Source organism: Capricornis sumatraensis, chromosome 6 (assembly GCF_032405125.1).
Source record: "Capricornis sumatraensis isolate serow.1 chromosome 6, serow.2, whole genome shotgun sequence".
NCBI lineage: Eukaryota > Metazoa > Chordata > Mammalia > Artiodactyla > Bovidae > Capricornis > Capricornis sumatraensis.
In genome coordinates, this window is record NC_091074.1 from 88,214,040 (window position 1) to 88,333,394 (window position 119,355).

A 119,355-nucleotide genomic window follows, 5' to 3' on the forward strand; every position below is an offset into this window, starting at 1 on the left:
AGATAAAATAGAAAGATGAAGGCTTCTGAGATTAGTTGTCAAGTATTGTTTTCCTTTTCAGTGAACTCAGACTAGATGGGCCAGCTCTCTGCTAAGCCACTGAAAGTGTGGAGGGAATGACCCTCCAGGGCCATGCAAATTTGTCTTTCCTATGCAGTTTGCTTAGGCATCCCTTCCCCTGAAAATCTCTAATGGAGGCCCATCCCAAGTCAGCTTACTTCTCCTTACCTTAAAATTTTTCCAATGGACAAATACCAGGTACTGTTTCCCCCATCTATGTCAGATGAATAAAAACATCTCTGCATAAAACTGCCAAAGCCCTTCTTTTTCAACTAAGGTAAAGGAGAAGGCATCAAGATTTCCAGGAGAAATATCAATAACCTCAGATATGCAGATGACACCACCCTTATGGCAGAAAGAGAAGAGCAACTAAAAAGCCTCTTGATGAAAGTGAAAGAGGAAAGTGAAAAAGTTGGCTTAAAGCTCAATATTCAGAAAACTAAGATCATAGCATCTGGTCCCATCACTTCATGAGAAATAGACGGGGAAACAGTGGAAACAGTGTCAGACTTTATTTTGGGGGGCTCCAAACTCACTGCAGATGGTGATTGCAGCCATGAAATTAAAAGACGCTTACTTCTTGGAAGGAAAGTTATGACAAACCTAGACAGCATATTCAAAAGCAGAGATATTATTTTGCCAACAAAGGTCCGTCTAGTCAAGGCTATGGTTTTTCCAGTAGTCATGTATGGATGTGAGAATTGGACTGTGAAGAAAGCTGAGTGCCAAAGAATTGCTGCTTTTGAACTGTGGTGTTGGAGAAGACTCTTGAGAATCCCATGGACTGCAAGCAGATCCAACCAGTCCATTCTAAAGGAGATCAGTCCTGGGTGTTCTTTGGAAGAACTGATGCTGAAGCTGAAACTCCAATAGTTTGGCCACCTCATGAGAAGAGTTGACTAATTGGTAAAGTCCCTCCTGATGCTGGGAGGGATTGGGGACAGGAAGAGAAGGGGACGCCAGAGGATGAGATGGCTGGATGGAATCACTGACTCGATGGACATGAGTTTGAGTAAACTCTGGGAGTTGGTGATGGACAGGGAGGCATGGCATGCTGCGATTCATGGGGTCGCAAAGAGTCGGACGCGACTGAGTGAGTGAACTGAACCGAAAGGAGAAGGCACTTCCCATGCCTCTTGGGACAGGAATTACAGAACAACTCTCTCCTAAGAAACCTTCTTCACATATTCTCTTTTGACTTTACATCAATTCAGTTCAGTCACTCAGTCCTGTCCAACTCTGTGACCCCATGGACTGCATCACCATACATAGCCTCAATTATTTTTACACCTACTTAGAAATTCTTGCATAGTGGGTTCCTTTAAATGAAATCTTTTTTAATTTTCTTTCTTTCTAGAAACAACACGGAATAGTCATGAAGACTTTGACAATGGTTCTCAATGTTGGCTGGACATTAGAATCACTAGAATGTGAAAGTCGCTCAGTCATGTCTGACTCTTTGCAACCCCATGGATTATACAGCCCATGGAATTCTCCAGGCCAGAATACTGGAGTGAGTAGCCTTTCCCTTTTCCAGGGCATCTTCCCAAACCAGAGATCAAACCTAGGTCTCCCACATTGCAGGTGGATTCTTTACCAGCTGAGCCACCAGGCAGGGAAGCCCAAGAATATCAGAGTGGGTAGCCTATCCCTTCTCCAGCAGATCTTCCCAACCCAGGAATCGAACTGGGGTCTCCTGCATTGCAAGCAGATTCTTTACCAACTGAGCTATCAGGAAAGCCCTTAGAATCACTAGAAAAGACCTTAATTATCCCCATGCTCTGAGTGTGTTAAGTCGCTTCAGTAGTATCTGACTCTTTGTGACACTATGGATTGTTACCTGTCAGGCTCCTCTGTTCAGGGGATTCTTAAGGCAAGAATACTGAAGTGGGTTGCCATGCCTTCTGCAAGGGAATCTTCCTGACTCAGGGATTGAACCCTCATCACTTTACATCTCCTGCATTGGTAGGCGGGTTCTTTGCCATTAGTGTTACCTGAAAAGCCCATGCCCTGGCTACACCTTGACCAATGAAGTCAGAGTCTCTGGAGGTGAGCTCCAAGCATCAGTAGTTTTTCAAGCTCTCCAGGTGATTCCAACGTGCAAAGTTGAGAGCTGCTGCTTCTGTAGAACAGAGAAGGCAATGGCACCCCACTCCAGTACTCTTGCCTGGAAAATCCCATGGACGGAGGAGCCTGGTAGGCTGCAGTCCATGGGGTCTCAAAGAGTCAGACACGACTGAGCGACTTCACTTTTACTTTCCACTATCATGCACTGGAGAAGGAAATGGCAACCCACTCCAGTGTTCTTGCCTAGAGAATCCCAGGGACAGGGGAGCCTGGTGGGAGGCTGTCTATGAGGTCACACAGAGTCGGACACGATTGAAGCGACTTAGCAGCAGTAGCAGCAGCTTCTGTAGAAATAAAGAATTACTTTGGGGGCTTAAATAAAATATCCACCAGCTTGCAATCTTGATTGTGGATTTATTCAGTTCATCAAGTGCATGTCTTCTAAAAGCAGGCACCCCAACTCCCTTCATGTTTCAGTTGGTGCATGAGTATAGGCTGTAGCCCACAGTTGTATTTCTAAGAGCTGACCAGAATAGATGTTTTGCTTTCTTTCAATTGTTTCTGTTTTCTTTCGGCCACTAAATTTTGTCTCTGAATTTTCAAGACGTACTTCCTACCTCTTGGTTTGGGAAACCCTTTATAGCTACCTTAAACAATACTTTGCTTTCCTCATCCACTGCCTGTTATGGAATCAGTGAGTACACTCAAACTCTTAGCTGAGTGAATCCTGGCCCACTTTGTTTGATGAACTCTTTAGAATTCCACTACTGGTTATGACCTCTCACTCCCCCTTTCCCATACCACTTCTAAGGGCCAAGACTCAGGCATCTATTAAAGCCAGGTATTATTGAAAATAATTCTTCTATATTCCATGCTTTCCACACATAATCATATTAATCTTCTTAATCATGCTATGAAGTGGAATATCTTCCTTGTGTTGTAATGACAATTTTCACTTTAATAAACTCAGGTTGACAAAAGACCAAAAAATTCTTTACATATATTTTTTCTCCTACAAAACAATTAAACTGTTGAAAAGTAGTTATTGTAGGATCTTGAACATATTGGGCAGTTACTAAATGTGTACCTGCTTGAGGCATTAATTCTGCCCTCCAGTGCAGTGCTAGGATATGATCTGAAGACCAGTAGGAAGGCAATATTTGGAAGCTGGTTATAAATGCAAAGCTGGTTATTAAAACTTCCCACATAGCTCAGTCAGTAAAGCATCTGCCTGCAATGTGGTAGTTCAGTTCAATTCAGTCACTCAGTCGTGTCCAACTCTTTGTGACCCCGTGAACCATAGCACCCCAGCCCTCCCTGTCCATCACCAGCTCCCAGAGTCCAACCAAACCCATGTCCATTGAGTTGGTGATACCATCCAACCATCTTATCCTCTGTTATCCCCTTCTCCTCCTGCCCTCAATCTTTCCCAGCATCAGGGACTTTTCCAATGAGTCAGCTCTTTGCATCAGGTGGCCAAAGTATTGGACTTTCAGCTTCAACATCAGTCCTTCCAATGAACACCAGAACTGATCTCCTTTAGGATGGACTGGTTGGATGTCCGTGCTGTTCAAGGGACTCTCAAGAGTCTTCTCCAACACCACAGTTTAAAAGCATCAATTCTTCAGTGCTTAGCTTTCTTTACAGTCCAACTCTCACATCCAGACATGACTACTGGAAAAGCCATAGTCTTGACTAGACAGACCTTTGTTGACAAAGTAATGTCTCTGCTTTTTAATATGCTATCTAGGTTGGTCATGACTTTCGTTCCAAGGAGTAAGCGTCTTTTAATTTCATGGCTGCAGTCACCATCTGCAGTGATTTTGGAGCCCAGAAAAATAAAGTCAGCCACTGTTTCCACTGTTTCCCCATCTATTTGCCATGAAGTAATGGGACCTGATGCCATGATCTTCGTTTTTTGAACGTTGAGTTTTAAGCCACTTTTTCACTCTCTTCTTTCACTTTCATCAGGAGGCTCTTTAGTTCTTTAGTTCTTCTTCACTTTCTGCCATAAGGGTGATGTCATCTGCACATCTGAGGTTATTGATATTTCTCCCACCAATCTTGATTCCAGCTTGTACTTCATCCAGCCCAGCATTTCACATGATGTCCTCTGCATATAAGCGAAATAAACAGGGAGACAATATACAGCCTTGACGTACTCCTTTCCCAATTTGGAACCAGTGTGTTGTTCCATGTCCAGTTCTAACTGTTGCTTTTTGACCCAGATACAGATTTCTTAGGAGGCAGGTAAGGTGGTCTGATATTCTCATCTCTTGGTTGTACTTAGATGTTAATATGCAACCCTCTCCCTTGAAATCAGGAGCTAGTTGAGGGTCACGCTTTTATTTTGTCTTATTTGGTACACCCTCAGAAACCTAGGTAATTCTTTACACATATCTGGGATTTGAGCCTAAATTCTAGGTCCTGTTATTTGAAGTATTTAAAATAATATCACTAAAGCCACAAATTGTTTTTCAAAGATAACCCAGTTGCCTTATATCTGGATGAAATAAATAGGTAAACACAGTTGATTCTATCCATTGACAATTGTTCCCTTTAACAAGAAAAAAATAACATCACTATTATCAGTCATGGAGAAGGCAATGGCAACCCACTCCAGTACTCTTGCCTGGAAAATCCCATGGATGGAGGAGCTGGTAGGCTGCAGGCCATGGGGTCGCGAAGAGTCGGACATGACTGAACGACTTCACTTTCACTTTTCACTTTCGTTCATTGGAGAAGGAAATGGCACCCCACTCCAGTGTTCTTACCTGGAGAATCCCAGGGACGGCTTAGCCTGGTGGGCTGCCATCTATGGGGTCGCACAGAGTCGGACACAACTGAAGCGACTTAGCAGCAGCAGCAGCAGCATTATCAGTAAACACTTTAAAAATAAGTCATATTCCAGTAATTCATGTCTATGGCAGTTATTTGTAATGATGAACATATTTTCAGCTAGGACCAGTGTGATAACAATGGTTCAGTTTATGAGTCTAGCACCCAAAGCCAATTAATTTTTTAAATGGTTGTATTTACTTTTATTTATTTTTGGCTGTGCAGGCTTTTCTCTAGTTGTGGCACATTGGCTTCTATCGCAGCGGCTTCTACACCATGTGAGCCACCAATGAGGACCCTTGTAGTGGATTCCCTTGTTTGGAGCACAGGCCCTGCTGCACATGGGCTTCAGTATTGGTGGCATGTAATCTCAGTAGTTGTGGCTCCCGTGCTCTAGAGCACAGGCTCAGTAGTTTTGGTCCACAGACTTAATTGCTCTGCAGTATGTGGGATCTCCCCAGTGGGATTGAATCTGTGTCTCCTGCATTGGCAGGCAGATTCTTTACCACTGAGCCTCCAGGGAGGCCCCAGTTGAGTTTCTGAGTAAACTTAGTACCTCATGACGGTGACAGTGATAATCACTCAGTCGTGTCTGACTCTGTGTGACCACACGGACTGTAGCCTGCCAGGCTCCTCTGTCCATGGGATTCTCCAGGCAAGAATACTGGAGTGGGTTGCCATTCCCTTCTTCAGGGGATCTTCCCAACCCAGGAATCGAACCTGGGTCTCCTACATTGCAGCAGATTCTTTACCTTATGAGCCACTAGGGAAGCCCCAAGTATATTATAGGCAAAACAAAAACAAGCAAACAAAGAAAATCCTCATGATCTGGATTGGTCTAGGAATTTAAGATTATTCATCATGCTATTTCTTTGGGAACTTGTGTCATAGCATAAATACGTATCTCCTTTCTGTGTAAATGTGTTCTCAGTGACTTCTGGTCAGCAAGACTGAAGCTAAAAGAACATTTGGAGCTATCATATTTTCTCACCAACTCCAGGGTAGACCAGTTATTCCTAAGGATGGGCTATGTGACTCTGAGATCTTACCCAACTGCCAGTGCCAAGAAACAGTAAACATTTGAATGTTATCAAAATGATGGCCATGAGAGTTATGCAGATACATGGACAGATGTTTACAATTACAAAAATGCAGGCTCTGGTATGTTAAACAATTACCACCCCCTCTCCTCAGCCATATACCCAAAAGGGAAAACAATAGCAACAAATTGTGGTAAGAAAAAAAAATAGCAACACAGAGGCTAAAACGCTAATAATAACTGTGTTTGGATTGAATTAGTGTTTCCTGCTTTTCTTTCTTCTCAATTACCTCTAGCTTGCTTAATTTATTTTGTAATAAAACACCAGAATAATTTAGCTTCATAAGTTATAATTTCTGCAAAAGCAGGAATCTTATTTGTCATACATACACAGATACCATCACTACAGAGAAAACTGTGCAAAAAAAAAATCCTTAATGAATATTTGTGTTATATAAGTAATTAATCAAAAAGTTACAAGACTGAAGAATACGAGTTTAGAATGCAGCTATGGTAAAAGAAGTAATTTTTCTTCTTTGCGTTTTTCTCATATGGAGTAAAGAAAGATCAGCACCATGTGAAGATGCAAAGAACCATATAGGTTTTAAAGGTCTGTGTTGTGGAGAAAGAGTCCACAACATGAAGTAGTCTACTTTAGTGAAAGGATGTGCAGAAGTAAAAATTATATACAAAAATCCTAATAAGTAGGCAAGTCCTATTTTGCTCAGTCTACTTTAATTTCCAAACAGGATGGGCAAATAATGAAAGAAGAAGAGCATTTGCAGATGTCTTTAAGTTGTCTTCGTTTGCTTGCAATATCTTGAAGAACCTTGAAGTTATGATGCTTCTTTGAATTTTTTAGTAAAATTCCAGGTATTCCAATACATGTTATAATGTCAACTCTAAATTTCATATATTGGTATATCTAGTCCTTGAATGTCTTTAAGGACATTCCTATTTCTTGAAGGTCTCTAAGGAGAAAAAGAGTAGAACGGTACTAGAAAAGTTACTGGTCTTACTTTGTAAAAGATCTTTTCTCCCCCCACATACTTATCAGTATATGGTAAATATACTTACCAGTATATTTAGCCTCTGTGTTTATATGGATTATTTTCAACTAACTTTAGTAATAATTTTGTAAGAAAGATGATTAGAGTAGATTGCATTTTGCATTCTTTATGCTTGTTTCACCTTCCAGGTTTGAATGAATCATATTATATGTTAGTTCCCTGTTTTATATTCCTACTTCATAATATCAATGAACACAATTCTCGTTAATTTGTACTAAAGCATATCTCAAAGTGTAACTGGCACAGAAATATAGAAACATACTGTTCTATAAATAGCAATGCTCTTCTCATGTTTTTCTACATTTGAGTCTCCCAAACATTTTTTTTAACACAGACAGAATTCTCCAGAGACTTCAGATGTTTAAGGACAGCACAGGTTAAAGTACTATTTCCTATTTCTTTTCTAAAATATAAACATGACCATTTATAGTTCTTTAAAAAGCCATGTGTAAAGGACAGGGAGAACTTTATAATATGTCTCACATAAGCATCTATATTTTTGCTTCAATTTAGTTTAGAATAAAAGTGATTTTACACTTATCTCAGGGCTGACAATCATAAGAGGCTTAATATAAATCTTCAAGCTTCGGAAAGGCTGCTTTTTAGGCAACTAAAAAGTACTTCTGCAAAGTCTGAAGCTGATGTGTGACTGCCTTTATAGTTTTATAAACTCAAGTCATTGAAATGAATTTTTGAAGAGATGAAGATATAAAATAAAGACCTTTTCCTCAAAGATGTTTAAAAATGGAATAAGCAGCCATGAATCTGGGTGTGACAAAAGTGAAGTAAAAGAACTTTACTTTCAGTACTAGATAAATAGCCGTCAAGTAGTACAAAATAACTGAGATATCAAAAGAATAAGAAAAAGGATTACAATATGTAATTTTATAATTTTCTAAACTATGATTCTTGCAACTCTGTAGGCGATATAAGGTCATTGTTTTTGAAGGAGGACACTGGAATTTAACATGTTCAGGAGCCTTGTTCCAGATTCCTTTGTTAGACTCCCTACTAAATATGGAGGACTGGATACAGGTATTAATGTCCACAAAATGAAAGTGAAAAGGCACATGCTCACAAAGACAAAAGAAATGGATGAAGAAAAAATAATACTTTTGATGACATCAAGCAGATGGATGAGGGCATGCACTTAGTAGACCCAAGAGAGTTGGATCATGAGGCAGTGATGGGGAAAGCCCAGAAACCACCCATTGTGTACCACAGAAACACGGAGAAGATTCAAGAGCAGACAGAACTGGCTATCTCCCAAGGCGAAGGTTAGGATGAGTCTAAAAGAAGGGGAGTATGTTTGAGAATTACCAGGATCTGACATCTCTTTCCCAATTCTGTTTGGCTGTGATTGCCCCTCCTCAGTCCCTATAGAAGATTGGAAAAGATAAAGAAAAGAATCTCTGACAATGGAGGTGCTTATGAACAAGGGAGAATAAGTGAAAATGCTATAACGGATATTGATTCTCTCTCCTTCACCTTCTAGCCTTCATCCTCCACTCCCAATGGCCACTCAGCTAGTAGAATTTTGGAGCAGAGCTGCTAAGTTACACAGTTCTGGGGAAGCCTTTCACACACACAGTTAACATGAAAGATAGCCCTGCTGTGCAGTGCCCAGCTTGTATAGCTATACACGAAGGCCCTGGATCAGAAGCTCCTTGAAGTCCAAGGACACAAGGCCTAAAGATGATGCTGTCAGAGATTCACTGACTGAATGGCCCATCCAGGCTTTCTTATGTTGAGGAAAACATTTGACAAGCCCTTCCTGGAAGCAAAAAGCCTTAGTGCTACTCTTTGAAAAAACATTCTTCAATATGAACTTCTAGCCAACAACCACCAGACTGAAAAAATTTCTCAAATAAAAGACAGAGACTAAAAAAAATTAGAAAAAAATACAGTATGTAGGGAGAAGAGAAAATTATCATTTATGTTATGAGATATGAGAAGATACTATATATATGGAAGATAGTATTATAAGAAAATTTAGGAAACAAAAAAGACCTCTTGGAAAAGCATCTCACATTTCCTTATTATTAATAGAAAGAAAGAAAATTAAAGGCACCAGCTACTCATCTTATATTTTAAATTTATTTATTGAGTACAGTTGGTTTACAATGCTGCGTTAGTTTCTTCTATACAACAGTGATTCTGTTATACACATATATATTCTTTTTCATATTATTTTCCATTATGGTTTATCACAGGATATTGAATATAGTTTCCTGTGATCTACAGTAGAACCTTGTTTTTTATCCATTCTATATATAATAGCTTGCATCTGCTAATCCCAAACTCACAATCCATCCTTCTCTACCCCTCACCCCTTGCTAACCACAAGTCTGTTCTCTATGTCTGTGAGCCTGCTTCTGTTTCTTGGATAAGTATTTTTGTGTCATATTTTAAATTCCATATATAAGTGATGTCATGTGATATTTGTGTTTCTCTGTCTGACTTTACTTATTATGATAATCTCTGGGTCCATCTATATTGCTGCAAATGGCATTATTTCATTTTTTTTATGGCTAAGTAATAGTCCATGTGTATTTATACCACTCAGTTGTGTCCACCTCTTTGCAACCCCAAGGACTGTAGCCTGCCAGGCTCCTCTGTCCATGGGATTTTCCAGGCAAGAATGCTGCAGTGGGTTTCCATTTCCTTCTCCAGGGGATCTTCCTGACCCAGAGATTGAAACTGAGTCTCCTGCACTTCAGGCAGATTCTTTACCATGTGAGCCATGAGGGAAGCCCCACATCTTCTTTATCTGTTCATCTATCCATGGATATTTAGGTTGCTTCCATGTCTTGGCTATTGTAAATAGTGCTGCTATGAAATTCATCTTATGAAACTAGAAGAGAATTACCAAAGATACTGAGAGGGCACTAATCAGGAAAAATAAGAAATTAATTACCTAGAAAACACAAAAAGGACAAAAAAATTAAAGCTGTTTTCTTGCTGGAGGGAACCCACAAACAGGAAAATTATGATCACAATCAAAAAAATCACAAAGGACAATGAGTGAGATTTAAAGAATCCTATGAGAGGGAAAAATACTGGTGTGTCTGATTGTTTCACAGTAATTTTTATTGACATGAAGGACATACTCCATTTTGAAGTTAATAGAATACAAAGCAACATGTACAGTGAGAATCCACTTTTAATACAACAACATAAAAGCATAAATCTTCATGGAAAATGAATGAACAGTATGAACAAAGGTCATCTTTCAGTCTGGGATTATGGGCAATCTTTATAGGTTGGCTTACATGCATTAGTAATTTTTTATATTTCATTTTAAAATATGAAAAATATCCAATGGTTACAGTAGCAAAATTTTAATGAACATTAAAGAATTTAGGTCACTTAAGAGTGACTGTTTAGTATAACATTTAAGAGAAGATGATTTTATTTACTAAATTTCCCAATTTATTTTGCAGTTTTCACACCAAGATGTTTTATTTTGTAACAACATACTTGTTGCAATGTTTCCTGTTACTCACATTGCTAGGACTATGATAATACAGAAAAGTAAAGACCATTTTTTCCTTCGGTGAGATAAAGCCATTAGGGAAAGACATTTGACTATTATTTTTTTCTCAAAGAAAACTTTTATTATGGAAAGTTAAACATACACAATATAGAATAGTATAATGAACTCATATCCATCACTACCTTCCACAATTATCAACAAACCTTATTCCTTCTATCCATTTACCTCCAAATCCACTGGATGATTTTGAAGCAAATATCAGGCATCACATTTTTTCATTTATAATTATTTCAGTATGGATCTCTTAAAATATTAAGACTGTTGCTCTTAAAAGGTTAATACAGTACCACTATACTACCTAAATTAAATATATATATATTATCAAATATCCAGTCTGTGTTCAGATTTGCTCAGTAGATTCGAATTGTTTCCAATATATTTCAACTGGGACCTAAAGTTTATCTAATTCATACTTTTTTCACTATTTCTCCTTTTACTTTCTCCTCTAATTCATTAATTTCATAATTTATCTGCAATAGGTTGATATGTCTTCTATGTTCACTTCCCTTTTGAGAGAAGTTTAAGAGTTTCAATATTTATGCATTAGACAACTTATTGATGACCTCGTAAGCAGCCTACCTTTGTAGTTAATCTTCTAAGTAAAAATTTGACTTGATAGATCCCAAGAAACTGCTTGAAAATCATACATAAAAAGGAATTTTGAAAAGTTTTTTCATAAAGAAAGCAATGTTGTAAGTTATGCATGTGTGTTGTTATTAATTGGGTGTTAGCACTCCAGTACTCTTGCCTGGAAAATCCCATGGACGGAGGAGCCTGGTAGGCTGCAGTCCATGGGGTCGCTAAGAGTCAGACATGACTGAGCGACTTCACTTTCTCTTTTCACCTTCATGCATTGGAGAAGGAAATGGCAACCTACTCCAGTGTTCTTGCCTGGAGAATCCCAGGGACAGGGGAGCCTGGTGGGCTGCCATCAATGGGGTCACACAGAGTCGGACACGACTGAAGCGACTTAGCAGCAGCAGCAACAATAGCATTTCTCTCAGATACAGCGAACCACCCTCCTGTTTTTTCTCCTGCTTCAGTCTTAATTCGCAGAGTCCTGGCTTCTGAGTGCTCTTCCTCTATTTGATCTCTAAATGTGTGAGGTTGCTCAAACTCAATTTTGAGCTCACTTCCCTCTGGACAGCATCTTCTTATGCAATCTCAATAATTTCCATGGTTCAAAAATGACATCTTTATTAACAAATTTGACTTTAAAATATTTTCAAACAGCAAATCCAAAAACAAAGCAAAAACTGGACAACCAAAAACATAGTAGAAAGACAAATGACACGCTGGCTTAAAAAATTCAACTCAAATTAAAAGCTAATATATAGAGCTTCTTAAGAGAAAAAAGAAAATAATCAATTCCATATACAACAGACTAGAGATAAAGACAGATCACAGAGAAAGGTGCACATTGTCCTTAAAAGATTTTCTTCCTCACTCATAATAAGAAAATGCAAATTAAAACTATACTAAAACATCATTTTCATCACTTAGCAGTTTGGCAAACTTCTGAAAGTTTGGCCAAATACTGTATTGATGAGGATGTATTGATGGAAAAGGGAGCACTCCCATACGTTGCTAGTTTCAGGGAAAGAACCCTTGATGGGGGGAATTTGGCAATAGAAAAGTTACATGTGCTGCTATAAAAATTTAGCCCAAAGATATACTGGCAAAACTATGAAAAGGCATATGCACACTGCTATTCATGGTAGCATTATTGACAATGGTAAACCCCTGGAAACCATCTAAATTTTTAAAGGAGAGTGTAAACATGATAGAACTAACTAAGTTGATATTATTGTTGTGATTAGTTGCTAAGTCATATCCAACTCTTTGCAACCCCATGGACTGCAGCCTGTCAGGCTCCTCTCTTCATGGAATTTTCCAGGCATGTATACTAGAGTGGGTGGCATTTCCTTCTCCACACGATCTTCCTGACCCAGGGATCAAACCTTCATCTCTTGCATTGGCAGGCAGATTCTTTACCACTGGGCTACCAGGGAAGCCCAAATTGATATTACCTATACTTAATAAAATGCAATGCCATGTTTCTTTTTGTCACAGAAACATGGTAGGATAGAATGCAAATTAAATGTTTCTCTGTTGATAGAAACATGCAGTAGGATATTATTATTTCTATTTCCTTTTCTTTTTTTTTTTTTTAAGAGACATCAATGGTTAAATGGATGGTGGGAATCTTAGTGTGTGAAACAAGGTCCTGGAACACCTCACTGTGTGCGGCTGATGGCAGGCAGGACACAGCGGCAGTCTTTGCTAGGCTCTATTTTCTTTTCAGAAAGCATTGCTCTAAACTGCCTATAGCCTTTAGGATATCCTTAACTTTTATGTAGTGGTAAAACTGATGAATTCAAACATTCAAAGTTCACTTTGGCAGCTCTAGTTTTATCAAAATAATATTTTACTGATTCCTGATGTTTGTACAATGTAAAGGCATCAAGTTAAATTTCCTCTCCACACACATGTTTAAGAATGGAATACTTAGGATTTCACAATTCAAGACTTAGACTCATAGTTTCCAGCTCTCCAAAGATGCCCATCTACTCTGTGTCTATTGGAGAAGGAAGTGGCAGCTCACTCTGGTATTCTTGCCTGGAGAATTCCATGGACAGAGGAGCTTGGTGGACTCCAGTCCATGGTGTCGCAGTTGGACACAACTGAGCGACTATCACTCACTCACTCACTCACTCACTCTGTAACTATAGACTTGTTTGGGCACACCACTACCTGTCAATCAATAGTTGTTTATTCAATATGTAGTCTGCTGCTGCTGCTGCTAAGTCGCTTCAGTCGTGTCCGATTCTGCATGACCCCAAAGACAGCAGCCCACCAGGCTCCCCTGTTCCTGGGATTCTCCAGGCAAGAACACTGGAATGAGTTGCCATTTCCTTCTCCGATGCATGAAAATGAAAAGTGAAAGTGACGTCACTCAGTAGTGTCTGACTCTTAGCGACCATGGACTGCCGCCTACCAGGCTCCTCCATCCATGGGATTTACCAGGCAAGAGTACTGGAGTTGGTTGCCATTTCCTTCTCCAAATATGTAGTCTATTTAATGTGCAAAATGCTTATTTTTCAACTCTATGAAGCATATGGATATCATTATAAGTTAAATGTCTCCTTCTCAGGGAAAGTGTTTTTAAAGCAGAGAGATAATTAGAACTTGTGAAAATAAATTTGAATTTCAAGTAAATTACAATTTTAGTGAAGAAATTAAGAAAACCCTGTATCATTAGGTTACTTTGTTCTGCTGATTTTTCTTTTCTTTTTAACTCTTTGTTTCAAGTTATTCTGGAAGCAGTCTAATTTTGAAAATTTGGTGTTTTGTTTCAGGTTTTTTATGTGCTATATTGGTGCTTGTCACAATCTACACATAATACTGAATAACTCAGATGAACTTAGTTCACGCTTTCCTCGATTTCTTATGGCTTCTGTAAAGGACTGGAAAAGGTCAGTTTTCATTCCAATCCCAAACAAAGGCAATGCCAAAGAATGCTCAAACTACTGCATAATTGCACTCATCTCACATGCTAGTAATGCTCAAAATTCTCCAAGGTGGGCTTCAGCAATACGTGAACTGTGAACTTCCAGATGTTCAAGCTGGTTTTCGAAAAGGCAGAGGAACCAGAGATCAAATCGCCAACATCTGCTGGATCATGGAAAAAGCAAGAGAGTTCCAGAAAAACATCACTTTCTGCTTTATTGACTATGCCAAAGTCTTTGACTGTGTGGATCACAATAAACTGTGGAAAATTCTTCAAGAGACGGGAATACTAGACCACCTGACCTGCCTCTTGAGAAACCTGTATGCAGGTCAGGAAGCAACAGTTAGAACTGGACATGGAACAACAGACTGGTTCCAAATAGGAAAAGGAGTGTGTCAGGGCTGTATATTGTCACCCTGCTTATTTAACTTATATGCAGAGGACATCATGAGAAACGCTGGGCTGGAGGAAGCACAAGCTGGAATCAAGATTACTGGGAGAAATATCAATCACTTCAGATATGCAGATGACACCACCCTTATGGCAGAAAATGAAGATGAACTAAAGAGCCTCTTGATGAAAGTGGAAGAGGAGAGTGAAAAAGCTGGCTTAAAGCTCAACATTCAGAAAATGAAGATCATGGCATCTGCTCCCATAACTTCATGGTAAATAGATGGGGAAACAGGGGAAACAGTGTCAGACTTTATTTGGGGGGGCTCGAAAATCACTGCGGATGGTGATTGCAGCCATGAAATCAAAAGACACTTACTCCTTGGAAGGAAAGTTATGACCAACCTAGACAGCATATTCAAAAGCAGAGACGTTACTTTGTCAGCAAAGGTCCGTCTAGTCAAGGCTATGGTTTTTCCAGTAGTCATGTATGGATGTGAGAGTTGGACTATAAGGAAAGCTAAGTGCTGAAGAATTGATGCTTTTGAACTGCGGTGTCAGAGCAGACTCTTAAGAGTCCCTTGGACAGCAAGGATGTCCAAGCAGTCTATCCTAAAGGAGATCAGTCCTGGGTGTTCATTGGAAGGCCTGATGTTGAAGCTGAAACTCCAATATTTTGGCCACCTGACTCATTTGGAAAGACCCTGATGTTGGGAATGATTGAAGGCAGGAGGAGAAGGGGACGACAGAGGATGAGATGGTTAGATGGCATCACCGAGTCAATGGACATGAGTTTGGGTAAACTCTGGGAGTTGGTGAGGGACAGGGAGGCCTGGCATGCTGCGGTTCATGGGGTTGCAAAGAGTCGGACATGACTGAGTGACTGAACTGAGTTGAACTGTAAAGATCATCAGATGATTTTGGAGAAAAAACATAAATTTATGTTTTATTGTAATTCTTTTCTATATTCTCATCATCCTCAGTGTATTTAGTGAGTACCCATTAAATGTATCCCAGGGACGGGGGAGCCTGGTGGGCTGCCATCTATGGGGTCGCACAGAGTCAGACACAACTGAAGCGACTTAGCAGCAGCAGCATTATATGTCAACCACTGCTTTTAATGGTAGGGATACATCTTCGTTCAAAATAGGCAAAGCTCCTGCCCTTACTCTATATTAGACACAAAGATGGATTTTTTTGTTTTTAAAATCTACTTTATTGAGGCTTGATTTGCACAAAGTAAAATGCACATGTAAGTGTGTACTTCAATGAGCTTTTACAAGTGAATTCAGCCATATTACCACCATCATAATCAAGATACAGAATATTTCCAACACCTCAAATCACCTAGCCCTATTCCAATTAATCCCTCCTTGATACCCACCTCCACTTCTGGCACTCACTGTTCGTTTTGTCACAATAGATAACATGTCTTTTCTAGAATTTTCTATAAATGCAATCATACTGTGTTGCTCATATTCTGATATCCTTTGCTCATAATAATGCTTTATGAGATTCATATATTTTCATGTTAAGTAGTCATCCCTGTTCGTTGCTAATTACTATTTATTATATGGATAATTACATATCATTATATGGGTATGCCACAATTTTTTATCCAATCATCAGTTGACGAACATTGGGGTTGCTTCCAGTTTTTGATCATTAAAAATAAAGCTATGAAAATTAATGTACAAATTTTTGCGTGGGCACATTTTCTTTCCTAACACCTAGGAGTGGAATTGCTGGATCATGTAAATACATGATTAATTTTATAGTAAAAGATAGACTGTTTACCAAAATTTTTGTACCATTTGGGATTCTCATGAGCAATATATCAGAGGTCCTGCTGATCCATGTTATCAACATTTCTATCATATTTTAAATTTTGGCCATCTTAACGGCTGCCTGTGTGTGTGCTCAGTCTTGTCCGACTCTGCAACTGCATGGACTGTAGGCCGCTAGGCTTCTCTATGTATTTCCCAGACAGGAATATTGGAGTAGGTTGCCATTTCGTCCTCCAGGGGATCTTCCCCACCTAGGGATCAAACTCCCATTTCCTGCATTGGCAGGAGGCTATCACTGAACCACCTGGGATTATCTCTTAATGACTATTAGTGGCAAAGTTGTATTTTGTTTCCTACCTGTTTTAGTCACTAATGGAACCCCACTTTAAAACCGATCATTTTATTAATTTTAGGAAAACGCTAAACCAAAGGTCTAAAAGAAAAAAACCAGCTTGATTCTGCTTTATTTTGTTTCCATTTTTCCTCTCGAAATCCCCAGACTTTCTAGGAAACATAAAACCGGTGTCAAGCAGCAGAGCTGGGGTCTTCATTCAAGGACCCAACCTCTAGGATCTGCACACATTTCCATCCTTTACACTTCTTCTGGTCACCTTTCTAAGAATTTCCCAGGTAGCCGTCGGGCGGGGCGAGGAGGGGCGGGCTCTGGGGCACCCAGGCTCCGCCTCTTGCTTGGACCCACCTACTACCCAGGATGCGGCCGCAGGGTGGAGAAGGAACGTAGCTTCCGGTCTCGCGATCTGCTCTAATCCCGCGAGAAGAGAAGATGGCCGCCAACGGCCGAATGTTGGCGGTGGCGAGGAAGGGGGTGTGGCCGAGGAGCGCGAAGTCCTCAGGCGTGAGGGAGAGGAGGCGGGGTCGCGCGCACCAGGCGTGCGCATGCGCGCACGAGCCGGTCGGGCAGGGCAGAGAGGGGAGGGGGCGCCGGCGGCGGCCGAAGAGGTGTCGTTATTTCAGCGGTCTGGACGGTGCGTGGCGGAGCGGGTGGCCACGAGAGAAGTAGGTAGGGACCGCGTTGCGGAGCCATTGAGACTTCTTTCCTTCCGTGCCTTAGAGCCACAGCCCTCCGCGCGTGTGGCGGACCCTGGGGAAGCCAGGTCACCCTGCGGCCCCGGCCCTCCCGCCGCGCTTCAGGTAGGAGCTTCGGGCTTACTCGTGCCCGCTCCCCGCCGAGGCCCTGCCCTTAGCTGGTGTTACCCGGGCGACGACCTGGTACCGGGCGTGCCCGTCCTCGCGCGCGACGACAGCCCTGTCCTTGCTTCCGTGCCCGTGGAGCCGGGGCCCGGCCGGGCTGACCCATTTGGGGCGGGTCCCCTCTTCAGGTGCTCCCCCGCCCTGGGCCGGCGGTACGCTCCCTCACGCCATGCCCCCACCCCCACCCCCCGGACAGGCTGTGCGGGGGTCCGGTCGGTTCGGGAGAGGTTCTCCCTGTGAGCTCCGGGCAGATGAGGGACCATCTTGACTTCAGTAGTTGCTGCAATGGGGTCTTGGACTTCGAGAGAGGACCTTGAAGAGTGCCTTGGTTATTTGTGGCCAGTGTTAAAAGTTGGAAGCTCTGGAGGTAGTTCTTTTTGGGCCGTTGGTGGGATGGTTTGTGATTTTACTTCTCAAATAGGCACACTGATTATGAGTGTTGGTAGGTGATGGGCTATTTATTATTAAATGAGCGGCAGCAGTATTAATTAACGTGAGATTTAATTGCATTAAGGTAGTTTTTCACAGAGCTGTCCTCAAACTCAGAAGATCTCTGCTTCAGCAGTTTAGTAGGAGTTTCATACAATACTTAAACATAGTTTGCAAATACTCTTGCCGTGAAAGCTACATCCTCTCTCTTACGATAATATTAATTTTATAGGCGTAATGGTTATGAAAGCTTCTGTAGAAGATGATGATTCAGGATGGGAGCTCGGTATACCAGAAAAGATGGAAAAAAGCAACACAAACTGGGTCGACATAACCCAAGATTTTGAAGAAGCTTGTCGAGGTGAGTTTGAATTTTTGAATTGGAGGTTCAAAATTTGGGAAAGGGTATAATAAAAATGTGGATTGTGATTTTTAAATTATCTCAATAAATGGAAAAAAATCAACATGTAAGTGTGGTTTATTGAGTTACCACACTCATTCTCTATCCTCTGATTTTAACTTTCATTTAAAACCAGTTTTTATAGATATTACATTAAATACAGATGTTGAGGCAGTTTCGTCTGTTAAAATTTTCTAACAGGTTAGAGTGCACATAGCACTAATTTCAAATTGGAAATACAAATTCTGTTGCCCCAAAGACTAGAGTATTATTGTATATTTGAGGTTTGAAAATAATTGAATCATGTCATTCTCTGCTTGAGATCCTCCAGTGGCTTCCTGTTGCATGTAGAATAAAATTCATACTTCTTCTCTACGGCCTATATGATCTGGTGCCTGCCTCAGACTTTTTGTACCACTGCTCCACTAGGCTCATTATGTTTAGTCATGAGGTCCTTATCTCATTAAATACACCAAGGTTGTGTCCCCAGGTCTTCAGGTAGCTGGCTCCTTCCTGACCACTTAAATGTTACCATTCCAGTGAGCTCTCAAAACAGCCAACCTAAGCAGATTTATCCCCTCATTCTCTTCTGTCCAACTCCACCCTATTTGAATCCCAGTTTATTTTCTTTGTAGGACTTACCTACTGTGAGAAACCATCATTTTCCATTATTGTTTACTGTTAGTTTCACCCACTGAAATAATGTCTGTGAGTGCAGAAATTATTCTAATACACAGAACAGTGCCTGGCACTTAGTAAGTTCAGTAAATGTTTGTGTATAAATGACTGGAGCGGAAAAAGCCTTGGAGAAGGAGGGAAGGAAAATAAAAGAACAAATGGTAGAGGGCTTGAACTTTAAGAGAGGATGGGATCAAGAACACTGTAGAGAAATTAACCTCAGGAAAAGAATGAATGATAAGATGGTGAAGATACAGGTGTGTTTCTAAGTGGGTGGGGAGGAATGGTGGAGGGATTTACACATGATGGCTTCTATTTTCTTAGTGAACAGAGGGTTGGGCTTTTAGTGATGGTGTGTATTTAGAGTAGTGCTCTTAAGAGAAGTAAAGACTTGGAACTGCAGATGAAAGGGAGCCAGCTGAATATAATCACAGGGATAAGTCATGTGCTTACTCTTCAACTGTTCTGAAATACATGTCCAGTTAAAGTACACCTAAGTGAGATAGTGGAAAAAACATTAGACTGAGAGTTGGGTGACTGCACATATGTGTTTGTCTAAGGGAGAGAGAAATGTAAATTACAACGTAGCTTTTGTGCTCAGTGTTCTTTGACTAGTGAGTGGATCACACCTATAATCTTATGCTGATTTTAAGTGATATGTATTAGAGGACTGTCATTATGAACCTAAATGAGAAAGGTTTTATGAAGTAAATATGGCCTGAGTTACTTCCCTGGTGGCAGACAGTAAAGCGTCTGCCTGCAGTGCAGGAGACCTGAGTTCGATCCCTGGGTTGGAAAGATCCCCTGGAGAAGGAAATGACAACCCACTCTAGTACTCTTGCCTGGAAAATTCCATGGACTGAGGAGCCTGGTAGGCTACAGTCCATGGGGTCACAGAGAGTCGGACACAACAACTTCACTTTCACATGCCCTGAGTTGGCTGTGAAGGAGTGGCCAAGATTCTGTTAAGTGAATGTGAGGAAATTACTCTAAACTGAGATTTTTATGTTTAAGGAACAGTGAGTAACTCTGCTTCTTCTGGGAAGGAACCTTGAGTAGGACATGGGGTTTAATACCTGCTTCAGTGTCGATTGAGAGAGGGTGGCATTTTATTTTGTTGCCAGCATCAAGCTACCCTATTAATTCCCCCATAATTACTCCTTGTACTGTCTCAAGTGGCTCAAATGAGAGGTATACTTCTTGAAACTAAAAAGTTGACATAGAATTAAACTTTAGTATGGTTTTAGGACTAAAGGCTGTTAGCAGTCTTGAGTCCATGGTATTAATAATTTAACTGTTGCAGTGGTTTCTCTTTGGTAATAGTGTGATGGCATTTGGCTAGACTTGTGATTCAGGGGGCGGTGGGGAGTACTATAAAATACCCTGTCTACTTATGACAGCATTTTTCATGCACATTTCTACTTATTCTTTTAGTGGCTCTTTAAAATCCTCAATTCTAACTTTAATTATTTCTTTTATTTCCCATTGGTCAAATGGCACACATTCCTACCACATTTCCTGTAATTGACACTGAGTCTTTTTTTTCTTTTCCAAAGTGTTTTAAATGCATAGTGCTGTTGCTATTATTTTATGTAATATATCATTTGTTTAAATAACACCTCTGAGCTTTTCTTCTCTGGGAAATCTTGCCTAATTCAAACCATCTCATTTTGTTACCTTTAAAGCCTTTGTTCTTTATTTCTATTTTGTTGTCTATATTTAGGCACTTTCTGAATTACAAAGTCACAACTTAGAAATTTCACTTAAACATAAAGATCATAAAAAATACACTGCTGCTGCAGCTTCTGACTGCAAGATTCCTTTCCACACTCGTTCTGGAGAGCCAGCAGCCTCTTCTGGAATGATGTCTAGAGCTCAGAGGTAATCCAGAGTCAGCTATCATAACTTTCATTCTTTTTAAATTCTAGTTTAGGAGGATATGGGCCCATCCTCTCACTTATTTTCTCTTTTCTTTGATGACTTAATTTATTCTTCCTTCATCAGTCTTTATAACAGATTTCATTGTTTAGTTTGGCTTCCCTAGTGTCTCAGATGGTAAAGAGTCTGCTTGCTATGCAGGAGACCTGCATTTGATCTCTGGGTTGGGAAGATCCCCTTGAGAAGTAAATGGCAACATACTGCAGTATTTTTGCCTGGAGAATTCCATGGATGGGAAGCCTGGCGGGCTACAGTTAGTTGGGTCGTGACGAGTTGGACACAACTGAACAACTTAACACTTTTACTTTCATCACTGTTTAGGACTCCCCTTATCCATCCAGTTTCTTTAGGTCTTGCCTAGTACTTTCATAAAACTTTTGTTGTTTTCTGTTCCCTCATTTAAAATGTAGGATGCTTTGGATGGGAAGGGAAGGAGGGGAGTTCAGGGGAGAATGGATACATGTATATTTATGGCTGAGTCCCTTCACTGTTCACCTGAAACTATTACGACGTTGTAAATCGTCTACACCCCAATATAAAATGTTAAAAGAAAAAATCTAGGATGCTTAAGCCTCTTAATTCTCTTCCTTTCTGTCTGTCTTCTCTTACCCAGAACAATATGTTTGTTTTTAAGAATAATGATATTCTAAGGCCATGTTTCTTCATATCCAGAGACTATCTGGATCTTGTACTTAGAAGTTTGAGAACCTGTGTTATATGTGAGTTATTGCCTGGAACCAGCAGAATTATGAACACAAGCACTGACACTGTAGCAGTACTTGATTATGTTATCATCTGTTCGGTTTGGAATTTGTTTCTGTAATCTTCTAAATAGTCACAACAAACTGTGGAAAATTCTGAAAGAGATGGGAATACCAGACCACCTTACCTGCCTCCAGAGAAACCTGTATACAGGTCAAGAAGCAACAGGTAGAACTGGACATGGAACAACAGACTGGTTCAAAATTGGGAAAGGAGTACGTCAAGGTTGTATGTTGTCACCTTGCTTATTTAACTTACATGCAGATTACATTGTGCGAAATATCGGATTGGATGAAGCATAAACCGGAATCAGGATTGCAGGGAGACATACCAATAGCCTCAGATTTGCAGATGATACCACCCTTATGGCTGAAAGTGAGGAAGAACTAAAGAGCTTCTTAATGAAAGTTAAAGAGTGAAAAAGTTGGCTTAAAACTCAACATTGAAGAAACTTAAGGTTATAGAATCCGGTCCATCACTTCGTGGCAAATAGATGGGGAAACAATGGAAACAGTGGCAGATGGTGACTGCAGCCATGGAACTAAAAGATGCTTGCTCCTTGGAAGAAAAGCTATAACCAACCTAGATAGCATATTAGAAAACAGAAACATTACTTTGCCAACAATGGTCCGTGTAGTCAAAGCTATTGTTTTTCCAGTAGTCATGTATGGATGTGAGAGTTGAACCATAAAGAAAGCTGAGTGCCAAAGAATTGATGCTTTTGAACTGTTGTGTTGGAGAAGACTTCTGAGAGTCCCCTGGACTGCAAGGAGATCCAGCCTGTCAATCCTAAAGGGAATCACTCTTGAATATTCATTGGAAGGACTGATGCTGAAGCTGAAACTCCAATACTTTGGCCACCTGATGGCGAAGAACTGACTCACCAGAAAAGACACTGATGCTGAGAAAGATAGAAGGCAGGAGAAGAAGGAGACAACAGAGGATGAGATAGTTGCATGGCATCACCAACTTGATGGACATGAGTTTGAGCAAGCTCCAGGAGTTGGTGATGGACAGGGAAGCCTGGTGTGCTGCAGTCCATGGGGTTGCAAAGAGTCAGACACGACTGACTGACTGAACTGAACTGATAATTTTAAAAAGATTGTCATTGAATTGATTCGGTTCAGTTCAGTTCAGTCGCTCAGTCGTGTCCGACTCTTTGCGACCCCATGAATGGCAGCATGCCAGGCCTCCCTGTCCATCACCATCTCCCGGAGTTTACTCAAACTCACATCCATCGAGTCAGTGATACCATCCAGCCATCTCATCTTCTGTCGTCTTCTTTTCCTCCTCCTCCAATCCTTCCCAGCATCAGAGTCTTTTCCAATGAGTCAACTCTTCACATGAGGTGGCCAAAGTACTGGAGTTTCAGCTTTAGCATCAGTCCTTCCAAAGAACACCCAGGGTTGATCTCCTTTTGAATGGACTGGTTAGATCTCCTTGCAGTCCAAGGGACTCAAGAGTCTTCTCCAACACCACAGTTCAAAAGCATCAATTCTTTGGCACTCAGCTTTGTTCATAGTCCAAGTCTCACATCCATACATGACTACTGGGAAAACCATAGCCTTGACTAGATGGACCTTTGCTGGCAAAGTAGTGTCTCTGCTTTTGAATATGCTATCTAGGTTGGTCATAACTTTTCTTCCAAGGAGTAAGTGTCTTTTAATTTCATGGCTGATTACATAGTATTTAACAATTATTATAAAAGAAGTATAGATTTTTGATAAAACTTTAATGGACTTTCACTCCACACCCTCAATTCATGAACCCTAGTTTCAGAATCATTCTATGTGTTTGCTGCTTGTTGCAACCATTTAATTATAGGAGGAAAAAGTTGAACAAATTCACCTGGTGAAAGATCAGGGCAGCCTATAAGATATTTCTTAAGTGATTTTGCTTTGGGAAATGAAAGTTATGTTTTCTGTGTTCGATACTATTAAGAATGTGTTTAGTGGCAGGTCATGGGTTTGGTGAGTAGCACTGGTAATTGTGGAGCACTCTTGTTCTCCACCAGGGGTGATTTTTGCCCTGGAGGGGACATTTGCCAACGTCTTGAGACAGATTTGGTTAGTCACATAACCCACTCCAGTATTCTTGCTTGGAAAATTCCATGGACAGAGGAACCTGGCAGGCTTCAATCCATGGGGTCACACAGCGCTGGGTATGACTGAGCACAGCATAGCGCAGCACAGCTGGTGTGTGCACATCAAGGATGCGGCTAATCGTGATGCGCAGAATAGCCCCCACAGAAAAGTAATTTTTCTGCCCCAAATACCAGTAGTGCTGCTTAGTTCACTGTTTAGATTACTTTCAAGAATGTTCAGCTATTATTTAATCTCTTTGACCTTGGATGTTTCTAAGGAAAGGAGCATATGGATGTCATGAGAACTAGCATTAAATATCACGCAGTAGAAAGGAATGGGAGCTTTGTTGCATTTTAAAGGCTCTTTTTTACTAGATTTCCCTGTTAATCTTGTGTTGTGTGTCCTGCTTTATATTAGGAGCTTTGGTCAATAGAAAAGGTGTCCTCAGAAGTCACCACTTTCCCCCTTTCAACTGGTTATTTTAGTAATCATGATCCTAGATAGCATGATTTTATTGCTATTTCTTGATATCCCCATTCCCTTTTGGGCATTGTCTGTGGATCCCCGCCCCGTAGTTATAGCTATGCGAATATTATTCATCGCTGAGCCAAAAAGTAAAATTGTTGCTTTTCCCTTCCTACCTAGTTCTGTTTTATGCAAAAAGTGTTTGCTCAAAAGATATGTACTTTCATTAATTGTACTTTACGCTCTTCATCAATTGTCTGAATCATCTAACACATTCAGACATCCTATTGTTTTAATTCGCCATAAAGAAATTTCTTCTCAAGTCTCGTATTTCTCTCCATTCTGGATTTCTTGCCTTTTATACTTGGTATAATCCTGAGATCTTGCTTAATCATCAGCCTGAGGTTTGTTACTTTTCTCTCTGGTTTTGATTAGACACCTTTATTATCTTCCTGAGTAAAGCACACGAGAGATACAGTTTTTTGAGGCTCTGAATGTCTGAAATGTCTTTGTTCTCGCCTTCCACTTTATTGATAATACATCTGGGAGTGTGTGAGAATTTTGAGGGCATTGCTCAAATGTCTGACACTCTGATTACTGAACTTTCGTATGTAACCTTTTAGAATCTTCTTTTTGTTTCTCATGTCCAGAGCTTTCACAGTGGTGTGCTTTGTTTGATGATGCTTGAGCACTTTCACTCTGATTCTTCAGAGTGAAATTTTCTTGAATTACTCTATTTCTTGTTTTTTTCCTATTTGTTTTATGGAGTACTTACTTTTTGGAGTCAAATGCTCTACCACTGAGCTATAGCCCCTAGTATTTACTTTTTGTATATTGGAAGATCTGTTTTTTTAATCCTTTGTTGCCTGTTTTTCATTTCTTTGTAGTTATCCTCAATGCTATGAACTGTGTGTCCCCCCATATCGTGTTGAAACCTAATGCCACACACAATGTGGTGGTATTAAGAAGTGGAGCCTTTGGGAGGTGCTTAGGTCATCAAAGTGGAACCCACATGATTGGGATTAATACTCCTGTGAAAGAGACCCCACAGAGCCTTCCTGGTTCCTTCCACCATGTGTTCAGTTCAGTTGCTTAGTCATGTCTGACTCTTCGTGAACCCATGGACTGCAGCATGCCAGGTTTCCCTGTCCATCACCGACTCCCGGAGTTTACTCAAACTCATGTCCATTGAGTCGGTGGTGCCATCAAGCCATCTAACCCTCTGTTGTCCCCTTCTCCCACCTTCAGTCTTTGAGAGATCAGGGTCTTTTCCAATGAGTCAGTTCTTCACATCAAGTAGCCAAAGTATTGGAGTTTCAGCTTCAGCCTTCCAGTGAACATTCAGGACTGATTTCCTTTAGGATGGACTGGTTGGATCTCCTTGCTGTCCAAGGGACTCAAGAGTCTGCTCCAACACCACAGTTTAAAAGCATCAATTCTTTGACGCTAAGCTTTCCTTATAGTCCAACTCTCATATCCATACATGGCTATTGGAAAAACCATAGCTTTGAGTAGACAGACCTTCGTTGGCAAAGTAATGTCTCTGCTTTTTAATATGCTGGCTAGGTTAGTCATAACTTTTCTTCCAGGGAGCAAGCGTCTTTTAATTTCATGGCTGCAGTCACCATCTACAGTGATTTTGGAGTCCCTCAAAATAAAGTCGGTCACTGTTTCCACTGTTTCCCCGTCTATTAGCCATAAAGTGATGGGACTGGATGCCATGATCTTAGTTTTCTGAATGTTGATCTTTAAGCCAACTTTTTCACTCTCCTCTTCCACTTTCATCAAGAGGCTCTTTAGTTCTTTTTCACTTTCTGCCATAGGGTGCTGTCATCTGTGTGTCTGAGCTTATTGATATTTCTCCCAACAATCTTGATTCCAGCTTGTGCTTCATCCTGCCCAGTGTTTCTCATGATGTATTCTGCATATAAGTTAAATAAGCAGGGTGACAGTATACAGCCTTGACATACCCCTTTCTGTATTTGGAACTAGTCTTATTCCATGTTCAGTTCTAACTGTTGCTTCCAGACCTGCATACAGATTTCTCAAGAGGCAGGTCAGGTGGTCTGATATTCCCATCTCTTAAGAATTTTCCACAGTTTATTGTGATCCACACAGTTAAAGGCTTTGGCATAGTCAATAAAGCTGAAATAGATGTTTTTCTGGAACCTTCTTGCTTTTTCGATGATCCAGCGGATGTTGGCAGTTTGATCTCTGATTCCTCTGCCTTGTCTAACTCCAGCTTGGATATCTGGAAGTTCACTGTTCACGTACTGTTGAAGCCTGGCTTGGAGAATTTTGAGCATTACTTCACTAGTGTCTGAAATGAGTGCAAATTGTGTGGTAGTTTGAGCATTCTTTGGCATTGCCTTTCTTAGGGATTGGAATGAAAACTGACCTTTTCCAGTCCTGTGGCCACTGCTGAGTTTTCCAAATTTGCTGGCATATTGAGTGCAGCACTTTCACAGCATCATCCTTTAGGATTTGAAATAGCTCAGCTGGAATTCCATTATCTCCACTAGCTTTGTTCGTAGTGTTGCTTCCTAAGGCCCACTTGACTTCGCATTCGAGGATGTCTGGCTCTAGGTGAGTAATCATACCATTGTGATTATCTGAGTCATGATCTTTTTTGCATAGTTCTTCTGTGTATTTGTGCCACCTCTTCTTAATATGTTCTGCTTCTGTTAGGTCCATACCATTTGTGTCCTTTATTGTGCCCATCTTCGCATGAAATGTTCCCTTGGTACCTCCAATTTTCTTGAAGAGATCTCTAGTCTTTCTCATTCTGTTGTTTTCCTCTATTTCTTTGCATTGATCGCTGAGCAAGGCTTTCTTATCTCTCCTTGCTATTCTTTGGAACTCCGCATTCAGATGGATATATCTTTCCTGTTCTCCTTTGCCTTTGCTTCTCCACCATGTGAGGTTAAAAGAAGGCAGTCTATGAAGTAGGTCCTTACCAGATGCTGAGTCTGCTGGTTCCCTGATTTTGAACTTCCCAGAGTTGAGAACCATGAGAAATAAAATTTGTTTTTCATGGGTCACCCAATAAATGGTATTTTGGTTATAGCAGCTGAATGGAGTTAAAAAACTCTGAATTTAATTTTTTTTTCCCTGCTGTAATGTTTTTAATTTCTACTGTTTCCCTCCGCCGCCCCTCCCCCCCCCCAATACCTCACTCTCTCTTTTTTGGGATATCTCTTTTTAAATAAAAGTAAAATTTCCTGGTTTTGTTTCAGGGTTGCACTATTTTATCTCTAAGGATAATAAGGATAATAATAGTTCTTTTGAAATTTTCTTTCCCTACATAGTGTCTTTCCTCCAACTTGCCTTTTTATTTTCTTTGGTTTCTGTCTTCTGTGTTAGAGGATTACTTCAGGTATCTGAGAATCCTTTGTTGCCTAAGGGACCAAAAGCCGACTTGAATTTTTGAGCAGGACTCTTCTGCAGTGCATGTCAATGTCAGGTGATCTGACTTGGTTTTTGTGTTGGAGAACTCGTGATGTCAGTTATTTAGCTCCTTTCTCTTGGAAAGATTATATTCTGTAGATAAAATTCATCTGCTTGAGGTTTGAGATTTGACTGCATGTTAAATAGGGGAAGAAGTCTGGAGTTGTCATGTATTCACTTAATGCCCCTCTTTCCAGTACTGAACCCTAGCCTTCAAAAAACCTGTCCTGGAGATTTTTTGGTTTGCCCCTTTCAAAGAAAATCTTCATTATTACCCAAGGTGGGGGGAGGGTTAGTTATCCTGATCTGTACATTAGGGCAGGGCTTTGGGCTGTCTGATGGCTCAATTCTCCACATTTCAGCCTGTGTTTATCCTCACTTTCAAAGATGATTGATAAATCAAGTTGATTTTGGCTTTCTTCACTGCTGGTAGCTCAGATGGTAAAGGATCTGCTTGCAGTGCAGGAGACCTCAGTTTGATCCCTGTTTCAAGAAGATCCCCTGGAGAAGGGAATGGCAACCCAAAGTATTCTTGCCTAGAGAATTCCATGGGCAGAGAAGCCTGGTGGGCCATAGTCCATGGGGTAGCAAAGAGTCCGACATGACTGAGTGACTCAAGCTTCACACTTCACTGCTGGTTTTATTTTTCTCGCGTTTGCCAAGAAATTACTTGTGTTTCTGTTGCCTAGTTTTCCTAATTTTGTTGTATTATTTTTGCAACAACTAGTTTTCTTCTTCCTTAAGGTTCATAGTTCTCTTTAAAAATTTTTTTTTCACTTTAATTATTGAAATAAAATTTCAGGAGGGAATTAAAGGTTGTTGCATGTGTTCAGTTGGCCACCTTTATCCCAGGGGTAAACTTAAATTCATCTGTTAATTATTACTGTATAATGATACTGGAGTCCAGCTATGTCATAGATTCAATAGGGCCTTCATAGTGAAGAAAGCAGCAAATTTAACCATCATTTATAATGTTATGTGTAGAGATATTTAGAGATCTGTAACTTTAGTTTACAAATTATGTTCTCATTTGTAAGATGGTAAAATATCAAATAGCTGCATGTTTTTCTCATCTTGTTAGATTACTTTTTTCCAGGAGAATGAATATATGCTTCAAGTGCTTAGCACTACTGCAAATCCAATCTCCAACTACAAATTATAGTTCATTGTTCATTTCCAGGCCAAAGGGAGGATGTCCTAAGGAACTTTACAGAGTCATCTACTAAAATCCTTCATTTTTCAGATGATAAACTCAGTGTCCAGAGTGATCTACTTGCTCCTAGTTCTCTGGAGTGTTCAGTGAAACTGTTTGGTACCCAAATCTACTCTAAAGTTTATGATAAACTATTATAGCAGTTCTCAAATTTTTTGGCATCAGGACTACTTTATATTCTTAAAGAATCCACCTGCCAATGCAAGAGACAAGTTCGATCCTGGATCAGAAACAGTCCCCTAGAGAAAGGAATGGCTATTCACTGTAGTACTTTTGCATGGAAAATCCATGGACAGAGGAATCTGGTGGGATGCAGTCAGTCCACAAGGTTGCAAAGAGCTGGACATGACTGAGCATGCAAGCACATGTGCTTTTTTAAAAAAGTATTGTTTATGTGTGCAATATGTATATTGATGTTTACTAGAATCTGAAACAAATTTTTAAAATATTTATTTGAAAATGATAATAAACCCTTTGCATGTCTGCATAACATTTTTAATATGAAAAATGTATTTTTCAAAACAAAGGACAACTTGGAAGAGTGGCATTATTTTATACTTTTCAAAATCTCTGATGTAGGCATAATAGAGGGCACCTGAATTCCATCCCAGCTTCTCATTCAATTTGTTGCCACATGTTGTTTTGGTTGAAACATTAGAAGTAAATCTGGCCTCACAAAACATGTAGTTAAAAGATTGGGGAACTTTTTAGGTAATTTGCTGCTACACCAAAACTTTTAACAGGTGATAGTTTCTTAAAGATTAGTTTGCAGTGTGGAATCTGAAAGCCTATCAGTGTACCTTTCATGCTCTGTTACATAGGGTATATTGGTCTGTCTAGAACTTTGGATCTTTTATCCATGCCTGATTGATGGCTCAGACGGTAACGTGTCTGCCTACACTGCGGGAGACCCAGGTTCGATCCCTGGGTCAGGAAGATCCTCTGGAGTAGGAAATGGCACCCCGCTCCAGTACTCTTGCCTGGAAAATCCCATGGAGGGGGAGCCTGGTAGGCTACAGTCCATGGGGTCGCAAAGAGTTGGACAAGACTGAGCGACTTCAGCTGCACCTCAGTTTTGTGACATGCATTATCATCTGCAAAATATTGGTTTAGTTAAGCACATCTTCCAGGTATTGAGACACTTCATTCAGTTCAGTCGCTCAGTCGTGTCTGACTCTTGTGATACCATGAATCGCAGCACGCCAGGCCTCCCTGTCCATCACCAACTCCCGGAGTTCACTCAGACTCACGTCCATCAAGTCCGTGATGCCATCCATCCAGCCATCTCATCCTCTGTCGTCCCCTTCTCCTGCCCCCAGTCCCTCCCAGCAAAAGAGTCTTTTCCAATGAGTCAACTCTTCGCATGATGTGGCCAAATACTGGAGCTTCAGCTTTAGCCTCATTCCTTCCAAAGATATCCCAGGGCTGATCTCCTTCAGAATGGACTGGTTGGATGTCTTTGATCCAGCTCCGAGAGTCTTCTCCAACACCACAGTTCAAAAGCATCAATTCTTCGGCTCTCTGCCTTCTTCACAGTCCAACTCTCACATCCATACATGACCACAGGAAAAACCATAGCCTTGACTAGATGGACCTTAGTTGGCAAAGTAATGTCTCTGCTTTTGAATATGCTGTCTAGGTTGGTCATAACTTTTCTTCCAAGGAGTAAGCGTCTTTTAATTTCATGGCTGCTGTCACCATCTGCAGTGATGTTGGAGCCCCACAAAATAAAGTCTGACACTGTTTCCACTGTTTTCCCATCTATTTCCCATGAAGCGATGGGACCGGATGCCATGATCTTCGTTTTCTGAATGTTGAGCTTTAAGCCAACTTTTTCACTCTCCTCTCTTACTTTCATCAAGAGGCTTTTGAGTTCCTCTTCTCTTTCTGCCATAAGGGTGATGTCATCTGCATACCTGATGTTATTGAGATTTCTCCCAGAAATCTTGATTCCAGCTTGTGTTTCTTCCAGTCCAGCGTTTCTCATGATGTACTCTGCATATAAGTTAAATAAGCAGGGTGACAATATACAGCCTTGACATACTCCTTTTCCTATTTGGAACCAGTCTGCTGTTCCATGTCCAGTTCTAACTGTCGCTTCCTGACCAGCATACAGATTTCTCAGGAGGCAGGTCAGGTGGTCTGGTATTCCCATTGCTCTCAGAATTTTCCACAGTTTATTGTGATCCACACAGTCAAAGGCTTTGACATAGTCAATAAAGCAGAAATTGATGTTTTTTTGGAACTCTCTTGCTTTTTCCATGATCCAGCGGATGTTGGCAATTTGATCTCTGGTTCCTCTGCCTTTTCTAAAACTAGCTTGATCATCAGGAAGTTCACGGTGTTTCTTGACTTCCTACTTTTGCATTCCAGTCCCCTATAATGAAAAGGACATCTTTTTTTTGGTGATAGTTCTAAAAGGTCTTGTAGGTCTTCATAAAACCATTCAACTTTAGCTTCTTCTGTGTTACTAGTGGGGCATAGACTTGGATTACCGTGATATTGAATGGTTTCCCTTGGAGATGAACAGAGATCATTCTGTCGTTTTTGAGATTGCATCCAAGTACTGTATTTCAGACTCTTTTGTTGACCATGATGGCTACTCCATTTCTTCTGAGGGATTCCTGCCCGCAGTAGTAGATATAATGGTCATCTGAGGTAAATTCACCCATTCCAGTCCATTTTAGTTCGCTGATTCCTAGAATGTCGACGTTCACCCTTGCCATCTCGTTTGACCACTTCCAATTTGCCTTGATTCATGGACCTGACATTCCAGGTTCCTATGCAATATTGCTCTTTACAGCATTGGACCTTGCTTCTATCACCAGTCACATCCACAGCTGGGTATTGTTTTTGCTTTGGCTCCATCCCTTCATTCTTTCTGGAGTTATTTCTCCACTGATCTCCAGTAGCATGTTGGGCACCTGCTGACCTGGGGAGTTCCTCTTTCAGTATCCTATCATTTTACCTTTCATACCGTTCGTGGGGTTCTCAAGGCAAGAATACTGAAGTGGTTTGCCATTCCCTTCTCCAGTGGACCACGTTCTGTCAGACCTCTCCGCCATGACCTGCCCGTCGGGGATGCCCCACAGGCATGGCTTAGTTTCATTGAGTTAGAAAAGGCTGTGGTCCTAGCGTGATTAGATTGACTAGTTTTCTGTGAGTAAGGTTTCAATGTGTCTCCCCTCTGATGCCCTCTTGCAAAACCTACCATCTTACTTGGGTTTCTCTTACCTTGGGCTTGGGGTATCTCTTCATGGCTGCTCCAGCAAAGCGCAGCCGCTGCTCCTTACCTTGGATGAGGGGTATCTCCTTACCGCTGCCCTTCCTGAGCTTCAACGTGGGATAGCTCCTCGAGGCCCTCCTGTGCCCCCACAACCACCACTCCTTGGACGTGGTGTGGCTCTTCCCGGGCGCTGCCCCTGGCCTCGGAAGCGAGGTGACTCCTCCCGGCTGTCCCCACCAATCTCGGACGTGGAGTAGCTCCTAAAAAACAAATTTGTTAATAATATCACCACCAGTATAATCAGGAAAGCCTTTATACGTATGGGGACACTGTCTGGTTCACAGTGGCCGATATGTGTTTTCCAGGGTTCTGATTTTTTTTTTTTTTAATTTCAAATTTTGTCATTGGCGATAAACCTTGTAGGTTATTTTCTTAAAGCAACAAACTTACTTTTTTTTAAAAAACTGCTATATTGTCAAGTTCAAATGACTATAAATTGTCATGTTCTTTCCAGTAAAAATGATGTTCCATGATGATTGTGTAAGAGCTTTTCTTTGAGACAACCTCTTACTTTGGTAAGCAGAGGAAGTGTTTACATATGCTTCCTGTTTATCAAATAGAATATTAAAAAGGTGTACTCAGAGACTGAAATTTAATTAGGTATATCAGGACCAGCCCTAGGATGAAATGACTGAGGCACTTAGGGTACAAAACTTAAGAAGGTACTCTCTGAAAGTCCCTCGTTAAATTTTGCACCCTACAACATGCCTCACTTGCACTTTGGTCCTTGCCCTGAGATTAATAACTTTTACTGTCTCCATCGAAGACTTCTTGAGTGAAAGTGCATGAAAATGAAGAATATGCTGTTTTGCTAGGGACCACTGTCTTGATTTGTACTGAAACTACAGTTCTGCCCTTTTCCTCTTTACACTGTTGTTTTTGCATCATCATTAGAAATGTCAACACAATGAAAAAAAACGTTTAGTATTATTACAAAAGTAACTTTAACATTGGGCTTCCCTGGTGGTTCAGTGATAAAGAATCTGCTTGCCAATGCAGGAGACGTGGCTTTGATTCCTGGGTCAGGAAGATCCCCAGAGAGGGAAATGACAACCCACACCAGTTTCCTTCCCTGAAAAATTCCATGGGCAGAGGAGCCTGGTGGCTTGGAGTCCAGGGGGTCACAAAAGCATCAGACATGACTTCAAGACTAAACAAAAACAACAACTTTAATGTCACAGACTCCTGGGTTCTCAGACCATCTTTGAGAACTGTTGTATGTTCTGCTTTATTGTAATATTTTGATTAATGTTTCTCATTGATTTATTTGTTTTGGTACATGAAAGTGTTAGTTACTCAGTTGTGGTCAACTCTGTGACCCCCCACGGACTGTAGCCCACCAGGTTCCTCTGGCCATGGGGTTTTCCAGGCAAGAATACTGGAGTGGGTTGCCATTTCCTTCTCCAGGGGATTTTCCCAACCCAGGGATTAAACCTGCGTCTCCTGTGTCTCCTGCATTGCAGACAGATTCTTTACCCAAGTGAGCCACTGGGGAAGGTACATGAAACTTTTAAAAACCAATGTTACTGAACTTATAATAAGCCAGGGGGATTAGTAAAATTCTGAAAACTGCTTCTTTATGTTTTCCACAGGATTTGACTGTCAACATTTAAGCTACTTAGAAATGATACTGTGGTAGTTCTCATCTTCCTTGCACACTGAAATCATCTGGAGTCCTTTAAAACCACTGTGTAGGTCCCACTCTTAGAATTTAATTAGTTTGGGATGCTGATTGAACATTAGGATTTTCAAAAGCTCTCTAATTTATACTGATATGCAGCCAAGGTTGAGAATAGCTGGTTTACAGGGGATAAACATTCTTGATCAGCTGTTTACTCAAGTGCTTTCTACCTTATTTAAATCAAGTGTAATTTTAAAAAATGGCTTTTGAACTTCCCTGGTGATCCAGTGGTTAAGACTCTGCAGTTACACTGCAAAGGGTGTGGGTTTGATCTGTGGTTGTAGGACTGAGATCACCCAGTAAGCCATGCAGAGCAGCCCCCCCAAAAAATAGTCTTGACATTGTTCCTGGGACAAAGAGAGATTATATTATGATGCCAAGTGGTTTAAAAACAACTTGAAAAATAGCCTAAAGTTCTGTGGAAAAGTTTATGTAGGGATAAATATGTTAGCAATTTTTTTTAATGAGCCTGATAATTCTCATTGTATTATTGTGGCCTGTTATGTGTGGATCACTTACTAAGTTCTCAGAAGTTCAATTTATAGTTACTATTTAAATATTCACTGCATAGAAGACATTATATTAGTAATTGAGTAGAATAATATGACCATTTCTTAGAAAATGAAGTATAAAGGACTCTTAAGCACATTTTCCAGATGCTAATATTTTGTTTCATTTTTTTCTCAGAATTAACAGTTAAATATAAATATGGTATTATTCAAAAGATTTTTCTTTTTGTTTCTTTTAGAATTAAAGTTGGGAGAACTGCTTCATGATAAGCTGTAAGTATTTGTATCCTTTGAAGTAGCGTAGTGTAATATTTCTACTTTGGCTTGTGTGCAGTAGTATTCCTTGAAGTCTGAGTAAATTTACCTTTCAAAGCTGTAAGTATAACACTGATTATGTATTTTTTAACCTTGGTGAGCTCTTTTGAGACAGCTGACTTTAGTTGTGATGGGAAGTGGTTGTACCTACTGAAACTGTGACTTCTCGTCCTTTCCTTGAGAGTAGATGTACAGGATGTGAAATTTATTGAGAAAAGCTATTGGTTGCATTCACAACAAATTGTGGAAAATTCTTAAAGAGATGGGAATACCAGAATACGTTACCTGCCTTCTGAGAAATCTGAATGCAGATCAAGAAGCAACAGTTAGAACTGGACATGGAGCAACAGACTGCTTCCAAATTGGAAAAGAGTACGTCAAGGCTGTATATTGTCACCCTGCTTATTTAATTTATATACCATGTACATCATGGGAAATGCTGGACTGGATGAAGCACAAGCTGAAATCAAGACTGCCAGGAGAAATATCAATAACCTTAGATATGCAGATGACACCACTCTTCTGGCAGAAAGCAAAAAAGAACTAAAGAGCCTCTTGATGAAAGTGAAAGAGAGTGAAAAAGTTGGCTTAAAGCTCAACATTCAGATAACGAAGATCGTGGCATCTGGTCCCATCACTTCTTGGGAAATAGATGGGAAAACAGTGGAAACAGTGTCACACTTTATTTTTGGAGCTCCAAAATCACTGCAGATGGTGACTGCAGCCATGAGATTAAAAGACACTTACTCCTTGGAAGTAAAGTTATGACCAACTTAGATAGCATATTGAAAAGCAGAGACATTACTTGGCCAACAAAGGTCCATCTAGTTAAGGCTATGGTTTTTCCAGTGGTCATGTATGGATGTAAGAGTTGGACTGTGAAGAAAGCTGAGCGCTGAAGAATGGATGCTTTTGAACTGTGGTGTTGGAGCAGACTCTAGAGAGTCCTTTGGATAGCAAGGAGATCCAACCAGTCCATCCTAAAGGAAATCAGTCCTGAATAGTCATTGGAAGGACTGATGCTGAAGCTGAAACTCCAATACTTGGCCACCTGATGTGAAGAACTGATTCATTTGAAAAGACCCTGATGCTGGGAAAGATTGAAGATGGTAGGAGAAGGGGATGTTAGAGGACGAGATGGTTGGATGATATCACTGACTCAGTGGACATGAGTTTGAGTAAACTCTGGGAGTTGGTGATGGACCGGGAGACCTGGCATGCTGCAGTCCCTGGGGTCGCAAAGAGTCAGACACAAAGTGACTGAATTGAACTGATTGGTTGCATGCTACATGTGACAGGCTGGTTGATGACCAGAAACAGATGAGTACATGCCTAGATGAAAGTTGATTGAGAATCCCTAGGTAAATGAAAGGAAATGCTTATTTATATGTATATTCCCATAGACACTGTTTCATACTGCTATGGCCAGACTCAATTTTCAAGGTTGGAGGTATGAAATTTTAAACTAGTAAGTGGACCAAATTGGCCATTTGGTTAGGAGAAGTAGAATTTGAAATTTAGTTCTTCTAAGACTTTAGTGATATCAGTGTCATCTGAAAGAGTTTTTAAAACATAGGTTGCTGTGACCCACCCCCAGAGTTCCTTATTTAGTAGGTCTGGTGTGGGATCACAGAAGTTGCGTTTTCTGACAAGTTCCCAGGTGAGATTGATGCTGCTGATCTAGGGACCACACTTTGAGAACATCATAATTTGATGTCACTGGCAGTTATGTCACTGTGCTTTGCTGGAGCAGCCATGAAGAGATACCCCACGCCCAAGGTAAGAGAAACCTAAGTAAGATGGTAGGTATTGCAAGAGTGCATCAGAGGGCAGACACACTGAAACCATACTCACAGAAAACTAGTCAATCTAATCACACTAGGACCACAACCTTGCCTAACTCAATGAAACCAAGCCAAGCCTGCGGGGCAACCCAAGATGGGCGGGTCATGGTGGAGAGGTCTGACAGAGTGTGGTCTATTGGAGAAGGGAATGGCAAGCCACTTCAGTATTCTTGCCTTGAGAACCCCATGAACAGTATGAAAAGGCAAAATGATAGGATACCAAAAGAGGAACTCCCCAGGTCAGTAGGTGCCCAATATGCTACTGGAGATCAGTGGAGAAATAACTCCAGAAAGTTGTGGATGTGACTGGTGGTAGAAGGAAGATCCGATGCTGTAAAGAGCAATATTGCATAGGAACCTGGAATGTCAGGTCCATAAGGGTGAACGTCGACAGTCTAGGAATCAGCGAACTAAAATGGACTGGAATGGGTGAATTTAACCAGATGACCGTTATATCTACTACTGCGGGAAGGAATCCCCCAGAAGAAATGGAGTAGCCATCATGATCAACAAAAGAGTCTGAAATGCAGTACTTGGACGCAATCTCAAAAATGACAGAATGATCTCTGTTCATCTCCAAGGGAAACCATTCAATATCACGGTAATCCAAGTCTATGCCCCAGCTAGTAACACAGAAGAAGCTGAAGTTGAATGGTTTTATGAAGACCTACAAGACCTTTTAGAACTATCACCCAAAAAAGATGTCCTTTTCATTATAGGGGACTGGAATGCAAAAGTAGGAAGTCAAGAAACACCTGGACTAACAGGCAAATTTGGCCTTGGAATGTGGAATGAAGCAGGGCAAAGAGTAATAGAGTTTTGCCAAGAAAATGCACTGGTCATAGCAAACACCCTCTTCCAACAACACAAGAGAAGACTCCACACGTGGACATCACGAGATGGTCAACACCGAAATCAGATTGATTATATTCTTTGCAGCCAAAGATGGAGAAGCTCTATACAGTCAACAAAAACAAGACCAGGAGCTGGCTGTGGCTCAGATCATGAACTCCTTATTACCAAGTTCAGACTTAAATTGAAGAAAGTAGGGAAAACTGCTAGACCATTCAGGTATGACTGAAATCAAATCTGTTATGATTATACAGTGGAAGTGAGAAATAAATTTAAGGGCCTAGATCTGATAGATAGAGTGCCTGATAAACAATGGAATGACGTTTGTGACATTGTACAGGAGACAGGGATCAAGACCTTCGCCATGGAAAAGAAATGCAAAAAAAAGCAAAATGGCTCTCTGGGGAGGCCTTACAAATAGCTGTGAAGAGAGAGGCGAAAAAAAAAAAAAGAGAGGCGGAAAGCAAAGGAGAAAAGGAAAAATATAAGCATCTGAATGCAGAGTTTCAAAGAATAGCAAGAAGAGATAAGAAAGCCTTCTTTGGCAATCAGTGCAAAGAAATAGAGGAAAAGAACAGAATGGGAAAGACTAGAGATCTCTTCAAGAAAATTAGAAATACCGAGGGAACATTTCATGCAAAGATGGGCTCGATAAAGGACAGAAATGGTATGGACCTAAGAGAAGCAGAAGATATTAAGAAGAGGTGGCAAGAATACACAGAATAATGGTACAAAAAAGATCTTCATGACCCAGATAATCATGATGATGTGATCACTCATCTAGAGCCAGACATCTTGCAAAGTGAAGTCAAGTGGGCCTTAGAAAGCATCACTACGAACAAAGCTAGTGGAGGTGATGGAATTCCAGTTGAGCTGTTTCAAATCCTGAAAGATGATACTGTGAAAGTGTTGCACTCGATATGCCAGCAAATTTGGAAAACTCAGCAGTGGTCACAGGACTGGAAAAGGTCAGTTTTCATTCCAATTCCAAAGAAAGGCAATACCAAAGAATGCTCAAACTACCACACAATTCCACTCATCTCACATGCTAATAAAGTGATGCTCAAAATTCTCCAAGCTAGGCTTTAGCAATACGTGAACCGTGAACTTCCTGATGTTCAAGCTGGTTTTAGAAAAGGCAGAAGAACCAGAGATCAAATTGCCAGCATCCGCTGGATCATGGAAAAAGCAAGAGAGTTCCAAAAAAATATCAATTTCTGCTTTATTGACTATGCCAAAGCCTTTGACTGTGTGGATCACAACAAACTGTGGAAAATTCTGAAAGAGATGGGAATACCAGACCACCTAACCTGCCTCTTGAGAAATCTGTATGCAGGTCAGGAAGCGACAGTTAGAACTGGACATGGAACAGCAGACTGGTTCCAAATAGGAAAAGGAGTACGTCAAGGCTGTATATTGTCACCCTACTTATTTAACCTATATGCAGAGTACATCATGAGAAACGCTGGGCTGGAAGAAGCACAAGCTGGAATCAAGATTGCCAGGGAAATCTCAATAACATCAGGTATGCAGATGACACCACCCTTATGGCAGAAAGTGAAGAGGAACTAAAAAGCTTCTTGATGAAAGTCAAAGAGGAGAGTGAAAAAGTTGGCCTAAAGCTCAACATTCAGAAAATGAAGATCATGGCATCCTGTCCCATCGCTTCATGGGAAATAGATGGGGAAACAGTGGAAACAGTGTCAGACTTTATTTTTGTGGGCTCCAAAATCACTACAGATGGTGACTGCAGCCATGAAATTAAAAGACGCTTACTCCTTGGAAGAAAAGTTATGACCAACCTAGATAGTATATTCAAAAGCAGAGACATTACTTTGCCGACTAAGGTCCGTCTAGTCAAGGCTATGGTTTTTCCTGTGGTCATGTATGGATGTGAGAGTTGGACTGTGAAGAAGGCTGAGCACCAAAGAATTGATGTTTTTGAACTGTGGTGTTGGAGAACACTCTTGAGAGTCCCTTGTACTGCAAAGATATCCAACCAGTCCATTCTGAAGGAGATCAGTCCTGGGTGTTCTTTGGAAGGAATGATGCTAAAGCTGAAACTCCAGTACTTTGGCCACCCCATGCGAAGAGTTGACTCATTGGAAAAGACTGTGATGCTGGGAGGGATTGGGGGCAGGAGGAGAAGGGGACGACAGAGGATGAGATGGCTGGATGGCATCACGGACTTGATGGCCGTGAGTCTGAGTGAACTCCCGGAGATGGTGATCAACAGGGAGGCGTAGCGTGCTGCGATTCATGGGATCGAAAGAGTTGGACACGACTGAGCAACTGAGCTGAACTGGCCGTTACAGAAAGGATGTAATGAAATCAGACCATCAGCTAGTGCAGGAAGGAATGTGACTCGTGACTGTCGAATAGCATTTGAGAAGGATCACAAAAGGAACATAATCCTTTTCGTTTCCCCAGGGTTTTAGTCATTGAGCCCAGGGATCATGATTTACCAGCAGCCTGCCATGACCATCTCTTAAAATTGTATCCTTTAATCCATATCGTCTTTTAACTGTCACTTCCACCCCCTAGCATGTACAGTCTTCTAGCCGTCTATGTAATCTACCTATGTAATTTACTTCCTTGTTGTCTGTTTCCTTCCGCTAGAATGTGAGCTCCAGGAAGTGGTCAGATTTGTTTTCCTCCCTCATGTATCTCAAGTGCCTAGAACAGTACCTTGCAGGTAGTAGTAGGCACTGAGCATTTGTTGAATGAATGGAATAGTCAACTTGTTGCTGTTATAGTTTCTATGGCAGTGTTACTAATTAGACAAATATCTTATTGATCTAGGGTTTTAATTGAGCCCATAACTTTTCTTTAGTTGTTTTCATATAGTAATAAATGGATACTTTGTATTTTAACAGATTTAAACATTAGGGATGAAGTAAAAGTTCCCATGATACCGTTTCCCCGGCACAGTCTCTGTTCCTTGTCTGGAGATAGTCATTGTTAGAAAACTAGTTAGTTGTAGATGGGGATATACGGAGCAGTATTCAACTATGCAGTTTTGTGTAAATTGCTCGAGCATCTCCCAGGGTGTCTGGAGCCAGTCCACTGTGGATAGAAGGGGTTGACTGTATTGTACTGCAGATTTCTTTCCCATTCACTATATCGTGTATTCTCTCCATTTTAGTATGTAATAGTTCCACCTTGTTCATTTTTAAATTGCTTTTTATTTTATAAAATGACTATCATAATTTGTTCTATGGTATCCCTATTGATAGACTTTCAGATTGCAGCATTTATTGATAGCATGGGAAAATTGAGAAATTAAGTGTAAATTTAATTTATACAACCGCTTTATACATATACATGCACAGATAATTTTGAAGAAAGAACCCTAGAAATCAAATGAATGGATTTTAATGGAGTCAGCCAAATTTCCCTCACAAAAGGCTTTATCAGTTTACACACCAACAGTATATGAGAGTATGCTTACTTTTTAAAATTGTCCTTACTCCTACCCCCCAAAAGCCCTCGTTTTGTTTTGCATTACTTGATTACATTTTAATTTTTATTCATATTAATAGTTTATATTTTCTCTTTTAATTTTTCATTCATCTCCTTTGCCTACTTTTCTTGGGATTATTTGCCTTTTCATATTTTTATGAGTTGGGCTTCCCACGTGGCTCAGTGGTAAAGAATCCACCAGCCAATGTAGAAGATACAAGTTCGATCCCTGGGCCAGCAAGACCCACTGGAGAAAGAAATGGCAACCCACTTCTGCATTCTTGCCTGGGAAGTCTCATAGACAGAAGAGCCTGGCAGGCTGTAGTTGATGGGTTTGCAGAAGAATCGAACATGACTTAGTAACTAAAACAGCAACAAACATTTGTATGAATTAGTTATATTTTCTGGATACTAACTTTTTCAAAATAGCCTATATTGAAAGTATTTCTCCCAGATAATTGTCTGTATTTTAACTGACAAGATTATTGTTGCATGTAAGTTTTAAATATTTTACACAGCTGGAGTAACCCAACTTTTTTCTTCATAGCTTTGTAAATTATTGAAAAATTTTTGTTCATTTGTTTGTCTTCAGTTTAGAACTTAAATCTGCCTGGGGTTTGTTTTTAATTGTGTAAATCAAAGATTTCACTTTTTCATGGTAGTTAGCCACTTATCTTAATAGCATTGATTGACTGATGCACTGATTTTCCACTAATTGAAATTCCATGTTTATCTTCTGTAATTCTTACATGGAATTACATGGATTACATAAATCTGCATGGATTTAGATTGTTTTCTCTTGATCTGTGTATGCTAGAATGCCTTTAATACAGGTTTATAGTATCTGATCGGAGAAGGTAATGGCACCCCACTCCAGTACTCTTGCCTGGAAAATCCCACGGATGGAGGAGCCTGGTAGGCTGCAGTCCATGGGGTTGCTAGGAGTCAGACACAACTGAGCGACTTCCCTTTCACTTTCCACTTTCATGCATTGGAGAAGGAAATGGCAACCCACTCCAGTATTCTTGCCTGGAGAATCCCAAGGACGGAGGAGCCTGATGGGCTGCCGTCGATGGGGTCACACAGAGTCGAACATGACTGACGTGACTTAGCAGTAATCCATTGTATTAGGTTGGTGAAAAAGTAATTGCAGTTTCAGACCGTGAATTTTAAAGCATTATAACTCGGCTCAAACATATATCTTTATTCATGAAAATCGAAACCATTAAAATCAAAATATTTTTGCCAATGAGAAATAAGTTTATTTCTGTAGCATAAAATTCCGTGCTTTGGGATTTGGCAAACTTTTGGAAAGCCTCCTGCTGGTTGCAGAAGCATTTTCCCTGCAAAAAGTTGTAGAGATGGTTGAAGAAGTGGTAGTCAACTGGCAAGAGGTCAAATGAATATGGTGGATGAGGCAAAACTTTGTAGCCCGGTTCCTTCAACTTTTGAAGCATTGGTTGTGTGATGTGTGGTCAGGCATTGTGGAGAAAAAGTGGTCCCATTCTGTTGACCAGTGCTGGCTGCAGGTGTTGCAGTTTTCGATGCATCTCATCAGTTGGTTGAGCATGCTTCACAGATGCAATGGTTTCACTGGGATTCAGGAAGCGCTCGTGGATCAGGCTGGCAGCAGACTGCCAAACGGTGACCGTGACCTTTTTTTGGTACAGATTTGGCTTTGGAAAGTACTTTGGAGCTGCTTCTCAGTCCAGCCACTGAGCTGGTCATTGTTGAAAGTCGTATACAGTCGACTTTTTGAAGCACATGACAATCCGATCATTATTGTTGCACAGAATAAAAGGAGGTAACACTTAAGAATGCTGATTTTTTTTATTTTTGGTCAGCTCCTGAGGCACCCACTTTATTGAGCTTTTTCACCTTCCCAATTTGCTTCAAATGCCAAACCACCATAGCATGGTTGACGCTGAGCTCTTTGGGAACTTCTCCTGTAGTTGTAAGAGGATCAGCTTCGATGATGCTCTCAGTTGCTGGCTGTCAACTTCCAATGGCCGGCCACTGTGCTTCTCAACTTCAAGGCTCTCATCTCCTTTGCAAAACTTCTTGAACCACCACTGCACTGTACATCTATTATTAGTTAATGGGCCAACTGCGTTGTCGATGTTGCAAGTTGTCTCCTCTGCTTTACCATCCGTTTTGAACTCAAATAAGAAAATGGCTCAAATTTTCTTTTTGTCTTAACATCATTTCCCTAGTCTAAAATACATATAAACATTGAGTAATAAGTCATTAGCAAAAAAATGCAAAGTGAGAAGTGTGCATTAAAATGATGTATAACACAACCACATTTATTTAAGAATATTTTCTAGTATCAGCAAATTTCAGTAGCATTAGTTCAGTTCAGTTCAGTTCAGTTCAGTTCAGTTGCTCAGTCGTGTCTGACTCTTTGTGACTCCATGGACTGCAGTACGCCAGGCTTCCCTGTCCGTCACCAGTTCCCGGAGTTTACTTAGACTCATGTCCATTGAGTTGGTGATGCCATCCAACCTTGTCATTCTCTATTGTCCCCTTCTCCTCCCGCCTTCAATCTTTCCCAGCATCAGGGTCTTTTCTAGTGAGTCAGTTTTTCCCATTAGGTGGCCAAAGTATTGGAGTTGCAGCTTCAGCATCAGTCCTTCCAGTGACTATTCAGGACTGTTTTCCTTTAGGATGGACTGGTTGGATCTCCTTGCCGTCCAAGGGACTCTCAAGAGTCTGTTCTAACACCACAGTTCAAAAGCATCAATTCTTCAGCGCTCAGCTTTCTTCACAGTCCAACTCTCACATCCATACATGACCACTGGAAAAACCATAGCCTTGACTAAACGGACCTGTGTTGGCAAAGTAATGTCTCTGCATTTTAATATGCTGTTGAACTTTAAGCAGCAAAGTTCAACAATGCAAAACCACAATTACTTTTCCACCAAGCTAATATATGTACCACATGTTCTTTATTCATTTATCTGTCAGTAAATATGTAGGCTGTTTCCATATCTTGACTATTGTTACTAGTGCAGCTGTGAATAAAGGGCTGCCTGTATCTTTGAATTAAAGTTTTGTCTGGATATATCCCAGGAGTGGGGTTGCTGGGTTATAGGGTAATTCTGTTTTTATTTTTCTCAGGAACCTCCATACTGTTTTGCGTATTTACATACTTAGTTGGTGATGGACAGGGAGGCCTGGTATGCTGTGATTCATGGGGTCGCAAAGAGTCAGACACGCTGAGCGATTGAACTGAACTGATACCAACTTTCTTACATACTTGTTTACCATACTTACGTACCAATTTACATTCCCGCCAACAGTGCAGGAAGATTCCCTTTGTTTTATAGCCTCTATAGCATTTGTTTGTAGAGTTGTTAATGATGGCCATTCTGACTGGTGTGAGGTGGTATCTTGTAGTTTTCATTTGAACTTCACTAATTAGCAGTGTTGAACATCTTTTTCATTTGCCTATTGGCCATTTGTATTTCTTCTTTGTAGAAATGTTTAAGTAGGTCTTCTGCCCATTTTTCAGTTGGATAGTTTTTATTGTTGTTGAAATGTATAAGCTGTTTGTATTTTGGAAATTAAGCCCTTGTTTGCATCATTTGCAAATATTATTTCCCATTCGGTAGGTTGTCTTTTTGTTTTGTTGATGTTTTGTTTCATTTTGTTTATGGTTTCCTTTGCTGTGGAAAAGCTTGTAAGTTTGATTGGATCCCATTTGTTTATTTTTCTTAATATCTTACTGCTGCTACTTTTCTGAGAGAAATGATGTAGTGTAACAAGATAGATCTCTTTTATTTTCTTAGTAATCTATTGGCTTAGACTAAGCAAATTAGAAAGTCATTAGCTTGATGGCCAGTCATACTTTTCTTTTAGGTTCTTCGTTTTTCATATCTCAATTAAAGATATACTAACTATTTAGGCCATACTGTATCACAGCTAATAAGCCACTAATACCAGACCATCAGGATTTCTTTGTTTTTTTCCTTATGTAATTGCCAAAACTTTGGGCGTTATAAACGGTGATGTGCCAGATTTTTAGACTTTCAAGATGTAAAAAAAATGAAAAATACCTCCAAGTTACAGTTGATAATGATTATTCCAAACATACCTTTCTAAGTGTTAAGTAAAGAAGGCAAAATGAAATCCATTGCTGATCAGTTGATCTCTTTTTTCCCCAAAATTTTCTAATGTGCAGATTTTTTGAAGAAAGAACGAAAAACAGCTTTTCTTTTAATTCTTTTCCTATAGTGCATGTAAAATGATTTGAATGACAAGTACATGGAAGGAATTTTATGTTAAAGGATTATTTAATTGAAATGGAAGTGATAGCAAGTTGTAGAGACTACCTAAAATAGGGTAGTTATTTGAAGTATTCAGTACTGAAATGATTTTTGTATCATTGTGGGAATCTGGATAAGCTTATTGGTTCAAATATAATTTGTAGAGTCAATTTTTTTTTATTGCAGATTTGGTCTTTTTGAAGCCATGTCTGCCATTGAGATGATGGATCCCAAGATGGATGCTGGCATGATTGGAAACCAAGTTAATCGAAAAGTTCTCAATTTTGAACAAGCTATCAAGGTCGTTACCATTGTGCCTTTTGTGTTTTATTATTTGTTATTCATATGTTAAAACATTTTGATTAATAATGGAAATCAAGCCTAGTATATCAGATTTTCTTAAATGCATCTCGAGTATGTAAACAAGTTAGTTAGCTGTCTGTGGAAGTTTTAACAAAGGTCTCATTAAAAGCTTATTCTAAATTTGTATATGCATGCATTTTTTAAGATTAATATTTGAAAGTGTTTTGAGTATAAATACCAAGGTAATTGATTAAAGATTAAATTTTAAGTATAAATATATTAAGTAAAATGCTTGTGGAAGTGAACTAGAAATTTACTCAATGAGAATTGATTTAGAAGTTCATTCATAGTTGCCTCAGAGCTTAATTTTGCATATTTTTTGAAGAAAGATATGTTAAATAAGTGGAAACTGTTAAAAAATTTGTGACATATATCAGTTTAAGGAAAATTAAAAAAAATTTTTTTCTTTGTAAATAGTTTCAGTTCATTAGAATGCTTCATATTTATTAATGTTCGAAATGAATTTTAACTGTGCTTTTAAAATATTTGCTAGTTTGACTCATTTTTTAATAAAGGCCTTTATTCTATTTCAAATTAGACTTTTATTTCTAATATTGAAGACCTATTGAGATACATTATTTTTAAGAATACAGAGTTAATTTGGCCCCTTAGTTTTATCAGATGATCGAGATAGAGTTTTTTTAGAATTTATACTTTAAAATATTTACTGTACATAGTAACCATACATTTTTAAAAAGCTTATATGTCATATTTCCCCTTTCTTTTAGGATGGCACCATAAAAATTAAAGACCTCACCTTACCTGAATTGATAGGGATAATGGATACATGCTTTTGCTGTTTGGTAAGAGTTAAGATAGCACTATTTGTTAAATTTAGAACTGTGGCTTACTTGAATTTCAGTTTGACAGTATATACACCATCACTGAATATGAAATATATATAATTCTTGGCCTAGTAAGATGTATTATTAGGTTAAGTTATGCTCTGCTGCCGCTGCTGCTAAGTCACATCAGTCATGTCGGACTCTGTGCAACCCCATAGATGACAGCCCACTAGGCTCCTCCGTCCCTGGGATTCTCCAGGCAAGAACGCTGGAGTGGGTTGCCATTTCCTTCTCCAGTGCGTGAAAGTGAAAAGTGAAAGTGAAGTTGCTCAGCCATGTCCGACTCTTAGCAACCCTATGGACTGTAGCCTACTAGGCTCCTCTGTCCATGGGATTTCCCAGGCAAGAGTACTGGAGTGGGGTGCCATTACCTTTTCCGAAGTTATGCTCTAGGAAGCAGCTGTTTTATCTTTTCATCTGGGTGACTTTAGATTCTCATTTTCTGGAAGGATATTTTCTTTCCAGGAAAGATAATAATATACAGCCATTATCCAAAGTACCTTTTCTATTCTCAAGGTACACAGAAAAACAAATCTGTAATTGAAAGATTCTGTAAGTAAGCATTAAATTTAACCACAGAGAGTTTTGGATTGGCTTTGAAGAAATTTTTTTCCTAATTTAGGGAAAATTGAAATAAACTGGCCATTTTATACTATGAGGAAATTTTATTTATTTATATATGTATATTGGATAGATTGTCTTCCCTAGACAGTGTGGTTTAATTATGGGAAAACTCTCATTTGTACTGCTCTTCTCCCCCACCCCACCCCCACTTTCTGAGTGTCCCTTTCTTTTTTAAAGTTGATATTAAATCATTGTCTTTAGACATAATGTTAAATTTCTTCATTTGTGTGTCTGGTAAAATACTCATTGATTACCAGTGTGTATGAAATATTTCTGTTATGTGTTTTATGTGTATATTTTTTACTTTGGTCTTTTACATAAGCTCTGTGAGCGCTCTGGTATCATTCTTATCTGTTTGCCTACTATTTGCCTAGGGTTACGTTGCTAGAAAGGGGCATAGTGAGAATCCTGATCCTTCTTCCTCCAAAGCTCTTTCCCTCAGAAATATTTTTCTTATTCTTGGACCATTTGTAATTGTAGTAGAATGGGCTAAAAGGGGGCAAGATGGAGAATTTGTGTCAAAGTTGAGGAACAATTCTATGAGAGTATTGGAGTTGTATCTAAGTTTGGACTTTAATAGGCAGACAGTTTTTAGTCTGGAGAGTCTTCTGCACACTAGTAATACAAAATATGCATCTTAATTAGAGCAGTTATCTCATTTTGTAATGTAGTAGTTTTCTTGCTCTATTGCAGAATTCTTAGACTAAGTATAAATTATAACAGAATAAACATGGGCAAATTATTTATGCTATTTCTTTATATGTAACATGAGAAAAACACCACCTTTCTCAAAGTGTTAGGGAAAAAATGAGATAAGATACATGCAGAATACCTAGCATAGTACTCAAATATCATAGATTACTCAGTTTTGGTTGCAGTTCTTCTGGCTTCTAGCTCAGGGTACTTGGCCCATGGTACTCAGTAGAATAGTGTTGAATGATTATTTTTGTGCTTCAGAATGATCCTTATTGGAAGTATTGAAGTAGAGATGGGAGGCAGGAAAACAGTTGGCTAGTTTCTTGTGGTAATCTAGGTGTGATATGAATCTCTTGACTGGATTAGTAGTAGTTGGGATGAAAAAGAAGAGTTGAATGAGTGGCTAAGAACCTGGTTGGCTCTAAAATTGTGAATTCCTTAATTTCATGGGTTTTTATTTACTACATTGTAATAGAATTAATAGTGTTTGGATATGAAGTAAGGAGGCGCTCTAATTTCATCTCTAAATATTTTGCAAACTAAATAATATAATAAAAGTGCTTCCCATATCTGTAACTTTTGGGTAATCATATTTTTAATTCTTGAAAGACTTTGGTCAGTGAAAGTGGATTCAGACTCTTCTCTCTTCTGATCTTCCTTTTAATCTTCTTTTAAATCTTGTGATTAATCATATTTATTTGGGCCTGTGTCTGGCCTTTGACTGTTGAATCAGACTTTTCAGACTTGTGCATTTCTTTTATTTCTTTATAGATAACGTGGTTAGAAGGCCATTCCTTGGCACAGACAGTATTTACGTGCCTTTACATTCATAATCCAGATTTTATAGAAGATCCTGCCATGAAAGCTTTTGCTCTGGGTATCTTGAAAATCTGTGACATTGCAAGGGAAAAAGTAAATAAAGCTGCTGTTTTTGAAGAGGTAAGATTTTGTTATTTAAGAATTCCTGAAACTCATTGGCCACCTTCATCTTAATATGTATTCTGTCAGTACCATTCATTGAATATTCATTATGTACAGAGGTACTTATTCTGGGGATTCACAAAGAAAATAGAAGAGATAAGTTTGTCCCTTAGGTCTCTTATAAATTATAACATAAAAGTTAATTTCAGTCTTTGGAGGAAGGAAAAGGAAAACAGAAGTTATGAAGAATAGTTTAGAGTATAAACTTTTTCTTCCACTTAGTACCTCAAACTGAGGAAGTGTTTTACATTTTAGTGGTAGAAAGATTTTTCCATTTATCATTTAAAAAAATGATTATAGACACTATATTTTAAGGGGAGATGTGATAGCATTTGAAACTAAGTTATTTCTGTTTCTTTCATTTGTTGAAACCGTTGTTTCTTTTTCACACTGTTACTGATCCAGAATAAATATCTTAGGCTCCAGCAATGGTTCAGTGTAAAGCTTTTCTAAATTTACATTATATATGTGAGAATAATAGCTAAGTATAATGAGTTCTACATTTAAATGTATGGCTTATGAGTTGTTTATGAAATACTGGGTATTTCTTAAACACTCATTGGTTATTTAGCTATGTATTTGAATTGATATGGGTAGGAAATCTTATCCATTTGGATGGAATTTTAAAAAAGATTAGTTTGAGTTAAAAAATGAGAAGAGACACAAATTATTTTAAGTATTACTAAAAGGACATTAAAAATCAGTGGGACAGAGAAAGGGTTTATTTACCAAATAGTTCTGGAATAATTGGTTGGCACCCTTGAAACTTACTTTATCAGCATTTTACATTTGCCTTAGTCCATTTGTGTTGCCATAACAGAATACCGTAGCCTGGGACGGCTTATGAACAATTATTTATTTCTCATCATTCTGGAGGCTGAGAAATCTAGGATCAAGGCATCAGCAGATTTGGTGCCTGGTGAGGGCCTGCTTCCTGGTTCCTCTTTTAACCATGGCCTCATAGTTGGCAGAAGGAGGGATGGGGAGTTCTCCGGAGTCTCTTTTACAAGGACACTAATTTCATTTATGAGGGTCCCACCCTCATGGACCTTCTGAAGGCTCCATCACCCAGCACTATCACATAGGAGGTTAGGTTTCAACATATAAATTTTAAGGGGACACAGTCTGTTGCAGTTGGGCAGTATGTCTTAAGTTTCAGTCTGTAGGTTCCCTCTCTTTTTTATTTTTTTAAGCCTTGCAACTCGTCGTTAAAGAACTCTCCCAAAGGCTCCACCTCAGTTGCTATCACATTGGACATTAGAACTTCACATATGAATTTGGGAGTGGGAGAGGGACACAAACATTCAGTTTACAACATCAAAGTAAATTGTAGAGAGATAAAAATGTTTTAGATATAAAAAAGTTGCTTAAAAATCATAAGGCAGTTTATAGAAATAAAATGGCCAAGTGTAAGATGTTTAACTTCGTTTTAGAAATGCAAATTAAAACTGAGATACCATTTTTTTACTTACAATAGGCACTGACATGCTAGGGGGATGTGTGTGTGTGTGTGTGTGTGTGTGTAGGATATGAATAGTTATTGTTTTCCTTTTTTATTTTAACTTTAAAAAATTTTAGTTTACTTGGAAATGTTTTCCAGATAACAGCAGTTAACAGTGATAGCACCAAGAACACTCGGATTCAGCTGCTGTTAACCTGTCATGTCATTTTTTACTTTTTCTCTCATGTATGTATGTATATATGTATCTTTTTCTGAACCATTGGCGAGTGAGCTGTGTACATTCTTATCTCCTCTGAGGCTTCCCTGGTGGCTGAGAGATTAAAGCGTCTGCCTGCAATGCAGGAGACCTGGGTTCAGTCCCTGGGTTGGGAATATCCCCTGGAGAAGGAAATGGCAAGCCACTCCAGTATTCTTGCCTGGAGAATCCCATGGAGGGACGAGCCTGCTAGGCTACAGGCCACAGGATTGCAAAGAGTCAGACAGGACTGACCTATTTCACTTCACTTCCCTTCACTGAGACACGTCAATATGCACCTTGTAAGGAAAAGGACACACTAATACACAACTACAGCACAATGATCAACTCCAGCAAATCTGTGATACCAGTCCACTACCTACCCATATTCTTTTTCTGTCAGTTGACTTAGTAACGTCCTTAGTGTTTTTTCCCTACAGTGTGGGATCCAGTCTAGGATCATGTCCTACATCTAGTTGCATTATCTCTTTAGTGTCCTTTAATTTACAACAGTTGCTCATCCTTTGTCTCTAATGACCTTGGTATTTTTGGAAAACACAGCCCTCTCCTGCTTTCCCTTATTTATTTATTTATTTATTTTATTTTAATTTTTTCTTCTTTTTTTTTTTCTCGCTTTTTTTTAAATTTTTTTTTTAAATTTTAAAATCTTTAATTCTTACATGTGTTCCCAAACATGAACCCCCCTCCCACCTCCCTCCCCAGAACATCTCTGTGGGTCATCCCCATGCACCAGCCCCAAGCATGCTGTATCCTGCGTCAGACATAGACTGGCGATTCAATTCTTACATGATAGTATACATGATCCATTCTCCCAAATCATCCCACCCTCTCCCTCTCCCTCTGAGTCCAGAAGTCCGTTATACACAGCTGTGTCTTTTTTCCTGTCTTGCATACAGGGTCGTCATTACCATCTTTCTAAATTCCATATATATGTGTTAGTATACTGTATTGGTGTTTTTCTTTCTGGCTTACTTCACTCTGTATAATCGGCTCCAGTTTCATCCATCTCATCAGAACTGATTCAAATGAATTCTTTTTAATGGCTGAGTAATACTCCATTGTGTATATGTACCACAGCTTTCTTATCCATTCATCTGCTGATGGACATCTAGGTTGTTTCCATGTCCTGGCTATTATAAACAGTGCTGCGATGAACATTGGGGTACATGTGTCTCTTTCAATTCTGGTTTTCTCAGTGTGTATGCCCAGCAGTGTGCTTTCCCTTATTTAATAGAATGTTCCTTATTTGGGGCTTGTCTACTCTTTCCTCATGATTAGATTTATATTATGCAGTCCTGGCTGGAATATGACATGAGTAATACTGTGTCCTTTTTATGGTTTCATATCTGAGACATAGAGTGTCCATTTGTCCCTCTGTGGTAATGTGACTTTATCACCATCAAGGTGCTTTCTGACTACTGTATGGTTACTTTAAAAAAAAAATTATTTTATTGATGTATAGTTTATTTACATTGCTGTGTCAATTTCTGCTACACATCATAGTGATGCAGTTACAAAGTTACACATGTATATACACATTTTTCATATTATTTTCCTTTATGGATTACTACAGGATATTGAATATAGTTCCCTGTGCTAGACAATAGGACTTTGTTGTTTATCTATCCTGTGTATAATAGTTTGCATCTGCTAATCCCACCCTCCCAGTCCATCCCTCCCCTGCCCTCCTTGGCAACCATGAGACTGTTTTCTATGTCTGTGAGTTTGTTTCTCTTTCTTATATAATTTCATTTGTGTCATATCTGAGATTTCACATATAAGTGACATCATTTGGCATTTGTCTTTTCTGATTTACTTCACTTGGTTAGATAATCTCTAGGTCCATGCATGTTGTTGCAAATGGTATTTCATTCTTTTTTATGGCTGAGTAGTATTCCATTGTGGGTGTGGGTGTGGGTGTGGGTGTGTACACAGACATACACACACACACTACATCTTCTTTATCCATTCATCTGTCAATGGATATTTATGTTGTTTCCATGTCTTAGCCATTGTAAATAGTGCTGCAGTGAGCATTGGGGTGCCTGTGTGTTTTGAATTATAGTTTTGTCCAGATATATGGCCAGGAGTGGGATTGCAGGATCACATGGGAACTCTGCTTTTAGTTTTTTTGAGAAGCCTCCATAATATTTTCCATAGTGCCTGCACCAGTTCACATTTCTGTGGTTACTGTTTTTAACCTTGTGTACATAGTAAGCAATATGTAGGAAAACTGTTTAAGATCACATAAATATCCTGCTTATTAAAAATCTCTCCGTATATATGTAGTATCCATTCATGGTACTTGCTTGGACTAATCTTAGTGTGTTGACTTTAAAATGATGATTTTGAATTCCAGCACTCTTTCCACATTTATTAGTTTGGACAGGATTGCACTATAAACAAAGATTCATGCTTTTTTGATGGGAGTGTAAATTCTACAACTTTTTGAAAGAGTAATTTGGTACTCTCTATGATTGAAAATGCTTGTCTTGTTTCATCAGTTTTAGGAATTTAGCCTATAAATACATTCAAGCTTATCCCCAAAGATCTATGTTCAAGGACATTAGTTGTAGTGTTTGTAGTAACTAAAGTCTGGAAACTAATGACCATCAGTACAAGACATTAAATGACACTACCCTCATACTGCCAAGTAAGTGTTTTGCACCCTTTACAAAGGAGGGGGTAGGCTTACTTATACAAATTAGATCTCCAAATTAATGTAAAGTATGTTTGGTATAGAAAGCATGTGTAGCTTGCTACCATTTTTGCTCTTTTTAAGAAAGAGATAGTTATCTTCTACAGAGTATATACTTATTTGTATTGTTGTAATTTTTATTATACATCTGTATTACTTTCTAAGTAAACAAAAAAAATTTTATAATTTTTTTACTTCAAATTTCTGGATGAAGGACTTACTAAGAGATGAAAGAAATCCTAAAGAAAAGGACTAATAGGGAAAAAGCTGATCGAAAAACATCTTAGGAAAAATACAGGAAAAAAAAATCAAGTTTTGGTGTATTAAAATCCCATTCAAATAAAGGTGAGAGTAAAACCCAAATGTATAAATAGCAGTAAAATAAATAGCTTATTCATAGAGGAAGATTATCAAATGATCATAACATTTAAAAAATTCAGGCTCAGTGTAATCCAAGAAAATCTAAGTAATAATTAGTTCACTTTTCATCTACACAGTATTTAAGAATATATATATATATTTTTTACTAGCGAGAGTATGCATTAACATAACTGCTTTGGAAAACAATTGAGCAGTGTATATATCAAAAGTTTTAAGCTTATTGATACCATTTAAACTAGTTAGTTCACCTTTAGAACTCAGCCTTAAAGAAATTATTAGGCATATGGACACTTATTGCCCAAATACATTAATCAGAGTTTTTAATAGTGAAAATTGGTGTTGATCAAAACACAATCATTAGGGTTATGGTTGAAATAAACTGTGTTTACTGTATCATATAAAGATTATGTGTAATGAATATAGAGAGATGACAGTATTTAATATCATGGGAAAATGCATACTTTAAAAAGTTAAGAAGGCAGCACACAATGTAACCAATTATGTAAAACTAAAACTGGAGAAACAAAAGTTAGTTCCTAGGCTGGAAAGATATTTTTCTTGTTTTGCTAAACTTTTCAGATAGTCCAGATGAATTTGTCTCAGTTTGGAAATTTAAAAAAAGTTGATTGCCTAGTAAAATCCTTTAGAGGCCTAGTAATGAAAAAATATGAATGACTTAAAATGAACAAATAATTTGTTTGAAATGGATGCTTCTGAAGTTCCTGATGATTATGTGTTATGTCTCTGCTTAGTTTTTACTCCTGAACTGGAGACATTCTCATTTGCCCAAAGAAGTTTCTTTTAATATGTTGCTCACGTGCAAAATGGGAACCACAGTTCACCGATCAAATGGCTTTTTTTCTGTCTTGCAAAATGACGTCTTTAGTGTAATCTTTGATTACTTTTTTTTTTAACCTCCTACATCCAGATTGTTTTACCTTGCAAACGTCTTGAATCTGGTCACTGTTTTTCCTTCTCTATAGCCCACAAAGTGTATAATGAAAAATTACAGTGCTCTCCTCTTTCTTTATCCATTCATAATAATCAATTCTTTAGCTTTTTCCTACAGTTTCCATATTTCTGTTTAATAGGCTAATATTTTAGTTTTTAGGTTTAAGAATTTATCATCCTTTAGTGTATAGCATCAAATTTTTAGTGTATACTTAGCATTCGTATATTACCTTCTCCCTCACTCCAAATAATAATTCAGCTTATGGTTAAATCATTCAGTACAGATATTATTGTGACTGTATAAATATTAATGACAGATGAGCCAGAGTAGTGTATGCTTCTTTTACTCATACAAATTTTTTTTTTCTTAAAGGAGTAACTACTGTTTCTTTTGAGTTTGCTTAGTTTTCTATGTATTTCTCCTTAAGTCCTTTCCCATTATTATTAAACTATCAGATAATCTGTATATTTCATCATGTATATATACATCTATATATACATCCAGTAATATACGATTTTTTTTTTAATATTCTTCTTTGTTCTCTAGCTGGGTCATTTGATTTCTAGGCGCCCTGCGTGGCTATCATCCCAGGTTTCTCTGTGTTGTTCTTCTGGGAATTCCATTTCCCTCTCTTTTTGTTAGATCCCTGGTTACCTGGATCTTATGCCTGTATTGTTCGTAGTTTATAACCTTGCTTGTTCAGTGCCTCCAGTTTCTTTGGGGAGACAGGGAGGGAATTTTTCTTTGAGACCTTGTATGTCTGAAAATGTTTTCCCTACCCTTTCACCTCGTTGATGGTGGGGCTATAGTAGACTTCTAGGCTGGAAAATAATTTTCCTCTGATTTTGAAGGCAATATTCCACTGATTTATAATCCCAGTGTTACCATCCTGATTCTTGACTCCTGTTTTCTCTTTGGAATCACTTAGGATTTATCTTTTTAGTGACCATACCTTAGACTTAGTCTTTGTCACCCGTTATGATCTTTGAAGCTTGAAGCATGCCACCACCTGTTTCTAAATTATTTGTGTTCTGATTCCTGCGGTTCTTCACTCCTACTTGGAATAATGGAAAGGATAGAAGTGCCTTTTAGCAATGTGGTAAACACTATGAAAGTTCATATTTATACATGTACAGTTTGAGAATCCTATTTGATGTCCATGTAGAAATAAGAGTATAAGCTTCATCCAGAGGCTACATTTATAGCTCTGTAATACAACCTGAGACTTAAAAGACCCAGTCCTGTGAGGCATACAATTCTACTGAGTTCTTTGAGACTAGGATATTTGTTTGTGCTTCATTCTCTTTGTAAGGTTTAGTGTTTGACATCAATTGCATGCTTACTGATGTTTTTGTTGAGTCCGGAAATTTCTCTACAGTTCTGGCCACTGCTGTGAATGTCTATTATTCCATTATATTAGGCTTTTATATACATTTTATAAGAACTATAATATGGCAGAAATACTCCTTTATTAGAGCTTTTAATTTCTTAGCCAAAATCAGCCAGATGACCTTAAACTCTTCATAGTGGATCCAGCAAATGACTTAATTTGCTAATATCTCAGCGGTGTTTTAAATTATTTTGAGAGTGGGAACCCGTATTTGGATCATTTTTTTCTTTACAGTGGGTTGAAGTGGGAATGTGGTTCTGCTGGCACTTTGAGTAATTCCGTTTGAAAAGCTTAGCTTTTGTACCCTAACAGTGTGTAAAAAGACACATAATAATTTTTGAAGAATCTTGTCTAAATTTTGCAAGCTTGTCATCAAATGGTAATTGTTATGTATTTATTGTTCACCTGTAAATGTGAGAATTCTTTGTAGGTGGGAGTAATTTGTAATATTATCGTAAGCATTGTTTTGCAGATGAACATATTAAATGCAAGTATGTTTAAATAGCCTAAGGATAAACAGTTGAAATTAAGGGGATAGAGATAGCATTAGAATGTGGTGTTTTCATGGTATAACTATAAAGAAAGTTGGATGAATGATAGCAATATTTGAGGTGACATTCTATTACCATTTCCTTTTAGCAAATAGTGATTTTGTAAGAGAAAAACAGTAAAAGGTTTTGCTATTATTCAAGGGCCTAATTATTGCTTTTCTATGTAGGAAGATTTTCAGTCAATGACTTATGGATTTAAAATGGCTAACAGTGTGACAGATCTTCGAGTTACAGGTAAAACCATTTATAATGGTAATTCACAAGTTTTACATTTGAATTTGTTTGCTCTTAAAATCATTGTCTCTATTTCTAGGCATGCTAAAAGATGTGGAGGATGACATGCAAAGAAGAGTAAAGGTATGTTTTCTTTCTCTTTTCTTTAGTATAAGATATTTATATTCTTCTAAATGTCAGGTTAACTTTAGCTAATTACAGGTAGCTAGTAAGCTGATTACAAATAGCTAGGTAACACTACCGAGTTCCTTTATGTATGCTATACCTTTTTTTGGTAATGAGTTTGAAGACTACTGGAGTGGTTTCTGATGAATTAATATTACTTTCAAGTACTCAAAATTTAACCATTTCAAGTTTTTTCAATTTTTTACCACTGTTTTAGAATTTTAGTATGCTGTTTTAAGAATAGCATAAGATGCTAGAGTTTTAAATTCCTCAAAGGTAAGGATTATCTTCTTCACCTTTGTATTTTTAATGGTTAGGACAGTGTCTAGAACATAGTAGAAGAGTACAAAAAATAGTAGTTTCTCAAATCTGGTAAAAACCTATGAGCAACAGACACCCTTTGGCCAGATGACCATGATGATTTTGTTCTGATAGAGATTAAAAATAAAAAATTATATTTCTACTATTTTTTTACACTTGTATAACAGCATGGTTGTCAAAACAGTTTTGCATTATTGTCTTATTTGATATTTACAGTTATTCAGTGTATTAGGCAATAAACTACACTTTGAAATGAAGAGAATAGAGCTCAAAAACATCAAGTAACCTGTCTTGAGTCTTCTTAAGGGCATGCCATTATTAAGTGTCAGTTCCAGGTCTAGAACCCAGATCTTCTGGATCTTCGTGTGGTATTGGATCTTCGTGTGGTATTGCCTTCGGGTTTTGCCCGAATACTCAACCATATGTAACATATGTATTAAGGAGATTTTGCGTGTTAGTGTAGAACTAATCAGTGTTTACCATGTGACTTTATGATGTGATTCTGTAAAGATCGTATGATGTGATTCTCTAAAGATCGTATGATGTGATTCTGTAAAGATCGCATTTCTTTTCTCTGGGTTAGTTTTGAGAACGTCAGGAACTTCAGTTAATAGATCTTTTTAAAGAAAGAAGTACTGTGTACCATGTGCTTTTGCTTATATTATTCATTGTTTTGCTTTTGCTGTTTTTAATACCTTTTCCTTTGTGTGATCTTTATATCAAAATGAACTAAATATATATAGTACTATTAGGTAAATAAATAATTGATAGAGCGTTTTCCTTCCAGATACTTGCTTCAAATAGATTATAGTGTATACTCAGTAAATTAATTTATTCCTTTTCCTTGTATAATCATAATTTTTGCTTTTACAGGCTTGTGTTTGTTTTAATTCACCTTTTTTAAAATTTTAGAGTACTCGAAGTCGACAAGGAGAAGAAAGAGACCCAGAAGTTGAACTAGAAGTAATTGAACTTATTTTCTGGTAGCTAATATCAGAGAAGTCTGCCTCTTAATGTTGTAGTTTTATGAACTGCGTTATAATTTATGGAAGCCCTTTTTAAGGTATTTCTTTAAAAATTGGACATTACAAGGGAGTTTATTTCCCTTGTATTTATTTTGATATAATGCAACTCTTTCAGATACATGATTTCAGAATTCTTCAATATTCCTATGAGGTACGTAGGAAGAAAAAATGATTTTTTTTCAGATGATCCACCAAAACTTGGCAGAAGTCAAGAACTTACATAATATCAAAATTTGTCAAACCTTTGTTGAGATCCTAAATTTTCTGACTCTGCTTAAACCATATTTCTATCAGTCCTCTTAAAAATACTAATTGAATCAGTTTTGAAATAATAGTGTAACTCCTGACTTGGGAAAAAATCAGTCCTTGTGATACAGAAGCTTTATTATATATTACTGTTTCAGTAAAATAGGCTTCATTTTATTGTGTTTTATGCAGCTCATTTTCAGATATTTAAAAGCCTGTAAGTAAAGGTATTTGTAAATTATTAACACTGAGATTTAGAACTTAATATACAATATTTTAAAATGAAATTTCTTTCACAAGGCTTTGCATCTTTTAACTTTTAGTCCTTTCTTATTTTTTTAGCACCAACAATGTTTAGCAGTATTCAGCAGAGTGAAATTTACTCGAGTGTTACTGACAGTGCTTATAGCCTTTACTAAGAAAGAGGTAAGGGTATTTAATCTGTTCAGTGTTTTTGTTTTTGATGGAATGCTTGATTTTGGTAGTTCTGAGACTTTTCTATTGGAATATATATGCACACATACACAGCACTCAGCATTTGGTGTGTTTATGTCAGAATATCCCTGATGATTTTTGCCAAAAGTCACATGAATTTTACATTGTGCCCTTAACATATCTATGACTGTTGCTGATACAAAAATAATGTAATGCTTATTAGTGGATATAATAGTAGAAGCTGAAATTGTTTCTTTGAAGTTAATTTGAGAAATTAAAAATGAGAATTTTAGGCAGGCTCTTCTTTCATTCAGTTAAATAAACTTAGATTTGTATAGAACCTAAAACAACCCTTAGATGGTGAATATTTCTGTGTGTGTGTGTGTGTGTGCGTGTGTATTGTGTTAACTCAAGTAAATTACAGGCTAATTTGTGAATAGTTAATTTTGAGTACAGATCCAGCCCTTACAAACTTCTGTAATTCTCTTCTTTTTTAAAAATTTCACCTTGATGAATGACTTAGTAGGAATTTTGCAGTTTCTCATTTTCTAGTTGACTACATCTCTTTAGGAAAAAAAAAAAATGAGATTGGTAGAATAACCAGAATGTTTCCTATTGTTTTTTAGTGGTTCCTACAAAGTACTGATATGAGTAAAAAAATTATTTCTATCCTAACAGGATCTGGGCATCCTGTATTAAGTGAATAGTTTGTGAAAACCAATGTCATTACAACAAGCATTTAATAATTTCATTATTGTTTATAGGATTTTCCTATTTAATGTATATCTTTCAGTGAAAGAATATGTAAGAATGTTTTTGGTGATTTATTTGCTAGACCAGTGCTGTTGCAGAAGCTCAAAAATTGATGGTTCAAGCTGCAGATCTTCTTTCTGCCATTCATAATTCATTGCATCATGGTATCCAGGCCCAGAATGATACTACAAAAGGAGGTAATTGTCTGTTTTGTTCCTACTCTTTTTGTTGTTGTTCTTTCCCATCCATGGTATATAGTGTTTGGTGTGTTCTAAAATACTATTTGTCAGTCTATCCAAAACATTCTAACTTTGGATTGTTTTGCTACATAGGCTTTTAAATAGAGTGTTTATGCTCCCTTCTTTATGGTCATCCTTTTTCTTTAATCACCTCTCCACTTTACTGCTTTGAGAGGTCATCACCTCGATTTCAGTCTTCCCTGACGCTACCTGGCAGGCCTGGGTATTTTTTGTGGCCTCATTGTACTCATACATGCCTCTATTACATTTTTTTAGTATATCATATTATAGTTTACCTTGTAATTCCATGAGATTTTTAATACTTCTATGCCAGAGTCTCTTCTTTGTGTATTCCTACAGTGCTTGGCATATTGTTGACACTCAGTAGATTTTATTCATGAACTATACCTTAAAAATAAAAGGAACAGTGTACCTTTATTATGAAAACTCCAACTGAGTTAACACTTTAGTAATGTGCAGCAATTCTGGTTATCCTTAAAATTCATTAAAATGTGATAACATTTATGTTTTTAATTAGTTTTTCACAGTCGTTGGTCTTCTGACCAGAAAGTCTAGTTTTTATTGATTCATATTCCTTTGCTTTTTTGCCCCTTTTCCTCCTTTTTGGAGAATAAGTTGTGGTATTCCCCTCCCATGAATTTTTTTCTTACTCATATATTAGGTAGTGAAACAGTCCAAAGATAATTTGGCTTAGGCAATCAATATGTGGATATCTTTATTGATATGGCAATCTTAATAGTAATAATTATTCTGAGCTTATAAATTCATTATTAATTCATTAACATTTTATCATTTTCTACAGAAGAGGGAAAGATTAGGTGACTGTTAGATGACTGACTAGGAGACATTCTGTAACTATGGGACATTAAAAAGAAAGTTTTAACGCATAGCAAGCTATCTAGTACATGTTTACAGAGAGTTTACCATTTCTACAACTCTTCAATATTTTGGAATCAAGTGCGAGAATACTTTATGAAAACCACTGTAAAATACATTGCTTCCAAGTAATTTGGTTAATTATGTATTAACAAGGTATTATGATGCAGAAAAAGAGTCAAATGACTTGATTCTAATGCTCTTTTTTTTGCCATATGTTTACTACATGGTCCGTTCTGGTCTATAACCGAGGATAATAATTGCCATGGGATCATTAGTTGCCCACATGTTTTTGTGGCTTCCCTGTAGTTCAAATCAGTCAGCAGTTAAAACAAAAACATATGTGTATATTCTCAACTATTTCTCTGGTTTTATAGGCTGTTTATGAGTAAGCTTCTGGAAGATGATTTGCATAAAGTTGGTTTGAAATAACTAAGCTAGTGAAGTTTTAAATTTAGGGAGTACTCTGTTCTTTGTTTTTTGCTAAACACTTTTTACGCTCACTCAACTTTGTAATTATCCAGCTTAAATGGTGATAAAGCTATTAGTGTAGGTTAGTTTGGGTCTCAGATTATTCATTTTACCTTCTTAATGTTATTAGAATGCATCTAGTGACAAAATGACTGTAAAGCTTATTGAAAAAATATATAGTAAGTGAGAACTTGGAAACTGGTGTTAAGGGAGAAAGTAGGAAGAATCAAACTTGGTTCAAGGATCGCTTGCTGGTTGGTTTACTAGTGGATATGATGGCTTGACAATGAAGGAGGTGGAAGTGGTTTGGGGACAGGAGATGCTTAAGGAAAGGCGGCTTGAGATTTTTTGGTGCAGTGACATGGAGCAGACCACTAACCAAGTAAATATTTTGTTCTGGAAAATAAACGAAAGAAGCTTTTAGAGTTATTTTCATGTTGAGTGCTAATTGAAATCAAAGAAGTAAATGTGGTTAATCAGGGCTTTCTGAATTCAGGACCTTGAGTTAGAGACCTTTCGTGAAAAAACAAGGGAAGCAGAGGATTCAATCGCACCCCACTCCAGTACTCTCCAAAATCCCATGGACGGAGGAGCCTGGAAGGCTGCAGTCCATGGGGTCGCGAAGAGCCGGACACGACTGAGCGACTTTACTTCCAATTTTCACTTTCATGCATTGGAGAAGGAAATGGCAACCCACTCCAGTGTTCTTGCCTGGAGAATCCCCGGGGCGGAGCCTGGTAGGCTGCCGTCTGTGGGGTCGCACAGAGTCAGACACGACTGAAGCGACTTAGCAGCAGCAGCAGCAGCAAAGGATTCAGTGAAGCACATTGTTGGCTCCTTGTATTTGCTTGTGCTATTTTATTGCTTGTGAATTCTGTACTGCTTTTTATATGTCTGTGGAATTCTTCAAAATAATGTTCAGATTATTTCCTCCAGTGAGATTTTTCATGTTCTACTTGTCAAAATTTATTTTTTTCTCCCATATTCTTTTCTATTTATCTATTTAGGTTAATTTATCTGTTTAGGATTAGGTTTGATTTACTCTTTTGAATGTTAGCATCTTTAACAGTTGCTAGTAGAAATTAAAAATTTAATTAAACTTAGGTTGTCTGAAATTGGTAGGTACTTTGGAAGTGTATATCCAACTCTGACATTCAATTTCAAGAGTCATTGGGGAATTCCCTGGCAGTCCAGTGGTTAGGACTCTGCACTTTCACATGGGTTCAATCCCTCGGGAAACTAAGATCCCACAAGCTGTGTGGCATGACCGAAAAAGCAAAAACAACAAAAAAGAAGCCTTATCATCCTTTTGAAAAAAGATGTATAATTCAAATGGTATATTAATCACATGCATTTACCTTCTGAAACCTTAATGACAATGAAGAAGTGTTTGGCTTTTTAACAAATAGATATAATTAATAAAGGGGCATCCCAGGTGGCACAGTGTTAAAGAATTCTCCTGCCAACACAGGAGACACAGGTTCAATCCTGGATCAGAAAGATCCCCTAGGAGTAGGAAATGGCAACCCACTTCAGTATTCTTGCCTGGAAAATTCCATGGACAGAGGAGCCTGGCAGGCTACAGTCTATGTGGTTGCAAAAAGTCAGACACTACTGAGCACACATAATAAAGAAGGAAAAGACAGGGAAAGAAGGCAGTAGCAACAAAATTTTAGAAGCTGGGAAACAGAAAGATGTTGAGCTGTCTGTTCAAGTAACTGAATTCTTAGCTACTGATAAAGAAAGTCAAGATACTGTCCAAATTTATACTGCAGGTTCTCTGAAGGGCCTCCTTTTCAGTATGTCAGATACCTCTGAAAATGAGGATGAGAATTATGTTGGTGATATCTGGTTGAAAATCTGTTTAGAAGCAGAGATTTCCCTCCCATTTTCTCCGTGATAAAATTCCTGAGCCTCAGAATACTAGAAGTTTATTCTCTTGGATAGCAGAACAGAGAGATTCTGGAGTGAGGACATACCAGGCACTGTTGAATGGTACACCTTATGGGGGAGATAAGTGGTAATTTAGATACTTACTTTTGAAACATCTGTCCTTCCTTTTCCTACACACCAAGCTCTGGTGGGTCCCCCCACTCGCAGCTTCCAGAACAGTGCAGTCTAGCGCTTGCATTCCACTTAAGAATTTAGAACACTCTTAGGGAAATCTGGCAAGCCTAAGAGATAGAGAAAAACATCAGCAAAATCTAAATTTATTGGTTTTAGCAGTTCTCCTGATGAAATAGTTTGGTACAAAAACCTCACATATATTGATAGAGCTCTTAATGAGGTTTTTAGTCCTTCAGCTTGAAGCCTAGGTACATAGTCATGGGTGGATATCTCTAGCCTATAAGAAAAGACCAAAACAGACAAGCAAAGATAATAGCTCTTAAAAATGGGGAAAAAAAATTCTGTATGTAAAATAATAGGATGTTTTTATGAGAAAAAATGTATTCTTTGACATTCACAATTTTAAGAGCAGAATCATTAATAGAAAATAGAGAATGCAAATTTGAGGAAATCTTAGAGAAAGTAGAGTAAAAATGAACAGGTTGAAAGTAAAGAGAAAAAAGGAAAGAATATTTTAGGCTCGGTCCAGTTCCATTATTTAATAAAGATAAATAATAAGATAAATGAAGGTAAACTAATAAAAGTTTTTCCAGAAATAAAGTTCAAAAAATAAATGTCAAAAAAGAAAAAGCCATGTAATCATTTAAGATTTCCTGGAATCAATGAAGCAAATACCCAGGGTAAGAGTGCCAGTAAAGAGCTACTCAGTATAACCAGGGTGAAAGTAGAATTCTACCAAGGCATATGGTCATGAAATTTCAGGACAGTCGGGGAAAATAGGAGATCCTAAGAGATTTGAAAGAGAAAAAGATGTTGCACACACAGAATGAAGACAGAATGTCAGCAGAGTTTAAACAACAGGAAAGGAAGCTAGAAATCAGTGGAACAAAGAACAAAGTTGCAGTAGTAACACTTCCTGATTTTAAAACTTAGCACCATGCTAGATTAATCAAGAGAATTTAGAATTAGTATAAAGATAGTCAAATAAGTATAAAGATAGTGGAATAAAATCAAAAATCCAAAAATGATCCTTTATGGTCAGTTGGTACTTGAAATGAGTGCAAAGACAGTTAAGTGGGGAAAGAAAAGTATTTTCAACAAGTGACAGTGGAACAACTAGATAACCACAGCAAAAGGATAAAGTTCAGCACCTTCCCCACCCCTCCTCACATCATAAACAAAAATAAACTCAAAATGGATCAGTGACATAAATGTAAGAACTGAAAATATGAAACTCTAGAACTTAGGAATAAACCTTAAGAATCAGTAAAAAGAAAAATTAAGTCAGTGAAAAAACAGGCAAGGGATCTAAGTTAGACATTTCTCTGAATATGATTTACAAATGACTAATAAACATCTGAAAAGATAGATATGCCATGGGAAATGCAAATCAAAATGAAAAGATTCGACTTCATAACAAGCGTTGAGGTTATGAAGACACTGGAACCTTTATACCTGCTGGTGGGAATGTAAAATAAGCAGCTACTTTGGAAAACAATTTTACAGTGTCTCAAAAGACGTAATGTTAGATTTATCACATGACCCAACCACTCTAATTCTAGGTCTGTATATATACCCAGGAGAAATGGATATATATGTCTGTACAAAAAGCTGTACAGTAATGCTCACAGCACTTTTATTCATAATAGCCAAAAGGTAGAAACAACCCAGATGTCCCTCAACAGATGAACAGATAAATAAAATGTTGTATATACATGCAGTGGAGTGGCATTTGGCAGTTAAATATCTGCTGCAACATGGATGGACTTTGAAAACATGCTAAGTGTAAAAAAAAGTCACAATAGATCATATATGAATTTCATTTATATAAAACGTGCAAAATAGGCAAATCCATGGAGACAGAAAGTTGACCAGTGGTAGCCTTGGGCTGGAAGAGAGTGGGAAGAAAGGGGACTGCTGATGTATATGGGATTTCTTCTTGGGGTGAAGAAAATGTCCTATTTTTCTTGTGGTAGTGGTGGTTTTACAACTCTGAATATACTAAAAGAAACTATGTTATATATATTTAATAGATAAATTATGCAGTATGTTAATTATATCTGAGAGTTGTGATTAAAAGAAAATCAGTGGACCAGTGTTTTCAGAATTTGGGGGAGAAGTGATTTCAAATCTTGAGTCCTTTTCCAGAACTATCGTCTAATTGTGAAGAAAGATAATATCAGGTTTTTAAAGTCTCAACAAAATTAATCTCCCACAAGGTTTACAAGACTACTGGAATGTGCTTCATTAAAACAGAAGAGTAAATTAAGTAAAGGAAAGCATGGAGTTTAAGGATATAAAAATCCAGCATGAAAGAAAAATGAAGGAAATCCCAGGGTCATAGTGTAACAAGAACCTAATACATTGTCTTAGCAATAAACATGGAAGACAAGTCCAGATTGAAGAAAAGTCACAAGGCTCTAAGTAGATATAAGATCTGTGGTCACCAATGAAATTGATATAATAGCTGTTTTCCTTAATGTAGAAAGAAGAGATTTAGTGAATTGGCAGAGGATTCCGTGGACAGAGGAGCCTGGCAAGCTACAGTCCATGGGGTCTCAAAGAGGCAGACAAGACTGAGTGACTTTCACTTTCACTTGGGGTTGAATTAAAGTGTTAAGTACATCCAAGGTGAACAAAAAGTAAGACTTTTTAACGTCAGAATATATATAAAAGTAAAATGTGTTTCTGTGTTTGCAGAAGTGATGAAGTGTAATTTACTTAATAGTGCTAAACATTGATGATAATAAAATTCTGATCTAACTGTATTGGAGGTAAGAGGATCAAAGCGATTTATGCATGTGATTTATATGTGCTTATAGTGCTACTTTATATTATTTTCAGTGTCTGTCTTTTTACGTTTATCTCTTTTAGACGTTGAAGTAAGTTAGATAATGTATAAAACAAAAAAAATATGAAATAAAGTAGCACAATAAGCTTGTTATTTGGTGATATGGAGATAGATACAAAAAGAAAGAGCTAAGAGGAAGTGGAAGACATTGCCTCTGGGAAGAAAGAAATAAATGGAATTGGAGGGAGAAGATTTATAAATAAGAACCTTGTTTGGCTATTTGATTCTTTTTTAATTTTTAAAATTTAATGTATTTAATTTAGTTGGAAGCTAAATTACTTTACAATATTGTAGTGGCTTTCGCCATACATCAACACTAATCAGCCATGGGTATACATGTGTCCCCCATCCTGAACCCGCCTCCCACCTGGCTGTTTGATTCTTGAGTGGCATGTATTTATGACTAAATAAAAGAAACTCAATTAAAAGTTAATGTGGATTAAAATATAAAATTAGTAGTTTAGAATTATGATGGTTTATTGTCTGGTAATATTGTACTTTAACCTCCTGAGAGCTACTGCTGTTGTTTAGTCGCTAAGTCATATTTGACTCTTCTGTGACCCCCATGGACTGTAGCCCGCCAGGCTCCTCTCTCTGGAGTGAGTTGCCATTTTCTTCTCCAGGGGATCTTCCCAAACCGAGGAACAAACCTGGGTCTCCCACATTGGCAGGTGGATTCTGTTGCCACTTAGCCACCTGGGAAGCCCTCCTGATGGCTATACTTGATGCTGAAGCAAAATTGTGCTGCCTCAACCAATCAACTTCATTTGTGGTTTGGCAATGTACAGGAGAGGTGGGAGCTGACTTCATTTTAAAACAACCATGCATTAGAGAGGCATATGCCATGATGTGCTAGTACCAGGAACTTGAGATGGTAATCTTTGTCGATAAAGGAAATAGGTAATTTCTCTTGAATACTTAGAGGCATATCACATGTGGCTTAACTGTAAGGCATTGAGGCTTCCTAATAGTCTGGAGTGTTACTCTAACACCACACCCAAATAACTGGCTCAGAAAGCATTCACTGAATGATTTAATAATAAACTGCACAGTTTTTACACATATTCCAGGAAATTAATGAACAAAAACAAAATGCAGAAGACAGATGAAAAACAGATCAGAAACATTTTTCAAAATTTCCAAAAATTCATTAAGCAATAAAATGACCCTATAAAGCAAAACAGAAATATTAGGACCAAAGGAGGAAATAATAACAGTACAAGTAAACTGGCAGTGTTCAGGAAAGAAGAGAGAAAAATCCTGAAAGGGAAGAGCAAAAGGTATGCTGGGCATTTTTGAAAAGTTGAAAAGAATGTGGAGATCAGGGCTAAGAGGGAGGTGGGTTTCAATGATTGATAACCCCAAAGGTATCAAGACCCAGTTATCGGAACCTATAATTGTTACTTTATTTTTGAAAAAATAAGATCTTTCCACATGTGATTAAGTAAGAATCTTTTGATGAGATAATCTTGGATTATCTGGATGGGCCTTAAATATCTTCCTAAGTGTCCTTCTTAGAGGCAGAGGGAGAGCAGACACACACACAAGTTAAGAAGGTGATGTGATGACAGAAATAGAAATCAACATAACTGAACTGTAAGCCAAAGAATTCCAATAGCCTCAAGAACCTGGAAGAGGCAAGGAATAGATTTTCTCTTAGAGCCTTCAAGCGTTCAACCCACCTAAAAGTTTAATTTCAGCTAAGTGAAACTGATGTTAAACTTCCGGCCTCCATAACTGTGAGAGAATAAATGTCTGTCTTAAAACACACAATTTGTGATAATTTGTTACAGAAGACCTAGAAACTGAATACAAAGATTGCTTGTACACAGTGGAATTGATCATATATATAAATGTATTGATAATTATGTTTTGCTACTTTCCTCAGGCTTGAGGAGCCAACTTAGACTAATTTCTAGAAAGGGAGAAAATTAGATTGAACTCTGTGGTGTTGGATTAAAATTAAAAACATGGGTTTAAGTTCATAGTTTCTAATATATATGGGTAGATTGATGTATTGATAGAAATGTACATGTAAATATGCATAGTTTGAATGCATGTATGTAAACATACTTGTATGTCCATATAGCAGTAAGCACACTTGGCATCTGAGTCTTGCTTACTAAAGAGTATTATTTGCTAAAAGGAACTGCAGAAGACATGGGAAGCCCCTAAGTACCCCTTCCTCACATGGGCACATCAAATATATAGCTATACATGGAGCAATTTCCTCTAAAAGAGATCCAGAAACTAGTTGAGCAACTTATACACATTGGACAGTTGAGGAAATATCCACATCAGAGTGGGTAGGAAAGACTGAGATACACTTGTCATAAACCCCACCCTTGATGCAACATCATACAATTGGGAGAGAATCCCCAACTGTCAGGTTCTATCTGAGGAGTGAAGTATGTTTTGACACTACGTCTAGCACTCCAACTTTAAGATTCCTTTCAGTGGGGTAGGCTTGCAAAACGTCTAGCTCTGAAAGTCTGTGGGGCTTGTGTCCATGAGACCTATAAGACTATGACAACTGAAGGGAATGCAGTCGTTTGCCATGACTGTGCCTGTAGGGATCAGCTCAGAGGAAGCAGACAAAAGGCTCATCTCCCAGTCTTTCCTTGAAAGATCTGTCCGTATACTGTAAAAACTGCCCTGAGGGCCAAGCTTCTAATATAAGAAGCACTAGGGACTGGCTGCAACCCTCATCAGAGGCCAGTAAAGCTGGAGGACACCTTGCCTTACTTCTGCCTCTAACCCATTCCATGTCACTACTCCGTGCCTGGAGAAAGTTTGTATGTACATTTGAACCCCAACTTTTGTGACTGCTGCCTAAAGCAAGGGACCCAAATTTCCCAGCTTTTAGAGCAAAAGGGATTTCCATTCATGAGACCAAGAAGACTCTAGCAAAGAAGGATTCCTTAACTAGCTCTACCCCTCAGGGCTCAGCACACAGGGAACAAGCAGAATTAGCCATTTCCCAGTCTTTCCCTGAAATAGGTTTATTTCTGTACTTTAATATCTACTGCCTTCATGCCAAGCTTCTAATTTAGCAGGCATTTAGGGACCACCGGAGAACTTCCCCAGAGACTGGGGAGGCCAACAGGCATCTCTCCTACCTTCTCCCCCTTTCAGTTCAGTTCAGTTCAGTCACTCAGTCGTGTCCGACTCTTCGCGACCCCATGAATCACAGCACGCCAGGCCTCCCTGTCCATCACCAACTCCCGGAGTTCACTCAGACTCGTGTCCATCGAGTCCATGATGCCATCCAGCCATCTCATCCTCTGTCGTCCCCTTCTCCTCCTGCCCCCAATCCCTCCCAGCATCAGAGTCTTTTCCAATGAGTCACCTCTTCGCATGAGGTGGCCAAAGTACTGGAGTTTCAGCAGAGTCTTCTCCAACACCACAGTTCAAACGCATTAATTCTTCGGTGCTCAGCCTTCTTCACACTCCAACTCTCACATCCATACATGGCTACTGGAAAAACCATAGCCTTGACTAGACAGACCTTAGTCGGCAAAGTAATCCAATAATAAAATCCAGTTGACAGCATCTCCCCAGAAGGAGCTTGTACTCACATTTAGTGCCCAAGCTTTTTCAGCTGCTGTCTAAGGGATGAGGCCCCAGGTCATCTGGCTCTAATAGCCATTGGGGCTTGGATTCAAGAGTTACAGGGCTGTATCAAACAAATAGTTGTTAATGGGTATGGGGGTACCCTTCCCCATGGCTGTACTCCAAGATCCAACAAAGAAGCATTAGGCAAAAGCAACCTTCTCCGAGTTTCTTCCTGGAAGAAGTTTAACTACATACTTTACCAGCTACTGTTCCCTGAGGGTCCAGCTTCTAATGAGTGTATATATAGGTTCTGAATGTGATCCTTTCCTTTGGGACATTGTTGGATCTTGGCACACCCTCAACTCCTGGGAGCCACTAAGAGCAAGGAACGAGGCTTGGTTGGTCACAAAACTTTGAGAGAAACCTAGGAGTTTGGGCTGGACTGATTGATTAGGTCCATCTCATATATAGCAAGATTTATCTCCTACATGAGACCACTCTGTCAAGACTGGAAGATGTGATTATTTTATCTAATGCACAGAAACCACAGAGAGTCAAGAAAGGAAGACTCATAGGAATACATTTCAAACAAAAGAACAAGGTAAATATCCAGAAACAGATCTTAGTGACTTGCATTAAGTAGATTATCTGATTGAGAGTTTAAAACAGCAGTTACTAAAGATGCTCACTGAGGTTAGGAAGCAAGCATATGAACAGAGAGAGAATTTCAACAAGGAAATATATATAAAGAGAAATCAAAGAGCTGAAGAATTAAAAAATAACTGAAAAAATTAAATGGATTCAGTAGCAGACTACATTTGCTGGAAGAAAGTCAGTAAACTTGACAGGGCAGTGGAATTTAAACAGAAAGGAAAAAATGAAGAGCTAGATTATGAAATTTGTGGGACAAAATCAAGCAGACTATATGTGATAGGAGTTCTAGAAGAAGAGAGAATCAAGGCAGAAAGCATATTAAAAAAAAAAAAAATGGCTGGAAACTTCCTTAACCGGGGAAAGAAACAGGCAGTCCACGTCCAGGAAGCTCGGAGAGTTTGAAAGAAGTTGAATCCTAAGAGACTCACTCAAACACATTGCAATTAAACTGTGAAAGGTTAAAGAGAAGAAGAGAATCTTAAAAGCAGCAAAAGGAAAGCAACTTGGTTTGCATATTCAGAATACTTAGGGAATACCAGAAAGGTGCTAACCAAGAACATCTGAAAAAGCTGTCCTTAATAACTAGAAGAATGAAAAAATTTATAGACAAAAGCTGAAACAGTTATCACCACTGACCTCACAACAAATGTTAAAGGGAGTTCTTTAAGTTAAAACAAAAGGATACTAGTTAGTAACAGGAAAACATGAAAGTATAAAACTCACTGGCAAAGGTAAATTTATAGCTACATTTAAAATACTCTAATATTGTAATGGTAGTGGATAAACCATTTATATCTCTGATACAAGTGTTAAAATACATAAATAATTAAAACTATAATCATTTGTTAGTGGGTTAGTCAGTTCAGTCATTCAGTCATGTCTGATTCTTTGTGACCCCATGGACTGCAGCATGCCAGGCCCCCTGTCCATCACCAACTCCCAGAGTTTACTCAAACTTATGTCCATCGAGTCAGTGATGCCATCCAACCATCTCATCCTCTGTCAGCCCCTTCTCCTCCGGCCCTCAATCTTTCCCAGCATCAGGGTCTTTTCCAGTGAGTCAGCTCTTTGCATCAGGTGGCCAAAGTATTGGAGTTTCAGCTTCAGCATCAGTCTTTCCAATGACTATTCAGGGCTGATTTCCTTTAGGATGGACTGGTTGCATCTCCTTGCTGTCCAAGGGACTCTCAAGAGTCTTCTCCATCACCACAGTTCAAAAGCATCAATTCTTCAGTGCTCAGCTTTCTTTATGGTCCAGCTCTTACATCCATACATGACTACCAGAAAAACCATAGCTTTGACTAGATGGATCTTTGTTGACAAAGTAATGTCTCTGCTTTTTAATATGCTGTGTATGTTTGTCCTGGTTTTTCTTCCAAGGAACAAGCGTCTTTTAATTTCATGGTTGTAGTCACCATCTGCAGTGATTTTGGAGCCCAAGAAAATAAAGTCTCTCACTCTTTCCATTGTTTCCTCATCTATTTGCCATGAAGTAATGGGACCAGATGCCCCGATCTTCATTTTTTTAATGTTGAGTTTTAAGCCAGCTTTTTCACTTACCTCTTCCACTTTCATCAAGAGGCTCTTTATGAATGGATAAAGAAGTGGTACATATACACAATAACATATTACTCAGCCATAAAAAGGAATGCATTTGAGTCAGTTCTAATGAGGTGGATGAACCTAGAACCTATTATACAGAGTGAAGTAAGTCAGAAAGAGATAAATATTGTATTCCAGAATCTAGAAAAAATGGTAGTGAAGAATTTATTTACAGGGCAGCAACAGAGAAACAGATATAGGGAATAGACTTATGGACCTGGGGAGAGGGAAGAGAGGCTGAGACATATGGGAAGAGTAACATGGAAACTTCTATTACCATATGTAAAATAGATAGCCAATGGGAATATACTGTTTGTCACAGGAAACTCAACCAGGGGCTCTGAGTAGGATCGGGAGGGAGGTTCTAAAGAGAGGGGATATTTGTATACCTATGGTTAATTCATGTTGAGGTTTGACAGAAAACAAAATTCTGCAAAGCAATTATTCTTCAATTAAAAAATAAATAAGTTAAAAAAAAAAAGAAGAGGCTCTTTAGTTCCTCTTCACTTTCTGCCATAATGGTGGTGTCATCTGCATATCTGAGACTTGATATTTCTCCCAGCAGTCTTGATTACAGTTTGTGCTTCATCCAGCCTTGTGTTTCTCATAATGTACTGTGCATAAAAGTGAAATAAGCAGGGTGACAATATATAGCCTTGATGTACTCCTTTCCCAATTTTGAATCAGTCCATTTTTCCATGTCTGGTTCTAACTTGCTTCTTGACCTGCATACAGATTTCTCAGGAGGCAAGTCAGGTGGTCTGGTATTCCCATCTCTTGAAGAATTTTCCACAGTTAGTTGTGATCCACACAGTCAAAGGCTTTAGCATAGTCAATAAAGCAGAAGTAGATGTTTTCCTGGAATTCTCTTGCTTTTTCTGTGATCCAGTGGATACTGGCAATTTGATCTCTGGTTGCTCTGCCTTTTCTAAATCCAGTTGAAAATCTGGAAGTTCTCGATTCATGTACTGTTGAAGCCTGGCTTGGAGAATTTTGAGCATTACTTTGCTGGTGTGTGAGATGAGTGCATTTTAAGGCTTATTTGTAAGGCCTCAGACAGTTATTTTGCCTTTTTGCATTTCTTTTTCTTGGGGATGGTTTTGATCACTGCCTCCTGCACAATGTTATGAACTTCTGTCCATAGTTCTTCAGGCACTCTTTCTGTCACATCTAATCCGTTGAATGTATTTGTCACTTCCACTGTATAATTGTAAGGGATTTGATTTAGGTCATACATGAATGGTCTAGTGGTTTTCTCTACTTTTTTCCATTTAAGTCTGAATTTTGCAATAAGGAGTTCATGATCTGAGCCCGGTGGGGTTTTTTTGCTGCCTGTATAGAGCTGCTCAAGTTTTAACTGCAAAAAATATGATCTGTCTGATTTCTATATTGACCATCTGGTGATGGCCATGTGTAGAGTTATCTCTTGTATTGTTGGAAGAGGGTGTTTGTTGTGACCAGTGCATTCTCTTGGCAAAATTCTGACAGCCTTTGCCCTGCTTCATTTTGTACTCCAAGGCCAAACTTGCCTGTTACTCCAGGTATTTCTTGATTTCCTACTTTTGCGTTCCAGTCCCTAGAAGGTCTTGTAGATCATAGAAACGTTCAACTTCAGCTTTTTCGGCATTAGTGCTTGGGGCATAGACTTGGATTACTGTGATATTGAATGGCTTTCCTTGGAAATGAAAAGAGATCATTCTGTCGTTTTTGAGATTGTACCCAAGTACTGCATTTCAGACTCTTCTGTTGTCTATGAGGGCTACTCCATTTCTTTTAAGGCATTGCCCACAGTAGTAGATGTAATAGTCATCTGAATTAAATCCCCTGTTCTGGTCCATTTTAGTTCACGGATCCCTAAAATGTCAATGTTCACTCTTGCCATCTATCTCCTGTTTGCCCACTTCTGATTTACCTTAATTCATGGACCTAGCATTCCAGGTCCCTATGCAATATTCATCTTTACAGTGGATTCACAGCTTAAAATGATGCAAATTTTGAAGTCAAAACCATAAATATGAGAGAAGGAACCTTTTGTATGCATTTGAAGTTACTTGTAGCTTCAAATAGCCTATGATAAATATATTTTATCCATGTCTCATTATAACTACAGATCAAAAGCCTATAGTAGATATGCAAAAGGTGAAAGAGAAAGGAAACATACCGCTACAGAAAATCAAATAACAAAGAAAGAGAGCATGAGAAAGAAAAACAGAACAAAGGGACTGCAAAACAACCAGAAACAGTTAAACAAAAAATGCTAAGTCCCTACCATTTATATCAATACTGTCATTGATATACCATTTATATATATACACACAACATACACACATTCCCACACACTGTTTATTACTGTACTACCAATAATTATGTTAAATGTAAATGGGCTGAATTCACCAATCAAAAGACAAAGTGTAGATAAAGTTTTTTCAATTTTATCTTTTTAAAAAATTAGCTCTTAGTTTTGTTGTTCTTTTCTAGTGTTTTTTCCTTCATTTATTTCCACTCTGATCTTTATTTCCTTCCTTTTGCTGACTTGAGCTTAATTCATTCTTTTAGATCTTGAGGTGTAAAGTTAAATTGTTATTTGACATCTAATTTCCTAGTATATACATTATTGCTATAAATGTCCCTCTCAGAACAGCATTTGCTGTTTGTTTATAGCTTTCTGTTTGTTTCGTTTTTTTGTTTTTTGTTTTTTTTTTTTCATTTTGTTTCAGGGCTTAAAAAAATATTTTTCTAGTTTTCTTCTTTGACCGGTTGCTTGTTTAGGAGTGTGCTGTTTACTTTCCACATATTTGTAGGTATTCCAACTTTCTTGTTCTGGTTTCATACCATTCTCATCAGAAAGGATAGTTGGTATGATTTCAGTCTTTAATTTATTAAGACTTGTTTTCTGTCCTGTCATACCCTATTTTGGGGAATGTTCAGTGTGCGTTTGAGAACAACATGTATCGTATTGCTCTTGGATGAAACATTCTGTGTATGTCTGTTAGGTTCTTTTCATATAATGTGTAGTTTAATTCCAATTTTTTTAAACAACTCATTTTCTGTCTGAATGATCTATCCATTGTTGAAAATGGTATATTGAAGTCTCCTGGTATTATTGTATTGTTTCCTTTTTTAGAGTTCTTACTATCTACTTTATATAATAGATGCTTGTATGTTGCATTATAAATATTCAAATTTATTATATCTTCTGATGAATTGGCTACCTTATTATATAATAACTTTATTTGTCTTTTGTTATATTCTTGGTCTTAAAATCTGTGTAGTCTGGTATAGGTTTATCTGCTTCTAAATGTCTTTCGGTTTCTATTAGCAAGCTTTTTCAATCAATGCTTTTTCTACCTTTATTCACTATAAGGAATGGAAACAACCTAAGTGCCCATTGATAGATGAGTGGATAAATAAAATACAGTATATATACAATGGAATATTAGCCTTAACAGAGTGAAATACTGTCATTTGTGACAACATGGATGAACCTGGAGGGCATTATGCTAAGTGAAATAAGGCAGACCGAGAAAAATAAACACTGCATGGTATCTAAGCTTACATGTGGAATTTAGAAAAAGTAGAATTTATAGAAACAGTAGAAAAATGATTGCCAGAAGCTGAGGGAAATAAAGAGAGTTCACTAAAGGGTACAAGCCATCAGTTAGAATATGAGTAAGATCTGAATATTTGTTGTATGAAACAGTGACTCTAGTTGATCACACTTAACTGTATAGTTGAAAGTTGCTAGAAGAGTAGAACTTAACATGTTCTCATCAAACCAAAAAATAAATATTCAAGGTGATGTACATGTTAAATTAACTCCTGGGGGAATCCTTTCAAAATGTATACATATGTCATACTATCATGTTATACACTTTAAATATCTTTACAATTTTATTGTTAATTATACCTCAGTGAAACTGGAAAAAAAATACAAAAGGAGTTAGTTCATCTTGGAGGAATACGTGATTCCAGGACTAAGGTATAGATAGAAGAATGAGTCTGGAGTGTCTAATTAGCCAGAAATGGGTAAATGTTCAAAGAATGTTGGGACCAGTCAGTTATACCCAAAAGAGCTTGAAGGGGCATTCACACAAAGTTGGAGACAACTTGAGCATCAAAATAAATAATTCTGATCATATACAATTGAATAAAAGGATAAGCCATGTTTCCATACTGATATAAATAGATGAATTAATGAGTGGATAGTTGGATGTTAATGAGTATATTTAGTTGTCTTTCCTCTGACCCCTACCTTTTTATTAACTACAAGGACAAAAGGTAACAGTAGTGACGAGGCCTGTCAGACACAAACTTTAATCAAGTGATCACAGTAAACATTACAAGAAGTGAGTCAAAACCTCCACTTTGTTGATGGGTTACAATGAGAACGATAATAATGTCACTTCTTTTATACTCCTAAGAGTAATGATTTAAATTTAATCACAAGGAGACAAGAAAACCACACTGAAGGACAGTATACAAAATTATTGGTGAGTTAGTCTTCAAAGTTGTCAAAGTCACTCATAGAAGCCAAGGAAGTGCTGAAGAACTGCTCTAAATTGCAGGAGACTAAGAGACAATGAAATTAAATACAACTTGTGATACTAATACAGATGTGAAGTATGTTTTTGGTACAGTGTGCAAAACTTGAATGAGGTCTGAGTATTAGATGACCAATAATGATTATGATAGAATGTTCATTGAAACCATGCTTTTTGAGTTTAACAATTGTTAAATACCTTTTCATAACTTTTTTTGTGTTGAAATAACATGAAATTTGCCATTTTAAAATTCTATGTACAATTTTATGTGCAATTCAGTGGCATTAAGTAAATTTACATTGTTGTGCAGCTGTCACCGCTGTCCATATCCAGAAGTTTTTATCTTATCGACGCAAAACTCCATACTCATTAAATAATAAATCTTCATTTCCCCCTCTTTCAGTCCCAGACAACTACGATTCTACTTCCTGTTTCTATGAGTTTGACTACTCTAGGTACCTCATATAAGCAGAATCATACAATGTTTGTCCTTTTGTGTTTGGTGTACTTCATATAGCATAATGTTATGATTTTATAAAGGGAAGTCAAGAAGCACAGTACAATATTAACCTCAGCAGCTTCTGCATTGTTTTCTAGAATTGTTTTCAACTTCAGGGCATGGAAAACTTACTTCTGTAAGTCTGACTGTAAATTGCCTGTATAACTCGGGAGAGATACGTTGTCCAAAAATGATGTAACATCTCTGTCTCTTTTCACTTAGACACTTCCAGATCTTTGATTTTGGCATCTAATTAATTTTAAAATAACCTTTTAAGTTAAATCACAGCACATTGTTACTGTAAATCTTTTATCCACAGACCTTGTGCTATTTGTAATACTTTTATGCTATTGATAATGAAGGTCAATTTTCTAGCAAGAACTTTAGCAACTAAAACACTCTAAACCAATATGCCATAATATTTTGAATATAGTAATTATACTTTATTATTTTATCCTTATAAGAGTTCTGGTATAAAGGGAAGTGTTTTAACTGGAAAACCAAGGTAATTTTTGTACACCTACAGACTTGTAAAATCAGAAGAGACTCTAGAAGTTGACTTGTTGGATCTGTATCTAGTTTAATTCAGGAAATCTTTACTGAGCATAGTACACATTGAGTAGAAAGTGATATGAATTTGCTTCTTTTCTGGGTTCATTTAGTAAGGGTTATCTAGGCTATTTTAGTGAGAAGCGTTTAGTGGGAAAATGTTAGAGCAGTTTATTCTGGGGGATCACGGTTGGGTGTGTTGAAACTAACTTTCTGTACTTTGTGTTGTCATGAAGTCAGATGCAAACTCCAGCTTGGTTTTTATCCCTGCTCCTCCTCCACCTTTGGTATATATTGAATAAAGGCTTTGATCTCTTATTACATCTCAGTTCTTATGCTCTTTTCTAGTTAGGCAAGTTACTGTGTGTTGTATAGGATAGTTACAGAGTCCCTAGGCATGAGATTCACCAAACAGCTGAGACTTAAAAATAGCTACTAGGAACTACTTTAACACTTAACTATTAATAAGGACTATGTCCAAAAACATGTGGTGGGGAGGAGAGGATTTAAATGTGTGTAGAGAATAGAGAGAAGCATGCAGATCTGAATTCTGTGCCTAGGGATTTTGTCCCCAACTCTATTTACATGCATCTATTTTTACTTCTGAGTTCCAATAAATTATCACTTGGAAAAATTGTAGCTCCCTAAGGGAAAAAGAAAAGGAGCCATTTTATCTGTCCTCCATGGCTTTAATATGCTTGGAATACTTTGTGCTGATTAATATTTTCGTTTGTTAGCTCTTTTCTTAGACTTCTGTGAAATTGTTCATCTAATTTTTACATGAATAAGATGCTCCTATTACATTCTGAATTTATTCTCACTAAATTATAGTTGCTATTTATGTTCCTCTAGACCAGTGTTTCTCAGCTGGGGCTTTCCAGGGACATCTGGCAATGTCTGGATCCTTTTCACAATTAGGAGGTTACTACTGGCTATGGTTTTTCCAGTGGTCATATATGGATGTGAGAGTTGGACTATAAAGAAAGCTGAGCGCCGAAGAATTGATGCTTTTGAACTGTGGTGTTGGAGAAGACTCTTGAGAGTCCCTTGGCCTGAAAGGAGATCCAACCAGTCCATCCTAAAGGAGATCAGTCCTGCGTGTTCATTGGAAGGCCTGATGGTGAAGCTAAAACTTCAATACTTTGGCCACCTGATGCAAAGAGCTGGCTCATTTGAAAAGACCCGGATACTGGGAAAGATTGAGGGCAGGAGGAGAAGGGGACGATAGAGGATGAGATGGTTGGATGGCATCACTGACTCAATGGACATGGGTTTGGGTGGACTCCGGGAATTGCGGTTCATGGGGTCACAAAGAGTCAGACACAACTGAGCGACTGAACTCAACTGAACTGGTATTTAGAGGGCAGAGTCAGGAATGCTGCTTAGCATCATCTGTGCAGGACAGCTTAGTTAGTTTCAAAAGTTAATACTGTTTTATATTGCACTTTTTGTTTGTATAAAATTGAATTCAGAATATATCGTGTTTGTTATCCACTTCCCATTAATATTTACTTCTTTCCATATAAATTTTCATGAGTGGCTGTTATCTGTTTATCTTCTATTTGTGGTTTAAGCCTAAAAATAAATGTTTTAAGAATAAAGGCATATTCCTGGGTAATCATTTTAGGTGCATATGAGAATACTTTGAGAGAAAATCAGTAATAGAGCATTTAAGTATCTGGATTCTGTGCATTTATCATTAAAGTCTGAAATGTATTCATATTTATATGGTAAAGAAGCTTCTTACAGCATCATTACTACTGCTTTTACCTTAGTTCTCAATGAAATAATATAAATCAGAGGGTCAAACTGTTATAATGGTAGCAGCCTTTTGTTTTATTTTGAGCATGTACATCTTGTCATTCAGCAAACAAGTATCCAGTGTTTGTTATGAGCCAGGTGTTTAGTGTATGGAATCCAACCCTGTTCTGGCTTTCAAAAGAACTTACACAAATGCTATAATCCCACGTAGACAGTATAATAGTGTACATACAAAGAAGTGTGTGTGTGTGTGTGTGTGTATATATATATATATTATATATACATCATTGGACGGACCAATGTTGAGAGAGAATTCAGGCTATATCAAGTTCAGGTTAAGAAGAAAGGGGTAGGTTTTACAGTAGAATAATTTGTATAAGTAAAGAGGTGTAAAAGAATATGACACAGTGCTTGCTTATATCATATATTGCTTAGGAAATGGGGAGGTTTAAAAGATGATTTTCAGGGGGTTCCCAGATGATTCAGTAGGTAAAGAATCTGCTTGCAATTCAGGAAAAGATGATTTTCAAACAAAGATAAAACCATGATTCTCATACAGATAAAAAAGTAAATGTGGGTTAAGGATTTTGTTAAACTCATTCAGTGACATAACCAGACATGAAAAGTATTAAAACACATTTTTATGGAGTAGTGGAATACTGAAATAAATTATAAATAGGTAAAACTTTTTTCTGTAGAGTGAAACAGAATTTCATATTTATCAGTTACCTACAATTTCTAGCTGTGTAAAATAACTCCCATAGAATCAATCTGACAATGCATACTTCATTGGAGTACAAATTTTTTTTCTATGAAAGTGGCAGGAAATTTCAAGCTAAAGACTTCATTGGAGCTTTGTACTAGTGTGAAAAGTGGAATCACCAGAGGACAGAGTGGGAGAGAGAAAGTTTCCCTTAGGTCTCTTGTGATATGTTATTTTCATTGTGAGTTTATGGAATTGCATCTCAGTGCCAAATGCATTCCAGACTCATGGGGATGGAGTGCACCTGTTCTCTTCTGCTTTGCATTGCTGTGTAGTCCAGTGTGAATTGATTCTGCAGTCCAGAAACTGAAAGGAAGACAAGCCTCCATTTGTGTTCCCATTTGAAACCTTTATTCACAGTCTTATAGTTAATACACCATTGCCCTTTTATTTTATTTATTTTGAGAGAATATGTTAACTCATTTTATCCCACTCTTGGCTTGGAGTTAATTTTGAGGTCGAAACCTCTCTCTGTCACCAATACCACCACTGTGTAGGAAGGAAGTATAATTTTAGGTTGTTAAATCTGCTTATTTCCTTTAAAAAACATGTGTAAAGATACATTAATTGTAAATTATAAAATCCCTTTAGAGGATACTGTGATAAGAATTTAGAGATGCTTTGAAACTGACATTTTTCTTTATGTATTTAAGCAGTATTTGAGGTTAAAATTCATAGAAATATTGGAAATGTTAACTTTTTTCCTTTGCAGATCATCCCATTATGATGGGTTTTGAGCCACTTGTTAACCAGAGACTACTTCCACCCACCTTCCCTCGATATGCAAAAATAATAAAAAGAGAAGAAATGGTCAACTATTTTGCAAGATTGATAGATAGAATAAAAACTGTCTGTGAGGTGGTCAATTTAACAAATTTACATTGTATCTTGGTAAGTACAAATCAAGTTTCTGTTCTGGAATATAGCTTTGATTTAATAGCAGAATAGCTTATTATGTTTTAGAGACCCTTGCAAGGGTAAATAATGCTCCTCACCTATTAGCTGTGATATCTGGAGAATTAAGTGTTTGTGTATATTATTTTTCTTTCTGTATTTAATCCTCAAGGATTTTATACTACCCGTTCTAGAGATTAAGAACCTAAAATGTGGAGAAGTTAGGTAATTCACTCAAACTTAAAGAATGGCAGTTTGAACCCTCAATTCTATGCTAAACCTTTCATATAAAAAAATGTTTGTTAATGTATACATATATATGCATATGTATGTTTTCTCATAAAAAATTGAGTGATAGTAACTTGCTTTTTCATCAGTAATCTCTATCTTGAAAATGTTTTCATGTCAATAAATAATATACAAATAACAGATACCAAAATATTAATTACAACTACTTATAAATATATAAATAGTGGAAAGCTATATGATAGTTTGTTTTTTGCATTTTTTTCTGCATTTTCAGTGTTTTTTGGTATTTTGCATATAGGGCAGAAACAGTGGTAAGGGGGAGAATAGTGATATTAGTGAAGGAAAGTCCATATATTGGGAACCCATATGATGATACTTTTGACAGGTATGGAGTAATAAGATATATACCTAGTTTAAATGAGGTAAGTAATGGACTATATAGAATATATCCTGTTAGGAATGTGCACTAGGAATAAGAAATTGAGTACAAACTGTGATAGAGAGTATACATACATTCACGCATACATACATTCAGCCAGTGTGCTTTTTTGTGTGTGCTTATATATACAGTGATGAGCAAAAGTATATCATCCATCTTGTCATGGGGCTGTAATGTGCTATAGAAATTGATCAAATAAATCACATGAATGTTTATAAAATTACAACCCAGTATAAGCATTATGAGGGAAAGGAACTGGGAGCTATAACATACAGCATATAATGAAGGAATTGACCTAAATGATCAGAGAAGGCTTTTTTAAAGAAGTGATGGTGAAGCTAAGGTCTGACAGGTACATTTCATGCAGGGATAGCATAATAAAGGACAGAAATGTAAAGACCTGACAGAAGCAGAAGAATTTTAAAAGGTGTCAGGAATACACAGAAGAACTGTACAAGAAAGATCTTAATCACACAGATAGCCACGATGCTGTGGTCACTCACCCACCTACAGTCTAAAATCCTAGAGTCTAAAGTCAAGTCAGCCATAGGAAGCATTGCCACAAATAAGGCTAGTGGAGGTAATGGGATTCCAGTTGAGCTATTTCAGATCCTAAAAGATGATGCTGTTAACGTGCTGCAGTCAGTATAAGGACTGCAAAAGGTCAGTTTTCATCCTGATCCCAAAGAAAAGGACAGTGCCAAAGAATGTACAAACTGCCATACAGTTGTGCTCATTTCACGTACTAGTATGGTTATGCTTAAAATCCAAGCTAGGCTTCAGCAGTATGTGAACTGAGAACTTCTAGATGTCCAAGCTGAGTTTAGAAAAGGCAGAGGAACCATAGATCAAATTGCCAACATTCGTAGGCTCAAAAAGCAAAGGGAATTCCAGAAAAACATCTAATTCTGCTTTACTGACTACACCAAAGCCTTTGGCTGTGTGGATCATGACAACTATGGAAAATTCTTAGAGATGGGAATACCAGACCACGTTACCTGTCTCCTGAGAAATCACTATGCAGGTCAAGAAGCAACAGTTAGAACCTTACATGGAACGATGGACTGGTTCAAAATTGGGAAAAGAATACAAGTGAAAGGAGTACAAGAAGACTGTATATTGTACTCTGTTCATTTAACTTCTGTGCAGAGTACTTCATGCAAAATGCCGTGCTGGGTGAGTTACAAGCTGGAATCAAGATTGCTAGGAGAAATATCAACAACCTCAGTTATACAGATAATTCCACCCTAATGGCAAAAAGTGAGGAGGAACTAAAGAGCCTCTTGATGAGGGTGAAAGAGGACAGTGAAAAAGCTGCCTTAAAATTCAACATTCCAAAAACTAAGATCATGGCATCTCTCCCATCACTTCATGGCAAATAGATGGGGGGAAAGTGGCAGCATTGACAGATTTTATTTTCTTGGGCTCCGAAATCACCATGAACGGTGACTGCAACCATGAAATTTAAAAACGCTTTCTCCTTGGAAGGAAAGCTATGGTGAGCCTAGGCAGCATATTACAAAGCAGAGACATCTCTTGGCTGACAAAGGTCCATATAATCGAAGTTAGGGTTTTTCCAGTAGTCATGTATGGATATGAGAGTTGGACCATGAAGAAGGGTGCACTCTGAAGAATTGATGCCTTCGAATTGCGGTGCTGGGGAAGACTCTTGAGAGTCTCTTAGACTGCAAGGAGATCAAACCAGTCAATCATAAAGGAAATCACCCCTGAATATTCATTGGAAGGATTGCTGAAGCTGAAGCTCCAATATTTTGGCCACCTGATGGAAAGAGCAGACTCATTGGAAAAGATCCTGATGCTGAGAAAGATAGAAGGCAAAAGGAGAAGAGGGCAGCAGAGGATGAGGTGGTTAGATAGCATCACTGACTCAGTGGACATGAATCTGAGTAAACTCTGAGAGGTAGTGAAGAACAAGGAATCCTGGTATGCTGCAGTCCAGTGGGTCACAAAGAGTCAGACACAACTTAGCTACTGAATAACAGCAGAGTAAACACAGTGAGATAAATAAGGAAATCATTACCACAGTCCAAGGTAGAAAGGATTGTCACTTGGACTGGAAGGATGGCAGGGAGATGATGAGATTGTCATTGTTACAGCTGTCTGTGAGCGAAAAGGCTTCCCTGATAGCTCAGTTGGTAAAGAATCTGCCTGCAGTGCAGGAGACACTGGTTCAATTCCTGTATCGGTAAAATCTGCTGGAGAAGGGATAGGCTACCCATTCCAGTATTCTTGGGCTTCCTTTGTGGCTCAGCTGGTAAAGAATCCACCTGCAATGTGGGAGACCTGGGTGCAGTCCCTGGGTTGGGAAGATCCCCTGGAGAGGGGAAAGGCTACCCACTCCAGTATTCTGGTCTGGAGAATTCCAAGGACTGTGTAGTCCATAGTAAGTTAAGTTGATAGAATATTGGTTGATGAGTTAAATATGGGGCGTGAAAGAGCTCTCAGTAAGTTCTCTAGGCTTCTGCCTTGCAAGTCTACATGCATATTTGGTGCTGTTCACTCAAAGGGGGAAATTCTCTAAGGAACTTGAGAGTCAAATGGGGGTCTTAGGGAAGAAGGTTTGAGGTATAATTAAAATATTTAAGTAGAGATATTGAACAGATAATGACTTATGGGTAGGATTTAGAGATCTGTGCTTAAGAGTTAAAATTTTAGAATTATTACAGTATAGATAGTAATTGAAGCATGAGTGTTTATGTTTTAATATTTATGAGAAGAGTATATAGATTAAGAAAAGAAGGTTGTCTGAAACTAAACTTTGAATCTACAGAACAAACTGAGAAGTACCCAGAGGAAGAAACATGTGAAAGTCATTTAAAGATTTTTCAAGGAGGAAGTCATGCTGTTGAATAATTGAATGAAGGAGATAAATAAGGTCCAAACTCAGTGTCCTTTGAAGTTGGTAATGGGGGGCAAGTGGTACCTAGAGCAAAGAATCAGGTTACATGTGTTGAAGAGGAGTAGAGATGGTGGGTATAGCCAACTTCTTCAGAAAGTTTGGCTGAGAAGACAGCAATTGAGAGGAAAATGTGGGATCGTGTGATAATCTTTTCTTTTTAAAAATGAGAGCAGTGAGTATTTAAATGAAAATGGGAATGATCTGGTAAAGCGGAGGAATTTTAATATCTAGGAGAGCAAAATATGGATAGTTGACAGTGTGTGATGATTGTGAAAAAGCCAAAGGAATGAGATCCTTTTATACAGGTGTAGGATATCTGTTGTTAAAATAGACAACTAAAGGATCTGGGTACAGTTGTGTATAGAGTTAGTTTAGAGGCTAAAGTTGAGGAATTTTCTGTGGTATAAATTATTTTAATTTTCTTTGTAATATAAAATAGTAGCATCTCTCTCTGATGCAGAATATTCACTTTGAGGAGTGTGGGCAAGGTGTAAAAATTGTGAGAAAAGTGAATGAATTCAGTTAGCTTGATTACTTGGTATTTATTTCTATGAAGTAGGAAATAAACCTCTGTCTTTAGTAAATTAGTATTGATACTATTATTTTCATGATATAAAAATTTAATGTTGGTATCTACATAATAACTACTATTCATCAGTTTGTTAAAATAATTTTTTTTAGGCTCTAAAATTATCCATTGTTCCATTTGTGTTGTTTTTGTTGTTTAGTTGCTAAGTTGTATCCAGCTGTTTTGCAGCCAAATGGACTGTAGCCCAACCAGGCTTTGTCCATGGGATTTCCCAGACAAGAATACTGGAGTGGGTTGCCATTCTTCCTGCAGTGGGTCTTCCCAATGCAGGGATCAAACTTCCATCTCCTACACTGGCAGGCAGATTCTTAACCACCAGACTGTGAAGGCAGTCCCAAGCTGGGAGGCATTTTGATACAAAACGAACTCTTCCTTGACCTGACAGACTCCCAGTCTCTCAAGAGCCACAGTACATCATGTTCCTAATACCTTTTGTTGTTGTTTAGTCACTAAGTCATGTCCAACTCTTTGTGACTCCATGGGTTGTAGGTTGCCAGGCTCCTCTGTCCATGGGATTTTCCAGGCCAGAATACTATAGTTGGTTGCCATTTGTTTCTCCGGGGGCTCTCTTCAACCCAGGGGTTAAACTCCTGTCTCCTGCTTTGGCAGGTGGCTTCTTTGCAGCCAAACCACCAAGGAAGCCCATTCCATTCATACAAGTAGACAATTCTTATAGAAATGATCATTAGCAATCTGTCTTATTTTAATTTTGATAGTGTATCATTCCCAGAAGAGCTAGTAAAAATTACACTCTGTATGCAAGCATTTTCGACTTTTATTTAATCTATTAATGACATTACTTTTCTTCTGTGTATCTTTTAGGATTTTTTCTGTGAATTTAGTGAACAATCACCTTGTGTTCTTTCAAGATCTCTGTTACAAGTAAGTTCCACTTAGTATCAAAATAGTTTTTTAAACAGCAAATAATGGGTATTGACATTGTTTTATTTATTATGAAATAAAAGGTGGATGCTTCTAAAGGGATTCCATGGTTAGTGTTATATTTTTGGAATAGAAGTATTGAGTTATAGTGTTAGACATTCATTAAGATCATAGTCTGGGCCAGAAAACAAATCTTAGTTAGTGAAAAAAAATTGAAATCATAGAAAGTATGCTCTCTGACTATTTTGGAATTAAACTAGTAATCAGTAACAGATGTATCTGGAAAATTTTCCAAGTGTTTGAAAATTAACACACTTCTAAAGAACCTGTGAGTCAAGGAGGAAGTGTTGATGGTAATTAGAAATTATTGTGAACTGAATGAAAATGAAAATATATCAGACTTTGTGGGATACAGTTAAAGCAGTACTTAGTATAGAACTAAATGTTTATATAAAGAAAGGTCAGAAATTATGATTTAAGCTTCTACTTTAAAAATATAGAAAAAGAAGAGCAAATCGAACTAGAAACAAGCAGCAGAAAATAAAGATAAGAGCAGAAATGTGTAAAATAGGAAAGAGATAAATAACAGATAAAATCATTACAGCCAAGAGCTGGTTCTAAAATTGATGAATCTCTATCAAGACAGACCAAGAATAAAAAAAGATACAGATAAATAATATTAGGAATTATTATATATCCTAAACAAATTAAAAGGGTAATATAGAATATTCTAAATAACTCTATATCCATAAATGAAAAACTTAAGTGAAATGGACCAGTTCAGTGAGGGACACTACCAGTGCCCCTTCAAGAAGTAGACAATTTGAATACTCCTGTATCAATCTGAGAAATTGTGTTCACAGTTAAAAGTCTTTAAACAAAACTCCAGGCCAGTTCTACACACAGACTCTTCCAGAAAATAGAAGAGGCAAGAACACATCACATGAGGCCTGCATTGCCTCAATACCAAAACCAGACAGAGACATTTCAGGCTTAGAAAACTATAGACCTATATCCCTTAAAAACATAAGAATTAAAGTATTACCAAAGCCTCTTGATGAAAGTGAAAGAGGAGAGTGAAAAAGTTGGCTTAAAGCTCAACATTCAGAAAACGAAGATCATGGCATCCAATCCTATCACTTCGTGGCAAATAGATGGGGAAACAGTGGAAACGGTGTCAGACTTTATTTTTCTGGGCTCCAAAATCACTGCAGGTGGTGATTGCAGCCATGAAATTAAAAGACGCTTACTCCTTGGAAAGAAAGTTATAACCAACCTAGATAGCTTATTCAAAAGCAGAGACATTACTTTGCCAACAAAGGTCCCTCTAGTCAAGGCTATGGTTTTCCAGTAGTCATGTATGGATGTGAGAGTTGGACTGTGAAGAAGGCTGAGCGCCAAAGAATTGATGCTTTTGAACTGTGGTGTTGGAGAAGACTCTTGAGAGTCCCTTAGAATGCAAGGAGATCCAACCAGTCCATCCTAAAGGAGATCAGTCCTGGGTGTTCATTGGAAGGACTGATGCTAAAGCTGAAACTCCAATACTTTGGCCACCTCATGCGAAGAGTTGACTCATTAGAAAAGACTCTGATGCTGGGAGGGATTGGAGGCAGGAGGAGAAGGGGATGACAGAGGATGAGATGGCTGGATGGCATTACCGACTTGATGGACATGAGTTTGAGTGAACTCCGGGAGTTGGTGATGGACAGGGAGGCCTGGCATGCTGCGATTCATGGGGTCACAAAGAGTCGGACACGAATGAGTGACTGAACTGAGATCAAATCTACCAATGTATAAAAAAAGAAAATACATTATAATCAAGTGCATTTTATCACAGGAATGCAAGCCTGGCTCAATGTTTAAAGTATAATTTACCATACAATGTAAAGTCTCAATAGATTCAGGATATCTATTTGACAAAATCAGCATCCATTCATGATGTTGCAAAACTCTCAGCAAAACTAGGAAGAGAACTTTTTTAATCTGATAAAGAGCATGTGCAAAAAACCTATAGCTAACATCACACTTAATGATGAAAGAGTAAGTTATTTTCTCCTTTGATTGGGAAGAAAGCAAGGATGTCCAGTCTCATCACTCCACTTTACTCAATGTGGTACTGGAAGTCTTAGCCAATGAAAAGAGGCATGAAAAGAAATAAAAGACATATATTTAAGAAAGTAAGAAATAATATTTCTTTATAGACAGCATGATTATCTATGTAGAGTACCAAGGAATCTGCAAAGAAGTTCCTAGACCTGATAGATAAGTTTTACAAAATCAGAGGATATGATACCACTGTATAGAAAGCAGTTGTATTTCTATATACTTGCAATGAACAATGCAAACCAAAAACTTTAAAGCAGTACTATTTATATTAAACCTCAAGAATGAAGTACGTAGAGGTAAGTCCAGCACCTGTTTGGAGAACCTGTATACTAAAAAACTACAAAGTAATAATGAAAGACATCAAAGGAGGCTTAAATAAATAGATATGTCTTATTTGTGAATTGGAAGAATTGATGTTTTTTTAAGATGTCAGTTATCCCCTGAAATTAATCTACAGATTCAAAGCAATCTCAAAATTATAGCAGAAGTTTTTGTAGATGTCAACAAGCTACTTCTAAAATTTATATAGAAAGGCAAAGGAACTAGTACAGCCAAAACAAATTATTATCACTGTATGTTGAATTGAATGAAAGTGAAAATATATCAGACTTCGTGGGATTGTAAATAATAATAATATTATTATTGTAAATAACAATGTATTTTAATAATTCATTATTTTAGATACAGTTCTTTCACTTTCAGAAAGTTTTTATGTATTCCAAAGTATGTATTTGAGATAGGTTATCAACTGGCTTGATATTAATAACCATTAAATATTTCATAATTTATGAAACCTTTTCTTGTATGTTGGCTCATTTGACATATTCAGACATGTCATTCCATTTTCACTAGTTCGATATTACTACCCTTGACTTGAAAGATTTTTTTTCCTGCACATTTCTTCTCCTGCGTAAAAATACTCTTAAATAGGGATTAAGTAGTACCCATATGGAAGCAGTGATTTATAAAAATTTTCTACTGGCTTTTTACATTTTAATCTCTTACATTCTGTGACATTTAAAAGAAGTATGTTTATGTCACAGTAATAAAAAATACATGTACAATATGTCAAGATTGTGACAGCATTACTAATATATATAACATTTGTTTTAAGACCACTTTCCTGGTGGATAACAAAAAGGTCTTTGGAATCCATCTCATGCAAGACATGGTGAAAGATGCTCTTCGGTCTTTTGTCAGTCCTCCGGTGCTCTCCCCAAAGTAAGTATCATAAGGCATTGTATAGCCTGTATGTTTCTTAAAAGCCTAAATTCTCTGTGCTCCTTTATGGCAAAGATATACAAACAGTTGGATTCAAGTCTCCATGTAAAAAAAATTACTCTTATTGTAAAATTAATTGATTTCTGCCACATATTATGTAAATTTAAATTGAGGTTTTCTGAAGTTGATACTGGGTCCAGTACGAGAAGAAAAGCTTACAAGGACTTGTCAGAAATTTAGCAAGTTGTATTGACCCTTATTGTGTGCAAAGCACTGTGCTAAGTAGACACTTTGGGAAATAATTATAAAAAGATTTCCTCTCAATAATTTTGAGTCTAGATAGAAATAGAAAATGCTGATAACTGATCCTTAATTATATGCTGGTAGAGTCATTTCCCCAAATTATGCTGCCATAAAAAGCTGGAAGGATCGTTTGAATTGGCCTTTTGGAAAAGAACGTCAACTTTATTGACCTTTCCCTTGAGAAAAGAAGAAAGGAGATGTTATTTCTTAGGAAAGAAACCAGCATTTGTTAAGATATAGTGTGTGAAATCACATATTTTAAAGAAAGTTAGTGGTTCAGCATTCAATTTGTTGAATAAATCATGCCACGTTTCACATAAAACTCTGGTAGCGTCCTGTCTTAGGTGGTTCTCCAGAAGCTGATCCTGACAAAAAGATTCGTGCCAGTGTAATTTAGAAGGTAATTCGAGGAGAACTTTCAGGTTTGTAGGCAGGTGGGACATGAACAGGAAGAAAGCCATGTAGTGGTGTGCTTTACAGTTGGTTGTTGCTGTTCAGTCACAGAGTCTCTGTTTGACTCTTCGCGACACGATAGACTGTGGCACGCCTGGCTCCTCTATCCTCCATTATCTCCCAGAGTTTGCTCAGATTCATATCCATTGAGTCGGTGATGCTATCTAACCATCTCATCCTTTGCCATCCCCTTCTCCCTTTGCCTTCAGCCTTTCCCAGCATCAGGGTCTTTTCCAGTGAGTCAGCTCTTCCCATCAAGCGGCCAAAGTATTAGAGCTTCAGTTTCAGCAGCAGTCCTTCCAGTGCACATCCAGGGTTGATTTCTTTTAGGATTGACAAGTTTTATCTCCTTGCCGTCCAAGGGACTCTTAGGAGTCTTCTCCAGCACCACAGTTGAAAGCATCAGACTTCTTTATGGGCCAATTCTCACATCTGTACATGACTACTGGTAAAAAAGCCATAGCTTTGATTATATGGACCTTTGTCAGCAAAGTGATATGTCTGCTTTTTAGTGCACTGTCTAGGTTTTTCATAGCTTTCTCTTCCAAGGAGCATGCATCTTTTCATTTCATGGCTGTCACCGTTGGCAGTGATTTTGGAGCCCAAGAAAATCTGTCACTGTTTCCACTCTTCCCCCTTTTATTTGCCATGAAGTGATGGGACTGGACTCCATGATGTTAGCTTTTTAATGTTGAGCGTTTTCACTCTCCTCTTGTACTTTCATCCAGGGGCTCTTTAGGTTCTCTTCACTTTCTACCATTTAAGTGATATTACCTGCATATTTGAGGTTGTTGATATTTCTCCCAGCAATCTTGACACCAGTTTTATGATTTATCCAGCCCAGTGAAGTACTCTGCATATAAGTTAAATAAGCAGGGTGACCCTATACAACCTTGTACTCCTTTTCCAATTTTGAACCAGTCCATTGTTCCTTGTATGGTTGTAACTGTTGCTTTTTGACCCTCATACTGGTTTCTCAGGAGACAGGTAAGGTGGTCTGGTATCCCCATCTCTTTAAGAATTTTCCACAGTTTATTGTGATCCACACAGTCAAAGGCTTTGGTGTAATCAATAAAGAAGTAGTACTTGTTTTTCTGGAGTCCCTTGCTTGCTTTATAATCCTACAAATGTTGGCAATATAATCTCTGGTTCCTCTGCCTTTTCTAAACCCAGCTTGTATGTGTAGAAGTTCTCAGTTCACATACTGCTGAAGCCTAGCATGAAGGATTTTAAGCATAACCTTGCTAGCATATGCGGTGAATGCAATTGTACAGTAGTTTGAACATTTTTTGGCATTGCCCTTCTTTAGGATTGGAATGAAAACCGATCTTTCCAATCCTGTGACCACTGCTGAGTTTTCCAAATTAGCTGACATACTGAGTGCCTCACTTTGACAGCATCATTTTTTAGGGTTTTAAATAACTCAGCTGGAACTCATTTTGATGACCATCATCATAGTTATCTTTGTGTATAAGATATATACATAGATGATTTTATATATATATGGGATCACATTAAACAGTTACTTTTATTATGAACATTTAATTATTTTTTATGGATTTTTTAAGTCAAAAGTTTAATTTTAAAATGTATTTATAATTTTTCTACTCAAAAGTAATCATAACTTTATATCTTAAAGTACATAGTTAATTCTTTTTAATGGCTGCCAAATGTTTCATAATATGCATGTGTTTTACAGAGTGAGACTACTGGGTGGGGGGGACATGTATAGTTTGAATTTTGATATATGTATTAGACTGTATTCTGAAAGATTTAACAATTTATATTTGTACTGGGAATATAAGAGAGTACAATTTTCCTTTATCCTGACCAGCAGTAGTAGGTGTTATCATTCTTTAATTTTTTCCAGTGTATATCAATGAGAAGTGATATCTCATTGTCAGTTTGAGCACTTAATATGATGTTCATTGGACATTTGGGATGGTTTTTCTGTGAATTGCCTTTTTTTTTATCCTTTACCCATGGACTTTTATTAAATGGTTTACTTTTTCACAAAGTTTGTAACAAATCCTTGCGTATTATGAGAGGTTAATCCTTTGTGATAGAGATTGAAGATTTTTTCCTTAATCTTTTGTCACATCAAAATGTGTAAAATGCTGTTTGAATTTTGATAAGAATTACATTGAATCTGTAGATCACTTTAAGTAGGTTGGCTATTTTAACTATTCTTCCAGTCCATGTGCCTAGAATATCTTTCCATTTATTTGTATCTTCTTCAGTGTCTTTTATCAATATCTTATAGCTTTCAATGTGCAGGTCTTTCACCTCCTTGGTTGAATTTATTCCTAGATATTTTATTCTATTTGATGCTACTGTAAATGGAATCATTTTCTTAGTTTCTCTTTCTGATAGTTCAGTGTGACAGTTTTGTATATAAGTTTGTATCCTGCAACTTTACTGAATTCTTGTATTAGTTCTAACAGGTTTTTTTTTTTTGGTAGAATCTTTAGAGTTTTCAGTATGTAATATGGGGTGCTCTGCATATAGAGATCATTAAAACTTATTTTTAAATTTCAGTGATTAAATGTATCATGTATTCAAATATGAATTGACAGACACCTGTACCACCATCCATTTTAAGCAGAGTTTTTATTAATTTTGTTTCTATAAATTCCATTACTGATAAGGTCATTGGTAAAATTAAGTATTTCATAAACACTCAATGTATGAATTACTCATATATTACACTCAATGTGTGAATTATTGATACATTATTACATTCATACAAACACTCAATATATGAGTTAGTAAATTTTATTAATTCCCTTATTTGGTATCTGATGTTGTCAGACACGTTTCTGCATTCTAGAGAAAAAGACACACCTGGTGACAGGGAGCTTACCTTCTAATGGGAAAGACTAAATTGTGAACAAATATATAATGTCAGGTCGTAAGTACTGTATAGAAAGATAAAGATGAGATGGTTCTCATAAATGGGATGGTTGTGAAAAGCCTCTTGGAAGTGGTGATATATGTGAATATACTGAGAATGAGCTATGCAAAATCAAAGGATGAAGCTTCCTGACAGTAAACAATAACTGCAAGGTCTCAGGAGTAATGCTGAGCTTTAGGTATCAAGGAGCAAGCTAATTTTAATGGATTCATTTATTAGAGATAACATCTAAGGTAGCAGTTCTCAACTGTTTTTTGTCTTTACATTCTTAAAAGAGTTTAAGGACCCAAATAGCTTTTGTTTATATTGGTCCTGTTTATTGATACCTACTATTTTAGAAACTAAAACAATACTTTAAAAATGTTTATTCTTTTTGAAAAACAGTAAACTCATTACATGTTAATAAATATACATCACATTTATAAATCACATATTGACAAATATTTTATGGGAAATAACTTTTTAATTAAAATTAATGAGAAAAGTGGAATTGTTTTACATTTTTGCAAGTATCTTTCAAGCCTGTCTTAGTAGAATATAACTGAATTATTTTAACCTGCTTCTGTTTTCAGTCTGTTGCAGTATTGCTTGCCATGTAGCCTCTGGAAAAGCCATTGTACACTTATGAGAGAATGAGTGCTTTTGGCAGATAACATGTTAATATTATTATGAAAGTAGTTTTAACCTTGTGTTCCCCTCAAAAACATCTCACCAGGGAAACCTAGGCTACACTGAGAACTGATGACTATAATTTCAAATTCCCCTCCCCCACCCCATCCTTTTCTTTACTCTGGTCCTACAGTTTATGTGTCTCACCTTTATGAATACTTGTACAGTTTACCCAAATATATGTGTCCATAAATAACATCAGGTTATTTTATGCTTTTAAACTTCACATAAACTTTGTCACAGTGTGTATGTCTGTATAGATATATATATGTATCTTTTGCAACATGACTTTTTCCTTCAACATTAGAATGTTGAAATTGACCAAGTTTATCCAACAAATTTATTGTGTTAAAATCCATACTTTGTACTGAAGTTTATTTTGTTGCTTCTCTGCAGTTGAAAATTTACCTTATTTCTAATTTATCACCATTGAAATCAGTGCTGTAGTGAACATCTTTGAATTATGACTCCTTTTGCACGTAAAAAAATTAATTGCTTATCACAGGCAAATGCATATTCAGCTTTACTAATTTTGTGAAATTGCTTTCAAAAATAACTCAATGAATTGTGTATGCCAGCCAACAGTGTATAAGGATTCCAGGTGCCCCATAGTCTAGGCATTATCAGACTTTTTAATTTTTGACAATATAATATATGTGAAATGTGTCTACATCTTAATTTGTATTTTGTCTTCTCTATTTAATAATCTTTAACACTTAGATTCCACATTGTCACGCTTACCGTTGTCCATTTAGAATTAATTATACAGTATGATCCTCATTATTTGCAGATTCTATATTTGTTAATATGCCTACTTGCTAGAATATATTTGTTAACCTTGAAATCATTACTCACTCTGCTCTTACCATCTTCATGGACATGTGTAAAGTAGCAAAATATTCAACTCACGCAATGCGGAAGTCAAACAAGACAACCTTCTTGTGCCTTATAGTGTAATTATTTGCCCCTGTTTTTATGCTTTTTGTTGGTGATTTTGTAGTATCATGGCCACTGAGTTGTAGTGATAGGCTGTCTAGTGTTCCTGGCACAAGAAGGCTATGGTGTGCCTTACAGAAAGATTGTGTGTTAAATAAGATTTGCTCAGGCGTGTGTTCTTTGCTAATCAATTAGCAGTGTAGTTTCTATATAGTGTCTTTAAAAAGAAACACACATAAACCAAGGTTAAACACTGATCAGTTGATTAAAACATTGGGACCAGAGGCTGGAAGGACGTAATCCTGTATTTTATCCTAACAGCAGTGTTTCAGTGTTCTCTATTTCAGCATCCACAGCGAGTTTATAGAACATAATTAACACATACTGAGAATCAACTGTGTGTATAGCAGAGTTTATAGCAAGGTAGTCATCTGTTTCTTGTTCTTTTCTTTTAAAAGCTCTCTTTTGCATACTCTTGTCTTGTAGATTTTTTCCTCTGTATTCCTCATGACACCTCTCTCTTTCTGCTGTGTTGTAAGAAAGTTATTCTCTTGATCCTCAAGGCTATTGTGAACATCCTTTTACATACTAACTTTTTTAACTTGAAAAATCCTCATTTTCGGATCCAGAAAGTCCGCTTTTTTTAAGTGCTTTATTTTTGTCATCTTAAGCAATTTTCTTACCTTGGATCTTCTAGCACTTCTCTTTAGCTGCCGCCTGTTTCAGGTGTCCTGCCTTTTCTTTCTTCTGGCTACTGCCTGCTTTGTCATTTTCTATCACATGATCATGATTCTGTTTTATTCTGAGGTTCTGGTCAGATTGCTCAGTTATGGCAAACACTTAGGAATAGCAAGTTGTCAGCTGCTTTCAGTGCACCAAGAAAAGTGTTTACTTCTTCCTGTCTCCTTAGGAGCAAAGGCTACTGTCCTCCTACCTCGAAAAGGGGGAAAAAAACACTTTCCATCTCTTTAGCTCTTGTATTTTCCTCCAGGGCCAGGCAGGTAACAGATCATCCCAGACTAAACAGGAAAGCCTTTCTCAGTTAAGCAGTGCTTTTAACTGAGATAAGGAGCACCACAAGGACACTGGTTTGTGAGGATAGGCCATGAGGTGCTAGCAGGATGTCTAGGTGATGATTTTGGCCAGTGATTGGAAATGTAGGTATATCTTGAAAAAAACAGATTCTATACAGTATTTTTTAAATAATTACTGTTGTAAGTACAGTTCACAAGGGTACCACCTGTTGGAAAATAATGAATATTAGAGTAGGATTAGAAAAAGTAGAGCTTTAGGATTTTCTCTTTGTTGATCTTATTGGATCCAGCACTTAATTGTCCAAGTACAGAACTAAAGGAATTGGCAATATTGCACATTTATTATGTGGCTAACAAATAGTGAAATACTTCCTAATTTAATGCTAGCACTCTTCAGCTTCATGATTTATTTGTTTCCATTTTCTCATTTTTCCACCTTCCCTATGTGTTGGTAGCACCTACAGTGTTCCTTTTTGTAGGCCAAATAGTTTAATTTGAATAAAAAGAATATCATATTATCTTACAGGTGCTGCCTATATAATAATCACCAGGCTAAGGACTGTATTGACTCTTTTGTTACTCACTGTGTTCGGGTAAGAGCTACACTTTGGATCTTTGTGGTGGATACTTAAAAACTGTGGCATGCAAAATCATCAGTAACATTAATTTGTGCTGTTTTTCATCTAATATTTCTTATTCATTTTCCCTGAATAAGTAGGAAATTTTTGTCTCCTGTTAGACTCAAGTGGATAGCTTCATAACCTATAGTCTTCCTGTGAGATTGTTAGATACCAAGGCACCTTCTGATACCCTCTCACCATAACCCTTGTGGACAGCAGAAACAGAATTACCTATGACCCTCATCTAAAAAGAGTTTACATTTAAAAAAAAAAAAAAAAAAGGACATAAAAACTCTTACTTTTGACCTTATAAATAATGAATATGGGTAACATCCCCAGGCATTTATGTTTGTACTGCTTTAATGAGCAAGATTATGTACTGTGCTTATTTGCTCAGATGTGCCCAACTCTTTGTGACCCCATGGACTATAGCCCATCAGGCTCTTCTGTACAAGGGGTTTCTCCAGGCAAGAATACTGGATGGAGTGGGTTGCCATGCCCTCTTCCAGGGGATATTCCCAATCCAGGGATGGAACCCAGGTCTCCTGCATTGCAGGCCAATGCTTTACTTTCTAAGCTACCGAGGAAGCCCAAAAATACTGGAGTGGGTAGCCTATCCCTTCTACAGGAAATCTTCCCACCCAGAAATCAGACCAAGGTCTCCTGCATTGCAGATGGATTCTTTACCAGCTGAACTACCCAGGAGCAGGACTATAGTAAAATTAAAATTACCAATTTTAGATAAGATTGTGAACTTTTTTCAAATCTCAAATAACTTGAAAAAAATTAAAGCTTCCTAGTTGGTCAAATTAATTATAAATCATAACTTTTCTAGATCTTTTTTGCCCAGTTCCATTTACTAAATGTGTGTTTGTGGGATAAGAGAGCATGGTATGATGCAAGGAAAATCAATAAAAGACCAGATTTTATTTTTATTAACTACTGTTTTATCATTATCAGGCAGATCACTTTACTTTTTTATAAACTTGCCAATCTTTAAAAAATGTTAATACTGCTTTGATACCTCTTATAGGCTACTTACTGATTAAATGAGATAATAGCTGTCAAAGTATACAAATGTAAAATCATTACTATCCTTAGAGAATCTTAAAATGCTTATTTCTTAGAGCATTCCTGTCTGTTGTCTGATTCATAAACTGTTACAGTATTTTATATGAGAATACTGAATAGATAAAAACAGTGATAAGGAACCTTAGTGAACAAGTGTTAGTCACACAGTCGTGTCTGACTCTTTGCGACCCCATGGACTGTAGCCCACAAGGCTTGTCTGTCCATGGAATTCTCCATGCAAGAATACTGGAGTGGATTGCCATTCCCTCCTCCCAGGGGATCTTCTCAACCCAGGGATTGAACCCAGGTCTCCTGTATTGCGGGCAGATTCTGTACTGTGCTTTTCTGGGTTTTAGCCATTACCTAATTATTAGGCATTCTGGTATATTTAAAGCAGCACACAGAAGTGTCCGGTTTGAACAGTAGCTTTTAGCTTGAAACAAGCAGAAAAGAAACTGCTCTTGAATATGTGGGAAAATATCTAAAGATTGAAGGAATTATTTTTGCCATATGAGAACAAGTTTTGTAAACAACCACTTTCCTGTGGCTATTAATAATTTCTAGTATTGAGTTCCTGTAAAAGAAACAACTTTGTAATAAGTATGCATAGGCATTATTGTTACATAACAGCATTTTTTCCCTTAAACCTGATTTTGAAAATTTGGAATGTTAATTTTCACTAGTATCAGCAGATTTCATATTGACAGTTAACAAATTATACTGTTAACAAATACAGTTAACAATCGTATTGTGTATTACAGCCATTCTGTAGTCTTATTCAGATCCATGGACATAACAGGGCTCGGCAGAGAGATAAACTCGGTCATATTCTTGAGGAATTTGCTACCTTGCAGGATGAGGTAAGAGCCAAAAAGAAGCCCTCCCTTCCAAAATAAGCAGTTCTTTAGAACAATAATTTGACTACTTAATTTTTTAATATGGTGAATTTTCTTTTCCATTGAAATGTAACAGTTACATATACCAAAGAAAGGTTTACAGAAAGAAATAGAACAGTAATCTAAATAAAAAACATCTTAAATTATTATTTTATAATCAGTGAAAGGTATAGAGCTGTAGTTTAATTAGAGTAAGTTTACATTGTAATAAAAATATATTAGTCTTCATTTAAATGTGAGCAACAGCAACATTGATAATGTAACTAAAGATCTGAAGCCAGTTCTTTTTATACTGTGAAGTCTTTTTAATCTAGGAAGTGTTTAGATAAATATTATCCTTTCAGAAATGAAAGGTTTGAATGTAGATCTAACCAAAGGTGCACTTGAAAGTATGAATTCTTTAAATGGTGAGAGTTACATTATCTGCTCATGTGCTATTTTTAGCTGTTACATTTTTTGTAATTCTTTCATTACCTTAACAAGTTGATATTAATGACATTTTGTTGTGATAGGCAGAGAAGGTTGATGCAGCTCTTCATACTATGCTGTTGAAACAGGAGCCCCACAGGCAGCATTTGGCCTGTTTAGGTACCTGGGTCCTTTACCATAACCTTCGAATTATGATACAGTATCTCCTAAGTGGCTTCGAATTGGAGCTCTACAGCATGCACGAGTATTATTACATATATTGGTAAGAGAATGATTGGAGTTAAAATTGATGGTGGGTGGGATAGATAAGATCTGTGAGAGTATCTGTAGAGTGTAATTTTAGGTTTTTTTTTAAATTTACTCTATTTGAATTTTACTTGTGGGACAGTTGAAGAATATCTATTGAAAATTAGAGCCAGATCATCTTAAAAATCTTCAGTGTTTTAATAGTGTACAAATACATTTTTTCTGCCATTTGAATTGTTATTTTAAAATTACTAATAAACTGCTTAGAAGTAAATTGATTAATGAACTTTTATCTGTTTCCAAAGAGAAAAATTAACATACATTTTGCCCTGACATCAGTGACACTAGGTACTAGCTGTGGAATGTACTTAAATGAATTAAAGTTCAAAATATGAACCTGATCCTCCTTCTGAGAAGAAATTATGGCTAAGATTATCATTGGGAGTATAACTGTTGCAAACTGGCCCTGAGGATTTGTCTCAGTAGCTTTGAAGAAGTTTACAAGAGGTAATCTTCAGCAGAGTAGTTCTTTACTTTCACTTGGGGAGATATTTCTAGTAAGAGGATGCTTGAGAATATTTTAGACATGAAAAACCTGCCACAGAATAAAGTAAGAAAATTGGCATCTAAAATGAATTCAGCTATCTTGCATCTTTTTTTCAGTCTAGCAAAGTATAGTAATTTGGTTGTAATTTAAAATAGAAATGACCTATTGTTACCCATCACAAACAGCTAAGTTTAGTATATTAGATCTAATTATAGTTATTTTCAATTCATTTTAAAATTATTTAACTGAAAATATTGTGTATTCCCTGAAGTCACTGATGTGGAGGCAGGAAAATAATTATTTTCCACACCATTAACATCATCCATGTTAGAGATGGGAATACCAAAACACCTTACCTGCCTCCTGAGAAACCTGTGTGCAGGTCAAGAAGCAACAGTTAGAACTGGACATGGAACAACAGACTGGTTCCAGATTGGGGAAGGAATACATCAAGGCTATATATTGTCACCCTGTTTATGTAACTGTATGCAGAGTACATCTGCGAAATGCCAGACTGGATAAATTACAAGCTGGAATCCAGATGGCCAAGAGAAATATCAGTGTCTCAGATATGCAGATGATACCACCCTAATGACAGAAAGTGAAGGAGGAACTAAAGAGCCTCTTGATGAAAGTGAAAAAGGAGAGTAAAAAAGCTGGCTTAAAACTCAACATTAGAAAAATGAAGATCTTGAGATCTGGTCCCATCACTTCATGGATTACAGATGGGGAAAAAGTGGAAACAGTGGTACTTTTCTTTCTTAGGCTCTAAAATCACTGAGGATAGTGACTGCAGCCACAAAATTAAAAGATGCTTGCTTCTTGGAAAAAAAGCTATGACAAATCTAGACAGCATATTAAAAAGCAAAGATATCCCTTTGCTGACAGAGGTATGTAGAATCAAAGTTTTTCCAGTAGTCATGTACAGATATGAGAGTGGGACCATAAAGAAGGCTGAAGAGCTGAAGAATTGATGCTTCTGAACTGTGGTATTGAGAAAGACTCTTAAGAATCCCTTGGACTGCAGGGAGATAAATCCAGTCAATCCTATAGGAAATCAACCCTGAATATTCATTGGAAGGACTGATGCTGAAACTAAAGCTCCAATGCTTTGGCCACCTGATGAGAAGAGCTGACATTGGAAAACTCTGATACTGGGAAAGACTGAGGGAAGGAGAAGAAGGGGACAACAGAGAATGAGATGGTTGGATAGCATCACCAAATCAATGGACATGAGTTTGAGCAAACTCTGTGAGATAGTAAAGGACAGAGTAGGCTGGTGTGCTGCAGTCCATGGGGTCTCAAAGAGTTGGACACAACTTACCAACTGTACAGCAGCAGCATCGAACTTTACTTTCACCACCTGCACATCCACAGCTGAGCATTGTTTCTGCATTGGAAAGTAATTCCAGTGCTGTAAAGAACAATATTGCATAGGAACCAGGAATGTTAGGTCCATGAATTAAAGTAAATTGGATGTGGTCATGCAGGAGATGGCAAGAGTGAACATCAACATCTTAGAGATCAGTAAACTAAAATGGATGGGAATGGATGAGTTTAATTCAGAGGACCATTATATCTACTACTATGGGCAAGAACCCCTTGGAAGAATTGGAGTAGCCCTCACAGTCAATAAAAGTCCAAAATAGAGTACTTGGGTCCAATCTCAAAAACGACAAGATGATCTCAGTTCATTTCCAAGGCAAACCATTCAACATCACAGTAATCCAAGTCTATGCCCCAACCACTAATGCCAAAGAAGCTAAAATTGAACAATTCTATAAAAACCTACAAGACCTTGTAGAACTAATTCCATAATAAATAAATAAATGTCCTTTTCATATAGGGGATTGGAATGCAAAAGTAGGAAGTCAAGAGATACCTGGAGTAAGAGGCAGTTTTGGCCTTGGAGTACAAATGAAGCAGGGCAGAGGCTAACAGTTTTGTCAAGAGAACACGTTGGTCATAGGAAACACCCTCTTCCAACAATGCAAGAGATGACACTACACGTGGACATCACCAGATAGTCAGTACTGAAATTAGATTGATTATATTCTTTGCAGCTGAAGATTAGAAAGCTCTATACAGTCGACAAAAACAAGACCTGTAGCTGACAGGGGCAAAGATCATGAGCTGCTTATTAAAAAATTCAGACTTAAATTGAAGAAAGTAGGGAAAACCACTAGACCATTCAGGTATGACCTAAATCAGTGCTTTATGATTATACAGTGGAGGTGACAAATAGATTCAGGGAATTAGATCTAGTTATAGTATTGTACAGTAGGTGGTGACCAAAAGCATTCCAAAGAAAAAGAAATGTAAGAAGGCAGTGATTATCTGAGGAGACTTTACAAATAGCCGAGGAAAGAATAGAAGTGAAAGGCAAAAGAGAAAGATATACCCAGCTGAATGCAAATTTCCAGAGAGTAGCAAGGAGAGGTAAGAAAGCCTTCCTAAGTGATCAGTGCAAAGAAATAAAGGTAAACAATAGAGTGGAAAAGACTAGAGATTTCTTCAAGAAAATTGGAGATATCAAGGGGACATTTCATGCAAAGATGGGCACGGAAAGGTCAGACACAGTAAGTAACTAACAGAAGTAGAAGACACTAAGAAGAGGTGGCAAGAATATATGGAAGAACTATACCAAAAAAGATCTTAATGACCTAGATAACCATGATAATGTGGTCACTCACCTAGAGCCAGATATCTTGGACTGTGAAATCATGTGGGCCTTAGGAAGCATTACTACAAACAAAGCTGCTGGAGGTAATAAAATTCCAGCTCATCTTTAAAAAATCCTCAAAGATATTGCTGTTCAAGTGCTTCACTCATTGTTAGCAAATTTGGAAACTTAGCAGTGGCCAAAGGACTAGAAAAGCTCAATTGTCCTTCCAATCCCAAAGAAGGGCAATGCCAAAGAAAGTTCAAACTACCATACAATTGTACTCATTTCATAATCCTTCAAGCAGGGTGATGCTCAAATCCTTCAAGCCAGGCTTCAGCAGTACCTGAACTGAGAACTTTTAAATGTACAAGCTAGATTTTGAAGAGGTAGCGGAACCAAAGCCCAAATTGCTAAATAGGTGGGAGTACCAGACCACCTTACCTGTCTCCTGAGAACCCTATATGCAGTCAAAAAGCAACAATTAGAACCAGACAAGTAACAACGGACTGGTTCAGAATTGGAAAAGGAGAATGTCAAAACTGTATACTGTCACCCTGCTAATTTAATTTATATGCAGAGTGCATCACGTGAAATGCCAGGCTGAATGAATCACAAGCTGGAATTAAGATTGCTAGAAGTGTCTGCAGATGATACCACTCTAATGGCAAAAAGTGAAGAGGAACTAAAGAGCCTCTTGATGAAGGTGAAAAAGGAGAGTGAAAAAGCTGCCTTAAAACTCAACATTCAAAAAACTAAGATCATGGCATCTGGTCCTGTTACTTCATGACAAAAGAAGGGGAAAACAGGGACAGATTTTTATTTTATTGGGCTCCAAAATCACTGAGGATGGTGACTGCAGCCATGAAATTTGAAGACGCTTTCTCCTTGGAAGGAAAGCTACGACAAACCTAGACAGCATATTAAAAAGCAGAGATATCACTTTGCCAACAAAGGTCCATATAGTCAAAGCTATGGTTTTTCCAGTAGTCATGTATGAATCTCAGAGTTGGGCATCCATAAAGAACACAGACCACAAGCAAACTGATGCTGGGAAAGACTCTTGAGAATCCCTTGGACTGCAAGGAGATAAATCCCTCAGTCCTAAAGGAAATCAACCCTGAATATTTATGGGAAGGATTGATACTGAAACTGAAGCTCCAATATTATGGCCACTTAATGCCAAGAGCTGACTCATTGGAAAGACCCTGATGCTGGGAAAGATGGAGAGCAGGAGGAAAAAGAGGTGATGGAGGATGACATGGTTAGATAGCATCACTGACTCAGTGGACAGGTGTTTAAGCAAACTGTGGGAGATAGTGAAGGACAGCGAAGGAAGCCTAGTGTGCTGTAGTCCATAGGGTCACACAGAGTCAGACATGACTTAGTGGCTGAACAACATAATCATTAACATGGTTTTGTTGTCATGGATGCTAGGGCTCTTAGCAGGTAATTCTTGGTTGTAAAAATGAATTCGAGCATCAGTATAGTTATGTGAGAAAAATATTATTTTGTATATTATCCAACATTCATGTAGGTAACAGCTCTTACCAACAGGTGTTATAGCTACTTAGAACTTTTTTTTTTTCATTAATTCATACTGGACACTCCTGTTCAAACAAGTCAGTTTGTAGAGGATTGTGCTCAAGTTTTGTTGTTTGAGGCAGCTGATTGGAAGCTTTTGTGCTCTTGATTGCTCAAAATATAATTTTTATATGCTCTTTGACACAAAGAATTGGCAGATGAATTACATTCAGATAAATACTTGAATAGAAATTTACTTGTATATTTGAGCAGATTCATTTCTTGCTAACAAAAGAAATTTTACTTCTGCTTGTAAGTATCCTGGTCTACTGTGATGTTAGTTTTAACTGCTGTTTAGTTTTAGTATTACAGATTGGGCTCCAGCATTTTTATAAAATATATATTGTTGTTGATCTTCCTGAATGTGATCCCTAGAGCATGTGGACCCTAAAAATCAGTTAAAAAAACTAAAACAATAATTCTTAAATTTAGCATGCATCATAATCACTTGGAAAGCAACTTGTTGGGCTCTGTTCTGGCATTCCTGGTTTAGTAGGTCTAGGGTAGGACCCCCCCCAATCATTCGCATTTATAACTGCTTTGCTGGTGAGGCTGCTGCTGGTCCTGAGATCACAGTTTAGAACTGGTATAGAATATAAGCTCTTTGACTCTGTTTAGATAAAATTGTATATTAATTTTGATAAAGCAGTTAGTAAAAAGCTTGTTGATATATCTGATAAATGAAAGGCATGAATTATGCCAGCTCTCCCCTTTACTCATCTCTCCTTGGGTTAGGTAGTCAGAAGGTAGAAGGTAGCATTAGTTCTCTATAGAAATCATCTCTTTGATAAGGTAGGTTACAAATCCTCATTTTATAGTGTGATGGGGGAAAAATTCATTTTTATTTTTTAGAAGATTTTATAATAAGTGCTTTTCTTAAATTCATTGCCAGGAATTCTTTTCTCTCCACGTAATACATACTTTTTCTAATCAGATAAAATCATACTTTATATATACTTTTTCTACTCAGATTTCCTGGTTTGCTTTAGCTGCCAGGAGGCTTAGTGCTCAGTTCAGTATTAAAGTACCTAAGTCATTCCAGGTGTATCTTTTCATTTGTTTTGCTTTTTTTTTCCTGGCCGTGCTATATTACTTGTGGAATTTTAGTTCCCTCACCAGGGATTGAAAACGGGCCATGCAGTAAAAGCACCCAAGTCCTAACCACTGGACTTCCAGAGAGTTCTCTTCCTTTGCTTTAAAATGTTCTTTTTTAACGTGTTTTAACAGTATAACCTGCCTTATAACTGTTTGAGAAATTTTTGGAATGTGTCATACAAACTTGATCATGAAATCTCTTATAAATCTTTGATTTTCATTTAATATAGTAGTGGTCCATAATTTTATTGAAGGAATATATATTTATATCCTAGGTTTGAACTATTTTTCTGGCCTAAGAGAAAGTATTATTTGCCATTTTAAACTTAAAAGAATTTAGTACCTGGTGAGATAATCTGTCTCACAATTCTTTATTGAATAAACTCAAGTAAATTATATGCTTACATGTTTTTAATGTTTTAGAATCATTCTATCTAATACATGTAATTTTTGTTCTGTATTTGTTTCCTTTTGTAATTAATAAGAAAATAAATTCCTTAATGGGTTTAGGTGAAATGTGACCTATATTGATACAGTAAAGACAATTTGCTGGACATTTATTTGATCTACTGATATATGTAATTACCAAGAAGTCTTTTTTAATTGAAGTATAGTTGATTTACAGTATTGTGTTAGTTTCAAGTGTATAGCATAATGATTCAGTACTTTTGCAATTATATTTAATTATAGGTCATTACATGATAATAAGTGTAATTCCCTGTACTATACAGTAAATCCTTGTTGCTTATCTATTTCATGTATAGTAGTTTGTATCTGTTAATACTATACCCCTGATTTGTACCCCCTCCAGAAATCTTTTGAAAAGTTGTAAAACTCATATCATTGCAGTATATTTTCCATATTGTGTGGCAACAAGAAATTTTCCATATTGTATGGCAACAGGATAGGGAAAGTTAATTATTTGTAATGGTCATTTTTTAAAGATCTAATCCATTATCTATTTGAATAATCTTGTTTTAAAACAAAAAGCTTTTAAAACATTATATAAAAAAAATCTCTCTTTATTAGTACTAGTGCATGTGTTGACCAGGCTCTCATTCAGACATCTATCATTAACTAACATTTTCTTTCCATTAAGGTATCTCTCTGAATTTCTTTATGCCTGGTTGATGTCGACATTAAGTCGTGCCGATGGCTCTCAGATGGCAGAGGAAAGGATAATGGAAGAGCAGCAAAAAGGCCGTAGTAGTAAAAAAACAAAAAAAAAGAAGAAAGGTGATGGGAATTATTTTTAAACTTAAGAAATAAGTAACACTGGAATGTACTTTAATTTCATCAAATAATGGATGAATTAGTCATTATATTTTTATTCTCACCATCTTCTCTTCCCCGGTGGCTCAGCTGGTAAAGAATCCGCCTGCAGTGCGGAAGACCTGGGTTCAATCCCTGAGTTGGGAAGATCCCCTGGAGAAGGGAATGGCTACCCATTTCCATATTCTGGCCGAGAATTCCATGGACAGAAGAGCCTGGCAGGCTACAATAAATGGGCTCTCAAAAGAGTCAGACACAACTGAGCAAATTTCACTCACTCACTCACTCATCTTCTCTTCGAAGATATTGGGGTAGAAACTGAGTCACAGTATTAGTGGTAGAATCCTTTTCGTTTCTTTCCTTGCTTTTCTTTTACTTCTTTCCTATTTCATGTGTCAAAGGACCTTAGGACAAGAAGTAGTAACCACATGGAGTAAGATAAGGAACAAGACAGCAGGAGACTTCCGATACTCTTTTGACAGAAGGCTGACAGCTCAGGAAGGAAGAAAATCTGGAGTGGTGCTCTTAACAGTCAAACAGAAAGATGATCATACACTGCCCAAGGACCATGAGAAGAAAGAAGGGTTTCCAGGGGACTACCCTATTAATCACTCATGGGCCGGTACAGATAGACTGTAGTCATTACAAAATAGTGCTTTGTGTTCCCTTCTGATTTCAGCAGTTTGAGTGGGTCATTAAATGACTATACTCATGGCTTTCCTGTAATAAGAAATTGTCTCTGTATTGTGACTTGAGAAAAAATTACAGTTAATTTATACTGAAATCTTATGGTTTGGGGAACACAATTACTGTCTAACCTTAGCTCTGTTTTATTATTTGTAGATTTGGGCCATAAAATTTAGCCTGTGGGAACAAACTTTTTAATATTTTAATTTGGTAAACAAGATAGAAGATTTTTTTTTTAATTTAGATTTCTTCTGCAGTAATGCAAGAGGAGGAGGGAAAATAATTTGGATAATTTTCTTTCTAATTATAGTTCGCCCATTGAGCCGAGAGATCACAATGAGCCAGGCATATCAGAACATGTGTGCTGGAATGTTCAAAGTAAGTTGCTACATTGCTATTTTATTATTTAAAATGAACTCTCCTGTGATTCTAGGTTCTAATTTAACCTTCATTTTTACTAATTGTCTGCTTAAAAATGACCTTTTATCCAAGTCTATTGGTTTTATTAATTTGTTTAACAGATACTGAACATTTGTCATATGTCAGATGTCTAGTACTAGGTGCATTGTGAGATACCAAGTCTAAGCTGATATGATCCTTGTCTCAAGTGCCTAGTTAATGTTAGACCAGATGACATATATGTGGCATGGATACTAAGAGAGGGAAGAGTTTACTTCTGATTGATGATCAGAAAAGGTTTCTTGGAAGAGATGGGTTCCAGAGTTTTTTAGAAGTATGTTAGGAAAGAGGCAAGCTCCATAATGAAGGGGTTAATTTAAGCAAAGCAAGCATTTTCAGGAGATAGTAACTCGAGGAAACATACTAAAATACATAAAATAGAACATGGAATTCTGTTCGGAAAACAGGGTCAGTGCTTTTCTTATAGAAATGATATATTACTATTTCTTCAGGAGCTTTTACTTGAAGTTTTCAAAGCTGTTACAAGAGCCTTAAGAAGAAGAATATGCATGTGGCACAATTTCACTGGGGAAACTGAAATATTAGACACTAGAACCTGAATATTTTTCATATAAAAGATGGTGCAGAATATCAAAATGAGTATTAAAGCTAGTGTTTCTCTTCCTGTTTTTGATTTCTGGGCCTTGTTTTGATTAACTGTATATAAATAGCTGTTTCTTATTTTCTGCTCTCTGTTAATGAGGATGTTCACATTTTCATACTGTTACCATCTTTCTCTCTCTTTGTACTGTAGACCATGGTAGCTTTTGACATGGATGGCAAAGTACGAAAACCCAAGTTTGAGCTTGATAGTGAACAAGTTCGATATGAGCACAGATTTGCTCCATTCAACAGTGTGATGACACCACCACCAGTGCACTATCTGCAGTTCAAGGTGAACCTGCTCCTTAGAATAACTGCAAAATATTTAGTCTTAGACCTTCTTGGAGATGTGCTATTTGTACCTAGCCATTTTGCTGAAATAGTCAAGTGAAACTCTTACTGGACCAGTGAGATAAAGCGATGAAATAGCAATTTTAAATAGTGTGAATATTATTTGACTTTGTTGGGTATACTCATCACATTAACAGTTATTTAAATATGAGAATAATATGAAGTGTGGTATATAAAGGTTGAAAATTGAATAGGAAAAAACCAGGACATGCAGAGTGTTTGCTTTAGTGTCCATATGTGAATGGATAATCAATGTAGAATTCTTTAATTTAAGAAAGTATTTTAGAGTTTTTTCACATTAAACATATTTTAAATAATAATATTTCTTCCTTTTTAGGAAATGTCTGACCTCAATAAATATAGCCCTCCTCCTCAGTCTCCAGAACTGTATGTGGCAGCTAGTAAGCACTTTCAGCAGGCAAAAATGATACTGGAAAATATCCCAAACCCAGACCATGAGGTAAAACTCCAGTCACAGTTATTCTACAGGAAGTTTGTCAGGAAGTACATCACTTACTACTGGATAACAGTTTAATTATAAAATGAACCTTATAGTATTAATAAATGAAGACTGTGATGTTTCTGCTAAGGATTTCAATCACTTTGTTAACCTTGTCAGACTTAAAATTATATGATGAAAGAAGTGATACAAATATCTCCTTTGTGTAAATTTAGAAATCAGTGCAAAGAGAAATTAGTACTTAGAACCATAAAGCTGGAAGAATAGAAATAAGACCCAGATTGATCTACAGCTCAGTAATGTTAACATTAAATTTTAAAAATTTTAATCTATAGTTTACTGTATAAAAATATAATTATGTAAATCTTAAATCTAAAAAATGATCTGGTCAGTTATCACAGGAAGTAAAAACAATCTTATTCTATTTGACCATTTAAAATAAAGCCTATTGTTTTGAAGACTATTTTGAGTATCATTCTGCAGAGCTTAGAACTTGCAAAATACAAAATATTGTTTCAGCCTCTTATGAGTTTCATTAATTTACTATATAACCTAGTTTATTGAAATGTATTTATTCTGTAAATGAGAGTAACACACCGACCATTTTGAGGGGTATATCTTGATACAGCCTCCATGAAAGGTATTTTAGCGATCTGTCAAAAAATCACAGGTACCTAGGCCCCGAAATTCTGCTTCTTGGGGTTTACCTTACAGATACCTGTGTACATGTGGGAAATGATAAATATATAGATATTGTCGAGTGTGTATTATGTCCTAAGTACTCTGGTATATTCCAGCAGGGGGAAAAAAAACAAACAGAAATCTGGACCCTTCAAGGGGCAGCAGGGGGCAGGCAGCAAATAAATAGTCTATTAGAAGATCAGAAGTACTATGAAGAAAAACCTTAAAAGAGATTTTTCTTCTGAGAATAGAGATAGTGAATGCTCCCAGAGGTATGGAAGTGGAAGGGATTAGACATTTTTAAATGAGTTGGCCTCTGAGCAAATCTTGGAGGAAGGTAGAGAAGCAAGTCATATGACCACCCAGGAATGGAGCCTTCTAGGCAGAGGGATCCACACGTGTAAAGGTACAAAGGCAGGAGTGTTGCTGGGAGTATTTGAAGAACAGCCCAGGGCTGTGTGCTGGAGTGAGGTGAACACAGGTTTGAGCTGTTGGAGAGTTTTAATGTGCCCAGATCTGATTTTTGTTCTAAAGTATCACCATGCTGGCCACTGTGTTGTTAAAATAGACTGGTGAAATCAAGGATGGAAGCCAGGGAGCCAGTTAAGAGGCCATGGCTATGATCCAGGTGACAGATGGTAGTGCCAGTGGATCAGAAGTGATTGCATTCTCTATAAATTTTAAGGTCTAGCCAGTGGGATTGACTGATGGATTGGAGGTGAAATTAGAGAAAAACAGGAGTCAAGGGTGGTTTTGAGGTTTTTGACCTGAGCACCATCTGGTTGGATTGAGTTGTAAGGCGAAGACTGAGGCTGGAACATGTGGGGAGGCAAGGCTGGGAAGGTCAGGAGCTCAGTTTTGGACATGGCTTTTGGATGCCCAAATGGAGTAGTCATGTAGGTGAGTGGATATGTGATAATGGAGCTGAGGGGCGGCAGTTCCTGAACTTGAGGTGATATGTCAAGTGAGGTCAGTAAGAAGTAGGCAATTTTTTTTTTTCTTCAAGTTGCCCATTACTCCCTCTAAAAGAGAAGTGAGTATTCCATTCCATTGTTACTCATATTTTCAGGTGAAATGTTTTGGATAAATGGTTGTCAGAAATACCAGTTAAAGGACGCTTACTGCCTGCTAGGCGTGAGTTTCAGATTGTAATATGTGTTAACTCAGTCCTCACAAATCTTTGTGGGATAGGTAAATTATATCCCCATTTTTACAAATGAAGAAACTGAGAACAGAGAGATTAGAAAACTTGCAGAGGTTTCACAGCTATTAAGTGGCAAAACTGGACTTTGAAACTAGACAGCTTAACTCTAGAGTCTGTGCCCCTAACATGTTGTACTGCTTTGCAGGACTTCACAATGTAATGCTTTTTGGTTTTAATGAAAACAAGATACAGTAGTCCTTTAAAGTTTTCATGATGGTAAACTAGAGTTCTTTGTTACTAAAAGATACATGGTGGTACTCATATTTTGAAATTGGTTTCATTTTAATAAAATACTGACACTTATTTTGGGCCACATTCCTGTTGGTATATATAAATCAATATATTTTGACTATGAATTTTATGTTTTGATTGTTTCAATAGCTTAATGTTGTTTATTATTTAGGTCAATAGAATTTTAAAGGTTGCCAAACCCAACTTTGTGGTCATGAAGTTATTGGCAGGAGGACACAAAAAGGAATCAAAGGTAAAATATATTGTTATTCAATTGTTATAAACTTCATTTTTTTTAGTAAGATGAATAAATATTACAAAAAGTCAAAATGCCATAAAGATGATTCTAAAAGAGATTCAGTGGCAGAAAATAAATTGGAGCTTGCCATTTTGCCTTGAAACTTACAGATTTTGTTGACTTAAAATCTCTAAAGTTTGCTCTGCCCTTCCACATAAATTACTGAATGACTTCAGGTAACAATAGAAAATGTGTGAAAACCAATTTATGGGAGTTATTTAAAAAGTCATCCATCTTTAGAAAAGTGAATGCTTCAGTAAATGAATACTTTAATGGCTTGGGAGATGGAAGATTCTGTAAGCCTCCCTTGGTTGGTGTTTCATTGGTGCTGTATCAACATTCAGTGCAGAAGAAAGAGGCCAACCACTGAGCCATTTCTGGTGGCATCTGCATTATGTAATACATACCTCTATTTGTTTGTTCTCATTGCTTTTCTGTTATCCCTCTTTCTTATCACCTCTGCTTTACCAGTGACTCTTTTCATTGCTCAGAAGTAGCAGCTACCCTGGGACCGAAAGAAATCACTGACCCATGACCTTTTCCTGTAATTTAAGTCTATCTTCATTAAGTATTCTCTAAAAATAGAAAACCATTGGTCAGCATGCTTTCTAATGACCTTCACAGATGCAGAGATAAGCTAAATCATTTTCTTTTCCTTGTTTCTAAAAACACAAGAGTCTAAAATTAAAAGTCCTTATTTTGTTTACTGTCTAAATATGTATAAGATACATTGATTGACTTTGTTTTCACAGGTTCCTCCTGAATTTGATTTCTCTGCTCACAAATATTTTCCTGTTGTGAAACTTGTTTGAGAGAAAGACTGAAAAGGGGACCAAAAGGGTGGAGTCTACTTTCAGATTCTGTTCTTAGAGGATCTATCCGTCAGTCTTACCACATAACGTGAAGTGAAATGGATTTCTTGGATAACAACCCATTATAAGGAATACTTTTAATTTGACAGCCTTATATGACGTGAATGAAAACTGCTGTTTTAAAGTGGTTTATTATGTTCCATGGATGAAACTAGTCTTATCGAATGCATTGATGAATGTTATATGGTTTTATTACAGATTTAATCATAAGTCATTTTTTATGAATGAGTGAAAATAGTGTTTGTAAAGGTTAATAAATTTCTTGACAAAAAAATGCACTATTGGGGATGAAAAAATAGCACTTTGTTGATACGTGTTAAGAATTGAAGGTGTTTACTCTTAATATTTGAGCAGTTCAAACAAATTAAGAGTTTCAAATCAAGGGATTTCGTAAACACTCACATGGGATTTGGGCTAAATACACTTAAGGGAGGTTTTGGGGGACCATTTATGGGGTCACACAGTCGGACACGACTGAAGCGACATAGCAGCACCAGCAGCCTAGCTATGTAGGGATACTAAGTCACACAGGGATTGTGGTTTTGTGTGTCACAGTATCTTATATATCAGAATTTTTTTTGTCAGAATGTTTTTAATCCTTTTAACTGTTACTTTTAGCACTTTTTTTTTTTTAAGATAACACATCATGTTTACTAGTGATACTATAGGATTAGGTTTAAACATGACATACTGCTTTTTATTACCACTTAGTTTAACCCATGAAACATTTTCAGCTGGGGCCTTTCCAGCATCCTCTGGCTCTGAAAATTGACTTAAATTCACCTGTACCTACAAGTGCCCAGTGCCAGTGGTCCCAGCCTTCTTCCTTTGCTGCTAGTTCCTCCCCCGTCTGCACTGCTGTTCTGTCCCGTATTGCCGTGATATCTGGGGGCCTTTCCTTTCTTTGGTCCTGCTATTAACAAGACAGTATTGTTAGCAGAAGGAGTTACATTGAGCCTTTGGCTTGGCTTAAAACCAGCAGCAGTTTTGTATTTCCTTTATGGTTGAAAGGGTTCTGAGTTTCAAGTATCTTAATTCTTATTTGACACCTTTCTTGCAGATGTCTTATTGAAACTTTATTTCTGGAAATATCTTAAAGCAGCTAACCTGCATAAATCTTGCCTACTATAGTAGAGCCGACTGTAGAGTAAGAACATTCCTGACTCCTCTTTCTCAGCTCCTGAAACAGACAGGCTCTCTTTACCAAGAGTGGTGATAAACATGTTATCCAGGAACAGCCAGTAGACATCTTGAAATCTCGGAATCCAGAAGTCTTTAAAAAAAAAAGTAGTCTGTACAAAAGAAACTAGCTATAAAGAGATAAAGAATGTATCTGTTGCGTTCTATTTGGTTAGTTTTCTGGGAAGGAAAACGCTGTTTGTGGCTGGTAATTTCTGATCATTTTAAACAAGAAAAATGGTACAAAAGAGGCAACAGAAGAAAGAATTCAAAACGCAAAGAGGCTAAATGAGGCAGCAAGATTTGGCAGATAGCCAAGAGCCTGAGGCGAGCTATAAGAATGTGGATCAGTGCCAACAGAAGCCATGGATTAAGAGCGTGCGCTAGCATTTTTAAATTGATGTCTAGTTAGGTCAGCTGCTTCCCTGGTGGCTCAGAAGTTAAAGCGTCTGCCTGCAATGTGGGAGACCTGGGTTCGATCCTTTGGTCGGGAAGATCCCCTAGAGAAGGAAATGGCAACCCACTACAGTATTCTTGCCTGGACAATCCCATGGACGGAGGAGCCTGGTGGGCTACAGTCCACGGGGTCACAAAGAGTCGGACATGACTGAGTGACTTCACTTTCACTTTAGGTCAGCTGCAAATGTACATGAAAGTTATTGAGCAAGGGTTCTGCCTAATTATAGAGCACATAAGGCTGTTTTTTCAGGAGTGGCTCTTCTCCCTAAGAGCAAAGAGTGTTCCTAAGCTTCAGCTGCAGGTTTCTAATCAGAAAAGCTGAAAGTTGCCTTTTTCAGAACTTTTTAGAAACCTACCATGCAAGGTGCAAAAAAAAAAAAAAGTGATGGGGGAAATAAGACTACCTCTCCCCTCACAGATCTAACCACCATATGAATGCAGGAAAACCACCTCTCCCCTCACAGATCTAACAAGCATAAGAATGCAGAAAAACTAACAAGTCTTTATCATGCCCTGGGGAAAATGCAGTGTGCTGGTGTAGGAGACCCACCTCACATGATTTATGGAGAAAGTCACCGTGTCATCCAGGTCCCAAAGGCTAACGACGGGCACTAGCTGAGTCCCTTGACGGGGACACAGATGGGCACAGGCCTGAGGTGAGAAGGTGGCAGTTGACTAAAGTATAGAGCAGGATAAGGGACTGGAGAGAGGAGCTGGAAGTAAGGGGAGACTGTTGACTGATGGTGGATACCGCTGGAAGGTTGGAATCAGGTGAACAGCACAATCAGATCTGCTTGCTCATGATTACTGGTTCAAAAGGCTGAGCAAGGTGAAAAGACAGCCTTCGGAATGGGAGAAAATAATAGCAAATGAAGCAACTGACAAACAACTAATCTCAAAAATATACAAGTAACTCCTGCAGCTCAATTCCAGAAAAATAACCCAATCAAAAAATGGGCCGAAGAACTAAATAGACATTTCTCCAAAGAAGACATACAGGTGGCTAACAAACATGAAAAGATGCTCAACATCACTCATCAGAGAAATGCAAATCAAAACCACAATGAGGTACCACTTCACACCAGTCAGAATGGCCGCGATCCAAAAGTCTACAAGCAATAAATGCTGGAGAGGGTGTGGAGAAAAGGGAAGCCTCTTACACTGTTGGTGGGAATGCAAACTAGTACAGCCACTATGGAGAACAGTGTGGAGATTCCTTAAAAAAAAACAGAAATAGAACTGCCTTATGACCCAGCAATCCCACTGCTGGGCATACACACCAAGGAAACCAGAATTGAAAGAGACACGTGTACCCCAATGTTCATCATAGCACTGTTTAGAATAGCCAGGACATGGAAGCAACCTAGATGTCCATCAGCAGATGAATGGATAAGAAAGCTGTGGTACATATACACAATGGAGTATTATTCAGCCGTTAAAAAGAATACATTTGATTCAGTTCTAATGAGGTGGATGGAACTGGAGCCGATTATACAGAGTGAAGTAAGCCAGAAAGAAAAACGCCAATACAGTATGCTGCTGCTGCTGCTGCTGCTAAGTCGCCTCAGTCGTGTCCAACTCTGTGCGACCCCAGAGACAGCAGCCCACCAGGCTCCCCCGTCCTTGGGATTCTCCAGGCAAGAACACTGGAGTGGGTTGCAATTTCCTTCTCCAATGCATGAAAGTGAAAAGTAAAAGTGAAGTCGCTCAGAGTACTGGAGTGGGGTGCCATTGCCTTCTCCGCAATACAGTGTACTAACACATATATATGGAATTTAGAAAGATGGTAATGATAACCCTGTATGCGAGACAGCAAAAAAGACAGATGTATAGAACAGTCTTTTAGACTCTGAGGGAGAGGGAGAGGGTGGGATGATTTGGAAGAATGGCATTGAAACATAATATCATGTAAGAAATGAATCGCCAGTCTAGGTTCGATGTGAGATACAGGATGCTTGGGGCTGGTGCACTGGGATGACCCAGAGAGATGGTATGGGGAGAGATGGTATGAGGGGGGTTCAGGTTTGGGAACACGTGGCGGATTCATGTTGATGTATGGCAAAACCAATACAGTATTGTAAAGTAAAATAAAGTTTAAAAAATGCTGTAGGCAGGGAAGCTTGTTAGGTGAGAAGAAATGATGGTTGGTCTTAAGGTAGTGGCAGAGGGAACAGAGATGAATGGAATCAAAAGATAAGAGGTACAGGACTTCGGTGAGTTTGTGGGAATCAAGGGTGATGATTCATAGGTTTTATGGCTTTGCAACTAGATAGATGTGCTATTTGCTTATATAGGCAAAACAGGAGACAAGGTTCAGGGATAAAGATTGTTTTAGATGTCATTTTTTCTTTCAGGCTGTGCAGCTTGCAAGGTCATAGTTCCCTGATGGGGAATTAAACTTAGGCCCCTGGCAGTGGAAGCATGGAATCCTAACCACGGGACCACCAGAAAATGCCTTGTTGAGCTGTCTTTGAAAAACATCCTAGTGAAAGTGGCAAGTAGTTTGGTGTGGAGCTGAAAGGAGCATTCTTGGGTAGACAGGAACTGATGACTAAGTGGCTGCAGAGATGAATTGTAAACTGAGGCCTGCACTGGGGGTTGCCAGAGAAGGCAGTGGCACCCCACTCCACTACTCTTGCCTGGAAAATCCCATGGACGGAGGAGCCTGGTGGGCTGCCATCTATGGGGTCGCTCAGAGTCAGACACGACTGAAGCGACACAGCAGCAGCAGCAGCTGGGGGTTGCAATTGCTCAGGGAACATGTTGAAGAGCCTGAGATTGGTCCCAAGAAGAGTCAGGATAACCAAGTTCTAAGAGTGGGCCAGGGCAGAGGTGGGAGAAAGGAGCAGGTAGGAGATGAAACCAAAGTGAGCGCCTTAAAATCATGCCATGCCACCCTCTGACCAAGTTTCTATGTCACTTGTTTTATAAGATTCTGTCTGGCCTTCTAAGAAATCACCTTAATTACTGGTCAAAAAAGCCACCCGTTTAGAAAAGTTTAGGAGAGTTTTTCTCTGGCATGAAAAGGAGATTTAGCCAGAAAATAGGCGATGCAAGGCCACATACAGCTAATAGGCCTAGGATAAGGACCAAAATGGGCCCACTGGATCTGACAGGTTGCTGGCAACAATAGTAAACCTTTTTGAAGAGGTAGGGCAGAATCAGTACATTGAAGTATTAGTGAGTGGGGTGTGAAATAATGGAATCATTCTTTAGAACTGACTTCTCCACATTCATCCTTACCCCCACCCTGTTCTTGGAGGAGCTGGTATGATCATAAAAGATCAACTATTCTCTCCTTAATGATAGTCTTCACTAAGCGACACCTGGTTTGGCCACTTCATTTCTGCCCTCTCCCCTGGGCTCCTCAAGCTGCATCTTATGTTGCTTTTCCTCTGACCAGTCAACCTCTTCTCTTGGACAGCGTCTCTTTATCCTTCAAGTTTCTGAAACATTAGATCTTCAGATAATGCTCCTGTATCTCCTGGTTTAGGCCAAACCGTTTAAAAGTGCTTAGCATTTTCAGTTCAGTCGCTCAGTCATATCCAACTCTTTGTGACGGCATGAACCGCATAACTGCAGCATGCCAGGCTTCCCTGTCCATCATCATCTCCCGGAGTTTACCCAAACTCATGTCCATCGAGTCGGTGATGCCATCCAATCATCTCATCCTCTGTCGTCCCCTTCTCCTGCCCTCAATCCTTCCTAGCATCAGGGTCTTTCCAAATGAGTCAGCTTTTCGCATCAGGTGGCCAAAGTATTAGAGTTTCAGCTTCAACATCAGTCCTTCCAGTGAACATCCAGGACTGATCTCCTTTAGGATGGACTGGTTGGATCTCCTTGCAGTCCAAGGCACTCTCAAGAGTCTTCTCCAACACCACAGTTCAAAAGCATCAATTCTTTGGCACTCAGCTTTCTTTATAGTCCCACTCTCACATCCATACATGACTACTGGAAAAACCATAGCCCTAACTAGATGGACCTTTGCTGACAGGAATGTCTCTGCTTTTTAATATGCTGTCTAGGTTGGTCATAGCTTTTCTGCCACGGAGCAAGCATCTTTTAATTTCATGGCTGCAATCACCATCTGCAGTGATTTTGGAGCCCCCCAAAATAAAGTCTGTCACTGTTTCCACTGATTCCCCATCTATTTGCCATGAAGTGATGGGACCAGATGCCATGGTTTTAGTTTTCTGAATGTTGAGCTCTAAGCCAACTTTTTAGCATTTTCAGTTGTAGTTATTTTTTAATCTTCCCAGCTGTAGTATATACTTGAGAAAAACGCCTTCATCTTTGCAGAACCTGCTCACTCAGTTAATGGGATGTGGATCTTTTAAAAATATAAAAGACATCCTGGAGGCAATCAATTGGAAAACTGAAGGAAGGTTAAAATCAAGGCCTCCAGGGCAGTAGGAAGGCTCAATCTGAGACAATGGTGAGAACACAGGCCACTAAGAATGCTAATGGAGTTTTGAAGTAGGAACCTGGAGGTGGTAAGTTGGAGTCTGGTAGCCTTGCCCCTAAATGGTTTGCATCAGCTGAAGAAATTGGTTGCATTCACTTAAAGTATAGAATTTTTTCTGTAGTCCTCTGCTAACAATGCCTTCTGTAAAGGAATGTATCAGCTTTTGGAGGACCACATAAAGTTATGCAACACTGAATTTCTAAACTACTGATAAGGTAAAGATGCAGTACCTGCAACCATCTGTGTAGAATTCAAACGTTTTAGGCCAAACCTTTAAGCCAAGCTTAAAGGAAAGTGTGGTGCTTTGTTTTGATCAGAGATTTGTCATCCATTGACTTCCAGAATAACTTTTGAATGAACCCATCTCAAAAAGCCAGAGCAAGGATGTTATAGCAGAATTGGCCTTCACAGGGAAAAAACTGGCAGCTGTAGACTGGTGGTTAAGGTCACAGAACTACTCTTTTAAATGATACTCAAGTGTGAAATAATAACGTGGCCCCTTTTTTGGTGTGAGTTAAGACATTCAGGTGAAGGTTTGCATTCTGGATAAAGGCAGACATGTTACATTGTACTGGAAGTTCCACTGTCATTTTACTACAACTTTAAGAGAGCCAAATTAGTAAAAGCAAGCTCTAACATCAGGAGCTGCTCCACAAAGGCTCTGGCTTACTTCTTGAGTTTTCATCCTCATTCTTACGTGTCTATTAACATTCACTCTAAAAACGCATATGTTCACCTAAATCTGTTTATGAAGGTTCTAAAAGGCAAAACTTCAGTTATATGAAAAGTTAGGTTACCTAGGGCTACATCTCTGATCACTCAGTCTTTATTTGAACTTTAGTCAAACTTACTACCAAGCACCCCTCACAATATTAGAATCTCTGTAGGGATATGAAGTGTAAGCCTGTGTCACTCAATGCAGGATTTTTATTTTACTTTAGAACATTTAATTTTATTCTAAGGAGTAAGGATTTTTTTTTTTTAAAAGCAGGTATTTGTCTCAAGGTCTTGGTTTATAAAAGTCATTAAGTTTATATATAGTTTACAGATGAGAATGTTTCAAGTCATGTCTCCTTCCCAGAGATGAGTTTCACAGGCACATCAACAAGCACAGTGCATCTCTTACCTACTTTTGAGTAATCCTTCACTGTGCACATTACCAGAACCTTACAAATCAGTTGTTAAGAACAGTGGCTTAGTACCCTTAAGAAAGTGTTGCCCTCTGAGCTGAAATAGAACACAAACATTTAAATACACAAGATAAGCCATTTCCCCAACTTTCTAATACTAATTTCAAAATCTAAGATAACAATGTGAAAAAATATTAGTATAACTCAGAGTTAATGGAAAGTTAAATTATATATATTTTCAAACTCATTTCAAAG

The 119,355-nt window shown here is 37.8% G+C and overlaps 1 protein-coding gene across 2 annotated transcripts; it reads left to right on the top strand.

Annotated features, from left to right (window-relative positions):
* Positions 1 to 17,263: 17,263 nt before the first annotated feature.
* NAA35 (N-alpha-acetyltransferase 35, NatC auxiliary subunit) lies at positions 17,264 to 112,125 on the top strand. 2 transcript variants are annotated; one of them, XM_068973884.1, is made up of 24 exons: positions 17,264 to 17,304; positions 17,391 to 17,470; positions 18,192 to 18,320; positions 34,662 to 34,695; positions 45,350 to 45,464; positions 46,255 to 46,329; positions 48,463 to 48,630; positions 56,530 to 56,596; positions 56,676 to 56,719; positions 57,995 to 58,045; positions 58,696 to 58,779; positions 59,624 to 59,738; positions 80,703 to 80,881; positions 85,904 to 85,963; positions 89,184 to 89,290; positions 96,126 to 96,192; positions 98,052 to 98,150; positions 98,699 to 98,877; positions 105,849 to 105,985; positions 107,019 to 107,086; positions 107,922 to 108,062; positions 108,459 to 108,581; positions 110,870 to 110,950; positions 111,748 to 112,125. In XM_068973884.1, exons 3-24 carry the CDS (start codon positions 18,197 to 18,199, stop codon positions 111,805 to 111,807), a joined length of 2,178 nt encoding a protein of 725 aa, XP_068829985.1. In that variant the 5' UTR covers positions 17,264 to 17,304; positions 17,391 to 17,470; positions 18,192 to 18,196; the 3' UTR covers positions 111,808 to 112,125. The 2 variants fall into 2 exon arrangements, with proteins under 2 accessions (XP_068829985.1, XP_068829986.1); XM_068973885.1 differs by lacking the exon at positions 17,391 to 17,470 and having other exon boundaries at positions 17,277 to 17,304.
* The last annotated feature ends 7,230 nt before the right edge of the window (positions 112,126 to 119,355 follow it).

What these genes read in the sequence shown, in the direction of transcription:
- NAA35 (XM_068973884.1), top strand. Translation starts at nt 18,197, where the DNA reads ATGGTTATGAAAGCTTCTGTAGAAGATGATGATTCAGGATGGGAGCTC. An exon ending in TTGTTACTCACTGTGTTCGG is followed by an intron (nt 96,193 to 98,051) that starts GTAAGAGCTACA and finishes TGTGTATTACAG; the next exon opens with CCATTCTGTAGTCTTATTCA. An exon ending in AACAAAAAAAAAGAAGAAAG is followed by an intron (nt 105,986 to 107,018) that starts GTGATGGGAATT and finishes TTCTAATTATAG; the next exon opens with TTCGCCCATTGAGCCGAGAG.